Source organism: Lotus japonicus, chromosome 2 (assembly GCF_012489685.1).
Source record: "Lotus japonicus ecotype B-129 chromosome 2, LjGifu_v1.2".
In the NCBI taxonomy this organism is placed as follows: domain Eukaryota; kingdom Viridiplantae; phylum Streptophyta; class Magnoliopsida; order Fabales; family Fabaceae; genus Lotus; species Lotus japonicus.
In genome coordinates, this window is record NC_080042.1 from 76,877,187 (window position 1) to 77,018,448 (window position 141,262).

Genomic DNA, 141,262 nt, shown 5'->3' on the forward strand with positions numbered 1-141,262 from the left:
AAGTTGTGTAACTCTTAAAAAACACAATTTTTGCATGAGAGAAAATCAAATTTCCATTCTTTGTGTGACACTATCTTATTCATTTTTATTATCCCCTTAAACTTTTTATGTCCTTTATATAAATTAGTATAATAGTTCGCAGAAATGCACCATTCACTAATCATAGTGTGTGTTTGAATTGAATTTTCATCAGGAATGGTTAACATTACTTTTAAGAGAAATCTATATCTAACAAAAAGCACTCATTTCACAAAAATCAAAATACACCCAACTCATGAATATTTTCAAGCATAAAATCTGATGATATAAATACACAAATACAGTCTTCTTTCCAGAAAACATTGATATGATAAACCATGTTCACCTCAGACTCAGAGAACTCACAAGAAGACATATATACAAAGATAGGTCATACATTACAATAATCTGCAGCTGAAACACCAGAGACAATAATCACCAATTCAACATCATCTTCACCTTATTCAATTATCTACTAACACATTAATATTACTCATCACTCAACATTCTAATGAGCAGTTTATTGCTTGATCATTAGTCTCCAAACTTTGAACTGAAGAAGAATTTTCACTCTCTTCCACTTTCTTTTGTGGTTTCTCTTCAGGTGCTAATTCCTGTGGCATTGATAGCTTCAGCAAAGACTTGATCCACACAAACATGGAGCTACCCATGCTAACCCAAGATATAGCTTTCCCAACCTCATATGTGTATTCCTCTCCAGAAAAACACCAACTCAAGAGCAAAACATTCCCATTGAAGAACAGTGCAAAAAGAGACTCCAAGAGCTTCAAAAATATATCATTGGCAGAAACTGGCCTCAGCAGAGGGTGCTGAGAAAAAGTTACAGATTCCAACTTTGAAATCACAGGGGAAGGAAACAACAACCCTTTCCCTTTGATTTTGTGGTCCTTAACCCACTCAATTATCTTATGAATCAGCTTTGAGACCAGCAAATGAAGCAACCCAATCACAAGGTTGACCAAGCCAGATTTCAGAATCTCATTGTTGAATTTGAAGAGCTTGTCCCAGAACAGATCAATGGGGCTGCGAGTAGCACCCCAGTAAACCAAAGAGGGTAGTCCTATCCCAACACAGATTCCCAGATGAGCATGAAGCTCAAGTGCAAATTTTAAGTACAAACTGAAGGGAATGCTCACACAATATGACCATGGCTCGTTCATGAAGGCACTGGAGAGTGAGGAAGAGCCTTCATTGATGAAAGCTAGGATTAAGATTGAGAGGAAACGGAGGAGCTGGTCAATGTCAGGCCCTGATTGTAAACCCATGTTGATGGTAAGGGAAGAACAAGGGAGGTTAGGTGCAAGTAACAGAAGTGTTTGAAGAAATGCTTCATGAAAAGGGTTCATTTATAGAAGTTAAAGAAACTTCCTGGAAATTTCAATTTTCATCAACACTTGTAGAGTGTTGATAGTGTAGAAACAATGAAGTACCTGCAATTTCTTGTATGTGTGTCCATCTGAAATTAGCTTCTTCAAGTATTGCTGGTTTATACTGCTAAGTATGTCAGAAACTTCATAGAACTTTCTTGATGCTAATTTAGTGTGTACGTAATAGTTGTAGACTGTTTTATTTACTTGTCTGTTTTTGTAGCTGGTTATATCTCCTTTTAGTAGGAAATTCTTATACCTGATTATTTTATGTCTTTATTTTACATTTTTTTATTAAATTTGATTGAATATTTTATTCTTAATTTGGTCTATTTACTTCCTCTGTTTTTTTACTAATAAAGTTCTAATTCTAAGTAAATTTGATCATTCTCTTATCTTCATATATCCCTCTACTCTCTAGGTTTTTTTTTTTTATATAAGCCTCTACTCTCTAGGTAAAAAATAAAAATACCTCCAAAAGATGTGAAACTCCTTTTTTTCTATCTAAATTACATGTACATTCATAGAAGACAGCTAGGCCAAGTTTCTTTTAACTGTGTAAATGAGTTGTGTGGATATGAGTGAAAAGAAAGTGGTGTTAATTAATCAATTTTGCTACTATTGTCTTTCATCTCTTGAAAGTTGATAGCGTCCAAAGTAGTAGAAAGCAAAAAGCTAAGTGAAAAACTAAACCACTTTTACATTAGTTGGATTTCCTTAGGAGGAAAAATATTTGTGCATCGTATAACAAAAATAAGTTTAAAGTACAAAACATAAAAATGACATTGTTAAAAGAACGATCCAACTCTTAACCCTGGACTCAATACCTAACAATAAAAATCTCCCGGAAATTTTATTGTTGGCATGATCCTCAATTTTTACCTCAAAGAGAAAGATTATATACATGAATAATGTTTAGTTCCCCATCCATTTCCATCTCCATCTCTTTAAAATGTGAAGAGAAGTGAGAGAAATAAGCGATATGATATGTGATGTGACAGGAAATGCAAAGAGAGATAGAAAGAAAAATGAGAAAGTGAGGTGTGAACTGTGAATATATCTTTACTCTATACATACTTTAGGTACAAATAGAATTATTATCCTAAGGTTGTTTGGGTTCATTCTCATTTTCCAAAGGTTGGTTTGGTTCATTCTCATTTTCCAGTTTGCAAGAGTGTTAACGTGTTCTATATACTACAAACTGAGAGGATTATATCCTATTAACATAATTTTGGAAGAGGATTCGAAACCCCATGTTAAAAGTTTAAAATCTGTTTTTTGTACTAATATCAATGTTCAAAAATCAAATCACTAATCAAATTTGTAAAAATAGTTCAATCACTCGTTAAATTATAATTGAACATAATTTACTCAAATTAATTATGTTCAGTCACTCATCTGGGTATTATCCAAATTATAATTTTTAAAATCGAATCATTGATCAAATTTTGGTCAAATTAACACCAAGAAGCTATTAACATAAAGTTTTTACCAAAATTGATTCATATTTTAGAGTCAATTGTAAAAGAGTTTCCACACATCACGTAAGTATAATTCAGGTGCAAAAAGCAAAAGTTCACTTAAAAATAGAAATATTTGTTTCTGACAAACAGTTATGAAACAGATGTTTAGCAAGTCCAAAATATAAGACTCTTGATCACTTATCCCAGCAACCCATAAACTATAATACACCATATGTTTCCAATGACTTGAATTGCAACACACAACATTCTTCAAGCAAAAGCCTCGCAAACAAAGTATCATTTTCCTTCCCCAGGCCCACCAAAGAGGTAACCAAGAGAAGAGCCACCACCAGGAGCAGCATGGACCTTGGTTGAGGGTCGGTCCTGCAGAAAAAACAAATAGAAGAAAAATATCATTCAAACCACTTCATTTATTTCTTAAGAATGTTTTTTGGAAAGTTTCATCTTGGTTCCAACTAACAAGACATCAGTCTAGTACAACAACAACCAAACATTATCCCCTCATGTTAAAGTGCCAATTGTCTGTATGAAGGATTGAATTCACTTTACAAGACCAGAAGATGCTTTATCATTGATATAAAAGTGGCTAAACTAACTACACACTACCATTTAAATAAGCATACTTATGTCAAGAATCAATTATCAACTGATAGAAAGGTTCAAGCTTTATGGAGACTATACATAGTTTAGTACTGATGTACAAGGTTAAACGCATAACTAAGTACATTTATTCTTACTAATTAGATAGGCAGATCAATACTGTGAAACGTGTCAATGAAAGAAAGAATCTAACTTGTTATAATTTTTATTATTCAAGTGCTTGAAAATTTCCACACCTTTTCAGATATTAGAACTAACCAGATTGAAACAACCAGATCTAGTTTTGTTATGAATTTCAATAGATGAAGTTGCAAATAAAAACATTATCCACATAGAAACAAAAATGGCTACTGAATAATATATAAGAACCTAAACCTTACGTGGGATGGTCAAATATACCAAACTACCAAATCTATTGCAAGTGTGTAGTGCACCAGATTTAATCCCCCATAGTATGTAAAGATTCATGATTATGTAAAGCAGTTCAGCGCTTAAACTAGTATTCTAGCAATTGGAAAAGAGGAAATTAAACATAACAAGCACAAATAATACCGTGATGAAGGTGCCAGTGTTCAGGCCATCTGCAGAATTACTATTTATACCAGCGGGCTTGTTTGGGTCAATTATTGTTTTAGGAGCAGCTGGTTTTGAAGGAGGCTCATTATGTACAGGCTGCACTTCAGGTTGGGCATTATTTGTTGCTGGTGCTGGTGCTGGTTTCGGGGCCTCTCCACTGCCAAAAAGATAACCCAATGAACTTTGACCACCACCACTGCTAACACCACGACCCATGCTGTTCAACTGCCTTCTGAAAGATGAAAACTCTGCCTACACATGGATGTGGACAGGATCAAAGAAAACATAAGTACAAAGTTAACTGTGAGAAACTAAATATTCATTAAGACAATAATCAATGCCATATACAAACTGTAACTTGACCAAATGCATTTGCATTCAGACAAGTATAACATACTTTTCCATTTTCATAACTACTAGAAAGCTGGGAAAAATAACAATAAATCACAGAGCCAATGACCAAGTTGAACGAACAACTTGATTGTCAACCTTTGCAGACACCACTTCTAAGTTCTACGACAAATACCAGTTCACTTCAACTTGTGACCTTAGTGGATTATTCAATTCTTGAGTCAATTAGCAATACACCAGAAACCGCAAACATGATTAAAAAATGGAACAAACAGTCATATCACATATGTCCCTTTTCCGTTGTCTTTCTATACGACTAACAAAGACATCTCTATCTTCCTACTCCCCCGCCTCCATCGTTGAATATCTTTTTTGTTTCAAATATTTTCCATTACATATACATAATCCCTCCTCACTTGCCCTCCCCTTTCTTCCCATCTATTAGTTTGAAAGCACGGAAAAGGCAATCATTATTTCTAAATAGCAGATTCAGAGAAGTTCCAGCCCACTAACTAGCACCTTCTCGATAATCTTTATCAAAGCCTAGCCAAAAGTAGCATTTCCCTAAGCCGTTCCTATACAATCGTCCAAACGAACCACATCACATGCACTAAAACAAGACTCTTCAAGTAATAACCCAATCGTATCCACTCCCTTTGATGTCTTTTTTCCTCCCCTTTCTCATTTTAGAGCCATTCCTCATTACTTCTCCTCTTCGAGAAATCCTTAACCTTCCCAGTTCCCACACATGCAGGATAAGGGACTTTCACGGTACCAAGGTAACTCTCTACTCTCTAGCCGACTCAATGCACGAAAAGCGGCACAAGGGAAAAAACTCTACACTCCCTAATCTAACTACCCTTGTATCATCATTCACATTTCACAGTATAAGCATAAGCGAACACCACGAATCAAATCAAACCAGAGCAAATCATATCAAATCAAATCAAAGCAAATATTCATCCCCGGAAGCAAGAAAACTCATCATCTCAAAATCCCTAATTCAACACAGAGTTCGACCTAATACAACAAAAATTGGAAACTGGAAATAGATCTGAACAATGGAGAACGATCTCATATAAATCAAACAAAATGCGAATTGCACACAGGAGGTTCCAGATCCAGAAGAAAAAGTGCAGAATTGTGAATCGAAATCGAAGCGAATGGATGATCAAGAAACCCTAATTGGAAATGGAAGAGGAAGAGAGAGTTACCTGTGGCTTTGGAAGGAACAGATCTGAAAAACAACGCAAGGGCCAAGGCGGAGGAGAAAAGAGAGATGTATGCGTTATAAATAGGCCATCCCCTCACTTTTAAAATTCATACATGAATAAATTCATTTTTTAAAATTAATTCTAACTTTTTCAATATATAATTTATTATTAAAGTGCATAAACAAAGTTGTTTTTTTTCAAAGTAAAATTTTTATTAAAAAAAATAGCATGTTCAAAGGAAAAACCTCCCAAAAAAATGTTAGCTACCACAGTCAAATAAACGACCGAAAAACCAAACTCGCCACCAAATAACACTCCAGTCCAAAAACTTCAGCGGTACACATGAATAAATTTTTTATTTGTTGAGTAGCTTCTTTAAAAATATAAAGATATTTATTATTCCGAAAAAATAATTATGTTGGAACTTTTTTCTTTAATTCTCTATTTTGGCAAATATCATTTCGAATTTATTGTTTTTTTTAGTTTATTGTTTATTTATATAAAAATATTTAGAATTTTGAATGATTTATATTTAATTTTAATATTTATTAAATACTGGAAACACTAATTTTATTAAATATTCTAATGTTGTTCGGCGATTAAGACATCATTCGAGATAATTTTGTCATTAACAGCATGAAAGCGTTATTAAGTTTGACGAGCAATAATGATGCAAACATATTTTATTAAATATTTTTAATATTATTTGAGGGATGAGAGCATCATTCTAGATAGCTCGGAAGCATTAAAGCACTACAAAGTTCATAAAGCAATAATGCAAGAAAAAGTGGAACTCATTACTTATGGCCTTTCTCTCATGACTCAAATGCTGATTTTGTTAAATATTTCTAATGCTATTTGTGTGTGAAGTTGATTGCTATGAGGTGTGTGCTCTTTCTATCTACTTTGAGTTGTAGAAGGTTATATGTGAACCTGGAGTTTTGACATGAAGAATATTCTTAACTCATATTGCAGCTTTACTATAGCCTTGGTGTCTAACGATGTGAATTTCGAAGCTATAAGTTAGCTAATATCTGTAAATCTAACTCCACCTCGAGGACGAGGAGGTTCTGGCTCGAATTGGTGGAAGATAAATATATATGATCAAACCAACAACAAATTTAAGCTATGTCCCACACAACAACAATAATGTTTATTTCAATTTCAATTTAGAAGGTGTTGAAACAGTTGCAAGTGCAACACCAAAAGCAACTCCAGCACCACTTAGTGCCTGCCTCCCATACCAGTATACCATATATACTGCTGTTAACCAAAAAGGTTGGATAATTTCGACCTATGTGGTATAATTCGATTTGATGATAAAATCGAAAATTAGAAGATTCAGGAAAAATCTGTTAAGTGTCAAGTGACCTCGACATGTTGATTTCGACTAAAAAGTTTCCTTCAAGGTAAATGAAGTTCAGCACAGGAAGCCGGTTATTTTGGATACAGCTCATGAAAGACACGTATAATATGTGAGGACACGTGCAGGACGAAGGAGCGCATAGAAGACACTTGTAATTGTTTTATCATTTGACCGTTAGGAATCAGTTACATGTTGGGTCTATAAATAGTAGATTTTTGTATAGAATTAGGGGTTCGGAATCTTTACTCGAAATAACTCTCAAGCGCTTACAATCGATCACAATGATTACAAGCCAAGTTAGAGGAAAAAAGTAGGGATTCGTGAAACACTTTGTACTTTAAATTCAATTGTTATTCAGAAAGTTTACTTATTTCCTTATTTACTTTAGTCGAATTTATCTGTTTTGTTTACAACTTTCTATCAATCTTCTTTAGTTTTTCTTGATTGAATTAAGTTTATTTTCACCAAAGAACCCAAGAGGACTCGAATCCAGTCCCCAGATTGATTATTGGATTCTCTTATTTGTTTACCAAAATTTGGTGTAAACAACTGCCAATGGTCAAGAATCACTCCTTAAAAAAGCACGGTCCATATATTCTATATGCAATATTATTTGGACTAAGACATGTTTATTGAATTTATATATATATATATATATATATATATATATATATATATAAACAGTTTTAGGAAGTATTGTGCCTCATTCACATGTACAATCACTTTACCTCTTGTCGTCTTTCTTGCCTAGGAAAAATAATTAAAAACTCAGCGAGAATGATGACCAAAATTTGCATGGAAAATGTTTTGGTAGTCGTCGACCCGGTCGGACTCTCGATAGATCGTCTCACACCGCCTTCAGATCGCACTCATTCTCGATTATGACAATGCACCCTTCCACAACGAATGGAGTGCTCACCATTGCCCCCACACATCCCTATCTCACAACTGATGGCGTTTGTGACACTTCTCCACGTCTCATCAGAGATCTTTCACTCTAGCTCTAGGTATAGTCATGAAGCTCGAGGCGTACGACGTGTGCAGGCCCATATGAGCCCTTCAATCCCTCCTGTTGTTGAAGATCCAACAATCAGCATCGGCAGTCGTACCAAGCACTTATTACCTCTAGTATCTCCAACGGATGTACACACATACTTTTCCAACTCATAAGTGCATCACTTTCTTCTTTCCTCGCCTCTAACTTACACATTAGAGTATTGTTGCAGCCTTGCAGGAATATCCCTCACAGAGCGAATGACGGAGCTCTAGAATCCATTCTAAAAGCTCAATGTTGCTCCCTTCTCAACACTATAGTTGTGACTTGACTAGACTTAGTTCGATAAAAAATAATCACTATACATATAAGACCAAATACAATGGTTTGTTGAGAGGGGGTTGAATTTTGTTGAGGGTGTGTAGTGGTTGGTTGAGGTTTGTTGAAGATGAGGTGGAGGAGAGAAGTGTTGAGAGTTCTCAACATGTTGAGAGAGGGTAACCGATGCCACGTGGTGCGTTCTGGTTCGTTGTCCGGATTTTTATCATCTTAATCTTTTGAACTCAATTATTTCATTGCAAAAAAAAAAATTGGAATTTTTTTTTTAACCAAAATTCATGACTTTTTCTCTATAAATAGAGACTTAGTTGGTTTGATTTGGACACAGAAAAAAAACCTAAATTTTCACTATTTTTATTATCTTTCTATTAGCCTTTGTTTTGAAATGTATCCCAACAATAAATTAAAATAAGTTAAGGAAATAAAATAAATTATTGTCTATATTAAAAAATTATAATTAAATTGTTAAGTGTTTATTGTTTTAATTTAATTTAAATCGATAATTGTAATTTTATGTAAATCATAAAAACAAAAATATAAAATTAAATAAAAATATGAAATAAAAAAGTGGTGGGATAGGGTGTTGGTGTTGAATGAAAAACCATTGGAGTGGGTAAAAGTTGAATGAGTGTTGAATTGGAGAGAGAAGATGATGTAGAGTGTTGGGAAGAGAAAAAGTGATGTTGAGAGTAAGTAAATTAAACAAACCATTGTAAATGGTCTAAGTTAACCACCGTCCAATGAATTGTAACTTTCATGACCTATAAAGCCTATTACACCCTCCGGTCACTATTTTAAGCAAAAGTTAACTTTTTAGGTTCATTCAATAAATGATATTTGTAGTAATTAAAATGGTCACATACATCATTTATTGAATGAACCTACAAAACTAACTTTTGCTTATAATAGTGACCGGAGGGTGTATGTATATGGGTTTGTAAAATGCAGATATCTTTCGTTATGGACTTTGTTTCATAGGATACATTTATTTGAAAAGGTTTGCATGTAAATTAATGTAATTCTCATAAGTTCTTTTTTTTTTGTCAATCTCTTTTATAATGATAAGATGAACACTCTGGGTTTCTGGTGCCCACATTAGTGTTGAGCCCATTGTGAAGTTAATAGGCCCAAACTATTACTTGATCCGCATAATTTATGGGCCTGTGTTGTACGTGTCTTGGACCTTATACAAACAATAAAACATTTCTATTGACAAAAAAAAAAGTAATAAAATATTTCTTATTTCATTCATCATCTTTCCTTTAACCCCTCACCATTCATTTCATTTTTTAATACAACCAAACACTTCACATCATATATCTTGGAGAAGACTTCTTTTAAGGAAAAAAAAAATATGAGTAATGCAAAAAAAAATAAAAATTACTAAAAAGGGGTAAAAAAAAATGGTATTTACAGGAATGGTGTGCTTTTGGCCAGTTGGGAGCTTGTGTGGCAAGAGGGTGAGATTCGCTCCACCCAACGCGAATCCAAAGCATTGAATTCGCCCCACATAAAACGCATGCAAGGCATCATCAATCCGTCAGAGAAAATTCGCCTCAAAGAAAACGAATGATGTTTGTAAAGGATTCGCCTCATACCAAGCGCATCCCTGTCATGTACTGCAAAGCCAAGGAATCAGATCCCACCTTGGGAAACGAAGGAATCTCACTGAATCTGGCACATGAAATTCGTTTCATATAGGGCGAATCCATATGCATGCGTTTTATGTGGGGCGAATTCAGTGCTTTGGATTCGTGTTGGGTGGAGCGAATCCCACCCCCTTGCCACACAAGCTCCCAGTTGATAAAAAACACACCATTCCTGTAAATTCGATTTTTTTTACCCCTTTTTGGTAATTAATTTTTTTTTCCGCATTATTCATATTTTTTTTTCCAACTTATCATATACTATTATATATATATCACATGATATAAACGCTTGTGCTTAAGAAATACATATAATATATTTTAAATTTTATTTTCATAAACTGACAGAAAAGAAGTTTATGCTTATCATAATTATTTTAATAAGTTCCTCAAAATAATTACTAGTAATAAATAAGTTTGTATGCAAAAAAACGTTTAGTGCATTTTTGGTTTAACGTTAAAATCAACATCAATATAATTTTATATATCTCAAATTGTCACCACACAAATGAAAAAATTAAAATTTATTACCTTAAGTTTTACACAGAATAAATAAGATTTGAACACACTAACTATAATGTTGATCCAGGTATTTGGCAAATATACACTGATTCTTAGTTGTTTATTCGAACATTATAATTCATTAAAATGATTCATTTTCTTATTTTGGTATCCTATATTTATCCCAAAGCTGTAGAAAGTTGACACGTACATGTCCTTACCGGCTGTTGATCAATGTTCTGTTCACTACAGTACACACCTCACCAGTTTGACACCTGTCAACCTGCGTCTGAAAACCACGTGGCGTTCACACGGACACCAGTCCTTTTTCATGTCCTTTTGTAAAACCCTTTTTAGTGCAACTTGGTATGTGGGTCCCGCCTTCATGATGATGACCCATGCTATGTGCCTTTGTTTGGGACCATGTGACGTGTTGAACGCTCCTCCTCCTTCACTCTTTCACCCGGTCACCCAACACTTTCTTCCTTCTATTAGGTTTGCTTCGTTGACTTTAATATTTTGTTTCTTGCTTTTTCGTTTGACCATAGCAGGGTCAATAATCATAATTTTACATCTATTTTTTTTATAGGCAATAGAAATATATTAAATAGAAGTACGAGGGGTACTTCAACCCAATACAAAAGAAGAGATGATATAAGGAAAGTCTTTAATTGTCCACTTTGAGTGGAGGTACACATATTAAGGGTATGATTAATTTTGTTGATTTTTAGAAAAAGTGAGGATTATTTTTCTACTTTACCCTTTAAAGTATGTGCTATCTCTCCTCATTTATTGTACTGACAAGAGCATTTGCTGTAAAAACATCATTTAATGCTCTCTTGAAATGCTAAGTGGATATTTAAATAGAAACAAAAAAATTTCTTCAAAGTAGACAGTTAAATAGGAACGGAGGGAGTATGATCACTCCTAGGATGAATTACGTCAAAACAATGCATTTTTGTCACCTCAAGATATATTGAAAGTTGCGGGTCATTTGATTATAATCAAATTAAAGGAGTAATTTTCATGGTTCTTTTCAAAAAAAAAAATATTCATGATTACCATGCCCGCTATTAAAATTAGGTTCTTGTTTGGGATTAAATCGTCGTATCAATACATAATAATTAAAGTCAAATCGTGATCCTATTAATGAAGCAAACTCAATGAAGCAACAACTAGTACCATAGAGAAGCAACCATAAACTGAATAATCTTGACCAATTTGAAAAAAAACATTTATATTGTAGGTGAAATAACTGAATTTTGGGATGTTCAAACAAATACTAAGTTTCAAGAGATGATGCGTAGGTTGCGAAGTTGGTTGTAGCATCAGATGGTGAGCTCGTGCTGCTACTCCTTCTCCTTCTACTTACAATGAGGATGACTCAGAGTTAGAGGATAGACTTATAGAAGGAGCAGAAGTAGGAGAATATATGTAATTGTCATTAATTTAGATAGATATATATATGCAACAACAACATTATTGACAGCTTAGCTGTCAGTAATTTGATGATTATAGTCGTTAATACGTTAATGAAGATTTTAACCCGTAGAAAGTATATCGACAACCAAAATCTCTATAATTTTTCAACGACTTGAGTCGTCATTAAATTTCTAACGACTTCCTAAAAAAACTGTCGGTAAAAATTTCCAACGAACCCTATACCTATGAAAAAGGAAATGTCGAAAGACAAAGAGAAATATGAATTACTGATGGTTTTCAAAATTCGTCAGTAATTAACATTTTTTAATAGCATAATAAAATCCAAAACTAGTGTAATTTTGACACAACCAAAACGGCTTGATGAAAAATTAACAAACTCGATACAAGGTAGCTCATGGTAAAAAATTCCAATAAGCCCTATACCTATTAAGAATTTTGGCTAGTTAATTAGTAATTGAGTTTTTCTTTTATAAGCAATTAGTGATTGAGTGAATCCCCAATTTGGTTTTATGTACATGTGTGCTGCTCTTTTCATCAAACTGGTGCTAATAGTGATTCAGATATAATAATCTTTACATTTTGATGCTAGCAATATTATAAATTGATCGAACAACCAGTTGGACTACTAAGTTTGTGGTGCTAACAATATCAAATTTAATAATCTTTGAGTGAGGTTGTCTAAATGACCCTTGCAAAAAATTGGGTTAAATCACCTTTGATGAGGTGTTCCAATAATATTGTAACATGTGTCTTTATAAATTCCAATTCATTTAGTTATTCTTTTAATTTTATATTCTCTTAATATTCATTTTATTAAAAAATCTATTTGCACAATGAACCAATCAATTAGAATAATAACATAGAAACCCTTTTCAAAAAAGAAAAAAAAAACAAAGAATCCCTAATCTCCTAGTTTCTTTCACACAATAATCTTTATTGTCATTTAGACAATAATCTTTACAATATTATTCAATTTTTTTTAATAATCTTTATTTCTAATTTAAACATTGATGGAAAATTAAACTAATTTCCCATGACAATAATCACATAAGGCCATGTGATTTTTTCCTTTCGTTTTTATACAATTTTTTTTATAATTATAGAAAAAGAAGAAACATGAAACATGGAAAATAATGCAGCAAATGTGGCACCCAACCCAGTTATTACAATCATTAAAGAGAAGGAAAGAATGATTGCAGCCAACTTAACTGTACAGCGGCTTGGATGATTTAAGTCCATGTCACCATGTGGTTGGGCTTTTGCATTAAGACACTTTGAAAGTAACGATCATCTACATATATCAATTCCCCAGGAACGATGAAGACATTCCAGCCAGCACACCAACTCTTGTATGGGAGAGAGGGGTTTAGATAAGGATAATTACTTTACCATCACAATCATGGGTCAGCACACCACTGGTGCCATCTTACACACAAATGTTGAGCTTATAACCAAGCGCCTTCATGAATCATGGTGGAGAATGCATGTCAAGTAGATCTTCAAAGGTCGAGTTTAATTTTGATAGAGGTGAGCAAGATTATTCGACCCGATCCAAAGCCGACATAACCAAAAAGTGCAGTTAATCGCGGGTGCATGTGGTTGGGTTTGGATGGAGAAAATAAAACCCAACGACACCCGACCTAATTTGAGGTTTAGTTGCATATGTGATAAATTAAGGCCCATGCATGCCACTGTAGAAAGATGAAGAAGGAGACTAACCCTAATTTCACTTCCTCGATCATTCCTCATGCAACCCATCCTCTAGAGAACCTAACCCTAAGGGTCATTTTCCAGCGCAACCGCAACACACCCTCAACATCTTCATCGACATGTTTCCTCTTCCGATCCACTGGACCCTAACGAGTGGTGATCACCTTCATACTGCAACAATTTCCAATCTTCAGTTACCTTCTCCACTTACCAAAACCCTTCATGGCTCCTCTTCGCCTTCAATTTCGTTATTTGCGCAACTACGCCATCAGACCTCCCCCTTCATTCTCCTTCATTGCTTTAATCGCCACTTCAAATAACGAGACGAAGCATCATCACAACTTGTCCTCCTTGTTTCTCTAACACATCATCCACCATATCAGCATGCCGCATCACCTTGCCAGACATATGGTATGGTCATGGAGCTCATTTTAGAGGGAGGACTAAATGTGAGGTGAGCACATATATATTTTTGCAACTTTACTCTGATTAAAGATGAAAATCAAAACTTGCTTTTTATAGAAGGACCAATAACTTATTTGACCTTATGCAAGTGTCCGAAAAAGCTTATATTGATTGCTTATGCTCTTTTTTTTTTGCTTCATCAGAAAATTAGATTGCTTTTACTCTACATGTATACGTTGTTTTCAAACGCTAAATTAAGTTATTTTTTCAAACGCAAATAAGAATAGTATAATATTTATCCGTTACACCAATAAGTAGAGACATAATAATATACATCAATTTTTAGTGTGTTTTGACACACTTTCAACCCAAATTAGTACATATTTCAATACAAAAAATACACTTTTCAAATAGACAAGTCGGGTTGAATGAATGAACTTCACATCAAACCCAACCCAACTCTAATACAAACATACCCATAATTCACAAGGTTTTGGTCAGCGAACCACTAATATTACAAAACCCTTGATACACTCTTTTTCATTTATTTTGTCACATTATATTTCACATTAATTAATTTAATAATTACAACCAAAAACGAGAATTCCATTGTCCCAAAACTTCTTGCGTGAAGTCAAGAAACAAAAATAATTATTCCCAAGATTTATTTAATCCAATTTTTTGAAGTATCTACTACTTCTTATTCATGAGTTTAGATTTCACTATTCCTACAAAACAACCAATCACATTACGCCATCTGTCCTTCTTTTTCAAATTTTGTTTTTGATCTCCACCGTTCATCTGATCTTCTTCTTTTTACTGATTTCCTGGTTTTTCACCTACTTCCTGTCTTCTACGTCACATGAGTGCACTCTCACCCATGACCCATCCATCACAGCTCAGTGTTTCCTCTCCAATGTCGTCATCGTCCGCTGGCTCCTTCTATTGCTTGCTCATCCATGTCTGCAACTCAGTTTCTCATATGCTCCCATCAAATCACGTCTTTGCTTCATTCAATTGCATCATTGCCGACGCTTGCCTTCCCTACCGTGTTCAAGGAGGTTTCGCTCGCCGGAATGGTGGAACCAGCCATATTTCGACAACTACCTCCATTCACTGTTATTTGTTCATCCTTCTTTCTAAGTTCCAGATCTGAGTGCATTCCCAAGGAGCAAATCTCGGATGAGCAATCCTTTGGTCAGTTTCCAGTTTAAATCACTTTAAATGTTACTGATTTAATTTAATTTTTTCTTCCACAATGTGTACTTGATTTTTGGAGTAAACATTTTAGGTAGTAGATTTCTCTATAAATACTCTCTATGTGTAGTGAAGGGAGAGTCGTCTACCATTCTTGCCTTTATGTGCGACATGACTTCCTTCTCTGATACACTCAATTCCCCTTCTCCCTCTGTCCAAGTCCCGGTCTTGAACATCAACTGGTTTCAGAAACAGCCCAACGGCAATGACATTGAGTATATCAGCAGATTTGCAATTGCTTTTCACGTGAAACACAAAACAGGTTTTTGTATTTGTAGCTGCTGAATGTGAAACTCCAAAACATTCCTTGAATCAGATATCCTTGTGGGATGGTATCATTCCCTCTAAAGAGCATGCAAAGTTTTGGATCCACACATCAAATAAATACCGTTTCATTGATCAGTGAAGCAATTTGTGTGGTAAAGAATTTAACTTGACTGTGCACTGGCATGTTATGCCAAAGACTGGCAAAATGTTAGCAGATAAAATAGTCATACCTGAGGAATATAGATGATGATGCCTTCTTGTCATGTTAATATTTTTCTGAACTTTTTCCTTTTCTATAACAGAGATAAAATGTTACTTTAAAGAGCTAGGATCAAGGGAAAGGATTTCATGTTTTGGATGTTAGAAATCAATATGATTTTGTAACTTTGAGTTTGAACACTTGCACATCCGAAATTTGGTTGTTAGGATTTTCATTCATCCTGCTTTCCCCTATCCCATTTGCACCTTTGTTCAACCATTTGTGTATTTTTATTGATTTCTCTGATGTCTGAAATGGCTGCAGGCTGGAAAAAAGTTATCTAAACTGAATTGCTTTCAGGGTAAAAGTTATAGCCTCATAAGCAAAACCTTGCAATCTTTCAATGGGTTTCCACATATCTAATGCTTTTACTGACATGCTGAATTTATTTTTTAACCTTACCTCCACATCCTTCCGTTGAAACAATTTCCCTTTTAACATGAACTCGTGCTCCAGCAAATCACTTTTTAGATCATATTCAGCTCTGCATATCAGTAAAAGATGCAATCATATCACAGTAATTTAAAATTTAAAATGAAAATAATCCAAAGAAATTAGTGATAATAACACCATGATTGCAGAAAGATACTGAAGTATGTAGCCACTCTGTGACAGGCATACCACATACAACTGCATAATTAGCATAACCATGCCTCAAGCTATATATTGCAGCTGAACTTCATCACATATGATTAAAATTACAACTTAAAGGCATTACATGGCTTACTTTCTATAGACTAACCACTACATTATTTAACAAAATGCTTTATGTTTCCTTACTCCTTAGTTTTGAGTACCTTATAACATTCATTATGTCCTACAGCTTATAATTTTTTGTGTGCATATGTCCCTCATGGTCATAGTGTGTGTCTTACAATTAGCAATAATCTCTTAATTGGCTTATTGAGGTATTTTGAATTATTAATAGGTTCAATGGGATGAATCAACAACTGGCGAGCACCAACATAGTTTCAACTTGGCAAATTGAACCAGTAGTGACTCCTTTCTATGGTTATCTACCTCCATTTTTAAGGCCCAAGTTTCCAAGGCAACCGGGAATGCCAGGTAACATGAGTCATTACTTGATTATTTCAGCTTTCGTTGAAAGATTTCTTACCTGGATTTATTTTGTTCTTGTGAATAAATCACTCATATCTATTTCACTTTAGCAGATATATTAGATGTGGGGTATTCAATTCAATACAGGTTATGTCACTCTAGGATTCATGTTTGCTTCAACCCAAAGTTTTTCCACTATAAGTCATTTGATTAGGTGGACAGAACTTACTTTTGGTAGAAATCTACTGTTAGATTCTCAATGCATGACTAAATTGTAAACGTACTTTGTGCTCTGGTTTGACTGGGATAATGATTTTTTTTAGGGAGAATCATACAGAACCTCGAGAAAAAGGAAATCAATGACATGCAACTTTTGAGTTATGGGGGAAATGATGGATGAAATTTTTCATCCATTTTCTAAATTTTGTGAGCATTCTTTCATGCACCTTGTCATCCATAACACTTCTATTTTTATGGTTTCTCCTTCTTTGGTTCTCAGCCCTTATCCCCATCTACCCATCAAATTCAGGTCCAACAATATCACAATGTTTCAAGAAATTTTGTTGAGTAAAGCCTACTCTACATTTCAAGTTGTTGTAAACTGTCCAAGGAGACACCTGGTTGTTTCTGCCATTTAATGTAGAAAACTTGAACCCAAGGCAGTGGAATATATATGTTTTGATTGAATTTTGATAGAGGGAAGTGAGATAGACATCACCACAGTATAGGATAATAGACATAGGGAGTAAGGGATTTAATTAGCTTCTTTCAAGTTATTTTTCTACATCATTGGTTGGCTACTTTCATATATAGTTTTGTTCTACTATTTTTTTTTTAAATCTTATTGAGTTTATAAAATGCTACTGTTCCTCATAGATTCCAAAGGCCTTCAGGAGAAATTCCTTCTTCAATGCTGGATTTGGAGGCTTTTACAGGGAGTCTTGATGACTTTGGCTTTGAAGATTATTTAAGTTGTAATGATATGAATTTGACTTAATAATTGCAGTTGCTAATTTTTTCTTTAAATTCAATACTAAGTTGTTGTACCTTCCCTTTTCCGTGTTTCACTACCAAATGTGTGTGTGTGTGTGAGAGAGAGACAGACAGACAGAGACAGACAGACAGACAGACAAAGTTCAGTGACTGTTAAAGAATTAGTTTTGATCCCTTAAATTGGCATGTATATTAGGACTAAGTTTATGATGTGGATGAAGTTAAGCAGCAGCTTTTGTGTTCCCACATTTTATTCTCATCCCTATCCTTTCAGGTTGTGCATGATAAGTGTGACTGATGATTCTTGTGATTGATTTCACAGATGATGAGCATGATTTAGAAAATACTTTCAAGAGAGTTGTGCCATGGCTTTTGAAGATGGGTTTGGCATGAAGGATGCATCAAGTTCAGTCTTCCATGTTTTGCGTTTGTTGCAAGTTGGTTAACAGTGTTTCTCTTTTAACATGCGTACTTTGAATTCTTAAGCATGCATTTTTTTTATTGCAAGTTGGTTAATAACTTTCTTTTATTTCTGTTGAATCGTTTGGATTTTATATCATTAACTAAAGATAAGCTACTTATTTATGTACCAAAAAAAAGATATGCTACTTATTTTTGCTGCTTGCTGAGTTACTGTGGTGTTTTGGTTGAATGACTACAGATAATTATCCTAACCAATTTCTCCGTTCAAGCATACAAGTGGCAGAGTTTCACATAATATGGCTTCATTTGAATGAGTTGAAGTTACAGACCTTTGGACATTCTCTTCAATAATATTGATGACATTCATTGTTTGGTGTTGCTTCCTATTGCAATCTCTTACTATGCTTATATTTTTGTGTCGAAAGTAACACATCCTGATGATTGTTGTAGTTCTTTCTTAGCCGATTGTAAGACACATCTCTATATGTTTTAAATTTGAGTCTTCACTTCGGACAATAAAACTATATTTATATACCCTCATTCTCATTTATCTATGTAACTTATCTCTATAAAATACATATTCTCTCTATTTTCCTTGATGCTTGGCTCTCACTTAAAATTATTGTAAAAAAAACTCCAATTCAACTGTACGACAACAACAACGAAAGCTTTATCCAACACTCGATCCATTTGTTACTAATTATTTTTAACTTAATTTTTTTTCCCATTGAGATCATTGTGGTTCTTATTATGGGTTCAATTGAAAATCACATAAGGGGGTTTTTAATTTGCGAAAGAAAAGTTTCCAGATTAGTGTTTTACTTGCTGAGTTTATCAAGTTGCTACTAACTCTTTTCAAATCAATATGTTTGCTTGCTAATTATTTTTATTTAATTTTCCATTTCTTGAATTTCCTTTTATGAGTGATGAAAGATTAATTTTACCCTTCTACTTTTGAATCTTTCAAGATTTAATTGTAGTATAGTAAAGATTTTTGTCGTATCCACAAGAGATTGCTAATACAAATGTTATTCAGTTTCTCTTTGATCTCTTAAGTGGTAATCAAAAATATGTTGCGGCTTCCTCAAGTGGAACAATGTGCTCCTTTGGAGTTTTCTATTCCCATTTGGGGTTTTCTTTTCGTGTATGTTATGCTATAAGTTTGGGTTTTTGTTAGTGCTTTATATGCACACATACTTTGTTTGCTATGTTTCTTGAGTATTTTTTTGTGCTCAAAATTTATTTTCAATTATTAATAGGTTTGTTAGATAATTAAAATGGAGTCACTATTATGTTTTGATCTCCATTTTAAATGATTGGTTTTTATGAATTACAATTAGGCCTTGATCATTCACAAGCACATAAACTCTATTTTAGTCCTTACAAAAGGTGTCAATTGGTGCACTGCAAACAAAAAAACAAAAGTCTATGGAATAAGAAGATAGCACAAAAATTATTTTCCACTATAAATACCATAAGTTTTTTAAACCCATCATTGTCAAGAAGTTCACATACTAAAAAGGCCGCTATGATGTAAAATTTTCACTGTCAAGAATTATAAGTAGTTAGATAAAATTTTGATATGAACTTAGAATTTTTTTCAGATACAAATTTGTTTTTCTCAAGCTGCAAGTAAGAAAATGTCAAAATTTGAAAAATAATTTATTTTGTTGTACACTCATGGTTTACTTTTTTCCAACTAAGAGGTTTTATTAAATTTAATTCATTATAGATTTTTTTATTGAAAGTACAGATTTTTTTTTACTAAACCAATATTGTTTTTCTATAAAATTAGGTTGTCATATAGGTGAATATGATTATGATAGCGGGTAAGTAAAGTGGTGTAAATGAAAAATCTCTAAAGAAATTAAGCACATTAAAAATTGAGAAAGGATGATGCACCAACGGTGTAAAGTTTTTTTACACCGTCAACCATTCAGATTTCAAGGATGTGCCACATCAATTAATGAAATTAAATAAAAAGAGAAATTTTCTCACATTCTTGAAATCTGATTGGTTGGCGGTGTAAAAAAACTTTGCACCGTCGGTGCATAGAAATGAAACTCTTAAAAATTTACCAAAATAGATTTTTTTCTCTACCTATTAGATAAATCAATCACTATACACCATCATAATCTTATTATGTAGAAATATAATTGACATTTTATTAATTTATTAAATAAAAATATTCACGTTTTCAATGAATAAGTCCGAATTTTCCGATGCAACAAAAAAAATGAATAAGTCCGATGGATAGTCTAATAATATTTTTTTACCAATTGTGTTTTATTCTACTAATAAAATTATATATTTTACCATTATCTTGAATTTAAGTTGAATATATAGTTGAAAATTTATTAATATAGAAATTATAAAATATAAATAAATATTACATTGCACGTGTATTTAGTACTTCTTATTTGTGAGTTTGGATTTCACTATTCCTAAGAAACCACCAATTACGTTGCGCCATCTGATCTATTTTTTTTTTTGCTCTAAGGTTGGGTAATAATTCAATTAACCAACATTAGAGCAATATATATTATATACCTTATATTATATACCTTATCTTTGTATGAATTATTTGTATGAATTATTGCGCTGGAAATCACACTCACAAGCTCCATACTAATTGTTAAGGGCGAACGAAACTTAATATTGTAGAGTTATCCAATTAATGTCTATAAGTGTTTTAATAAATATATCATTGTATTATTCCATATATATCAAATACTTAATAATCATAATTAACAATTGATTTGATAAACAACTACCCGTGCATCGCACGGGCAAACGGGCTCTATCCTAGTGTATAATAATGATGGGATACAGCTAACACTACATAAAAAATAAAAAACATTGCTGGGCACATGGGTGCCAGTTCACTTGACCAATTGGCACTGAGAAAGCAGCACCAGTAACCCACAACCAACCAGATGCCACACGACGCGCGGCAGAACTAACCATCCAAAGCTGCAACACTGTCCGAGGAGGAGGAGGAAGACAACCCAAAACCAAAGAAGTGAAATGAAATGTTCCCAATAACAACAGTTTTCTTTCTAACACACTTTTTTATGGGTTAAAATTTATGTAAGTCTACTAACTTACATGATCACCATACACTTAATGCGGCGAGACCTGCATAAATTTTAACCGATAAAAAGATAGTGTTAATAAGAGAGAGTGTTAAATAGGGTGTTACTAGCCCTCATCAATCAAAGAAAACCCATCATCGACGTTTAAGGCCACGCGTCCACTCATCTTCCCGGTACCATCACCGACACGTGGCGTCCCAAATAGGTTCCTCCCCATTTCAGACACGTGTCTCCCTTCTCGACAAGTTGCACGACAACGACCTTGAATCAGAAAAGCAGAAACATGTTGCAGTGAGAAATCGTGTCACTCTCACCACGTGTCCCAAACACCTCCTTCCACGATCTTGTAGTCACATCCCAGGGACATTTTCGTCATCACATAAATATTATTCCCCTATTGTCTTCTTCTTCTCATATCATATTTTTTCTGTTCCAATTCACTTCTCCCATTTCTTCTTCCATCTTCTATCTTGTGTTTTTTTTTCCTCTGTTCCGGAAAATCATATCATAATTTGCAACTTTTTATTTATTTATTTATTTATTTACGGTGATAAATAGAATTCATTGCTTCCTGGATTACCGGAACAAGGATTTTATTTATTTTTCTTTCAAAATTCTATTGGTTTTCAATTCTTTTCCACACAATTTCAATTTCAATGGTGTTGTTTTTCACCAACCTGAACGATTTTGTGATCTGGGTTTTTGCTATTCTGGGTGTTATTGGATGAGAGAGCATGTTTTGTTTCATGGGTTTTGCTGATTTGAATCATCACTATCATCGTCATCATCATTTGTCACCGGTAGCTAGAGCTTGTGATGTTTTGATGGAGAATCAAAGTCGTCGTTATCATTAGATTCTGCGTGTGTGAATGAAGATGGAGAAGTACCCGAGAGATCTGCTTCAGAGATTCCTCGTGTCAAGTGGTGGCAGTGAGAAGATTGATAACAGAACGCAGACACAGACACAGCAACATCATCAGGGTGAAGAAGAAGAGGAGGAAGATGAAGGGATTGAGCTGCACCTGGGACTCTCGTTGGGTGGAAGATTTGGGGTGGACAAGCATGCCAAGAACCAGCACCTTGTGCGCTCTTCCTCCGTTGTGGGGACAATGCCTCTGCTCCGGGAGGATTCCGTGGCGGCGTCGCCGGCGTACTCGACCCTTGTGAGATCTTCATCGCTGCCATCGGAGACTGAGGAGGAGTGGAGGAAGCGGAAGAAGTTGCAGACGCTGCGGAGGATGGAGGCTAAGAGGAGGAGGTCGGAGAAGCAGAGAGGTTCCAAGTCGGAGAGAGATGTCGCCGGCGTGAGTTCCGGTGGTGGTGGTTTGGAGGAAGTGGAGGGTGCAGGTGCAAGTGCAATAACAATGGGGTTGAATAGACTTAGTTCTTCAACGGCGACGCCACCACCGTTTGGGTTGCCGAGTTGGGGTGTGGCGGGAAAGCAAGTTGTTCTTGGTGATGTTTTGGGGAAAGGGAAAGTTGGGGTTGGTTTTCAGGGGTTGTTTGCACAACCATCTTCTCAGGGTTCATCAGCGGAATCCCAAGGGGGAAGCTCCTCATCAGTTTCTGAAATGGACAGCAAGCCTGTTCTAGGTAACTCATTCAATTCTGCTCTTTTTGCTGTCCTCTTACCTTGTAAACTACTCTTTGGATTGTTAATTAGTTTCCTTGCATGTTCTTTTATTTACTACCATAATTATAAACAGGTTTTCTTTATGGCTTACTGAGTTACTTGTTTCAAAGTGCTTCTGGATTAAGCAAATTGGCTGGTAGCAAGATTGATGAAGTATAGAGATAATTTTTTTGATTATGTTGCCACTGGTTTCCACACTTTCTTTGTTGAATTTCAAAAACTGCTTAGGTGATTGAAATAGGCTTGTAGTTTAACACTAGTCGAGGGACTAAATATTTAGTGAGATGCTCATTCTGAGCATGTTTGGTTCCACGTTTGCAAGTGTTAGAATTGATTCTCTGTGGAATCAATCTTTGGGTGTTTGAATGTTCATTTTCATAATTGATTTTGGCTCCAAAATCAAATTCAGGGTTAAATAAAAGTTATTTTACTTGGCACACTATTTGTTTCCTTGTTTTGGTCTCTCTATATCCGAACTCGGAATGAGAATAACTTGGGTCACTTTTCCCATTTGGTTTCTCCTATGTATTAGTATCTCAAACATGGTAGTTAGCATGGTCATCAAAATTTGGGTTTATTGATTCATATTGCGCCGGTGAATCGAATCTGGTATTGAACTGTACACTGAAGCGCAGCCAAATAGGATGAATCGAGATTCAGGAAGCAACTCGTGCAATTATAAGTTTTGCTGGTTGAGCTGACAAACAAGTCAGGTCACAAACTCAGTTCTTAAAAATGATCCAGAGATTTTTTTTCTTTTGTTCAGTTTTTGTTTAATTAAATGGGAGGGAGAGCGCCGAAATACTTCGCTTCATTGATCCAAGTTAGATTATTGACCCTAGGGTTGGTGCCTACTTGCTTTAACTATGCCTTATTCTTTTCTGCCTCCAAATTATCATGTTTCCTTTTGTTTGCCTTTATTCTTTAGGATTCAAACCCCCTAAGGTCTCTTTCTTTCTCCCACATGAAGAACCTATTCTACATTTTTCCCTTACATTAGTGTTGTGTTATTTCTTTATTGGGGTTCTTTTTTATGTAATAGGATTTAAGTATAAAATGTAGGAAAGTAGTCTACATTTTATTGATTCTTTCTAGGGATTGAGCACTTGAACCTTGTATAGCCACTCAGCGTTTTTCTTCTCATTTTGATTTATGATTTGGATCTTGGATTATTTTGAAGTTTATGCATGATATATCAACTTATGTTTCAGTTTATAACTTGGTTTTTTCTGCATCATATATCTTACGATTCATCCAAAGATTGGATTCACAAGGTTTTCCGATTCACGATTCAAATCTCGATTTGATAACCATGATCTCAAACTATGTGATTCTTAGGTTTTCATTTTCACCACTCTTATGACAAAGGGGAAAAGAAGATGCTAGGTTTTGCTTATGAGAACTCTTGCATTCTTATTTGATTTGCATTAACATTGTAGATGAGAATTCAGTGTAAATACATATAGTTTAGTAGGTTGCTTTATAGTTATTCTGTACAGCTTCCTTTGGTAGCGCTGACTTGGGCCAATATCGTTTGTCGCTAAATAGAAATTGATAAGTAATTATATATGGTGTTGAAAGATTTATGTATGGTAGGTGTGTTGTACCTATCCGATGTTTACTTCTTAGCACGTTTATGTGCTCTCTGATAAACCTAAGTTATATATGATAGGCTATGTGTTTGATTGTGCCAGATAGTTTGTCTGTGTATACTGACTAATATTGCAAAATCACTATTATTGAATTGCCATTCTTGTTTGCAACATTTTCATTTTCCTTTTCCTTTTCCTTTTTTCTCTTTATTTTCTTTAAATTGCTATGATAAGATTGACTTGTTGGGTTGGACTTGAAACCATAAACATTGCACTCATTATGCGAGATTTTGTGTGGTCATTGCATTTCATTATTGTCCTCTGTTTTTTTCTGAATCTTATCAATTATCATCACTAGTCTCTTTATCCATGGCCCTCAGTTTTAATACAAGAGACTCCATGATACAGTGGCCATAAAAGTGTCTTGATCTACGCCGCATTTTGAAGAACCTACTTAAGCTTGTCTTGTAACATAAGCGTTTGTGTATGTGTTGTTAGGATCCGAAAAATCCTAAAAGTGAAGTAAACGGAAGTAAAAATTATCCTGTATTGTAGGGAGTAAAGATACTTTTACTTAGATCCTTTATTCATATGTCACTTTGTTTCAATGCTGTACTTTTCCTTAAAGACATCAGTTTATGCAAGTGGATCATGTTTCTTTCTGACGTTGCATCTTGTTTACCTTTGACTTTTTTATATATACTTTTGTTTTTGGGTGAACCTTTAATGTGTTTTCTTCAAAGATGGAAATTTGTGGTTGTATGTAATTCTATTCCTTAGCTGAAAAGATATAGAAGGAAAACAAATAAGTAAGGAAAAAGAAAAAGGTTTTTTCTATCAAAGGACAAAAAAAATCTTGTACGCAAATTTAAAGAGCTTTCTTGCAAATTGATTTAACACATAACAGCAACATATACAAAATGTTACCTTTTATAACATGTAAAATCATAGTGCATGCGTGGATCAGTTTTTAACATGTTCTACCACAGATTGACATCTTCCGCACTTTTGTCTTACACACCTTATATTTTTGGTTCCATATAGTACTGTGTAAGTATATTTTTTTCACAATACAGTTTTGGTCTCCATCACAGGATCAAGTAGTTGTGGTGAAGCAAGAAGTCCAGCTAGCACTCAATCCTTACAGGAAAGAAGCAACCAGGATGCTATGCGTTCTTCCGGGCCAAAGACAGAGGAGAACAAGATAAGATCTTCCAGAGCTGAGGTGGAGAATCTATGTAAGAAACCTAATCCTTCCCAAAACATGGGGAGGGATTTTGGGACAAACCCAATGGAAGACATGCCTTGTGTGTTTACAAAAGGGGATGGCCCAAATGGTAAGAGAATTGAGGGAATCTTATATAAATATGGGAAAGGGGAGGAAGTGAGGATAATGTGTGTGTGCCATGGGAACTTTCTGTCTCCTGCAGAGTTTGTTAAGCATGCTGGTGGTGGCGATGTTGCTCACCCACTTAGGCAGATTGTTGTAAACCCTTCTGGTGCTCCCTTTTTGTGATGGAGTCCCCCCTATTGTACTACAATCAGTAGCGCTGTAACATATAGGTTTTAATTGAAGAGAAGGAATGTTAGTTTGATATCTTATTTAATTTGTTTCCAATTTTTTCTAAGCTTTTGAATGAAACAGTATTATATTGCCTCCCTTCAGGAGGTGAATGCTTGATTCTTCACTTTGTACATGTTTGTTAGTTGATCATGTACTAGAGACAGAAAAAGAAAAGCTGAAAAAAAAATTCTTAGCTGCTGTTAAGATTCCCCCCCTTTAATTTAATAAATAATTGTTTTTTTAGTTATATATTTTCATTTAAAGTTATGATTTGATTTGATTTGATTTTTTAAATAAGTTATGATGTGAAGTTATTAAACTGTCATTGATGTTAGTTTATTATTTTTGAAAGATTTAGGGTAAAGAAGATGACAACACATTAAGCACCCTGAATAAAAACAAATGAAACGGACAAAAAGAAGTGCTAGTGTACGACGTGTGTGTTCAAATTGCATCATCAAAGGGTTGATATTTTAACTCAAATGAAACAATCGATTACTTGATTGTGATATGCATCATTATCTGCTCTTACAAGTCATCATCATGATTCATGGACATGATTACAGATTATTACTTGGAATATAATCTATACACACTTTAATTATATACACCTCTACTTCTTGAGATATAGAGTTAAAGAGAGGGAAAAATATCTATAGATGGTGTGGTAAAAAGAAAAAGTGACAAGAAAATAAGTGAAAACGACTCAAATGAGATAGAAGAAAATAAGTGTAAATGTATTAGAAAACTTATTATTTTGTTTTTATCGTTGAAGTTTATTACCTAGTAGGATCTTTCGTATGTCAAAGATTTTTTTTTTGTTACATCCGAAAATATATGTCAAAGATTTATACTTTAAAATAATAATTTAATTTTATACTTTTATCTTCTAAAATGTATATTAAATTTTTGAGTTTACTTGCAATTACTTGTAGACTATATTATTTGCTCATGCATGTTGGACTCAACAATAAACCTTGATCTTTCTCAAAACATCCTAAACCCTTTACCCTTTTACGAAAACGAAATCATTTTTTTCTTTACTTTTCTATCAATAAAAATCCGTTTTACATATGAAACCCAATACCCATAGTAACAATTATGTTTACATTTATAAAATAATTATATACTATTATCTAATTACAAATAATTCTTTTAAACTCATTTTAATAATATTTACCACTTTATATTAAAGTATATAAAATACATTTCTCTGAAATTACTTCTAAGTTAATTCTATCTAGAGGATTTTACTCAATTTTAAAAGACATACATATAAACATTTTTCACCTTATTGTTTGGGAAGATAATATGTTATTCAAATAAGAGATGGAATTAGGAGAAAGAAAAGAAAACATCTATCTTGCTTTGAATTTGAAATTTTAGGAATAAATAATTAAACAATATTGAAATACAAAGAAAACCGTAAAAATTCTTCATCTTAATTTAATTTTTTTAAATTTTAGGAGTACCACGAGATATGAAGTTAAAATGGTTTAGCCAAGACATGTACATGGGCATCTAATCAAACCTAAGTGCCTAAAGAAGGTAGCAACTAAAAACAAATGAGACATCTCAATTCTGTAAAACTCAGTCCCTTAACAGCAACATTCGCATCTTGGACAAGAAAGCTTCCATGTACAAGAAGGCTTACATGCACAAGAAGTCTTCCACGAACAAGAAGGACAAGAAGTCTTCCACGAACAAGAAGGACAAGAAGGACAAGAAAAGCAATGGAACCAGTTGCAACAATTGGCACATGATGATTTAGAAGTCACTTGTTTAGATTGGAAACAAGTGCAACAACTGGAACATGCATTGCTAGTCGTTTCTGAATCTTGTTTAAATGATTGATGTCGAGGAATATCTGTCTTCATAAAACTGCAACCATTACAAACAGATTAAAATCAGTATGTCATAGTTGATAGTAATTTGAAGCATGTGCGCAAAGCAAAGCAGAGGACAAGTATATACTCATGATCAAAAGGAGCAGGAACATATAAGGTAAATTGAATGTAATATGAACCATGTACTAATGTAACATAATCCAATGAGAACAGCTATAAGCTTTTCAATTTGGTGCCTAAAATATGCCAAAAGGTGAAGAAAAGGAAACATACACAGAGGAGCCACAGCAACTTGTACAGCGATAGTTCCAACAGCAGCAGAACGCCCAGCCACACGAAAAACACTTGCAGCCTGGACATTTATAGCAGCAGTGCGCACAGCTATGATTAGAACAGCAGCACGCTGACCGTGAGCGCTTTTTTCTGCAATGCACAAAACAAAGGGATATTCCTCAATCCTTGTAATTTACCACACTCAGAAGACTGAGAACATATCCATAAAGTAGTTGTAATGGATATGTACAAGACTTGAGGTGCGATTAGATAAACAGTTTAATTAAGCGTTTGTGAAAATTAGCATTTATCGCATAAGAGCTTATTCATAAGCTAATTTGAGATCCTTATGGAAATAAGCTCAAAATAAGTTCTAGGTAGGTCTAAGCATTTATTCATAAGCTAACTTGAGCATCTTATAGGTATGTCATAATAAGCTATATACATGAACTCTTAAACACTGTCTTAAGCACTTATGCTATATGATAAACTCAACTCAAATAAGTTCTTCCAAACGGGGCCTTAATCCTAAGTCGGCATAAGCATGTCCAAATGGAAATTTGTATATTTTCTTCCGAAGTTAGTTCATACCTTTTACATTGTATTGACATGTAGGTTAAAGCATGTATATGGATCGAAAAATAAAAGGGACTTGTCTTGAAAGGAAAAACAATGAAATGGACTTACAATGGAACAAAAGAGGGCACACTGGATCCACTCCCAATAGTAAATTCTGACAAATCGGACTTGGACGACTTGTAAATTGCAGCTTGATGTAAAGTTTTTATTTCGTTCCCGTCATTGCTGAGTTTTCGCTCTGACTTGGAATCTTCATCTGATGTTCCTGTTGATTGGAGGTTCTCTCTGTCATCTTCTATTCTGGCAGTGTCTATCTCTTCTACTATAACTGGTGGGGTTTGGTTAAACACATTCAGCTCACCAGATTTGGTCAATTCCTCAGGCATAACCAACTCATCAATCAAGAAGGGATTATCTCTTGGGAAACTATTGCGCCCTAAATGAATGCTAAATAATGATTCATTAGAAGCAACACTCCATTCCGATGCATTAGTAGTTATTTCAAAGACTGAAGATGGAATCCTAGAAGGATATCCGCCAGATCGATCCATCACTTGCATAGGGGGGCTTGCCGTTGGTGACATACCCTTTTGGTTGTAGGACAGATTGTAAAGTTGACCTGTCGACGGGGGAACTCGATGGCTGTTGTCAGTTTCAGATTTGGCAGAGCTCTCACTACTAGAAACAAAAGTTTTCCCAGATTTTGATATAAGTTCAGATGCATCAGAAGCGGTGAAAGTCAATGCATCCATTCCAAAGAAAGCATCCGGTTCCGACGATGAAACTGACAAAGAGGAAGAACTTGACCTTCTAGTTGAGGCCGATATGCTTTTAGAGCCACTGGCATTCTCACCACTTTCACCTCTATCGATTACATCTATTTGCCTCTCTGAATCACTACTGCTTCCACTTCCATAAAACACCTCAGGATTTGAATTTTTTCCTTGATTATCTTTTATGCTATCTTTTATGCTATGAGCAAATGTCACAGTATACATTTGAGCACTTTGTGCTTTCTTTCCCTTTCCCTCTTCAATGACCCTGCACCAGTTTTTGAACGGTTAGAACTTCATCTTTCTTATAGCCCAAACCCATTACTGAATTTGCTTGACTATTAGAAAGTCACACCATATCTCAACATTTCAATATCTAGGAAATTAAAATGTAACTTCAAACAAACTTTCCAAGTCAATTGCATATGTGAAGGGCTCCTAAACATTTTTTTTTGGAATAAAAAAGGAAGATAAAAGAAATTTACAGAAAGAGATGAAAAGAAAAAGGGTGTTTTGAGATTATATCCTACAGACTCTATCAATAATCAATGAAGGAAAAATAAAAATCAGCAAACTATAAATGAAAGAGTTTCCCATTTAAACCCACCTCCTGACTAAAAATCATTAAAAAAAACCTGAAAAATCTAAACTTTGATGCAGATTCCAAAGACCCAAAACCTTAATCTCAATCCAGCACCCATTTGCAACATACAGAAGAACAAAAATGAAATTGTATACCATCCCATTATGTAACCTTCGTTCCCAGTCACATTGCTCATGGCCAGCATGAAAAATGTTCCAATTCAGGTACCCCCATTTTAAAAAAAATTCTCCCCCTTTCACATGAAACAAAAAAAACTACAATTCATTACAAGATTTAAAACAAAACCCTATGATTTTAAAAGTAAAAATCTGAGAAAAAAGATTGATGAGTGGATGAGGAAGGTACCTGAAAGATCATACTGTGTTGATTTTTGGTTTGATCAGATGTTGACAACGTTTGCAGTCAACAAGAGCCATAATTGGGTGAAGATGATAAAGGAATTAGGGTTTTGTTTTTCTGTCGGAAAGATCAAATCAGGGGACGAGAAGTGTGGCGACATCATCGGAACTTCCAAATCCATTCTGTAATAAATGACTAAATCTGCTGTTTCGCGCCATCTCTCTGACCACATTTTTCCCAATCCAACGGCTAATGAGTGATCATATATTTTATGTCACGTATTCAGAAATAATTACATTATATTTCATGTTAATTAAACAAAATTTTATTTCCTAATGTGTCATTGTCAACTTTACTTAATTAGGCTTGTAATAAGGGATGCTCCGGGTCAAATCATGGCAGCTGCCTGCCTTCCTTATAACATCTAGTTCGTTGGATCCTTCCATGACCGAAGCACTTTGCTTTCGGTGGGCAATTAAGATCTGCTTCCAGAAATTTAATGTTGTGAGGAGTGAGGACAATATATACATATAAATTCGTAACAAAAAAAAATTAACATATACTATTAGAAGTAAGAGCATTTTTCACCAAATAGTACACAAGTGAAAGCATTTTTTTACTAAAGAGACCATAAAAACCACATACTTCGACTCAAGTGAGGGTTTTTAGAAATGTGAAACACAAGTGAGGGCATTTTTTTACCAAAGAGGCATCAATAACCACATACTTTTACCACTCAATTTTTTTTATAATGTTTTCTAAAATTAAGTGATGGCACTTGCCCTCACTTGCATGTGTATCCGTCATTGCATGCAAGGACACACCATACGAATAAATGACAAAAAAACTCATGTTGGAGAAAAGTTGATGTAGTAGGTTAGGGGGGTGGTGGGGGGAGAAGGGAGAAATGCTGTCTACAACAAAGGGAAAATGGGAGTGATGAGGAGGAGGAAACACAGGATATGGTGACTAGATGGGCTAGGATGTCAAAGGGAAGGAGAAAGATGATGGTATGTGGTGGAGAACTAGACGTTTTTTAAGATAACCATGAATTGTATATTTGTACGATTTTAGGAGTTAAATCTAAAATATAACAACTATGCACATGTTATCATACAAAATAGACATGAGATAATCACATGGCTAAAATGACCTAACTTTGATAAATTAGGTCTTAATAGTTACGTCATTACTCATATTTTTTTTTTGTACATCGAAAAGATAAATTGCACCTACTACGAATCGATCCCTGGACCTCCCCCTACCCAACCCATATATCCCCTAACTTCTACCACTTGAGCTATCCTACGAGGACGATCATTACTCATATTAAGATATCTTAAAAATATTCTAAAATCAATGAATTATTCCTTCACATAAAAGGGCGCATCTAATATGCATAAAAGAAACTTTGTGTAACCTTGCACAACTAAGGGCTGGTCCGGTAGGTGGTAATTTGTTTTTTTTAAATTGATTTATTTTAAATACAAAAAAATCTTTTCATTTTTTATGAAAAAAAAATCAGTAGTTCCACCACTCTCTTCCTCCACCTCCTCTCCACCATGTCCTCCGCCACAACCGCCACCAGATCTCCTCCCTCACCGATCACCATCTCTCCGTTTTCACTTTTCACCACCACCTCTGCAATATTCCAAAAATATGAAATCTCAAACCCAAACCCTGGAACACATGAACCAGTCAGAAGAATCCCATAAAAAAATGAAGCAACAACAAATCACACCAAGCCACCACCGCCAACGCCACCCACACTGAGCCAACCCACCCTAACCACCAAGAAACCCAGAAAATTTCAAAACCCGCAAACCCAGAAACGAGAATCGAAGATGGTGAGAGGAGGATCGATTTCCTCACCGGTGAAGCAGATAGGAGGTGATCTGAGTTGTCTATGCTCAGATCTGTGGCTATAACTTCAACAACTGCGACGCGAATTGATACTACGGCTATAGCTGCGACTACGACGGTGAGATCGGCGGCGACTTCTACTACGACCCCTGCTCCAACTTTTACTTCTGCTTCTGCTACGGCTGCAGCTTCTGCTGTAGTCCCATGTTCGAACTCTTTCAGGGCTACGCCCCAAACCACCAGATCTGAGGAGCTCCCAACGCGGTGGAGAGTGGTAAGGGAAGAGGAGAAATCGCGGTGGGGTCGATTTGAGAAGAGATGACTGAGATGGGGATTGGGAAGAGATGGGATGATTGTGGTGTAGATTTCGAAGAGATGCAGCGGCGGCTAGATTGGGTAGAGTTGTTAGGGTTTTTTTTTAAGAAGAAGGAGAGAGTCGGGAAGAGGATGAGAAAGTAAAAGGAAATAATTAAATTTGTTAATCAGAAAATGAGAAAAGTAAAAATAAAAACAATTAATTTTATTAACTAAAAAATGAAAAAAACCTGGAAACCTTCAATAGTGGGTCAGGAAGCCCTTGTGTAAAGTTACACAAAGCTTTTTTTTTGTGCATATTAGATTTTTCCCACATAATACATGTTGAATGAACTATAGTTTATCTGTTAAAAAAAAACTATAGTTTACAAATTTTGGTGAGAAACAAATGAAAAAAGTAAACAAGTTATTTATTCATCCACTAAATTATGGTTTGAAACATATATAGTAACTAAATCTATCTAATTTAACTAAAAGTTTGCTAAATATGTTAAATAATTGGGTTAATCCTCTAATTGGTGCATGTGGTTGTGTGGCCGTCTGAAATTAGTCCCTCTTGTAAAATCTAAGTCCTCGTGTTTGGAAAGTGTGTGGAAATTAGTCCCTCCGGCGAGGACCTGCTACACACACTTTTTCAAACACGAGGACTTAGATTTTACGGGAGGGACTAATTTCAGACAGCCACACAACCACAGGGACCAATTAGAGGATTAACCCTAAATAATTTGATGGAGAAACCATCATTAAATGCCCAAGTGTGATTGTTTAATACTTACTCTCTCATAACTTGACAAGTAGTAGTTCTTTTCCCACACACACAGGGGCTGAAAAAATTACTGAATTTGAAGGCAAGATATTTCTATTTCAAGGCAAGTTGAAGATCGTAGATCTTATTTTCGTAAAAATAAGATCAATTCTCAATTTTACAATAGATTTCAAAGGATCAATTGTCCTCCATAGTTTTCAGTTTCACTCACCGTATAGTACACACAAAAAGAAAGGTTTCAGAAACGGGTTCATGGTGATTCTTCATCATCGATAGATAGTCGACAATCTTCAACATTACTTTACTACTCTCCAAGAAAGTGAAATCGTCTCCGTGCATTCTTGTCATCTATCTGTTCATCCTGGGCTCAGGTAACTACACCTGCAACTTTATGCGGTTTCATTTCCTTTCCCATAATTTTGCATCTTTTTTTATAGCAACAATAAATGGGGTGGTTGTATATACCCGAAAGATGAAATCTTTATTGAAAGAGGAAGATGGGTATTTAAGATATTTAAGCCTGGATTTTGAGTATAAGATTTGCATCCAATCATGGAGAATTGAGTTAATTCTTGTTGCTTATGACTTTAGTTGTGGTCGTTAATCTGAGTTGTTACACAACACTAGCAGTTAGTACTAGTGTTGTAGAAGCTTAGTCCACTCGTGTGAGCTTTTTTTATTATCAGAAGTTCAAAGGAAAATGCATGAAATTAAGCTATTGGCATGTGGATGAGTTTATTGGCAGTTTCTATTTTTAATTTAAAGGGTTAGGTATCATGTAGTGGTAAAATTAACAGTTTTTTTTTAACTTTTAATTTGACCGTTTCGCCTTCTTTTATTGACTAATTAGCTAAGGTAAAATTATATTAGATTCCATTTACCTATTAGATGAATTATGTGACCTCACTTTTTTCTTCTTTCATATCAGCAATTTCCTGTTGGGATATGTCCTTGTTCAACTGTTGAACATCAACTAACCAGAATATCATTTTTGTGATTTTGTCCCATCTTCCAATTTTTAGGTTTTAATTTGAGAAATGCAGTGAGAATGGATCACATCAGGTTGTAGACATCGTTCTGATTCAAATTACCGCACCAGTATATCGAGGTTGTGTTGGAAATATATACTGAATAGTGAGTACTGATGAGTGATGAGGACTACCTCATCTGAAGAAATACTGTATCAACACTGTCAGTAAGGAAAGCATAATGCGATGGAAGGAACACAAGGCCAGTATTATTCGTCCAGTCCACCTGAGTCTTCCTTACCTCATGACAGTGCTGGGAGGTCTTACTTCAATGGGCAAGTTAGTCGTGGGCCTCATATATCAGGCTTGAAAAAGAGAGGTCACGGAAGTCGCTCATGGATAAAAATTGATCAGGATGGAAATTCTGAGACCATGACTCTTGAAAAGGCCACTATTATGAGACATTGTTCTTTGCCTTCTAGAGATCTCCGGCTATTGGATCCGATGTTCATATATCCTTCTACAATATTAGGACGGGAGAAGGCTATTGTGGTCAACCTTGAGGAAATCCGGTGTGTAATCACTGCTGATGAGGTCTTCCTAATGAACTCGTTGGATGGTAGTGTTGGTCAGTACAGGTCAGAATTATGCAATCGCCTTCAGAAAGAAAAATCTGGTAAGGATTGCACCTCTTTTTGCTGTAACATATACATTTAGGAGTAAGGAAATTGGTGGGAAATATAACTTTTAAGTATCCAAGGTTCACTATGACTATATTAGCATATCTAATGGTCTTAAACCCTCGTCTGTTGTAGCACTATTTGGAAATAGGACTGAATGAAGAATAATGAGGGAAAGATATTGAGTGTTGTGAAACTGGATGTCTTTTCTTGGTATCAATTTCAAAGCTTAAATTGAATATGATAGTTCTTCTTTAGGTTTCAGTAACATCTGCTCCCAAGATATTCTATTTTTCAAAACCTTTTTATGGAGGTAATTTATGCATAGAATCGCTTACTATGTCTTCCATTTTGAACAGAGGATCTACCTTTTGAATTTAGGGCACTGGAGTTGGCTGTGGAATTGACATGCACATCTTTAGATTCTCAGGTATGAATTGATCAGAAACTCTATTTCTTGGGGAATCGTCCATGTTTTTGGCTGTGAATCTGGGATAATATATTTTCTTCATTGTGTTTACGTTAAAAATTGGTAGCAATGAGTTTATATGTTGCCACTGTTTAGGTTAAATTACGTATTTGAAAATATTTATTAGCTCAATTTGATTATCCGTCCTATGTTTTGCTTGCAAATCCAGATAATTCACAAAACTTAATGGTGATTGCACTTTATTGACTGACCACAACCTTTTCCACCATTCACTTCAGTTCTAACAAGATTCAGGCTTGGAAAAGCCCTAGGATTATTTCTTTCGAACTCAGGAAATATAGGGAGAGAAAAGAATGTGCAATGAGATCCGAAACACAGACAAAAGAGGGCCGGTTTTAGATAGCAATATATGTTAGAAGATATAAGGATGGGCCTAGATCATTGTAAAAGAAAATTCAACGGTTCCAAACTAGGTATAATTTGGGGTTTGCAAATTTTTATTAAGTATTGGATTCAGGTAATTGCAAATTTATATAGCTTGCTAAATGCATATGGAATAGTCATTGGTTAAGCTACCAGCCATATGTAAGTAATAAAGTTGTCTTCTTGAATCCTTTATGGACTGGGCGGGACATAAAGAAGATTATGTCCCGCCCAAAATGAACAATAAACCATTGAAGATAGCCATGGCGGGGAAGGCGACATAACGAGCTTCATAGCCCTCCCTCAGGTGATGGACCCACAAGCCAGCTGGAAGATTCCTTTGGATTTGTCTTATATGTACGGGGATTTGGGCCCTGATTGTCAGGCCCAAATATAGGAAAGATCCATATCATGACCACCCCCTCTATAAAAGGGGAGGTCACCCACTTGTACAAAACCAACTTTTTCAGCATTAATGAGAATATTCCTTTTATGGTAGTTTTGCTATTTTAGTGCTCTGCTGGGGTTTACTTTTTGTCTTTCTCTTACGTAAGCTTGCCCTAGTACAGAACACTTTATAATAAGGGTCTTGTTTTGGTAGGTAAAAGATCTGGAAATGGAAATATATCCTGTATTAGATGAACTAGCCTCAACTATCAGTACTCTCAATCTAGAACGTGTTCGAAGATTTAAAGGTCACCTCCTTGCTTTGACTCAGAGAGTTCAGAAGGTTGATCAACGTAGAATTCTCATCCTTGGTTATTGCTACTATTCTTCCAGCTTTCTATCATCACCTACCATTAGTAACTTATATTTAATTCACAGGTTCGTGATGAAATAGAACATCTCATGGATGATGATGGTGACATGGCGGAGATGTGCCTGACCGAGAAAAGGAGATCAGATACTTACCTTTCAAATGATGGTTTCCAGACTCGTACACCAGGTACAGAGACTTCAAAATCCGCTCCTGCTTCACCTGAGCGATCACTTAGTGGGGTCCAGATATTGCAAAGGGCATTCAGCAGTATTGCAAATTCTAGTAAACATGGTAGTTCAATAGGTTCGTCTGATAATGGTGAAAGGATTCAGCCACTGGAAATGTTGCTGGAAGCATACTTCGTCGTCATTGATAATACTCTTAACAAATTATTGTCGGTATGAAAAGTTTGATTTAGAGTGTTTCTTTTAAGTTATAATATTTATATGTTGGATGCCGTAGATAGTATATGCTAATATAACTAAGGCACTCATATGTAACATTAGATTAGATCAGATCATGTATGCTTTCAGCTAACCAGCTGTTGTGTAGGAAAACTACTTGTGAACCCTGGTTATGATATTTACTAATGAGTTGTAACCATGATGACTTGTTGCATAAATTAGCTCTAGTAGCATAGACTTTTACTATTCAGGCATGTTGTTTTGTCCTGATGATAAGTATATTTTTCTTTTGCTGGTTACTGCAGCTCAAAGAGTATATTGACGACACAGAAGATTTTATCAACATAAAATTGGTAAGCTAAGATTAATAATCTGCAACATTCTGCTGTCCATTCCTTTATTTCTTTTATACTCTAAACTCTGCAAACTAGAGATAGTTACTTTTCACTCTATCTATTACAGGGAAATATTCAAAACCGCCTGATACAGTTTGAGTTACTTCTTACAGCAGCTACATTGGTAGCTGCAGTATTTGCTGCTGTGGCAGGAGTATTTGGAATGAACTTTGAAACAACAGTTTTTGACTATCCATCTGGATTCCATTGGGTTTTGGTAATTACTGGGATAGCTTGTGTGGCATTGTATTTCTCCTTCCTATTCTATTTTAGGTACAAGAAAGTGCTTCCAGCTTAAACTTCAACAGCGATAAATTGATTGTGCATTACATCAAAAGCCAGATTGGTCAAGGTGACCCTTGCAACTATATTGATATACACATATATCTGCTTGTGGTAGATAATCTACACACTTCTTTAACATTGAAGCTTTGACAATTTCATTAAAAATCAAGACGCCAGTGTTACACTCGAGCAACTGTCCATGGTGCAGGCCAAGATGTCTCTATAATCCCGTGATATTTTGAAGGAGTCATAAACCTTGCCATCTCTGCTCTTCTTGTACTCAAACACCAAATTTGAATGATCCAATGCTGTTAGTTTTACAAAACCATAATCATAGTCTTTAAAGATGCTCCATTTGGTTTTGAGGGATGTATATGTTGAAAGGAATGCCCCAGCACCACCAGCAACAATGTGTATGGTCCCATTTAAGGTTCCCTTATAATGGTGTTTCTCATCATTAGTGCAGATATTCTGTTGCAACATGTAAAAGAAAGTACTTGTTAGTATAGAGAATATGCATATTCTCACCTAGTTGCAGTTTTAAATGTTGTTATTAGATTCTTCTCATTTTTCTCAAGAACAGCATATAGTAAGGAACTTAGCATTTGAAATACCTAATGATTAACTGTGAGTGTTCTGCTGCTGAATATTAATGCACACGGTAGCTTATAAAAAAATGAAGTAGTGATGGAATACATAAGGTTGAAGACACCTGGTATATGGGACAGGTCCTCTCATAGTTATGCACGTGGCCATAGATGGCAATGTCCACCTTGTATTTCTGCCATAGCTTTTGAAGGCTCTCTCGCCCCATTGGTTCACCAAAGGATCCATCTTCTGCATAACTGATACAAGAAGAGTAACCAAGTACCCTATGTGCAAGGAAAATTAACCATGGCTGTTTTTGTCTATCAACTGATGCCAAACAATGCTCAATGAACTTGTATTGTTCTGTTCCTTCTCTCCAATCATGTTCAGTGTCAGCAACACAGAAGCGGAACATGCCATAGTCAATTGAATACCTGGTAAAAGAACATAGAAGAAATGTAATATGCTACAAATACGTGAAGTCTGTTGGGAATTCTCAGCTCAAAAGCTAATTTTCATCTTTCATGCACTAACTTGACTAGCACTATATCTAAAGGCTAATTTGACTATTTAACCTTCTGAATGATTCTGGTATATGAATATGCTTTTCATTGCAATTCTGTGCTCAAATCATAGCAAATCTGTAAACCCAATAGAAGAGAAACTGCTATCTATAAAGGAGAATCCCTACAATTTTCTAAACTAATTAATTGTCATCATCACATGCAAAGAGGTCAGTTGTATCATGCAAGACCAGTGAATTATAATTGGGATGGAATTCGAAACCACTAGATTGCCATACCAGAACTTTGCCCTGTTTGAAGCCGGGACGTAGAACATAGTCTCTGCCAAGACACCACATTCTCCTCCAGAATCCATGTTCTGATAAAAGGACCCTGTCCCAGGCCAGTCTCTCTCATGGTTCCCACTGTAAGGACAACAACATAGGTTTCCATGTCAACTAAGGAGAAGAAAGCACTGGATTAATTTTTTGGGATGAGATGTAATAAAACCTTGCAATCATGTAAGGCACAGCTGATGCAATTGGCTCCACTTGTTCTGTGAATTGATCCCATTGAGAAAGGTATCCATTTGCATATGATATATCTCCAATATGGAAAACCATGTCAATGTTTTCTAAGTCCTGGATAAGCTGCTGTGTAGTGTTAATTGAGCCATGCTGGAAATTGTTGTATTCATTAGAACCATCAACTTCCTCCTGCATGGTGAAATATGTACCAAATACTCAGGGAAATGCATAATAAAAAGATTATGGATGCATACTTTTTCATAGCATTTCAAACCTTCCCCATATCACCAAATATGACTACACGTTGTAAAGATTTCTGTCCAGGAAAAGGAGCTGCTCTAAACTGATAATTTTCACCCCAAATATATGTACCATTGTTTAACTTGTGTCCTATCTTGTACTCATACCTGCACAATTCACAGCAAGCACAATGAATTCTATATAATTGAACAAACTATCATGAGTCATGACATCTTTACAGCAAACACACTAGTAGTAAATAGAAAATATGACACAACAGAATATATTTTATTCTACTCAGGAGTTCGATAACAATAAAAATGGTTAAGGTCTCGATAAAATCTATAGCAGATAATGACAATCCAACAGAAATATCAGATAAACTTAATGGGTAGTGTACGATGAAGAAAATAAAACAAAATCTGGACATAAGATTGTATATTCATGACATAAACCTTTGGAAGGAAAAATAAAATTGAAAAGAGCATACAACTAGGCCATTATAGGCTAGGAATAACATACATTCTGTTGGGCCATAGTTGTTTCAGATAACTGGTGTGTATGAATCCAGGGTCACGCCATCCTACAGTTCTTGCTGGTGAACCTGTTCATTAATTGATAATGTAAGCGGGTGATGATGATGAGCCACATTGTTGGACAATTCTTCAGAAAACTAAAGCTGAATAATCACTTAATTGTGTTTTGCTGACATTATTGATTTTGAATCACAGAGTCAAATACTTAATGTAGAAGTTCCAGTAACAAGATATCTCTGAATTATACCAATTCAAAGGTAAGACTTGGCTTACCACATAAGCTATCACGAGTGAAAGTGAGTGTCCCAGCAGGTGAATGTATATGATTCCCTCCTTTTGGACCCCATTCAACAAAAGGCTCAGCATCACCGATGCCATATCCACTTGTCCATGTTACAGTCATCTGATTTTAAGTTCAAAATGATACTATTTGCTTATTGGTAAAATGAGAGAAGCATATAAAGTAAAATCATTAAATGGAGTACCTAAAAATATTAAAAGAAGTTACAGAAAGAGATAAATGCTTTCTTTCTTCGTATATCATTTGCTCAAGTGTGTAATTCTCTGCAGTCTAGGACAGAAGAAATTGAATTTACCTCGTTCCATGACTTCCCTAGTGCCAGGCGAGGGTAAACCGGTGCTTTTGGATTTGCAAAAGCTATTTTATTTGACACTGCCACTAGTGTTGGCTGTGATGAGGTAAATAGAAACAAATAAGAGATTGCATTTGGCTATATTATGATAGATGTGAAATTAGAAGTTTCAGAGAGACATAAATGCATTGGAGAATTTATAGAATTGGACAATCTGATCCAAATTACTGATTAGAGGATTATTAATTCATTATATAAGTATGCTAAAATCCTATAGAAATGTATATCAGCTTCAAAACCAGCTTTCAAAGGTGGTAAATCTGATTAATCAGCTAGTATGTGTAGTGTAAATGTCTAGTAAGCATGACCTGTCTATGTTAGAATCACTGAATACGATTAGTGCATACAAATTGTTCTATAATAGAATTATAGAATATTAACACACAATTGATCATGGAAGTTCAACTTCAAACTAGTGATGGCTTACATTTGACAAGCCACCAGAGAACAGTGCAAATGAGAAATCTGATCTTTGATTAATAAGCCGAAGCTTCAGAAGGCCTTTTCCAGTTACATTGTACTGGGGATTTGAGTAAGTTGCATACTGATACTGCACAATGGAGGAAAAACACATTAGATTTCCCTGCTATTCTTTCTTTTAGTACAGGTTATTGGTTACATCCACACATGTACCTTAATGGGCGCTGAACACAACAGTGGTTGAAAAACCCTACTATTTTCTTTTGGACAAGTGGAAGCACTGAAATGTTGCAGAAAACAGGAACAACTTGGTCAATGAAAAGTAAAAAACAATCAAGTTTGATTTTACTGGAAAAGAAGTTAATTAAGACAATTAAATGGAACTTTAAAAGGATTCCAAATTATGGAGCTAGTTGTCTGGTTAAACAAGGGATATGCTGAGAATTTGAATTTGACCTGAAGTTTGCAGGAGAGAACACTCCAATCCAATCATCATTTGATGGAATTGGAGAACTATACTCCACAGTGACCCACTCTGCAGTTTGTCCCTATAAAAGCATCAAGCATAAACAAATTGGTGATCACCAATAAAACAAATGAACTTACATCACACAACACTGTTAAAACTTACATGTAGTCCAAGAAGTGATGGAGATGCTTTGATATGAGCAAGGTCAAGAAGGGATACTGTTGCCTTATGAACAGAAACTTTTGAAAGAGGATGATCACCATGTGAACATGCCCTTTGGAGTTCTGAACAAACCAGTAGAAATGCCAAGAAGATGTACTTGGATTCTCCCATTTCAGTTTGCTGTTTTTTCATGATGTCTGATTAAATACACTAACCCACTACACCATACGTGTGTAGAATGTAGATATTATCTAAGTTATAAAGCAGTGAAGAGGTAGACCATATTCATATTACAAATTCTGACTCTAGTTCCCGAAAACATGCCCATATCCCATCAAAGTATGTTCAGTTCAATTTTTTTTTTCTCATAGTCAATTCTGACACTCAGGAATTACTCACGTAAACTTCTTCTACAATTGAGAAGTTTACGTGAGTAATTCGTGAGTGTCAGAATTGAATTGACGGATAAAAAATAAGTTGTTCCAAATTCCAAACCTACTTTACTATTGCTAATTATAGGATATGCTAAGTACCTGGAAGTTGATAACTAGTACATGATGGAGTGAGACTGTGAGAGTTCACCTGTTAATAATCTGAGTTTGTTTGTTGAAGCAAAAGAAAAGAAAAGTTTGTGGGGAGAGATAGTTTAGAAGAGGAATCTTGGGAACAAAAACAAAGATGCCACTCTCACTCTCTGTAACGTTTAATACCACCATTCATGATGGATGAGTTTGTGTCAGCTACCCTTCAAAATAAATACATTTTTCAGTTACCTAACTTGCACAATCGTTGTACCCAGAAACGACGTCGCCTAGTTGGTTGAACTAAATGCCCAATATTTTGTCTTGCCCACGTAGCCTAACAATGTGTGTGTGCATATATGTTTATTCTCTTCTCGAGTAAAACTTTGTTCCCTTTGGCCTTTGGTCAGTTTCTATCTACTTAGTTCTTCCTCTTCATCATAGTTAGACGTACACTCAAGCCTTTAAATAAAATTAATTAGAAATTATTTGATTACAAATTATTTGTAAAATTGTATACCATGATTATGGTAATTTTCATGGTTAAGTGGCAAATTTAGTGACGTCTTTTGTAGATTTAAGCATGTTTGAATAAGTGAAAAAGGATGATTGAGTGACTCTCTAAACAACTAGAATTATATGTAAGTTAGTTACTCAAAGTTGAAGGCCTCCCTTGCTAACTTGTTTTGCTAATTTATCTGCAACCATATTGCACACTCTTGGAATGTGGCAAAACTATCTCCCAGTGGAGTTACATTGCAGGAGATAAAAAATTTCAGAGAAGTAAGCCACATGAGCATGAACTTTGTTAAGCTTCCTTTGTTGGAGAAAAGATATAACCTGAATATTATCAGATTCACATTCCACCTTTCTAAATCCCAGCTTTCAACAAAGATTTGGACCCCTCAAGACTGCTACAGTTTCAGCTAGAAAAATATCTCCCATGCCTTCCTTAGTGGCAAACCCCTTTATCCAAGCTACAGAGAAGTCTCGAATAACTCCCCTCGTGAGCCATACTTGTCAATCCATAGAAAAAGCTTCCATCTAGTACCTACATTCAATTTCATCCACAGGGCTCCAAGAAGAGCGAATACCTGCTCTTAGAAAAATATTCTCATACAAATGTCTCGAATTGAGTTTGTAATACTAGGAAAGGAAGAAAAAACTCGTGTCCAAGTTGACAGATCTAATACAACATTATTCCTCAACCTCCAAATCCACCAAACAAAGTTGTGGAATGAGCAGATGAAAAAAAAAAACAAATCCAAACAGAAAGTGTTTGACGAACCAGTCTGCTGGACCTCAGCCACACCTCCATAGAGTGAAGGCGGTCTCTAAGACAAAGGATTATATCCTCGATAATACTTGAACAACGACTGCAACTTTGAGAGGAAGCCAAATTACATTTAAAACGAGGACAGTCTGTTGGGAGCCGATGTTGTACAAAAAGTCAAAAACCCTTGGAGACATTTGATATTAGAAGCACGACCAAAGAGAAGGACATCACCTGCAAAAAGAAGATGTGAAAGACCTGGACAACCCCTAGCAATATGTACAAGTTTTCAAATCCCCTGCTCCACTTTGTATAAGTTTTCAAACTATGACAGCTTCTCTCCATGTAAGGAGACATGGGGTCTCCTTGTCGTAATCCTTGGTTGGCTTGAAACCCTCCAAGCGGGAGCCATTCCAAAGAACAAAGAGGCTAGTAGATTTAACACACCACATAATTTGTTTTATTTATGCATACCCATAATTAAAGTAAACATGATAGTGAAGTTTAATTTTCATGTTATGAGTAATGTTTATTTTAATCTTTTGTTAGTATTCGTTGATTATTTACACTAATCTTTATTTACTGAATGACTTTATATTTATGAAGAAGCTTCTTCAACCATAAGACCCGTTAAACACAGGTCAGTTTACTAGTATTTCAAGACAGCCCAAAAAATGGAAATAACTCAGTACTTCACTTGGCAAAAAGTTTTTCCACCTGATGCTTCAGTTACTTACAGCATCTCTCACAGTCTAACCACTTCTGTTGACAGCAACTTCATTGCTGTAAGTGAAACTAACTGTTGTTTGACCTTGAGCAAAGTCACTAGAAAATCAACAGTGAATGCACATAGGCAATCTTTTACATCGTAGAGAAAACAAGGAAAGCAATTCAAACAAGAAAAATATGAAAATTCAAAACTAATACACTACGAACTTGGAAGAAAGTTATCTTTACTAAATTATGGGCGTGGAGAGAAGAGACATCAACATCAATATAAAAAGCAAATTAAAGCCATGTGATAGCAAAATGTTCCTTAAACAACTTACAACATGACATAGTCCTAAAAAGTGTGGAACACCAATAAAGTCTATAACATATTTACATCTCTTTTCAATTTCTAATTATTGTTTTAACACTGAAGGCCACTTACAATTATGTTTTATATTGTATCAGTGACAGCTCTCCGTGATTATAATCTCATATAAATTAGTAATGTTCAGAATTTCATGATGAAAGTAAAGTCATTGCCCATCACTATAAGTGATATAGTAATATGCAGCATATGAAGTCTCAACTCAGAACTGCTATCACTAAAGAAAAAATATGAGGCTAAGTCAATATACTAAACCTGAATTCCTGAAGATACAAGTCTTGGGAGAAGAACATTATCTTGTGGCAAACCAAGTTTAGAAGCAAAAAACATGGAAAGAGAAAATCAAAAGCAATGAAGTTTGCAGAGATGCAAGATTCGGGTGTATGATATTGACCTCTACTAAGTATGTATTTAATATGCCTTAATGTTACATGTTTTCATCCTTCATAAATGTTTAGCAAGAAAGCAGTCAATCTCTTGAAATAATTTTTTTTCTTCTGAGGGATTAACATAATGAAAGAAAAGATACATGTTTCTCATAATGCAAGATTTATCTGGATAAACTAATTAAAAGATTGACAATTAATTGCTTTGTATAACATCAGGAAGAAAAAAGAGAACAGAACATTGTTGCGTTGAGCAGAAACTACTAGTCCCAAACTGGCAGTTATTATCCATGTAAATAGAAAAATGTCAAAATTGAAGGGCTCTAAAGTTAGTGAAATCGAAGCTCACTTCCAAAGATCATGCGAGGTTGAATCCCTCCTCAACTGTCATTTTGAGCAGTTTCTTCCAGACATGATGGTTTAATCCTTGAGATAAGAAGTAGCCAGTGCTTCAAGTTCATGCATTTAAGCCAGCCCAATTCTTGAAAGCTATAACTGCTTCCATTTTTTTAGTATTTCTTTTTCTCAACTTTGCCACTTTGAGCTTTTTATGGGTCTCCATGAATGCTTGCTTGTATCTCCACTTATCAACAAATATTTTCATCTCATGAGATTTCTCCACAACTTGCATAGCAGCATCAAAGAAACCTCCCTTGACCATAGCATACAGGAAGGCATCAACTAGATTGTGGTCAAATTTGATCCCTTTGTGCCCATCTGACGATAGCTTTCGCTTAACATCATTCCACAACATCAGCACATTAAAATGTTTCTCTGCCGAGACATAACCATTAATCAGGGACAAGTATGTCTGATCATTTGGCTCAAATTGCAGGAAATTCATCCTTCTAAAAGTCCTTCTAGCATCTTCTAGTCTCCCGGCTTTACAGAAAGCATGAATGATAGAATTCCAATCATGAGTACCGACTTCAATACGAGGATCCCCAACCACCTCATCTAAGAAAGCTGCCATCAACTCAGGTCGATGATTCTCCATCAAACCCGTCATTATAGTCAAGTAACTCCCTTTCAAGTCAGGAACCCTTGCCTCCCTCATGTCCCTAAACAGGGAAAACGCTGACTGAAAATCTTGGCTGGACATGGATGTTTCTATGAGAGCATCATAGGTTTCCACATCCAACTGAAGACCTGAACTACTAATCTCCATCACCAATATAGTAGCCTCAGCAGTTCGATTTTCTTTGCAGTAAGCCTTCAAGATAGGTATATAGACCCCAAGACCTACTGAGCCTCCCAGAGCATTCATTTCATCAAGAATGCTGTGAGCTTTGTCTGATAATCCCATACTAACACAAGCATTAACAATACCATAACCTATAGAGTTATCAGCTTTAATGTTAGAAGGTTCTAACTTCTGAGCTTCGTTGATCAGATTAGCTAAACCCTTGATATTTCCCTTCCGAAGATATTCCTTAACTACTGCACAGAACGTTTCTCCTCCAAAATTCCAATCTTTCCTGTCTTCATCACTCAGACTCCTGAGAATCGTTGACTCCATAGAAGCTAAATTGCCAGACTTAACATACCCACTAATCAAATTAGAATAAAAAACCTTTTTGTTTGAGCAACCAAACTCACCCATCAAAACTTCTAACTCATTTATCTTTTCCTGTAACCCCTTAACTGCATATAAATAACCAAGAAATCCAAAAGTCAATTCATCCGGCCTAACACCAAGATTAGACATTGTTCCAACAACCCTCTCAGCATCAGTCACTGATTCAAGCTCACAACAGCAACCTTCCAGTGCTGCATTACAAGCAGCAACATCAGGTTTCATGAACTCCAACTTCTCATCCAAAGCAACCCTACAGCTCTCTTCAAAAACAGGCAAGAAAGCAGCAAGGTTACCACTTTTCCTAATAATCTCAACAAGCACATTACCCCACATGGCAAAAGGCACAAAATACCTGTTCTTGAACATACACCTGACAAGAGCAAAAGCAGGGGCAGCAGTGTTGGCACCCTTCATGGAATCAAGCATGGCATGTATTGTTTCAGACTCCAGCACCATTGGATTCCTCTCCATGAGAAAAACAGCAGAAGCAAAAGCCCTCTTGAGGTTGTGAATGTCACCAAGGGATGAAAGATGAGTAATGAGAGAATTGGTGAGGGGTTTAGGTGGGAAGGCTTGATGAGAGGTAAGAGACTTGAAGGACTTCCAAGCTTCATCAGTGTCACTGGTGATGAGGGACTTGTGAAGAGTGGTTTGGAGTGTGGAGACTTGGTCAGGGGTGAGGGAAAGGGACTTTGGGGGTGAAGTTGGAAGCTTTTGGGGCTCTTCACAAATGGGTTGTGTCCTGTTTCTGTTGAGAGCAAACACAGAAGGTTGAAGGAAGGAGTAAAGGCTTGGAATTTCAGGTATTGATGAGAATTGTCTATGGGGAAGAAAGGTGAGAACTCTTTTGGCCATTCTTCGTCAAGTGTCTAGCTTGATGCAATGGGGTTTCTCCGCGGCGGCATCGGTGGAACGAGGAGGTGACGATGATGGTGTCAAGGTTAACCACAAGGTTGAAGGTTCAGACTCAGTTTCTCTGTTTTCCACTTCAGTGAGTGTAAGGGTTTTGAATAAATATGAACGAATGTTAAACAAGAAGCTGGAATAGCTCAGCTGGTTAGAGCGTGTGGCTGTTAACCACAAGGTCGGAGGTTCGAACCCTCCTTCTAGCGATTTTTTGTAATGATTTTTTATGTTTTTTTTTTTTTGGTGTTTTTTTTTGGGTAACATGACAACCTGCGAAGCGAAGCGAAGACATTAAGGTTTGTGTTTGACTGAATCTGCAAACTCACTTCATCTAGGCATGGAAGCAGTGCCACCATCATCTACTTCATCTGTGTCCAATAAGAGTAAGACCATAACATTGGAAGAATGGAATGGTTCATCCCCCACAAAGCTCTCAAAGACTTTCACCATCAAAGCTTCTTCTTCCTCTGTCTCCATTCGAAGATCTGGTGCCCGCTTCACCCATGTTTGGAGACGATTACTTCAAGCATTTGTACCTGAGGTAAATTTCTACTATTAACTTAATATTAACTGTCATGAATTTTTTTTGTATGCCACTAATTATGTAGAAAGGTTTATTATATTCTTCTTGTTATTGATAACATACAGGGTTTCCCAAGCAGTGTGACTGCAGATTATGTTCCTTTTCAAATTTGGGATTTATTGCAGGTACAATTAAGTTATTATTATATGAAAACCATGTTATTGTTCTTGAGTTAATTATAGATTGATTGTGGCAGGGCCTTTCAACATATATAAGGACCATGCTTTCAACCCAGGTAAGGCATTGCTTCACTGTACTTTTTTAGTACTTGTTGTCATATAAAGCCTAGTGCGGAGCATGAATGGTAAACAAACTTCCTTTCAGGCTCTCCTGAGTGCTATTGGGGTTGGTGAGAAATCAGCTACAGTCATCGGTGCCACTTTTCAGGTATCAACTAGTTAGATTCTGTGTTTACTTGAGTGATGAGTAATGACTGAACTCTAGTTTGTTCGGTAGGGCTTGGGAGAAGAAGCCGCAAGCCTTTTGGTTTATTTTTTTGGTACATAGCCTTTTCTGTTTCTTAGACTGCCATGTTTTGACAATAGGATATTGAATGTTGAAACTATTTCCAGTGGTTTTTGAGGGACCTAACTGGCATGCTTGGAGGAATCTTATTCACATTCTACCAGGTCTGCACCTCTCTTGCAAACACGTTCCTTCATTCTTATTAATTTTGAACTGAAATATGCAGTATAACTTTATGTGGACTATCCTACACTCAGAGTAGGCATATACTGATTGACTCCTCTCAAATGATCCCTAAATCATGCTCACAGTTGTATTTCAATTTCTTCGATATACTGCAGGGATCAAATCTTGACAGCAATGCAAAAATGTGGCGCTTGGTTGCAGATCTTATGAATGATCTTGGTAGATTTTCTCTTACCATCATATTTTTCTTTTTATTAAAAATTCACGCCACAATTATCTTTATGCAATCTCTCTCTCTCTCTCTCTCTCTCTCTGAATTATTTACATAGGCCATATCAATTCTACATAGTTGAGTTCGGGTTTAATAGTAATATAGTATGTATTTAAGGATTGAGATTGGTAATAAATAAAGAGGTACGCAAAAAAGGACTGGTACTAGGAGTCCAGTGGATAAAATTGTCTGCAAATTCTTTGAAGGAGTATTATCTATCTCCCTTATATTATTTGGGTGCAAAAATTACTGGTAATTTTTAATTTGTTCCATCCATGTAGATCAAATCTTGAGGATAACATGTGCATCATTCTCCACTCACAACAGAATAACTTTGTTTTTTGCACCTGATACTTGATATGTTATGCCGTTAATCCACTCCACATTTGCTGCAGTACAATATTCGATGGGATTTAACTATTTATAAATTAACTATTACTTATCAATATATTACTACTGTAAAATTGGGCTTATAGAACTGTAGACTCTACATTGTCAATTATTTAAAAAGAGACTTGTAGATTTGCAGGATTTAGCACTAGTCAGAATGATATTCTATTTGGAATACTATACTTGGCCACTATTGTCAATCTCGTTTTAATTTGTTTCGTTATACTAAAATTAGCAGCATTTCTTCAGTGTTTCTTTCCTGATGCTACTCTATGTTAGATTGATCTTTCATATTGCATTCTACATGTCTCATATTGATTTGTTTAAGTTTTTGCATTGATTGCAGGGATGCTAATGGACCTCATTTCTCCATTGTATCCATCAGCTTTTGTGTTTGTTGTCTGCTTAGGAAGCATATCAAGATCTTTCAGTAAGTTCCACATTTCTGGAAGTTCAAAATAAATTAGTAACATGACCTAAAGTTAGTTACTAGCTGTATGTCTTTTCCGTCATTGTTTTCCGTGTATATAATTTTCTAAGAATTGTAAGCAAATGTGAAGTTAGATATCCTAACAAATAAAGCTGTTCAGCAGAAATATATGTTCTGAATATCCAAGCTTAGGGCACTTTTTTTTTCTTTCCTGATTGATTTATTATATTTGTATCCTAAGTCTTTTATTTTAACATTGTGTCTCCCCAAATATGATTTTTAACCAGCTGGTGTTGCAAGTGGTGCCACTAGAGCAGCTTTGACTCAGCATTTTGCTCTTCAGGATAATGCTGCAGATATATCTGCCAAGGTATAAGTTGCATTTATTGAATAACTGTTTAGATAATTAGATGAAACTAAGTCTGTTTTTTTAGTGAGCCTTGCTTTGCTTGTATATATAAAGGAGGAATCGCTTTACACCAATGTACTTTAAATCCACACTTACACCAATGCCATAATTTGTTACTAGATAATTTCTCCTAAAATATACCATTGGATTAGATGTCCCTATCATATAGATCATATTTATTAAATTTTTACTTTAAGTCAAAATTATTTGATACGTCATTTATATATGTCAAGATTAATGTTGTATATACTTTGATATATATGAAACGAAAATTCATTTGATTATATTCTTATCATTGTTCAATTTTTTCAATATTTCACACAAATAATAAAGGTAATGGATTGTTATAAGTCAACAGTTAGATCTACAACAGTATTTTTTTTTCCTAAAATTGTCAACAGTGTAACTTGCTAGAGTGTTAAACTCTCACACCATTGCAAACCAGTCTCTCTCATTATACAGATAGATAGGTAGATGTATTTTGACTTATTGACATGTATCTATAGGAAGGAAGCCAGGAAACTGTAGCCACAATGATTGGCATGGCTTTGGGAATGCTTGTTGCTCGCATTACCATTGGACACCCGCTAGCCATTTGGTTTACTTTTTTATCTCTGACCCTGTTTCATATATATGGTATGTTTTCTCATAGTAATGTGTTTGATTTGATGCATATCCTTTGCATTGTAGAATTGTGAAGAAAAACCTGATATTAGCCTATTAGGTATACGGTATACCCATTTCTTGCATAATGCTTTTTTTGTACATGCTAAAAGAAGTAGAAATTGAAAACGTTTGGGCAGACCTTAGCAAATAGTGAAAGAGGGTATAGATTGATGGTATTAGCATGCTGACTGTGATATGATTGGTCCATGCCCTTACTAGTGTTTGTTTTTGGACAAATAATCCATTTGTTCATGGATAGATTATAGACAATCTTGGCTTGTTTGTACCAACTAATGCTTTGATCTTGTGGAATATTTGTTGGTGGTTTGTGATTGAATGAAGAAAAGGTTGAATTTCTGTTGTCTTACAAGCTTAAACTCATTAATGGGATCGAACCATATCCCTTTCTCAACAATTGAAAACACTGTCTGCTTGCCTTATATTAATATGATTTTCTTTGCGAAGTTAGAGATCTCATCAATATGGAAGCCTTGTTTTGTGCTGAGTTTTTTCCCCAGAAAATAAAGCTAAATCTTAGCACCAGCATCATATATGAAAACCTGATAAACGATGTCTTGTTTTCATACAGCAAACTACCGAGCTGTTCGATGCCTGGCATTGACCTCGTTAAACCCGGAAAGAAGCTCTATTCTTTTGCACCATTTCATGGAGACTGGCCAAGGTATTGTCTATTGCTTTCTTTTTATCTTGTATCAACAACACATCTTTGATATTAGACAAGCTGTTCTGCTATTTTAATCCATCTTACCACATGATATTGGCTTCGTCATAGTTTTGTCACATCAAGATCATTATGATCTAATTTCCTATTGTTTTGGATTGGAGGTCTCTGACTGGTGTATTTTCGTCCCCTTTCCAGCCACCTCTAAAAAACAAGGTCGGTTTGGTAGGGTCAGCACCCTGTCCAAGAGAATGTGGTAGGTACTCATAGTTAGTTATTTAGTTAGTAGCTTAGTTAGTTAGATTGAAGAGTTGGTTAGAGAGAGATAGTATTATAAACAACAAAGTTAGAATTATAGAATTATCATCTTTTAGAGTGATTGTGGTAATTTTAGGGAGAGTGCTGGTTCTCTCGAACAACCAGTAGCCATTGTAGTTCATTCATATTCTTGAATAATGAATAATAACCCGTTTTTCTCTTGCTCATTGCTTATTCATCTTGGTTCTAAACTTTTTGCCAGTTCTCTCTCCTAAACAGGTCTCTTCACAGGAGCATGTTTTACCGATGCAGCTCACTTCATGGAGCTCAAAGAAAGCCTATTCCTTGGATAAGAAAGTACATTTAGGCACGAGGATTTCTTCATTTGATAACATGGAAATGTAAGTGGCTAAAATTTGGGCCGAGTTCCTATCCTTCTAGAAAATTAACTTGTTCTTTGTGCATCAATTATACTTTTCCAACTTTGTGGGGATTTTCACCTCAACTTCTAGATTCACTGCATTATTGGTCTTTTCCCGTACACAAAGGCCAAATGGTTTTCAAGTTAACAGTCCACCGTGTTGTCTTCTAACTTCTAATAGCCCAAATCATAATATTGTACCTTTCCAAATTTGTAAACATTATTTAGTTCTTGCCCTGCCTATATCATCGGCATTGGTGCAAAAGCTTAAAGCTGTCCCTGATTATGGCTTGATTATTGTGCATGAGTAGTTTTGATATGTCAATGATAAAACTTAGCAAATTCTTTTTCTATGTGACGATGACAGTAAGGAGCATCTGCTTTCTGCAGCATCGCACTACACAAAAGGTTGAGTTCTGGTTATATTATTTAAACTAATCACTTTCCATCTGAAGTCTTTAAGCCTTATTTCATTCTTTGTTGTGTCTGTATATAGCCAAGTACTTACTAGTGGAAAGTAAAGGAATGATCAATGTTATTGTGCATAAAGATTCAAATGCTGCTGATGTCCTGAGGTCATTTGTCCATGCTCTTGTCCTGGCAAATAATGTTCATAAAAGCAAATCTTTGCATTCAGAAGGCCAAATGTGGATGGAAAATCAGTATGAAGTGTTTATTCAGAAGGTAATACTTTAAGCTTCTAGTCAAGTCTATTTAGTAACTTCTTATTTACGTCCTTTAATTTCTCATCAGTGTGATCCATTAATCTTTTACTTGGTTAATTTATTAGGATATTTATGATATATGAATCAAATTAAATTGATAGAATGCCACCTGCTCTTGCTTGAATTGTTCACTATTTATGCTTGGTGCAGCTCAAGTCATTAGGTTGGAAAACAGAACGTCTTCTATCACCTATAATATGGAGAGCACACTGGATTTATGAACCGTTGGAAGAAAAAACTGATTAGAGTCATCTACAGTTTTGAACATTAATGTTCTAGAGAATGTGACTGGTGGAAGCTATGGAGGGATTGATGTTATTTGATGTGAAGTTGAATTATAAGGTATTTCCCAAAGATGGGGAGGTGAAATGACTGAAATGTTATTATATGGTATTTTACAAGTTATTTATGATTTCCCTGAAGTTCTGCAAGATAAAGAAAACTTGACCAGGTTACTGTTGCACTTGCACCTTGTTTCTTAGGAGTGCAGTTAATGATGGTGGCTTGTATGTAAATGTTCTGATTGGACAGCATTTCCCTTTAACAGTTACTGGTTTAAAGCCACATTCCTGACCTTCCTAGCATAACATTAATTTTTTCTTAATTTAAAAATTGTGTTATATTCTTTCGATTTTTCTCTTGGTTAATCATCTTAATCTTCTGGTGTGAGACATGGAGCCAATTTTGTTATGTATGAAAGTAACTTGTAGGGCATTTATTAATTGAGATCATGCAATGGTTACTTATTACTTAATCAAGAAGGAAATATCACACCTTACATGGTTGCCTATGTTTATTGTCTTGATCACGCAATAATCCTGCAACAATATCTCTTTCAACCTCCATAATTGTAGTTCAGAATTCACTTAAGACAGACACTGTTTTAATTTTTGAAATTATTCAATCACTACCTTTTCCACTGTCTCTCAAACTCTCCATCTTTCGTGGGTGGTTTTCAACTTTGAAGTTTGGACTCATTCACAGGGGGAAACTGTAGATTTCAACCTTGCATTATTTGATTTTTGCGTTTAAGGAATTAAGGTGGTGTAGAGGTTTGGACGTTTAGGGTTTGGCCAAAGTTGATGAAAAAAAAATTAACGGGGACAAGAACTGATGTAAAAAGTTTACTTGGATAACCTTCATCTGACTAGGATAACCATGTTGGAGGGTGACTAGGCAAAAGTTAAATACTATGAAAATAAAAATAAAAATATATTGGAGGGTCCAAAAACTATGAAAATACTTTTCAGCACTCCTACATTACAGGTATTAATTTTTTTGTTGGGTAAACATTAAAAATATAATTAACCCTTATTTTAATTTAACAAAGTTTATATTGTTCGCTGAAAATGAATGTTTTAAATTGAAAAGAAAAGAAAAAACGTTCATAAAATATTGAAAAGGAAACCACAAAAGTATATATTCCTAGGATTGATTTTTTTTTTTTCCATTGATGAATTATGTCATTTAATGTTCCATGTCATTGTTTTTATTGCTTCTCGTTAACATGAGCTAATAGTAATATTAACTTTTGATAAAGCTTAAGTACTTTTAAGCCAAGATCATCAGTAAAATACTAAAATCGATCTATCATGTACATGCATGGCATAAAAAAAATTAACACATGTTAGTGCCAACATAGTAAATGGTCACACACTTGGTCTGAGCCAACAAGGAACAAGGACTCTATAAACAGGTTCCTCTACAGAAAAATATTTAATGTCGCTATCACTCAAGTGCTTGATCCCCAATCGAACTTCTGTGCATGTACTCATAGGATACTCAAGTGAGAGAGCAAAATAGACACTATTTTCTCCAATTGAATCTTGAGTTATAAGAGAAGCTCTTGATATTACCATGCTGTTCCCAGTACCAACAAAAATCACATTATCATCTAAGCTTTCACACTTTATCCACTCAATAGGTTCCTTATTTATATCCAACTTGAACACATCAACTGCAGTAATCTCAAGCGGGTATCTATCTTCTGAGAACATGTTACGTTTATAAGATCTACTCCATTTGACGTAGATGAGGAATAATTGTTGCCGTGTTTCATGTTTGGCTAGATGACGCATGACACCAGAAACCGAAAAAAAAGGTGGGTTCTCAATTCTTCTTGTCATCTCAGTTGGTGGAAGAGCTAATACTTTCGGCATTCGAGAGCCATTATCGAAATCATTCAGATCATAAATCACCATGACCCTCAAGCCATTTTTAACTACCAGTAATATAACATACAACTTGGAATCCAAAATTTCGATATCCACAAAATCCCAATCATTCTTTATTTTAATCATGTTCCATGACTTGTCTAAGTGCCTATAGTATGCAATCTTCTTATGTAAGAGACCAGCTAAATAAAAAACTGAATTATAACAATCAGGTTTGGAAGAGGCCACCATTTTTCCCATACACGGTTCAGAAGCTTGGATTAGAGGGTCGGAGAGATGCAACTGTGATTTGACTGAGATTCTACAATTCGTCACTGGATTGAAGAAAAAGAAGGATAGACTACCATTTTCATTACGATTCATCATAATCATCCACCCTTCAATTGAACCATGACAACTGTCAAATTGTGATCTTTTAGGGACTTCATGTTCTGCTTTTAAGTTGAAAAAGCTTTGTTCCGTAATTCTTCCCTTCTTAGATATCATGAGAACTAGTGGCAGGAAGCAACGTCTTGCAAGGGCTTTAGTAACAATAGTTCTCCACGGGGAGCATACTTTACCCAATGCAAGGTAATCATCAACAGACAAAAACTCCATTATCAGTTCCAGGAGCTCATCTGGAAGATGTTTCCATGTGTTGTCTTCTTGCTCCTCTTCTTTTTCTCTCACCTTTCTACTTATCCATAACCTCTGAATGAGGGATAGAAAAGAAAAGCTTTTACTTCCTGGGGATGATGAGATCTCTAACAAGAAAAGAAATACAAGAAATCAAGGACTAAACAAAATTTAATTGTTACAATCAATCAAAATAATGTAGAACCAAATAATTTTTAATCCACTACTATTAATCAAGTTGCAGTGGGAAAAAAGGCAGTATATAAGAAAACAATTAAGAAAACAACCCGAGTGAGATTATACCTATGGATAAGAAGATAACAATCAAGTAAAAAATACCCCAGAACAAAAGGAAGGAGAACATCCTCAAAAGACGTGAGATTACAACAACTTGGCTGCTGTCCTGCTTTGTTTTGTTCGTTTGTTTCTGATTTGGGATACCAGGATTGGAGTATGCGATGCTGTGAATGGGAAGCCTAGGATGTGTGTTTGATGGTGCGTAAGATGATCCTTCAAATTTGGCTTAACCAGAAAAAAAGTAAAAAACCATGCGTTGAGTGAAATTAGGAGAGCAGAACTTTCAGTTATAAACATTAGGTGCAAATCCATTTACTTACCGAGTCTTCCTTAGATTATTGAATTTTGGTAAGACGTAAGAACAGATCAACAAATAGCAGCCAGGTGGCCCACCGTAGGCGGAACCTAATTGGAAGTTTTCATGCCATTACATGGTTGATGAGAGTATGAGCTATGTAATGTATCTTCCATGCCATGCTCCTTAATTAGCTAGTATCCATGAATCCATCTCATTTTTATTGGTTATTAAACTAATCATGTTTTATTAAATAGTGTATTATATAGCTAATTCACAAGTAAATAATGCAACACTGCTTTATTTTCTTAGTTCACATAGTATCTAATATACCCTTGTTCAAATTTGTATTAAGAGTTCACCATAGGCAATAGTCAAATTAAGTTCTGTAAGATTGTAACTACCGACCAATTAATGGCATTAGGTGTAGTTCCTTGGTGACCTGACAACAAACACCTCCAAGACTTCACACAAATCAATTGACAGTTTTTTATACCAAGCAGTATAGATAAGAGGAGCAGTGGTTTGTTAGCCAAACATATAACAAATGGGTAACCTGGTAATATAAAGCTTCCACCATGCCAGTTGCCAGGGTTAGGGAAACACTAAACTCATTGCTGGTTTGTTGTAGGTAAACTTACCTCACATTGCAAAGGAAAAATTCCATAACTCGAATTTGTGACCTCCTAATCTCATAGCAATATTTTCAACTGTTGCACCAAGAGTCCCCTTCCCAACATATACAACACAGTATTTCAATTAAATCACATTGCTAACTTTTATAACATAAAATTTATGCACATAAATAATTTAAATTTTAAACTAGCCACATCTACCTCAAAATGAGTGGGGCATGCGTTGTTGATAGAAGATGCAATGTGTGATGATGACCCGTATAATTAAAATTGAAATCAAGATGCTCTTGATGCCATTCATGTTGTGAATCAAAAGTGGGTAAAAATTTAACTCACAATTCTGGCAGCTTACAGGGCATTGCATCCTTAACTTAGTACACTCTAATATCAGAACTATGTTTTCTTTACATGTCTTTTCTTGTACTTCCAGAACTCATCTTTTTTTCTCTTTTCTTGCATAACGCCCATCTTACTTTTAACTATACCAAGCAAGGCTCTCCTATCCTTCCTTATTTTTGCTGCAGCTTTGACATCCAGAATTGCCCGAAGTTTCTGATAAGAATCAACATCCATCACCTGCCCACTCTTGATCATCTGCTTGTGATAAAAAAATGCCCGCCTGAAGTCTCGAACACGGACAAACGCGTATATCATAGTTGAGTAAGTTACAGAATCTGGTTTTAAGTTAAGAGCTGCCATCTCTTTCAACAACTGCGGCAGCTTCGAGTGTTGCCCTCCTCGTGCATACGCATTCATCAGCATATTGTAAGTCATCACTGTTGGGTGCAATCCAATCTTCCCAAATTCAGATATTACATCTCTTGCTTCCATGTATTGACCTTGTTTAGCAAAACCATCAACAAGAATGTTGAATGTCACCTTTGTTCCTTCAACTTTCTCGCTCATCATCAACTTCCATATTTTCATCATTGTTTGAGTGTCACCAGCACGCCGAAACCCATCTAGTAAGGTAGTATAGGTTTCTATGGAAGGTTTAATACCTTCCCTTTGCATGTTTTCAAATGCCACATAAGCTTTCTCGTGCCAGCCACTAACTGAATATGCATGGATCAGAGCTGTATATGAATGTGAAGTGGGTTTTATACCAACTTTCTTCATCTTCAAGAATGCATCTGCTGCCATGTCACTCATCTTTTTCTGCCTCCCGTATGCACTGATTAGACAAGTATATGAATTTGCAGTTGGTTTCAAACCAATATCCTGCATTTCTGCCAGTAGATTCTCCACAATCTTAGGTTGCATTCTTCTGCTGTATGCATGCATTAGAATGTTGAATGTGGCTGCGGTGGGTTTAACATTTTTAGCTTTCATTTCAACAAAAAGGCCTTCAGCTTCTTCTACATGGTTGGATTTACAAAATGCATCCATCAGGGTGTTGTACACAATAGCATTTGAAAAAACCCCTTTCTTCTCCATTTCAGATTGGATGATTAGAGCTCTGCTCACCAGACCCTCTGCACAAAACGACTTTACTATTGCACCTAGGACTTCTTCACTCCATTTGACTCCTTTTCTGTTCATTTTCTCAAAAAAATACCATGCGTCTTTTGCACTACGGCCAAGTTTTCTCATAACAGTCACCATAATAGAGCATGTTACATGATCTGGACGAATATTATCTTTTTCCATTGACTCATAGACCTTCCAAGCATCTTCATACCTAAGACAACCAGGAAGACTTTAACAATGAAAACTCTTACAATACGTGGTATTTTGGAAAAGGGAAAAAAAAAGATGCCCTAAACCATATTGAACATTTGCCAGAACAGGGAGACAAGAAAGAAATTTTTCTTAGATCGATTTCAAAGTACAGAAATAAATATCTTAATTATAATTATTACTTTCCTAAAGTTGCACAATTTTAAGTTTGGAAGAAGCACCCAGTACCTAAATGGGTGAGGTTACTTGAAAATTTTAAATTCTCTGACAAGTAGCTAATGAAGTTACATAAACTGCATTCCTGTTCATAGGCTTCTTATAACAAACTAACCAAGAAATAAGACAAAACAAGCTCAGCAGGTGAAACGAAGGAGTTCCATCTGCTATAACAGAAAAACTAAACTGGTATGAAGAGGCAATGTATGATTTACTTCAATCCCTGGAATAACCAACATTTCACCAAATCATCAACATGGTTAAAATTAGCCTCCAATTTAAAAAAAATTGGGACCTATATTCTATAAAACCAAATTTTATATATATACTTCCACGATTGGGCACCTATAATAAAAAACTGAAATACTTAAAAAGATGAAGACATTTAAGGACCAGTATACCCCCAGTTCTACTTCTGAAGAATAATATGCAGCAACAATGATTTTCTAACACAATACTAAAAGTATGGGGCTATGAAACAAAAGTAGAGCTCATTAAAAGAACTTGAAAGGAACATGGTCAACTGCCTGACAAATCATGTCAAACTGATGTACAATGAATATTCATGTGATAACATTGTCTATTTTGATTTTTGCTTGACTTTCCAAATGTCATCACTAATCAGAATTCCAGGTAAAATTTGTTGTGATATGTCATTAACAGTGCTAAAACATGAACAGGCATCATGCTTTGTGCTACTGCTAAGATAACAAGCAAGCAGAACATTGTCTCATTTCTTTAATTTTCAGGACAGAGGAGAATGATTATTAGAAGAACTGTAATTGCAAACCAACTAATATACAAGTTAAACGAGAAAACTTCTATCTAAGCAAAGTTACAAAGCCTATTTGACTTGCATCCTCAGTTACTCATGTCAATCTTCCTAGGACTAAAAAAATCAGCAAGCGAGAAACAAGCAAACCACATGATTATGCAAGAATAAGTACCTGCCACAACATAGAAGCCCTGAAATTGCAGCATTATAAATATGAACATCTCTGAACTTCTTGCTGGATGGCAAGTTTCTGAACAAAACCATGAGCTTATCACCCATCCCTGCTCTTCCCAACAACGGAAACAACACGGTACATGCCCGAGGAGTAACAAGTGATGGTTCCTGCGCCCTCATCCACTGAAAGAAATACAAACAACACACCAGAAGACGCTCCATCCCAAGTACTTCCAGAACCTCCCAGCACTCTTTCTCACTGACCCTTTCTCCATACTGAGCCAGAGCCTCCTCCAAGGTCAGATTCTCCGGCAAGTTCCTTGCAAGCTGAACAATTTCCCCCACAACACCCTCAGGCAATGGCAATTCCTTCTTCTGGCAACTACCCATTTCTTCCTTCTCCTCTTCCAACAAAAGGGTATCTTCCAAACCCACTTCAGCTTCTTCTTCAACGGTGGCCGGAGCAAGGTGCCACGATGTTCGACGATTCTTCTGAAGCGACAATCTTCCTTCGGTTTGAGGGTCTTGAGAGGAAACAAGAGTGCGGGTTTTGAAGAATTTGTATATTGGATCATCTGGGTCATGGGTTTGTACTCGCTCTTCTTCCTCTGTTGCTTCTATGTCTTCTTCTTCTTCTTCTTCTTCTTCATCTTGCTCTTGTTGTTGTTCTTCTTCTTCTTGTTGCTGGAGATATGGGAGAAAAATGGGGGTGGTGGAAGAGTATGTGGCATCAGATGGTGATGCACGAAGACAGAGGGATATGGAGAGTGGTGAAGATGGGGTTTTGGAGTGTAAGAGGAAGAAGGGTTTTGAAGGAGTTTTGGTGTGGTGTGAAATGGAAGAGTGGTGAAGGTAGAAGAAGCAAGGTGAAGAAGAAGAAGAAGAAGAAGAAGAAGATGGAAGAGGGAGTTTGAGGTGTATGAGACTCAGAGTCATGCTTTGTCTCTACAAATGGAAAAGGTTATCTTCTTAGTTCAGTTGCTGATTGAACTTCTGCATGTTGTTAACTCAGCACAGAGGTTCACATGTTCTTGTGTTACTTGATTACTTCACATAAATTTTTTGTGAAATTTGGGTGAAAGTGGTAATGGTTTTGTCTTGTTTTAGAGGAGGGAAGTGAGTACTACTAGGTCAGATTATTTGGAAACTTTTATATTTATTAGAAAGTTAGCTATAGATTAACAAAAAAAAACAATTATTTGGAGCGGCACCAAAGATTTTCCTAGCAATCGCATGATTAGGGAGACGTTTGACATTTACACGTGCAGATCGGAATTGCGATAACAATTTAAAATAAAATCAATTTGAATATATTCAATTTTTTTATTTATTTTAATCACTCAATACAACTTTACATTGTTAGTTTGTTTTGTATTTATTATAAACAAGGATGATAAAATGAAATTGATAGAATAAAATCAAATTTATCCACTTTAAAATGGTTGCAAATATGAAAAATTGATTTGAAGCTCAGGACATATCATGGTTGTTATTTCTTAACTTTTGATTTTAGCTCATAAAATTAGACTTATGAATTATGATCTTAAAAATGAATAATCAATTCCATATTTTACTAAAATTAAACACCATGTTGGACCAATGACTGGTTGGTTCAAGTACCATATATGTGTCGTACTAATAATAATGGTGTGAAACTTGTTGGATATAAGGTGAAAGTTGTTGCTGCAGTTGAGACAATTTGACAATTTGTAAAAGTGAATGTTGCTGCATTTTTGTTTCTTTTTCAGTGTACAATCTTCTGCGATTGAAACTTACATGTTTGCGCATATTTTACATCTCTAACAATGATCATATGCGTTTTTCCTTTCACCTTCAGTACCTTTTAATCTTTGTGAACATTTTCTCTCCACCTAAGTGATCATTTTCGATGCCCTGATGATGCTATGAGTACAGCAACAGCTGCAATAAACATAAGCAACATGCTACCAAGCAGTATGTATGTCTTCCTTGATGATTTGCGGTACTCTCCAAACAAAACAACACCCCAAAATGTCGTCACAAGTGGTAGTGCCTGTACAAACAACACTCCTTCAGTTACTGAGATCTGAGAATTGATGATTTAAGCAACAAACACACTTCAAATACTATTAGCATTTTGGATCAGCTTATGTTTCCTCATAATCAATTTTGGTACCTAGAAACTACTAGCGTAAGTTTTCTCTTATAGTAATTGATTTTGACTTTAGAATTAATTATAATAATGCGTGTTTGGAATAGTTTTAAATTGGTATATCAAAGAATTTCTAGGTAAAGTTCTTTCTAGGCATGAAAAAAAAGTGAAGTAAAAACTCACTTGAACAGCATCTGCTGCTGCATATCCTGCAGCTTGACCTCCCATAAATTGAAGGCCATTTCCAAACCCACAAAGGAGACCAGCCAAAAGAGCCCAACCTCTGCCATTCCAGTCTCTCAAATAAGCCTTCAGTGATGACTTAGGTAAGTTAAAGAGAGGTTGGTAGAGGAAGGTGATGTTTAGAATGATGGCAACAACAAAACAAGAGACCGAAAAGTAAAAGAAGGCAGTGTAAACACTCAAATGGGGAACCCCTTTCTTTAAAGTGTGCCACTGGTCATTTGTTGCCAAATTGAATGCTGGTGAGAATAAGGAGAAGCAAATTCCAGAAAAGAAAGTTATAGCCAATCCCACCAAAGTACCCTTCCCAAATACCTGCAAAAGATTTAATACAAGAGTACTATCATATTTATCATTCTTAATTATTTAAAGAGGAAATTACACATTTGCACTGACCTTCATAAGGTTTTTATTATTGCACTAACCTTGCATCTATTTTGCAAAATGCATAAACTTCCCCTCCTTAATAACAATTTCGAATAATAGAGGGATATTCAGTGCTATATTGATAAACCTTAGAGGATATATGAATGAAATAATGATAAATCTTAGAAGAAGAGTGTAAAGGTGGTTAGTGTCTCGTTAAATCTCAGGGGAAATCGGCCCAATTTATCCTTATATAAATGCTACACAATAAGGAGAAAATGTTTGTGAATACTGGAGTCATAGTTCCATAAAGCATAACCACCTACCTTAATGGATCTTCTTTTCTCAAGCTCTATAAGAAAAACTGCAGTTCCTGCTTTGGCCTTGTATGCAGAATCATTTCCTTTCTCTGGATCTTTTGAATCAACTATGCCACAGAGGAGAGTAAAAAGATCAGCATTTAGCAAGTGAAATAATCCCACAAAAACAGGTAATCGAATATTGTTACCTTCACTTGTTCCTTTCAATGTGGATAAACAATTTCCCCTGGCAAAAGACAGCATTGGTTGTAAATTATGCTTTAGATTATCAAAGAAAACACACTAAAGTCATAGTCCAAAACAAAAACAGCACTTATCTAGAAACTATGATAACCATCCCTCCCAATGTTCAAAACCATCTCAAATTAATGCTTCTTCCCCTAAAATAAGGGAAAACATTTTTCTTCTCAGTAGTACTGTAGTAGTGCAGAAACAAGTATAGCAATAGAAAGTCATCTCCACACAGTGAACATATTTGTAGTTTTACATCAATTGTCAGTCTGGTTCTGGATATGCTTACTAAGATATACAGAAAGAGCATTCCAAACTGCATGTTGTTTAATTTGTGGATGATATAGTTCCAATTGAAGAATCAAGGGAACTGAGTAAATATTTTTTGAAAGTGAACTGAGTAAATATAAACTTAAGATTTCGAGTAAGACTTTAGAATCTAAGGGTTTTAGACTAAGCAGAAGTAAGACAAAGTATATGTCGGAAAATAAAATATGGAAAAATAAAAATGAGATAATTCTATTATTTTTTACACACATGCTACATGAGTTGATCCTCTATTTATAATGAGTAATCCATAACAACTGTATAACTACTCAATTAAAATACTAAATAGACATAAAGCTAATGATAAATTCCTAGTGGTTTCATAACAAAATATAATAGTCCTTAAACAATATATACTAATGCACCATAATGCATCATGCATAGTAACTCATGACATTTCATTTTGTAACCATGAAATCTTTATTTCTAACAGTATATACAACACTTACTGAGCTGCCTCGTTTGAAAAAATTTCAAGCTTGGCCTTATTATCAGCAGTGTTAGATGAATGAACAGCAGATCCAAGACAAACAGCAATCAAAAAGCACCCAACTCCAGGGAAAAGAATCTCAGCTTTATTAATTTTGTCATCCAAAAAGTAATTCAAGGTTGTTCCTGTTAATTACACAATCAGAACACAAGGAGCACTGCTATAACATTAAGCACCAGAGTACATATATAGCAAGCTATATAAATAATTACAACTACTATTTAAGTACAAAATAAACCCAAAATCTAAGAGGGGTGTGATTGTGAGAGTAAGTTACCTATAACAACAGTTATGCTTGCAGCAACCACTGTTACTACTGATAATCCAACAAAAGGCCAAGCATATTGTGTAGACAGATTTCCGATGCTGAGGACCACCCCACCCGCCATGGCAAACAGAACAGAGGGGAAGTTATCCTGAATCAAATACCATTGGCACATTCATACAAAAGTCTGAACAGTAATAGTCAATATAGTATAAAGTTAAAAGGGTGACAAAAATATGCATGTACTTCAGCTTGGCATTCAAGACACATTTCTTGTTTTCATTTTTCTTGACATTCATATTTTTATATTAAGTGCATGTTTGATTTTAAATTAGCACTACTACTTGGATTCATCTTTCCAAAAGTAACTATTTGTTGCTTCTATTGGATGTGGATCACACCTAGATACGGATTCAATTGGGTTTCCCAAACACACACTAGCAATGATCAAACAATTTGTATATCAATTCTACTCCCTCAAAAACTACTAGGTGTAACTTCTCACAAAATCAATTCTATTTTTGAGATGAAAGTCTATCGTGTATCTCAACATGCACTAATATTACAAAACATCTCATTCGAACAATTTATTTTAAACAGATTTTAAAAAGTGTTTCCCAAAACTGTTTTTAAATACAAGAAAACTAAAACAGTGATCAAACAAGTCACTTAAGCCACTTATTGCCATGAGTGTAAGGATGAAGCCAAAGCAAACATGATGAAATTGTGACAAATATCACCATCTTATTCAATGGCTTCTTGAAAACTCTTTTCTATTAATTTATTTCTCTCAATTCAAAATTTGAAATAAATGATTCATTTATTTTATTCTGAATTTTTAAAAATTTAAAATAAATCAATTCATTTATTTTATTTTTAAAATTTGAAATAAAACCATTCATTTATTTTATTTGTTTTTGAATATTTTAAACTAATAGTTGTCGGTTTCAAAATGGTCCCATACGTTATACTGCTGAGTGCTGACTTACGTATAAATTATAAAATTATTTCTTTGCTGTCACATTGTTGTGCTTTTCGAGGATATTTATTTTCAAGTCGTATAAAACAACTATTAATATGTTTGTATTGGTCTTTGCATTTAACTATAACAAAATTTAACGTCAAAAAAAAAAACTATAACAAAACTCGGTTTCAAAAATAAAAACAAACTATAGAAAAACTCAATACAATAAAAGGATAAACTAAAAAAGAATTCAACACAATGAATTCATTTATGCTCTGTTTGGTTGGGTGTAATATGAGAGGAAGGAAGTTGGTAGGAAGGATTATGAGTGGAAAATAGCTTTTTTATGTGTTTGGATGGGACTGGAAAATGAATGGGTGGGAAAATGAGTGGTGTACAGTACCAAAATAGTTTTCCGTCCGGATTAGCCAAGAAAACAAGCCAAGGCAAATTGCTTTGGTACTCGTGAAAAGTACCTCACATGAGTACAATTCATATAAAGGTATTAATATATAATTATATATTATATAAACAAATGGGTACAACAGTAATTATATAAATACTATCACCACTTTTCCTTTCATTTTCTCTTCTTTTTCAATCAATCCAAACAACTTAAGAATCACTTCATTTTCCCTTTATATTTCTCTCTTTTATATTCCTTCCTCTTATATTCCTTCCACTCATTTTCACCCATCTATCCAAACAGAGCATTAGATATGTTTTAAGTGGAATTCAAAAGAAAATGTTTAAGTGATAGACTCTATTAAGTTTTGGTGTGTGTTTTGTCATACCAAGACGAACAATGACTTTTCATTACTGATTTTTCTTCATTGTGTTTGTTTTAAAGGTAGAAGAAGCATTAACAATTGCAGTGACGTCTCAACACACAAAACTAAATGTACGGATAAAAGGTTTTCTTATTTAATTTGTGTTCGTTTTAAAAGTGGAAGAAAAAATTAGTAGTTTCTAAAATCGCTCATGCAACTAAAAATGTCATGAAAAATGAGGGATCTTGGCTCTAGATATTCAAGAATGAGTCTCACTTAATTAAGTTCATGATGGTGCCTTAGTTTTAGATAGAAAACACAGGATATGATATATCTACCTGAGAAATCTGAGATAAGAAGTTAGGCTCATCAGTGCCAATCTGACCAAAGGTGAAAGCAATGAGAACAGCAGCTAAGAGATTGGTAATTGAGTAATCAAGATAAGTATGCTGAGGAAGACGACCTCGCCTTTCTAACAGAGTCAAAACTGCAGGCCATGTCCCCAAGAACAAAAGAGCCAAGAGCATGCATCCAATTGCGCCTCCCTTGCTCTCCACCATATACATTTTCAACTATCTCACTACTACAAGACATGTAGTGTAAGGATATTCAACCAAAGATTAATTTATAACATACCACACTAGTCCAAAAGTGAGGTCATATGCTCTCACAAATTGACTATTGCATTTAATTGACGGGATTCCTGAAGTTAATTATGGTTTCGCTCATATCATTAATCACATACTCTTATTTTATTAGAAAAATTATACTAAACTCTTTTAAAATTTATCAATATTGTACTAACCTCTTATAAAATTTGTTATTAGAACACTTATCAGTTATCACTCATCTATTATTCAAAATGATAAAGATAAATGAAGGAGGGGAGCTGAGTGCATTTCATAAAATAGAAAGAGGAGATGAGTGCTATAATAATAAATCTCATGAGTGCAATTTTTCTTTAATTAATTTAATTTTATTCAACAATTAATTAATGATTTAATTAATTAGAGTTGTTTAATTTAGGGTTGTAATGTTATGCAATCATTAAGAAAGAGAATCATGTTTTTTTTATAAGCAAGAAAGAGAATCATGTATAACCGGTGGAAGAAAAATCCTAGCAATAATATATCTCTCCTTTTGGCTATGCCAATTAGAATTTATGACTGTATTGTTCCATTTTGTGTGGTTGCTTTCATGTTTGATGCTTATAGCTCCTGCATCTAAGGAGAAGTTCAGTTTGTTTTTGGGCTTCTAAGTTCTAACCTTGGTTATAATAAAAAAAATCTCACTTTAACCATTTATTTTAAATACTTTTTCATTCGTTATTTGAAATTCACTAAAAAAATATATATCTCATTTCTAATTTATTAATTAGAATCCACATAAATTTCAATTAATATACTAAAAATAGTGTTCGTTAATCTTCAATCAATCATTGAGCATTGAACTTCATTTGTGGAATATTGAAATGAAAAGTATTGGGTTGCACAGTTGACATTGCAAGCAGAACCAAAAGAGTTGGAATCCGATGTCAAGATTCCAGTTGTTGCCTCGAATTTAATTCTATTCTATCAACAACACTATATTGCAAGTTTCTACTTTTACTGTGCTGCACTGTTTCTAAAAAAATTACTACGTTTCAGCACAAATGCTTAAGTGGGCTGTCACAAGTCATTGCAGCCATTCTTTCCACATAGAGCCCTACAGTCTACTAGATCTTCATAATCAATTGTCTCATGATTAGCAATATTTTATGGGATCTAGCCTTCATTTCATAGCTGTTGGCGCCTGTTGCTATCAGATTTTGCATCATTTCACCCCAAATATGAGGGATATTAAATACTATATAAAGAATAATTAATTAATAACAGTTTTATTAACAATACAAACAAATTACTATATAAAGAATAAAGATACTTGAAATGAAATGGAATAAGACGGCTAATGTGCTGTTCTTGCCGCCATCAATCATGCTATTGATGGTGATGATCGGTGGTACAATGTGCGTACACAGCTTGGAAATAGAGGTTTTGATATTTTGGTGAACAACTAATTATTAGGTAAGAATCTCATAAATGATTTTATATTTATTTCTAGTATGTTATCTTAAATACACTTATTGATTTTTTTTTCTTAGATCCCTAATTTGTGAGAATTTATTTGAGTTTGTCTTATATTTTTAATATATATATTTTTTTACACAGGCAATGCATACTTTAATGATTTCACAATTTTTGTTATTTGGTACATTGAAAAGACAAATTGCACTTGTCAGGAATCGATCATTAACCTCCCTACCCAACTCATATGTCTTCAGCTCCTATCATTTGAACTATCATATGGGGACATGAGAATTCACAATTTGCGCATGATAAGCTCTATTCCTTCATATGATAAAAAAAGTTTTATTCCCTTAGAAACTTGTTTCTATTTCTTTAATCAATTTCCAATCATTCATATTTTTTATTTTCTTGCAGAATGATGTGGCGTGTTACTGATTATATTATATTTGATGACAAAGTCCCTTTTTGATCCAATTGGCTCTTCAATCCGTGTCTCATTTCAAATAATAGAAGGAATGTATATCTCAAGGTATAGAATATTAGCCTCTTTGATCATAGTGCTTAGCAGATTCTTTAAAGAGATTGGTCTGCAAACATGATCAATGCTTTAGACTGTTCCTAACTCAATGCAATGGGTTATATTTAGCAAAGATAGTTTCAAATCTCACTTAATTATGCCTTTGACTCACCCCAAATGCTTATTTTTGGTACATCCCCAAATGCAAATCAAGCCAAATGTTATAACAAGCCTAACTTTCCTAATCATTTTGTTTCAAATTTTGTTGTTTTTCTTAACTGTTCATGATTACTGCAGAACATACCAGTACCTATTGCCAAGCATTTGCTTCCGTTCTTCAATGGAATTGTTGTTTTCAGAGGTCCCCTTTTGGCATAGATGTGACTTGCAAAATTCTTATCTTACTTGATAGTTCCCTAATGGGGATCATCAACTCACTATTTTAACCATCAATCCCTTCAGTGATTAACAAAACAAGTTGCATGGTGTTAGATTGACTAATGAAACCAACCTCATTCCTAGATTCATTAGATGATACAAAACTTCCAAATTAATGTACAAATAATTATGTCACAAATATCTGACCTCCAAACATACATAACGATCTATAAGTTTTAAACTGTATTCCTACTTCACTTTCTTGGCTTACGCCTCTAAATAGTTTGTTTGAAAATACTTATATATCCCTTTTCAGTGTACAATCATTTGAAGTTGAAACTAACATCTGTGTGCATATTTTGCATCTCTAACAATGACCATATGCGTTTATCCATTGAGCTCTGAAACCAAACATTTCAACACTTTTCAATCTTTATGAACATTTTCCGTTCATTGATGTGATCATTTTCGATGCCCCGACGATGCCATGAGTATAGCAACCGCTGCAATAAACATAAGCAACATGCTCCCTAGCAGCATGTATGTCCTCTTTGATGATTTGCGGTACTCTCCAAATAAAACGACACCCCAAAATGTGCTTACAAGTGGTAGTGCCTGTACAAACAACACTCCTGATCAGTTACCGTGAATTCATGATTTAAGGAACAAACATACTTCAAATACTATTAGAATGTTTGGATCAACTTTTGTTTTCTCTGAATCAATTCTATCACCTAAAAGATTCTCAAAGAAGCTTATTCTCATTTATTGTTTTTGGTTTTAAAACCAGTTGTAGAAGAATTTACAAACATGCACTATGAGTCTATTGGATACAGACCAAAGAACACTTATTAGAGCTTATTCAGTGTTCTTTCTACCAGATAAGCTCCAATAAGTGCTCTTAAATTTCTTGGTAATGTTCTTTATAGGCATGAAAAGAAAGTGAAATAAAAACTCACTTGAACAGCATCTGCTGCAGCATATCCTGCAGCTTGACCTCCCATAAATTGAAGGCCATTCCCGAACCCACAAAGGAGACCAGCCAAAAGAGCCCAACCTCTTCCATTCCAGTCTCTCAAATAAGCCTTCAGTGATGACTTGGGCAAGTTCAAGACAGGGTGGTAGAGGAAGGTGATGTTTAGAATGATGGCAACAACAAAACAAGAGACTGAAAAGTAAAAGAAGGCAGTGTAAACACTCAAATGGGGAACCCCTTTCTTTAAAGTGTGCCACTGGTCATTTGTTGCTAAATTGAATGCTGGTGAGAATAGGGAAAAGCAAAATCCAGCAAAGAAAGTTATAGCTAATCCCATCAAAGTGCTCTTCCCAAACACCTGCAAAAGATTTAATCCAAGAGTACTTCCATATACATCAAACATTCTTCATTGTCTAAGAGCCCTTTTGGATGCGGAGCAAAGATCACTTTTTGTATCTTATTTAGTGCATGTTTTAGTAGAGAAGCTCCAATAAGTGTTCTATGATCCGTATCCAAACGGGCTCTAAATGCTACACGATAAAGTGAAAAGGTTTGTGAAAACTGTAGTCATAATTCCATAAGGCATAACCACCTGCCTTAATGGATCTTCTTTTCTCAAGCTCTATAAGAAAAACTGCAGTTCCTTTTTTGGCCTTGTATGCAGAATCATTTCCCTTCTCTGGATCCTTTGAATCAGCTATTAACAAAGGAGAGGGAAAAGGCCAGCATTTAGCAAGGAAAACAATCCCACAAAATAGGTAATTAGATATTGTTACCTTCACTTGTTTCTTTCAATGTGGATAAATTAATTCCCCTGGCAAAAGAACAAAATATGGTGGTAAATAATGCTTTAGATTATCCAAGAGAACACACTAAAATCATAGTTCTTAACAAATAGCAGTGATAAAAAACTATGATAACCATCCCATCCAGAGTTCAAAACCAACTCAAATTATTGCTTCTTCCCCTAAAATAAGGTAATCAATTTTTCTTCTCTGTAGTAGTGCAGAAAAAAGTATAGCAATTGAAAGTCGTCTCTACACAGTGAACAGCTTTAGTTATCTTTACAAATTATGTTTTAGACATTGGAGAAAAAATGCTCCTAACACTGGTTGAGTTAATTGTGACTGTGTTACTTCTTACAATCTATTATGATAATATGAGTCTATTTGGAGACAAAAGAGCATTCATTGAAACTAATCAGTGATTTTTCTACTAGATAAGCTCCAATAAGCTTTCTTTAGTTCGTATCCGAATGGGGTCTATATATTATAATTTAAGCATGATAGTCATGACTAAGTTCCCAGGACAGCTTAACTTCATCCTATAGAAAGCATGACCTTTTTTTTTTGTTTAAATTTTTGGAGGCAGAGAAGCAGAAATTAGCTGAGAATATCAACAGTAGTCAATGATCATATCCTGAAATAACTCAAAACAAAACAACACTTACTGAGCTGCATCTTTGTAGTCGTTTGAAAAATTTTCGAGCTTGGCCTTATTATCAGCAGTATTAGATGAATGAACAGCAGATCCAAGACAAACAGCAATCAAAAAGCATCCAACTCCAGGGAAAAGAATCTCAGCTTTATTAATTTTGTCATCCAAAAAGTAATTCAAGGTTGTTCCTGTTAAACAATCAGAACAGAAAAGTGCTATAATGTTCAACACCAGAGGAACATAGCAACTAGCAAGCTATAATGGCAACTTCTATTTATTAAGTATAAAACCAAAAATCTAAGAAACTCATGAGAGTAGGATACCTATAACAACAGTTATGCTTGATGTGATCACTTCTACTACTGATAATCCAACAAAAGCCCAAGCATATTGCGTGGACAGATTTCCAACGCTGAGGACCACCCCACCCGCCATGGCAAAAAGAACAGAAGGAAAGTTATCCTGAATCAAATACCATAGCACATTCATACACAAGCCTGAACAATAATAGTCACTATAGTATAAAGTTTCAGGCTGACAAAAAAAGATGCATGTAATTCAGGTTGACATTCAAGACACATTTCTTGATTTCATTTTTCTTGGGACTCAAAATTTTCATATTATACTTACATCTCCCTTTTATAGCAAAAAGGGAAGAGGAAATTCCAAATTTGAGTTTCTCTCCACCTTTTCTACTATAAAAGAGAGAGAGCTGCAGAGATAGTATAATAAGTTAATTTGATTATAAATCAAATATTTTCCCAGTAATTTTAGTCCCTGTAAAGAAAAGAAAGACAACACTGTTGTTATCATATAAACATTTAAATGATCGGTTATAAGATTCATTTATTACATTAAATTATATTAAAAAAGTTGTCTTTTTTACTCGAACAAAATTAAGTCATCTTTACAAACAGGAAACATCCAAATCTATCAGATCAGAATTGTCTGCAAATGAAAAATAAAACCGCCAATAGCATGTTCGCATCAATATCTTTTATCTCAGAATCAATTAAAAAACACGAGCTACTCACATAAGCTTTTCCCAAAATTGATTCCGGTTCAGAGTAAATTGTAAAAGAATTTACAAACATGCTTGCATGTATGTTAGTTCCTAAAAAATCTCATGTAACTAAAAATATCATGTAAAATGAGGGATCTTGGTTCTATATTCAAGGATGAATCTCACTTAAGTTCATGATGGTACTGCCCTTAATTTTAGATAGAAAACACAGGTCAAGATAGGATAAGATAAGGTACCTACCTGAGAAAACTGAGATAAGAAGTTAGGCTGATCAGAACCAATCTGACCAAAGGTGAAAGCAATGATGACAGCAGCCAAGAGATTGGTGAGTGTGTAGTCAAGATAAGTGTGCTGAGGAAGACGACCTCGCCTTTCCAAAAGAGTCATAACAGCAGGCCATGTCCCCAAGAACAAAAGGGACAACAGCATGCAAACTATGGCACCTCCCTTGCTCTCCACCATATACATTTTCAACTATGATCTCACTACAACAACATGCCAAGATTTCAACCAAGGTTAATCTTATATAGAACAAAAAAAGTCATATAGTGACGTCATGTGCTTTGACAATTCCACCATCTTTTCAGTAAACAATATGATTTTTATATTTAATAAGTTAATGAAGAGAATCATTACTGGAATCTTTCTCATAACTGGAATCTTAAAATGATTAAGTAATAAATGGGTTGCTAAATTGAAATTCCTACCAAATCAGAAGAGTTGGAATCAGCTGTCAAGACTCAAGTTGTTGCCTCCAATAATGGATCAGAATCACACTCTCAGATCAAAAGGATCCTTCTTTTTTCCAGAATCTCTAAGCTGGGTGAGTACCATAAATATGGCCAAATAAGTCATTATATAAGGACAGAGACTTTTGCTATTTGTGTTTTTGTCTTTTTCTATTGCTTCTGGTTTATGAATTCAAGGTAGCTGTGGTTCAGTTCTCTCTTCACTGTCAGTCAAAAGAGTATCCAATCCATGTTTGAGTTTTTAAAGATCATGGACCCTTTACTTTTATACCCCTCATCCTACTTCATGATTAAAAACTGAATTTTTACTCAATTATATACTTGCCTTGCCTTTAGCTGGCCACCCCTTTCAATTTAAGTGTAGATTACAAGATTATTGGCTGAATTGTGTATTTTCAGTTCTTCTGTATCTGCTTGTGTGTATGTGCAGATTTGTCTTGGGTGGAAATTATGCTCACTCTCTTTTCATTTTTCATCCCTATTCAGTTGAAATTTTTCATTATTAGAAATGTAGCTTGTTTGGATCAACTTCAATTTTCTCACAATCAATTTTTAAACCTACAATCTACTCATAGTATGTTTGGATCAGCTTGTTTTTCATCAGAATCTATTCTGAAACTCAAAAAGCTACTTACAAAAGCTTCTCCCTATAATTGATTCTGGTTTCAGAATCAGTTGTAGAAGTATTTCCAAAAATGCATTCTTATGGTTTCAAAATCAATTGTAGAAGTATTTCCAAACATGCCCTCCTTATGCATACTTTTGGCTTTGACTTGAATTATGGTTTCTAACGGTTTCAGGTGAATCGCCCTCTCTAATAAGTTCCATTTCAGGTTATCATGTTGCATGAATTTCTGTGGATATGACCTCTTATATTTGGGTGAACTTTTTGTTGAGAATGGTTGTGAATTGTGACATTCTAATAATAGCTTATCATTTTACTTTTTGCTCTCAGGAGTACGACTAATTCATGTTTCTTTCAGGATTTCCCTGATATTTCCAATTTGATCACTTCAATTTCTGAGAGGCTTTTATTTACTCCATTGAAAGTGTATTTGGTGGAGAGCAAGGGAGGTGCCATAGGTTGCATGCTCTTGGCCCTTTTCTTCTTGGGGACATGGCCTGCTGTTTTGACTCTGTTAGAAAGGAGAGGCCGTCTTCCTCAGCATACCTATCTTGACTACTCAATCACCAATCTCTTGGCCGCTCTCATCATTGCTGTTACATTCGGCGAGATAGGAAAAAGCACGCCTAATGAGCCGAATTTCTTTGCTCAGCTTGCTCAGGTAACACGTTTTCATTGTATTCTGCAGTTGTTATCCTTTGCAGGGATCGGTCCCTGCACCTGCAGCTGCATATCGCTAAGCTCTTACCCCCTGAACTATCCTTCGGGGACAAACTTTATCTGTCATTGCATATTTTTAACAATCTGCATAAGTTATCATGTGTAGGATAATTGGCCTTCTGTTCTGTTTGCCATGGCGGGTGGCGCGGTCCTCAGCATTGGAAATCTGTGCACACAATATGCTTGGGCTTTGGTTGGATTATCAGCAGTAACAGTGATTGCAGCAAGCATAAATGTTGTTATAGGTATTCACTGACATATCCACTCCAAAATATCAAATAAGTACTAACTAAGCGAACAAAAATTAGGACATGAAATGAATACTGAAGAAAATACTATAAACTTCAGCTTGCTCCGGTACTAAATTCAATTCTATTGCGTTCCGATTGTAACAGGATCAACATTGAATTACTTTTTGGACTACAAAATCAATAAAGCTGAGATCCTTTTCCCAGGAATTGGTTGCTTTTTGATTGCAGTTTGTCTAGGCTCCGCTGTTCATGCATCTAATACTGATGATAATGAAGTCAAGCTCAACAATTTGTCAAATGATTATAAAGATGGAACCTTGTATGTATTGTTTGCTTACAATTATATTAAGATATGACTATTGAGTGGTGTTAAATTCATGGTTTATGCCCCTTATGATTCCTTAGCACTATTTTCAACTTGCTTTCAGCCCTGTATACTTCCTTTGATCCCTATGCATTCTCTGCCTTCTTATGGAGGGAAAATGTCCCTTGTTTAGGTTCTATCAGGAAACAGAATCAGGAACTTGTAGTTCTTTGACAATGTAAAACAGCTTATTTTATAAAGGCAATACTCACAGTAGAATAAACTAGATGTTTGCATTCAGCACAATTAATGTTATGAGAAGTAACACAATATTTTTGTGTCCTATTTTTTAAAGAATTTCTTTCATGTGTTTTCCCCAACTTTTGAAGCAGAAGCACTTCAGCTGGTTCTGAATTTTGGCTGCTGTAGTTATATAAGTTTCTTGAATTTGATAAGAACTGATTTCATGTTTATAGTTCCTCTTCGTAGGAGTATTAGCATACAGCTGTTAAGTTCTTCCTTTTCATTCACAATGTCAGTCATGCTATTTGATTTTGGTGCTGTTTGCTTTTGCTATCTAAATTTGTGTTGTCTAGAGCTAATTATGTCTGCAACTTGTGTGTTTATGCCAGGATCTCTCTGATAGAAGGAAATAGAGGTACGAAAACTCCGAAAAGGAAAAACTTGTGGGATTGTGTTTATTTGATAACACGCTAATTTGTTCTACCTTTTCAATATACATTGTTTCAGACAAATCAAAGGAACTCGAGAGCGGAAATAGTTCAGAAGACAAATTTGAAGCTGGGACTGCAGTTTTTCTTATAGAGCTCGAGAAAACGAGAGCGATTAAAGCAAGTTACTATAATCTATTGTACTTAATATGTTATGGGAAACAATTAAACAAACATTCTATTAATCAACCAAATCCTTGGCCTTAATCATATATCTCAAGCTTAGATTAAATTCTGCTGCAGGTTTTTGGTAAGGGCATGTTGGTGGGATTGGCTATAACTTTCTTTTCTGGAATTTGCTTCTCCTTATTCTCACCAGCATTCAATTTGGCAACAAATGACCAGTGGCACACTCTAAAGAAAGGGGTTCCCCATTTGAGTGTTTACACTGCCTTCTTTTACTTTTCAGTCTCTTGTTTTGTTCTTGGTATCATTCTAAACATCACCTTCCTCTACCACCCTGTCTTGAACTTACCCAAGTCATCATTGAAGGCTTATTTTAGAGACTGGGATGGCAGAGGCTGGGCCTTGTTGGCTGGTCTCCTTTGTGGGTTTGGAAATGGTCTCCAATTTATGGGAGGTCAAGCAGCAGGATATGCAGCAGCAGATGCCGTTCAGGTCAGTTTTATTACATCTTTTTGATAAGATAGTGCATTGTGAACAGTCTTTCATTTCAATCCATAACAAGAGTTTAGTTTACCTTTTATCTCGAAGTGAGTGCTAACGTCAATTTGCAGCGGTACCACTGCCAGCAGGTGTCCAAACATAGTATATGTTATAAGAGGATATTTTTGTAATTCTAAAGAACATATCAAATGAAAATGAAATCCATTCCAAACCAACACAAATGGCCACTAACTTTTTCAATTTCTGACTTTTGTTGTTCAATGAACTACTTTGACAAAAAAAAGGATTGCTGATTAGTTTCATGATATGAATCTGTGTTGAATTGTTGATCAAACAGGCATTTCCAATTGTGACCACTTTTTGGGGCATTGTTCTGTTTGGGGAGTATCGGAAATCGTCACGAAGGACATACATACTGCTAGGGAGTATGTTGTTTATGTTCATTATGGCTGTTGTTGTGCTGATGGCTTCATCAGGACAAAGGAAAAACAGTGATCATTGAATGGTTAAGGTGTTTATCTGTTATAGAAGAACTAAGCATATGCCAAACAGGGCTAACTTCTAAGGGAGAAGTATTCTCATTCTTCATTGGTATTAAGAAAAGGGTGTAGAAAAATAAACGAAGCGCATGCAGAATTGAAATATTTGTTATGATTTTTTTCTATTGTTATTGAATTTTGTGTATATTTGAACATTCAAATTGAAAATTTGCACAATGAAATATGTATATATCCAATTGTTTGTATTCTCCTGTGCATTCAAAATACTAGTCTTGACAATATCAGACAAAAGAAAAACATAAAAAGCATTTGGGAAATAGTGGCTTCCTTCCTAATTAACTATGAAGTAACAAAGTGGTGCTAGTCCTCTATATCTTGACTTGTGAAAGAACTTGAAGGCAACCATTCATCTGAACACTTACTGCATAAGTGAAAAAATACATGTGAGGTCAAAACTGCACAGAAGAACCTAGGCAAACTAACATTCAAATAATAGGGCCTTTTAAGGTGGTTCTCAAAGTTTAATTAAGACCATCAGTCTTTCTAATGAATTTGCTTGATTTTAGAATCAGAGCATCACTAATTTTTAGAAATTGCGGCTTCTGGTTCCATATATGATCCTTGCTAGTTATTTCTCTATGAAACATTCTATTTTAATTTTAGAAAATCACAATACAGTTCTGATAACAAATCAAAATTCGTAATGCTTGTACAATATCAATTTTCAAATCTAAATACTTCTTCTGTAGGCCTCTATTATTCCTTGATCTCATATGAGACCTGAAGTGTTAATTTTTTAAATTAGTGATATTCTAATTGTAAAATGAAGCAAATTCATTAGTTGAGAGCCACCATAAAAGACATCAAATAATAGCTAGGTGTGTGAGAGTGAGTAGATGATCAGTAACATGCACCTTCTCCCTAATTCTCTTCAACTTTTGTACGACCTTGGGCTACTGGATGATTGCCCGTGTGATAAGAGAAAAAGTATACAGCTGAAACAAGAATAGTCAAGTACAACCCTGCCTATAATAAGAACATGAATTTTAATGAGATAAATGCAACGAATCGAAACGATAAGAGCTGAATTTTCATACACAAGAAAGAACATGTATGTATATATATACTATACCAGATGAATGATGGCCCAGAGTATCATGAAGGGGACGAAAAGCAAGTGTAAAGGAGCATCAGAAGGATTGCATTTATCAAGTATTCGACGTAGAATAGACACATGAGGCGGCGGTTGCGGTTGCGGAGGAGAGTTGGCTGGTTTTCGGTCAGCCCACACAGGAAGAGACTCCGATTCTGATGATGATAATATTTTTCCCCGCCGCAGCGGAGGAGGATATTGATATTGATTGTAATGCGCTGCTGCTGCCAGTAGTACTCTTTCATCTTCCTGAAATGGTAGTGTGTGTCGCCACCACAAAGGGTGAGATTCTGATTCCACGGGCGGCGGAGGAACTCGCGAATTCATGGCGGAAAGTTTTCAGTAACACCAATAACAGCATGCATTATAGTCGGTACTTCATTTATTAAAATAATGTGACAAGTGTTCGTTAATTTTTTCTATCATTTATCTTTTTTTCCAAATATAAAATAAAACAAAGTTATCTCTTTGGACTACTTACTTTTTTATATGGAAGTGAGTAAAAAATGTAAAATAGATGCATTACATAAAATTTTGAATCTATATAGAAATCATTAACTATTTTTTCCTATTTTCCAGATAACAAATATACTTATAACCTTATGTTCATAAAAAAAAACATAGCAAATATACTTGAAATATATTTTATATATAGTTCCTACGAGAATTTGTGAGAAGATACCCAAATTAAAAATACAATAGGAGTCTTATAAAAACGGAAGTCACCGCACAAAAAAGTACTACTTAGTGTTGGTCAAAAAATGACATCAACACTCACGATAAAAGTCATGAAGTTAACTATTTGTGTTGGCCCGGGCCAACACTACATATTAATTGGCGTTGATTTAGCCGACTTTAAGTTAACGCAAAAGACTCACAATAATGGCCGACACCAAATTGTAATTATTAGCGTTGGTTGTATATGAATGCTCTAATATTCTCATTTTGGGACAAGACTCAATTAAAAAAAATTGTTTTCCACTTTTTTCTCACACGTGTACAAATAGCATATACATGTATTGTTACGGAATATAATGATAGGAACGTGTACTTTGTTCTAATATAGACAACGTCAAACACGTATGAGAATAAGAGTTCTTAAATCAATGTGATATGTACTATTACCGGATAGTATCTATTATATCTTAATGTACCCATATCATATATTGACATGATTCCTTCCATTTTTGCTAGGTAAACAATATTTTCTAACTCTAATCCTTATTTCTTCCTCATATTTGCTGACTTGATCGCCGTTCCTTATGTTCGATCATGTAATCTACTACCAAAACATTGACACTCGTTTGTAGCGAATCGATAAATTGTATTCTCACATGTCTTTACTATGGTAAACACAAAAAGGCAACAATGAAACCACAGTCCTCCCAGGAAGGAGTATTTGTCGCGTTCAATGACAAAGAAGTCCACAAAAACGATGATCACTCAGAAGAGGTAAATCAATCGCAACCTTGATTACACCTAGAGGGAAGCATCATACATACGCTTTAGGTTTTAACCTCTGTGATGAACTCATCGCCTCCTTAGGAGCACAACACTAGCGCGAGACATAGCGTAATCGGGCTCTACTGATGCATCAAACAGTCAACAATGTCTATGTGCAATCCTTGTTTACGCATAAGCCTCGTCTATTCAGTTGGAACACAGAACCATTCATGGGCATATACATGAGGTAGCACAAATGGTTGTATCGAATCAGGGAATCAGTACCAAGAGGTCCCCTCCACCAGCCACAACATCACTCAGGCTCCTACAATCGCTCACTTAAGAGACAGGATAAACATAGAGTGTCTCGACGGTCTTTGCAAATGTACGACTCCCAAACAGTTTTTCCGAAGCAACCTTCAATCGAACCTTACACTAGGACAATGACCCTTGAGAACACCTCAACACTTTCAAAAGCAAGATGAGCAACTTTTGAGCACCGTGTACAATTATGTGTGGGACGTTCCCGCAAACCCTGTGAGAGGCCGTCCTCACATGGTTTCTTAATATAGGACTATTGCATGTCTCTACATCATGGAATTATTATGGTTGCAAGAAACTTCTCTAAGACCTCCATTGTCCTTTACTCCACACAAGCCACTCATTCATTAGGACAAATTTAGAGCTACTTATTTCTGACCTCCATTGTGCTATAGATTATTATTTTGTTTGAGATCTTGTTACCAATAAAGAACTTCAAGTGCTACAACTTTCTTAGTTGACCTTCTCATCAAACCTCCTAAGTCCTAATCAAAATTGGTAAAAAAATGCTAAGATAACGATAAACATAATAAAGTATTATTATTATATATGAACAATATAGCGATGATAACTTTCTTCTACTTTGTCAAAACTCAAAAGGGACCACCTATTGTCTACTCAATAGAGCACTAGTTAAGTAAAAAAAATAGTAACTAACAATAAAACTTGTGAAAGAAAATAATTCAAACATTTTTTGTTTCAACTTCAAAGCAACCTGCACTGCACCTTATGTAGTGATGAAAAATCTGTATTACTATTATCCACATCAATGATGAAATAATAGTGTCAGCGTCTTGTAGATTTCGCATAAAGCCAAATAAGAAATACACACCTGAAACAGGAATCAAGGCGTATGATGATGACATATTTAGTAAGTGAATGATTGTTTTGGTCCTAATTATTATTATTATTACTAGTACTTTTTACCCGTGCATCGATATTCATTTTTGGGCTTTGTATTTTTTTTTGTTAAATCTGTTCTTTTTATTAAATGTTTGTATTTGTTTTTTTTTTGTTTTTTTTTTATCTTTTGACTTGTTGTTTTAAATGGTAGATTAATATTATTTTTGTGTCTGTTGATTAGTTTATTTCAGCTAGTTGAAGTAACATTTATGCGCTAGGTTTTTTTTTTTGCAATCGGCATTATTTCATTGAGAATAAAACTGAGAGCGTATTATTTCACACTTTTTCAGCTAGTATTGTGACCCGTGGGATGCACGGAGGATATTCATTTTTATTTTTAGCGTAAAATTTTTAAATGTGTTATTTTTGTTACTTTTATAAAAAAAAAAGTATATGAATTAACTAATAAAACTTATTTTAGTTACAAAAAAACATAAACTGGAATGTTTTTTTACGATAAATGTATTTTAGTTTGTATGCTGGAAGCGTAATAATTATATTTATTTGTTTTTGTATTAATTGTATGTTTGTTTATATTTAATTTATATTTTCATATTCAAATTTAATAGTCTCATGCTACTATTATTTTTAAAATTATTAATTTAAATTGTTCTTAATAAAGATTCTTATAATTCAAAATTATTGAACACTTTTATATATCTTATTTATTCTATCCTTAATCGGACCACCAACGAATCTCAAACAGGTTAAAAACTTGTCAAACACCAAAAAAAACATTAACTTTTCATAATTTATTACATTTATTAATCATAAATTGAAACTTGAAGATTCACATTCAATATTTTATTGAAGCCCATTTATTTTTTAACTTATGTCCCTTTATGCAATTTGGTAAAAGAAATATTGATTTACTATTATTGTATTTCTCTTTTGTACCGACGAACAATAGCATTGGGTACAGATTGTACCGTACAATCTTAATGCGCATATGGAGCTCACTTTTACAAAATCTGGTGCAATATTGGGTATTCACAAAACTGTGGTATATGGTAGAGGAAAACAATTGCAAAAAGAGATGGCTTCAGATTTATGTTATAAGCATAATAATGAAATCTGGTCTAAGATTAGAAAGCATATGAATTTCGACGTAGCCTTGTAATTAAGAATGTTGGTCTCTTAAATTTGCACCCAGGAATAATTACATAGACAGTTCATGTTATAGGTCTTTAATGGTCCTGTACTCCTGTTGGCCTAGCTTACTTGTCTAAATGACTTCTTTGGAAAGCAAAATGTCTTTCCTACCTGTGATAAGGGCTTCAACAGATTTGTAGTACAAACTTCAGTACCTTTGTTTTTAAATTTACCTCTTCCTAAACCTTTATTTTTCCCTATTTTAACTATCTCTTTTTTTCTGAAAAAAAAACATGGATCCGTTGTTCAAAAGAAAATTATACATAAAGAAAGTAGTACTCAGGGAACTAATTCTTTGGAATTTAAATGGACGCAAGACTTGCTTAATTAAGCTGAGGAAAGAAAGTTGAACAACCACAATAACCGTTAAAAACTGGCCACTAATGCCAGTCATTCCATTTAAAAAATAAAAAAGAGACAACCTTAGAGAGCTGAATCCAAAGTTAAAGTTACATTTAAAACGCAGGAGCTTGATTTAGTGATGCACAATGATTATCACACCGACAAAGCAATGCTACTAAAATAAGGGTATAGCTCCCAACTTGCACAACTTTTCTTCAATTTGAAGCGAAGGAAGTGGAAGAACTATAGAATTCTCCTATAAGTTGCTCCCAGGAGCAGATACCTCAGTACTGCAAACAGGAAAGATGATTGCAGGAAAGATCTGTCAAGGACTCACCACTGTCATGATTCATTGCTTCCATGTTGATCTTTCCCAGTTTTGTACTTGACTGAAGGCAAACAGGTATTAGTATCAGTTAGATGACCTCTGCTTTCAGTTTCAACTACTTCCCTCCAATGCTAGTATGAAAGTTCATCTGGACCTACATCCTCCCAAGCATCCTGTGAATTACCACCATGTTCGTCCATGTACTCAGCCTCCACTGTAATTGAAAATGATATTGTCTTTATAGAACTCAGAAGCTGCAACATCAATTCAGAGGAGAACCTAAAAACGAAAGACAAATTATATGTCAATTAAAAAGAACACATTTGAAAAGCCAAAGCAATGTAAACATAATTTTGATAAGAGGCTAACTTTGCCGGTTAACTGTGGCAATGGCAATTTTCAGAAATTTCAAACCAAATGATGTAACTAAAAGCATATCAAGTTGAGCAAAACCATGTCCATTTAGTTTCAAAAACAATAGAGCAACCCCATAAAGATTTATGCATTAAAAATTAAGGGAGGAAATAAAAACAGAAAACCTAGTCCTAAATTGAGCAAAACTATATACATTGCCAGCATGAAGTTCTATAGACACAACATCCCCAAATAGCACAAATGATTGCCCGGCATGAAGTTTTATAGACACAACATCCCCAAATAGCAAAAATGATTGCTTAAGCTCCTCCTCCTTGACATTAAGATCTAAATTACAAACATAAACCTGAAATGCAAAGGAACACATGAGTCCAACAAAAAAACAGAAATCACTAAAACAACAGCTATGTGAGACTGACAGTTGTATTATTCAGGTTTGTGAAAAGAGGAAGAGCAAGAAGTTATTAATGGTCTTGGAAAGAAAAAGATTGCGGCTGGTGGAGAGACGATAAAGATGAAGTGTTTGGGAAGGTGGAAGGGGATTAAGAATTTAGGAAGTGTCAGGGTTATATTGAACTGAAAGGAAAGACAATAGAAACACACAGCTAAGATTGAAAGGTACACAATTAAGATTTGATCCCTCACTGATTACTCCCTCCGTCCTAATTATAAGACACCATTCAGAAAATTTTCTTTTATAAATATTTAAGATAAGATTAAGATGTTGTCCTCAATGTAATGCCATAAAGAGGGTTTATAAGCTTTCTATGGCAGGTTCATATAAAAGAGGTACTTTGAGGGTGATGTTAAATTTTAGTACTAACCAATCAGACCTACGAATGAGATAAATGATCTTAGACAACATATACATGGAAGGTAGATAGAAAGATTGACAAAGAGAGATTAATCTTTACCTTTCTTTATGACTCAAGTACTTCTTTCAAAATCCAAGGGGTAATTGGAATCGAATTTAATCAGAGGTAGTAGAAAATCAAAAGATAAGCAAGACACAATTCTGTGTGGCTGGACTAAAATAGAAGAAATGCGACAACAAAGAGAACATATTGCTTTAAACACAAAATATTAAAAAAAGGTGTATATTTATTCAATACACTTTGTTTTGGTCAATTTTTTTTTATCATTATTACCCACTTTAAAGTCGTATTTAAATTCCATATTAAACGGTTCAAATTCTATAACTGCTATATAACTTTTGAAGACAATAAAACTTTGTAACTCATGTTTTTGTAGTATCCACATGACATCTTTAAATTTATTTAAGACACTTTATTGTGTTGAATTTTGTATCATTATTGAAGACAATTTAATTTGGTAACTGATGTTTTTTTATCATCCATTTCAATGTCTCACAGAAATTCCACATGTTGATCATTAATAGCATTTGAGCAGCTTCCCTATACATGTGAAGTATTAGCAGAGGACCCATATAAATCATTGATATCCCTAAATGAGAGTTGAAAAAACACCAGAACTCCACATAAAAGAATCAAATGGCCACAAAAAGCAATGAATACCCAAGAAAACAATGAATACCAAAAAATAGCATGGAAAAGGATGTGGGGAGCATAGGAAGAAAGAAGAGAAGGACAACTAACACGTTTATGAACAAACCATTTCTATTAAATCAGCAAGTGCAAACATGCATAAAGTAAATAGACATTACTGTTCGAACGCTTTCACTTGTTTACCCCTTTTCAAACAATTAAATTTAAAGACACCAAATAGCAATCAGAATAAGATAAAGCTCTCAAGCATTTTAATATATAAGAAAAGAAAACCTTCTAAACTATCCCCTAACTAAAAACTCCCCAAACAATTTTTCCTACCTTCATTTCTCTCAATAGGGTAATAACAATATATAAATATAAATATATATATATATAGATAAAAAATGAATAGCATCATTATATTTAGTAGATAACTTTCATGTGTAATGGCATAGCTGTAAAAAAAATAAAAAACCTAACCTTGCCATCTATGTCTCCAATAGAAATTGCATTGTTTAATCTGTTCATTGTAGATAAAACTGAATCCATTTCCTGGCATTATGATTTGAGCAAGTCCCATGCAGCTCTCTCTACTTATATTGCAACTCTAACTTCTTGATTATACTCCTTGCAAATGGCCTGATCAAATTATCATTCAAAATGACTATCTAACATAAGATATTGACCTTAAAATTAAAGAAAAGTATACTGATTTTGCCATTGAAATAACTTCAAAGTATACTGCACTAATTTGCTAAAGAAAACCCAACGGTTACCGTCATGACATGCTTTTCTCTTCATGCCAACACATCTATGCAAGCTCGGATGGTTTATGTGAAAGACTTTTCGTCTGTAACAGTGTTCAGAAGAAAGGAAGATCGAAAACCACAATCTAAAGGGATTTCCGTAATAGGAATGAAATTGCCTCTGTATATACAAATCAAATGGGTTTTAATTCAGAGCAGAACCGTCAGGGAAATATCTCACCTCCATGGTCAGTGTTAAGATGAAAGGAAGAAGAAAAACGATTCTGTAGCATCAAGAGCAACAACGGAGTGGCTGGAACGAATCGAAATAGGAAGGCCAAGACAGATGATGGAAGCCAAAGCGATACATGGAGTGGAGAGGATGAATGGATCCAGATTTTGCATCGTTTATTTGTACTTGCTAAGAATAGTAGTTGCAAGTGCAGTGTTAGTTAGCAATAGCAAAGCTCTCACCATTTCTCAAAAGTTAGAAATAGTTAAATGAAAAATAGCATGACATAATAGTTATATGATTTCAGTTTAGAAGAAAAGAAAAAAAAGAGGTTAAAGCGAAGCTGTAGAATAAGGTTAAAGGGTTCAATTTAGATATATGGAAGTAGAATAAGAGCACCAACATTTGCATGCAATTAAGTCAAAGAAAAAGGGTACAAAAAGAGGAGAAACACTTGCAGAATTGTAATTTGTACAGCAGCAAAGGGCTGCAATTTCAGACACAATAGTAGTGAAGGACAATACACACAGGGAAGAACAACAAATACGGTGAGGGAAGAAGGACAAAATATGTACTGCAAATAAAAAAGTTGTACTCACTTGATTTTTAGTTGGAGATTTCTGAAAATTCCCAGAGAAGCACAAACAGAAGAATGAAGCACCGGATATGTGAAGAACAAAAGAAAGTGATCCAATACATAAATACTACTACAAATGCAAACAAAGGAAAATCAAGAGAAGAAAATCATATAAATAACAAAAAATACATGGAATAACAGACCTTGTACTTAAAACTCAGTACTTCATGCTAGCCAAGAATGATGCTTTATTGATGAAAGCTTCAACATTCACTGCGTCATCATCCTCAAGGTTAATCGATCTATTTCACTTTCATCATTCAGCTTTAAAAGGTATGATATCAATCAAAACCAAAGAAAGAAGTAGATAACTTTGTAGGTTACCTTCAAGTTCTTCCTCTATGGCCACAGGCAAATCCATGAGCGGTAAAATTCTGTAGACACCGATTTCATAAATCCCCTAAGCAGAGAGAGAGAGGTGTAATCACAAATGAAGAAGACTTTGATTTGTTTGGGTCTGCGGAGGTTGGGGAGGACGGGGCCGTGTTGCAGCCGCTGCTTCAACTCTGTCGCAGTGTCGCCAGGTGCGCCATCGATATCGCATTCAGGCATGGTATCGATCCCGCCGTCGAACTCGCTCCTAGACCACCGAGTTCTCTTCCTTTCGCTCGGGTCTCATCCTCTGAATCTCGCGTCTTCCCTCTCGAATTTGGGCCACAGAAGATAAAGCATTTTTAGGTTTTCTCTGAAAAGCATTTTGGATTGTGGTCTCCCTCTGAACTTGCTTGCATCTTCCCTCTCTCATATAGTTCTCTAATTCTCTTCCTCCTCGCATTCGCTTACCTTCAGAAGAGGAAGTTTTGAGGTTTAACCGTTACGCTTTGCTGAGAGAGACCCTTTCGCTTTCCCTTTCCCTAAAAAATATCCAACGGTTACAATTAGAAGTAGTAATCAATGGTTATAATTGAGTTACCCTCTAATTTTTTTTGACAACGATTTACCCTCTAAATTACATATATGCCCATGGAGAAATTTTCATTTATGTGCATTAATTTGTTAAATGTCTGTTTTACCCTCAAGGCTGTAAAAACTCTCTCTTTATATAGTTTATAGATTAGGTGATTAGTAATCAAACAAACGAAGTAAAGAGAACTCAGAGAAGGTTACAGTACCAGAAGGACAATGACACTTGGCGCTCCAAGTGTGAGGAGGAAGAACTGTGCAACTTTAAGAAGGCGACGGCCGATGCGTACTAGCAGCGGCGGTAGAAGATTCATGTATTCTGGATCCATGACGGCGGCGACTTCAGCCAATAACACCAAATCAAGGGTGCAATATTAGCAAGTTCTTCCTCTAGTAAAATAATGATGATCGTTAATAATTCCTATCTTTTAGCTCAAAAGTAAAATCAAAAAGTTTATCTATTAGAACTACTTTTACCGAAAAAAATTCTTTTAATCATGGACGTGAGTATGATTCGATAAATTTTGAATTAGGAGATATAAGTTGATTTAAAAGAAAGTTACTTTAATTTTTTACAAAATGTCGAATTTCTTATTAAAACTACCTTAGGGAAATGAGAGAGTTAAGGGAGAGATGATGAATTTAACCTTGTTTGATTTGACATGAGTGAGGGGAGAGATGAAACGTTGGTCTCACTACCTTTATTGCCTCTTCTTAAATTGGAGAGAATTTCAACGGCAACCATCTCATTCACAAATTAGACTTTTTTGCATTTATTTTAACATTTCTAGCAGTCACAAGGTCCTAGAAACGTCATCAGACTACTAGAAAAAAAAAAGTCCAATTGAATAAAATTATTATTTAATATAAAAAGTATATTTTTTTTTCTTTTTTTGTCATACCAAATAACCTATAAATTTACTTTATTCCTCACTTTTTTCTTTCTACTCATCTTCTTCTTCTCTATTCTCTACTCTCTTTTCTTTATCTCTTCTCTCTACCAAACAAAACGTTAGAATACATCCCTCCTCATTTGTTTTGGTTACTCAAGGTATATCTAGAATCGACAGTAGTGTAGACTTGGATCACAAGATCAGTATATCTCATTCAATAAATCATCCTCCATATATACGCCATTTGGGAATCATATAATGGATTAATAAATGCATAAAGAACTTAGTTATCTATCAATCATGTTGGATTTTGAGAAGAGAAATGCATATTAAATTTGGAATTGGTTTTAAAAGTATATATTAAAATTAATTTACTAAAATTAAAATTGCAATACTATTTTTAAGATTTGTAATACTATACTATAAAAATATTACTATGAATTTACTAACTGCCGGAAAGAATAACATAAAAAGGAACTTCAACAAAAAAAAAAAAATATAAGGGCATAATAGGCATTTTGAAAAAATACAATATGGCGCTGGTTCGGTTATTTAAGCGGGACCCACCCGCAACTATTTTCTTTCATTCAGTTGGCGTCGCTCACGTCACATTCAGTCTTGCAACCGCTGAAACGAGATCAAGAAGCTATGCAAGAAGCTCCCGATCCCGACGAGGATGCGGCGGCGCCACCACCACCACCACCAACCACCACTCCAACAGCTGAAGGAGGACTCACACCACCGCCCACTGAAGGACCCTCACCACGTCCACACTCAACTCCTCCAACCACCACTCATGTGGTGGTGCCCCCACCAATCCAGCGAGGGCAACGTTTTTTTCCGACGTCACTAGGACCTTCACGTCGGCCATGGATACCACGTAATTATCCTCGGTGTCCTCCTCCTCCCTCCCTCACGGCGGTGCAACAGAACCAACTCGCACTTGCTCCTCCTCGGCCAGTAGGCCGTCCTTTATATACTACTCCTTCTCATCAGCAATGGCGCCAATCATAAGACCCGAAGATGCCACGTCCCAATTCTGTGTAGAGCTTGCCAAGTTCCTGTCCTTTCTGCTACTAATTGGTTGTTTTCTTTACCATTTCATTCTTCATTGTATATATGATCATCATCAGTAATAATGGCAGAAACTGTATAGCTAGCTAGGATTAAATAATCTTGTTCTTTAGATTCTTGTCAGCACTTTTTCATTAGGATTGCTAGCTAGCTCTCTGAAATATTGGGTTGAATTACAAGGCACAACATACATTTTACTCATACGTACAGGGGAGAGACACATCATATCATTGTGCTTAATTGATTGTGATCTTTATAGATTTTTGGATATATATGACATAGCTAGCGCAATCGTTGTAATCGTACTCCAGCTTTGGTTAATTTCCCTCTTTGTATATTGTTAATGGAATATAATTTCTGGAATTGTACTTTTCAATGTCAATTTAAACATGCACTTGAGCTGCTAGCTATTTCTCAATATCGTCTGTTTTACAGAAATATATGCATATCATGTAAATGATGTAATGGATGCATTTTTCTTCCTAGCGCGCCGTTCATGATTTATTTTTCTACTTAATTTCCTTTTGTCCTTTTACAAGCTTTATTTTTTTTTTAAAGCCAAATGTCCAAATTGCATTCATCTAAGCGCGCATAAGGGGTGTTAAAATCCCTGTAGATAAGGAAATAATTCAAAAACTACAAAAAAAAAAATATAAGATAGAATTTTTCTAGGTACAAGTAAAAAATATAAAATAAAATGTTTTCTCAAACTAGTATATATTTTTGTTAAGGCCTAAACATTAAAATGAACTGGTGGTGAGTAGTAGCAATCCTCACTTTAACATTGACATTCCTCACAATCGATATTCTTGATGCCATATTACGAAACTCAATCCAGGAAATGAAGAAGGGAAAAGAGAAGAAATAGGCACCCTCAAAGGTGATAAATCAGCACGCAACTATTAATTCCGACTATTTCCCTATGTTTGAGTCGTATTTTGAAAGTTACGCCAACAACGGACAATTAAATATTAAAACTCTTTCGAAATTAAAGAATGAAAAACTTATTCAACATAATATAATATTGCACATGAAAAAGAGAAATTGAGGCAAGTGCTAGCGTGCTCTATCCAAAGTAAATATTGCACATAGTGGAATGAGCATTTTCATCTATTCAAGGTCGGTGAAAAAAAACTGCGAAACACACACTTGCATCAAGTTATGTCTAAAAACATTATTATGGAAATCAACTTTATAAACTGAATTCGTCAGCCACAGAACACAAACGCGAACTATTTAGTAAATTTTTTGTAATGGGGAGTACAAGGATTTTGAGCTGGATCAGTGATAACCACTTGACCAGATCCTTCTACCTAGCTCTTTAATTTGTCATTGTTGACATTCTTCACCATCTTGATAGCGGAGTCGCAATGCCAAAACCTTATGTACGTCGATACCAGCTCTTGATACCTTATTACGAAACTCAATTCAGGAAATGAAGAAGGGAAAAGAGAAGGAATGTTTATTAAATTCAGCAACTAACTATTACAAAGTGCTCTCATCGATCACTTATATACTAGTTAACTACTCAAGTAAAATTGTCCGTGGTATCCAGCTAAAAAATAGAAAACATAAAAGAATATAATTACTACTAATTAAACTAACTAGTTCTAGTCTTAGGAGAGTCCTCTGATCAGTTGTATCTTCTAAGAGTAGTGGTGGTAGTGGCGGATTACTAGATGAATAGTTAACTACGATTGAGCCTCTGCATAGCTTTTAGTTCTGGAGTTTTATATCAACTTACTAAAAATTATGGGTTTTTTTATCAATGTCAAAAACAAAAACAAAATATTGAGATGGACTATCTAAAAATGTGCCCAATGGCCGCAAGCAAAAAAGATAGCCCAAATATATTGAGATGGACTATCTAAGAATGTTGACCGCAAATGATGAAAAAGAAAAAAAATATGAACCACTATATAAAAGAAATCTTTGCTTAAGAATAAATAAAATTCTTCATTAGCACTGTGCATTAAAACTTAATGTAAACATTTTGATGTGTTATGTAATTATAATTTGACGCCTAAGTTTATTATTGGTGCTGTTTATTGCTCTGTCAGATTGTACAAGTTATTTCCACATATAACCAGAAAGAAAAAAACTAGATTATACAATGAGTTGCCATAATCAAAATACTTTGGCTTTCCTCTGGTTTTTGTCAAGGAGAAAAAAAATGACTATTTCAAATATATGCACATCAAGTTCAGGGCTGAAAAGCAGGGTGGATATGGATACAATACAATGAAGCAGAACCATGTCATGGGCTGCTAGAGCTACATTACAAGGGCTCATTCAACAACCAAGTTCATACAAGGGATCTAATGCTGAATTAATTTCCCTAACCTTTGAAAGAACAGCATTAAATATCAAATTGGTAAAAAGAATGAGCATAGTAGCTCCCAAACTTAACCATTTAGTAGAAGTTATAAGTGTAAAAAATTGTACCCAAAACCAGATAAGAGCAACATTAATCAAATTAGTGATCATGAAGCTAGGATTACATCACTAAAAAGTTGGAGTGGTAAATTTTTCATTCCATTATGTCATGAAGCAAGTTTAAAAGTTTAACCAATGATATCACATATACTTGGGCTAAAAAGCAGAATGAATATGGATACAATACAATGAACCAGAACCATGTCCACTACACAGCCTTTCACATACAAAGCAAAACAGAAAGATGTATCTGGAAAACAGAACAGTAACTAAAATTCATGAATTGAATGAATGTATCTACAAAAGAAAGAAAGAAAGAATTCATCAAACAAACTTGTGCTTTATTTCAACTTCACAGCAGTAGTAGCACACTTCTTCAACTTCAATGTCATATCTAGAGTAAACCAGCTGCACAGGATGATCACATATGTGGATTTTTCTGCAATGCATAAAACAAAAAGAAATTGATGATTAGTAATTCTTATACGAACATCGATCGATCTTGATTGATATACATAGATACATACATTTCAAAGTTTATATATGCAGATTGCAGGCAATTATATGAATAAATTTCAAACAGAAATTAATCAAAGAAAATCATGTGGATTAAGGAAATTAAGAAAATGAACACAAAGAAACAGATCGATGATGGCAGAAAGACCTAATCATTATATAATCGACCCTCCAGAAAGAGAAATAAGAGGGTTACTAAGCCGAGTGCCAAAAGGAACGCAATTCCTCCAACCACCAAGCAGCACAAAATCGTATCGAAGAAGAACGAGAAAATCCCAGCAGGAGGTGGTGGATCTTGTTGTGGTAAAGGGTGGCCCGGCCACTCCTGTTCTGGTTGTGGCTGACGACGCGCCAGCGACCACGGCGGTGGTTCTTGTTGTGGCTGACGAGAGGCGGGCGCTGTTCGTCCCCAGCGAGGAAACCCCGACGACGGTCCCGGTTTTGATTCTTGCAGCTGATGAGTGGCGGACGGGCCCGATGTTGAACTTGAACCTTGCAGCAGATGAGAGGTGGACGCTCGTCGTCTCAGTCGTCGTTGTTGCTCCGGCGAACGAGACTCTGTTTCCTGATGCTCCAACTGAGAAGACTGCAGCGGAGGTTGTTGCGATGAACCAGAAGTCTCAGGCTGCGGCGAAAGAGGATCTTGCGATGATTGTTGCGACGCCTCTGGAGACTCTTGCAGTGATTGTTCCGACTGAAGAGAATCTTGCGGTGGTGGTTGCTGCGGCGGATCATCAGAAGTTTCAGACAGTGGTTGCTCCAGCGAAAGAGGATCTTGCGGTGGTTGTTGCGGCGGATGAGGAGACGCCGGCGCTGATTCTTCCGACGAAGGAGAAGAGGGAGGATCCATGGCGGTTACGCGCGCAATCACGTGTTTGGAACTTGGAGAGGGTGTTTGACGAAAACACCCCCTTCACACTCTTCTAATCTCCTCCTTACCCTTAACACGCCCTTAGCATGAATGTTATATAGTAACAGAAATTAGTTAGAGGCTTAACCGCCCTTGAAAACTAACTAACTAACACTAACGGCCTTCTAGTTAGTTTTGTTCAGTTAAACTAACTACACTTCACCAAATTAACACAGTAAACTAACCATGACTAACTTCAATGGTTAGGTAAAATAACGACTAATTAACCATAGGTACTAGAGTACTAGACATAAACTGCAAATGTGTCCCGCAAAAGTGAAGAAACAGTACGGTAGATGCTATAACTTGCAACTTGAAACTAACTTTTTCAGTTTTGTACTAACAATTTTCAGCTTATAAAAAAAAGTCAAAAGTACTTAGCACAAAAAAAATGTTGATTCTTTTGGGGTTTTTTCATAGGAAATTTATTTCAATTTTCGCAAAGAACCCCTCCTTCAACCCCTTCTAATCTCAAAGCAAGAAAGATAAATATTATAATTGCTCTTGTGTTCTTAGATGAAGGCCTGGTTTCATCGATTATGTTGCATAATTAAGGAAAGTTTCACATGTTGGGTACTCATCCAAGTCTGACCGTGTCTCATGGATTACGCCTGAAACTCCAATCATCGTCGTAAATTGTGATCGTAGTTGTAGGGGAATCCCACATAGTGCTGGTTTTGGAGGACGTCTTAGATATAGTGGTGGTGATTGAATTCTGGACTTTCTTAATTCGAGAAATGATTCACATATTCTTCATATGGACTTGTTAGCTATTTAGCGTGGTCATCTTGGTATTAGGGATACAAATTGATGATTTGTTATTCTAATTCTTTGTGTGGAGTAAGTTCAATTTTGACCCCTCTTGGTTCATCATATCTTACTTTTTCGATCATATCTTTATTTGATGTAATTTTTTTTTCCCATTTTCATGCTAGTTGGTACTAAATAGTTTTTTTTTGTCATGTGATACTCATTACCAAAACATATTTGCGATTATGTGGTACTTATTACCAATATTTTGCGATTTTTTTATTTTTAATAACCTGACCAACCTGCCCGATTCAACTCAAAGGTGAAAATTCATGACATCAAATTCAAACCAATCTGAACAATTTTGATTAGTTTGGATTCTATATAGGCAAATAATTCATCAAACCCAATATGTGTGCACTCCTTACCCGTATTCCCTGCTACATGTGTTGGATGAATTGATTAGTATCATGAAATTAATATGGGCATTGCTCCGGTACCTATTGAAAATAAGAGGGCACAATACCCTTTAGTTCATTTTTTACTATACAAAAGTCGTATTTGTAAATTTTAAAATGTCTATTATGAAGAAAACATGACTAAAAGGTATGGAACCCTCTATTTTTGAAAGGGTTCCAAAGAAATTGCCTAAATTTACAATCTCATAATCTTTTTGTTTGATTTCATAACGAAGGAGACTAAACAAGATAGTAACTACTCTATAGCGTCATAATACAAATACAACGATACAATCAAACTAGATGAAGGTTGCGTTTAAATCCGGTGTTCCAAACCTTCCTGAGCCGCTTAAGGAGCCAACTTATATGCAGCCTGGCTCATGATCCGTTAATGTTTTTTTTTTTTGTTACAGAGGAAAATCATGATCCGTTAATGTGTTGATATGTAATTGCATTTCTTTCATATATTAAATTGTTTTCATTTTCCCAAACAAAAAACGCTGCAGGTTAATTTGAGAGAACAATCAACAGGACAACGGAATTAAATTTGCATCAGCTAGCTTGCTAGATTAATTGTCAGTATTCGCCATCTTCTTACTTTTACTCCTACAAGTTAATTAACATGTCACCACCAAAAGGAAATATAATTCAGATTAGACAGGTGATGATAAATTTTGATTTAAGAAATGGAAAATGTAGGTGAATGAAATACTAGTTATAATGATCAAATACTTGGATGACAATTGAGCTTACACTTGAGGCCAATCCAAAAGTTTTAAATTAATCATGAAATTCAATTTATATGCAATACCATATGTACTGCACGAATCAAAACCTAATAAAAAAATTCACAAACAAACAAACCAATAAACTGCAACTTGATTCAAAACGGATTTTTTTTTTTTTTTCATTTCCTTGCATCCTTTCCCTCTTACACAGTTACTTGATTAACATAAAAAACATTGATGTATTTTTCGGATTGTAAGTGGAAGGGAACCATGTTTCCTGTAGCAAACTTCCACTGTATGACCTGATTTAACACACAAGGTTTGGTGCATACTTTTCCAAAAAACTTGTTAATAGAATTTCCAGATACTCTCTCTCTTCCAAAGAATTTCTTTCTCTCTGCAGTATTTATTAGAGTTTTAGAATCATCAAAAACAATATTCTCCATTTGTCTTTCATACTGTAATACCAAGGAGGAGAATGCACGATTCATGGTAGTTAGTGGCTCCAGAGTGAGAATATGTGAATTAATTACAATGAATTTCTCATTCAACCCTAGCAAAAAATGAATGATATAATATTGACTTCTAAACATTTTGACATTTCAAATCGCATCACATCTATAAGGAACAAGACAACTACTACATTGTGGAATTGAGAGATAAAATTCCAACTCCTCTCATAACACTTTCAAATTCGTAAAATAATTGGTAACATTCACATATCCTTGTTGGATGGAAGCAATTAATTTCGTGTTGCAAGTTGTTCTAGGAAACCCCGAGTACGGGCGACCGGCGTAAACCCAGGGACGGAGACCTATTGGGACGGCCACCACCGATGGGGGACGATCACCCAACTAGACGGTCACCACCGCCCCCTCGGCCCGCTTGGGACTAACGGACGAGGCTTCCCCTTTAGTATAGGACAACCGCCGGTCCCACCACGTAGGGGTGGACCTAACCCAACCACCCTACGGTACTAGTGGTTGGGACACGGATCCCGAATTCTGGGAGCCTCCAAAACTGACCGTCCCCCGAGGACGATCGGCCCAATCTCGTAGCTTAAGCTCCACAACGGCACCGCCCTAAAACGGGATCGTACCTAAAGGAAGCCGTCTTCTAACTCTACCATCCCTATTTCTATGACCTGGTCTAGACCAGAAGGAATGGGAGGGGAGGAGTGCGCAAACCGTTGGTCGGAGTCGAAACCACCAACCGTCCACCCATAGGCCCACATCACAAGGTGTAGGGAGATCGGGTGGGAAGATCACCCTTAATCTCATGTCCCACTGAATCATTGGGCCAGAGTTGGGGGACTACTGTTCTGGGAACCTAGAAAACAGCTAGGCTTGGCCCCACAGTCCTACAAAAGGACAACAGTGGGACCCAGGACCTAGGAGTTGACTTCCCTCAACCACCCTAGAAAGCTAGGGGATGCACCTACTTCATGGAAGGCCCTGGACCGTGGGATCTCTCTGGCACTGCAGGAATAACAGGAGATCTAACGGCTGAGAGGAGCCCGCGCGCAGGACACGCATGACGTCGCATGACTCAACCCTAGCACCAAGGCAGGTATATAAGAGGGGTTCCCCTCCCTTATAAGGTAACTGTTCAGGGCACTCCAGTAACCCACCCGGGACGCTACCCTTAAGCTCATATCCTTCGTCATCACCCTTAAGCTCATGCTCCACTGAGACAATGGACCAGAGCTGGGGGACTACTGTTCTAGGAAATCCCGAGTACGGGCGACCGGCGTAAACCCAGGGACGGAGACCTATTGGGACGGCCACCACCAATGGGGGACGATCACCCAACTAGACGGTCACCACCTCCCCCTCGGCCCGCTTGGGACTTACGGACGAGGCTTCCCCTTTAGTACAGGACAACCGTCAGTCCCACCACGTAGGGGTTGACCTAGCCCAACCACCCTACGGTACTAGTGGTTGGGACACGGATCCCGAAGAACCCTGGACCGTTGGATCACTGCTTTGCAGCAGGGAGCAGCAGGGAATCCAACGGTCGTGGATGAACCAAGTACGAGCCATGCATGACGTTGCATAGCTCCAACCCTAATCCTTCTACTAGTATATAAGGGGGGTTTCCGCCCCCCCCCTTGTCAAGGTAACTCATCTCTTCATCTCTTCACTCACTCACTCTCATTCTTCTACCTACTTTGGCATTGGAGTCCCTTGCAGGAGCCCTTCCCGGGACCTTCTTCAACTGCCCGGCTTCACCGTTCCCCTCTCCTTCTTCCTACCCCCGGCTTCTTGGGTAGTTTGGTCGCTCCCCGATCACAAGTCAAAAACACGAACTAAATCATCTTGTGAGAATCCCTCTTTGAGATCCTTCCAAGCATCGTGAATATTCTCCACATATACCGTCCTATGTGCAATTGAAGGACTAACTGAATTCAAAATCCAAGAGTGAATCTCTACCTGGATCACTAGATGAGTAATTTACTAATTAACTAAGATTGAGCCTCTGCATAGCTTTTAGATTTTGAGTTTTATATCAACTTAATAAAAAATTATGGGGTTTTTTACCAATGTCAAAAAACAAAATCGATGGTCTTAATGTTGTGTGGACTATCTAAAAATGTGCCCAATGGCCGCAAGGAAAATATAGCCCAAACCACACATAGCAGAGGATATTCTTGCCTAAGAATTTTGACCCCAAATGATAAAAAAGAAAAGAAAAAAACAATGAACCCCTTTAAAAACAGAAATCTTGCTTAAGAAAAAATAAAAAATTTCACCAGCATTGTGCATTAAAATTTAATGTAAATATTTTGATATGTTTTGTTATTATAATTTGACGCTTAAGTTTATTATTGGTGTTGTTTAATGCTCTGCCAAACTATATTATACAAGTTATTCCACATGTAACCAAATAAAATAAAAACTAGATTATACAATGAGTAGCCAAAATCAAAATACTTTGGGCTTTCCTTTGATTTTTTCAAGGAGAAAAAATGACTCTTTCTGATATATGTACATTAAGTTCAGGGCTGAAAAGTGGGATGGATATGAATACAATACAGTGAACCAGAACCATGTCATGGGCTACCTGTTAGAGCTACACTACAATACTTTGATTAGGCATGTAACTTGCTCATGCAACAACCAAGTTCATGCAAGGGCACTAATGCTGATTTAATTTCCCAAACCTTAGAAAGAAGAGCAATAATAATCAAATTGGTAGAAAGAATGAGCATAACTGCTCCCAAACTTAACCATTTAGTAGAAGTCTTAAGTGTAAAAAATTGTACCCAAAACCAGATAAGAGCAACATTAAACAAATTGGTAAATTTTGGACCTATATTGTTTAATAGCTTTGTGTAGAATTCAAAATCAATCAAACCATCAATTGTTTGATTGAAAGTATTACAAAATAGATCAATTTTAGAAAGTTCTTCACAGATAAGAAAATATTTGATATTTTATTACATCACTTTACTTCAATGTATAACATATGCTTTTTAAAATATACATAAATGTTTACATTAGGTAACACATCTATAAATGCCTGAACTATGTAAATTTGGTACACAAGAATACATGATCATGAAGCTAATATTACATCACTCAAAAGTTGGACTGGTTAATTTTTTATTTCATGAAGCAAGTTTAAAAGTTTACCTAATAATATCACACATCTACTTGGGCTATCCTCTGTTTTTGTACATGAAGAAAATCAATGAAACTGGATGATTATTTCAGCTATATGTACATCAAGTTCAGGGCTGAAAAGCAAGATGAATATGGACCAGAACCATGTCCTAGGCTGCTAAAGCTTACACTACACATTACACAGCCTTCTCATACAAAGCAAGAAAAACTAAAAGATGTATCTGGAAAACAGAGCAGTAACTAAAATTCAATTCATGAATGTATCTACAAAAGAAAGAAAGAATTCATCAAACAAACTTGTGTTTTATTTCAACTTCACATCAGTAGTAGCACACTTCTTCAACTTCAATGCCATATCTAGAGTAAACCAGGTGCACAGAATGATCACATATGTGGATTTTTCTGCAAGGCATAAAACAAAACAAAATTGATGATTAGTAATTCTTGATTGATATACATAGATACATTTCCAAGTTTATATATGCAGATTGCAGACAATATGATTCAATTTCAATCGGAAATTAATAAAGAAAAAGAACACAAAGGAATTGAACGCAATGAAAGAGATCGATCGATGAACACAAAGGAACTACCAATTTGAGTGCGAGGTAGAGTAGTCCGCCGATAACCCCAACGGCCAGAACTCGCTTGCTCCGGACAATAACCACCAGCTGGAGGTGGTGGATCTCGTGGTGGTACACGGCGGACTGGCCACTGCTGTTGTTCTTGTTGTGGCTGACGAGGGCCCTGCCCCGGCGGTGGTTTTTGTTGTGGCTTACCAGAGCTGGACGCTGCTCGTCCCCGGCGAGGAGACTCTGACGACGGACCCGATGTTGAACTTGAACCTTGCAGCGGGCGGAAGGCGGACGCTCGTCGTCCCGGGGGAAGAGACACTGTCAACGGGCCCGGTGTTGAACTTGAACCTTGCAGCAGATGAGAGGTGGACGCTCGTAGTCTCAGGGGAGGAGACTGTCGTCGTTGTTGCTCCGGCGAATGAGACTCTGTTTCCTGATGCTCCGGCCGACGGGACTCTGGTGGTGAGCGTTCCAACTGAGAAGATTCTGCCGGTGGTTGTTGCGATGAACCAGCATTCTCATTCAGTGCTTGCGATGTTGGTTGTTGCGACGGCCCTGGAGACTCTGACAGTGATTGTTCCGACTGAAGAGGATCTAGCGGTGGTGGTTGCTGCGGCGGATCATCAGAAGTCTCAGACAGTGGTTGCTCCAGCGAAAGAGGATCTTGCGGTGGTTGTTGCGACGGATCAGGAGACGCCGTCGCTGATTCTTCCGACGTAGGAGAAGAGAGTGTTTGACGAAAACACCCCCTTAACACTCTTCTAATCTCCTCCTTACCCTTAATATACGTTGAGCATGCTTATTATAGTAACAGAAATCGAGTGAATCACCATTTTGGTCCCTAAGAAAGTAGGCGCCGGTCATAGTAGTCCCTAAAAATCATTAATGGTGAAAAAAATCCCTGAAAGTGTTGACGTCGGTCATAGTAGTCCCTATCTATGTTTGGTCGTTAGTCCCTAGGACGGAAAAGTGACCCGGTCACTTAAATTGACACATGGCTGATCCACGTGGCAGCCATGTAATATATAATAATAATAAATATTAAAAAAAAAAACTCTAACCCTAAATTACTCTTCATCATCTCATCAACACCACACCAGAACCAACATGAATCAGCACCACCATCTCCCTTCGCCGTCAAGCTCGATCATTCCACCATCGCTTCCCCTCCATCCAGATCGCACCACCACCGTATCTCCCCTCCTCCTGGATCACGCCGCGCAGCCACTACCTCTCCCTGGCCTAACAACGAGTCATCCTCCTCCCTCCACCACGTCTACCTCGCCAAGTTACTCCACCTCTACAACTTTTCCTCCGGCGACAATGCAGTGGCGGAGACCCATCGGCGCTGAACCCACGGATCTGCCTGCTGAACCGGGTCGGGAAGTGGGGTTGGGCGAAGGTGTTGTTGGGTTTGGTGAATTTGCATGGAGGAGGAGGAGGATGGTGAAGTGGGGTTGGGTTCCAGATCTGGGAGTGGGGGTCGATTTGAGGTTGTGGGTTGCGGTGGGGAGAGGGTGAGGTTCGGTGGGGGGTGGCTCATTTGTGTATTGCATCAATCATCCCTTTTTACTCACAACCTTTTCTAACAAAAATAATTTCTGGGCAGAACGATGTCTCCTCCGTGCTGGGTTTCATGGGCAGAGGTGAACGGCGTCGGTGAATGCTCCTCTCCCTTTCATCTTCCCGGTTGACTGTGATGGTCCTTCCGTTTGTCTTTCCCATTGAAAAGTCTGCAAGATCTGCAAGATGGGCGTGGGTGAGTGGTGGTGGTGTTGTGGTGGAGGGGTTGTGGCTTGGGCGGTGGGGTGGTGGCAGTGGTGGTTGGGTGGGGGGCAGTGCTGAGATTGTGAAAGGTTGAAGATGTTGAAGGTCTGCTCCTCCTTTCTTTGGATCTGGTTGAAGGTTCATGTTGCTGGGAAGAAAGAAAGAAAGAGGATAGATTCAGGATAATAATTACTTGATATTTTTTTTATAGTTTTTTTTAGGTTTTTTTTAAATATTTTTAATTGATTTTTTTCAACCTTAGGGACTAAATTGATAATGTCGGGGACCAAATTGAAACCCACATGGCACATAACTTGACACATGAGTATTTTCCGTCCCAGGGACTAACGGTCAAACATAGATAGGGACTACTATGACCGACGTCAACACTTTCAGGGATTTTTTTCACCATTAATGATTTCTAGGGACTACTATGACCGGCGCCTACTTTCTTAGGGACCAAAATGGTGATTCACTCAACAGAAATCTGTTAGAGACTTAACCGCGCTTGAAAACTAACTAAACTAACACTAACGGCTACTAGTTAGTTTTGTTTAGTTATACTACAATCAGAGGCGGATTGAGCGCCTGGCCACCTAGGGCAAATGTCCAAGCTCTAGCCAAAATTTTTTTTTTCTTTGGACCACATCATCTTTTGGGCCCCAAAAAAAAAATAAAAAAGGGCAAAATTTAAAGGTTGGGGTAAAATTGAGGACTATTTTATAACAACAAATTTCCTACTCAAATTTTGCTCAGGTTTCACAAAATTTCTGGGTCCGCCTCTGACTACAATGATTAGGTAAAATAACGACTAATTAACCATAGGTAATTTATCAGGTAATAGACATCAACTGTGCAAAAGTGAAGCAATATGGTAGATGCTATAACTTGAAACTAACAATTTTGAGTTTTGTACTAACAATTTTCAACTAATTATAAAAGTTAAAAATAAGCAATACTATAAAATGTTGATTCTTTTGCAGATTTTTTTTATAGGAAATTTATTTCAATTATCACAAATGTCAGCATAGGATCCATCCTTCAACCTTATAAATATTATAATTGTTCTTGTGCTCCTAGAAGAGGGCTTGATTTCATCCATTATGATACATAGGGAGAGCTTTCGGGCGGTGCTCAACTTAGTCACTCTTGTCAGATTTACCATGTCCCATGGATCACGCATGAAGCTTCAACCATTGTCGTGAACTGTGATCGTAGTTCCGTTGACTTTTAAGGACTTTCGTCCTATAAGTTTGTGCAACGTATTGTATAGACTTATTACAAAGGTTATGGTGAGAAGGTTGTAGCCTCTTATGCAGGATCTTGTTGGCCCTCTCCATAGTAGTTTCATTCCTGGACGAGGAACAATGGATAATGCTATTATTTTGCAGGAGATTGTCCATCACATGAACCAGCGTAGAAACAGATGTAAGAATGTGATCTTTAAGCTGGACTTGGAGAAAGGATATGACCAGGTAAGCTGGCCTTTCCTGAAGGAAACTCTCTTGTTCTTCGGGCTCCCACCACTTACTGTGGACCTTATTATGTTTTGTGTGACGTCTTCGTCTTTGTCGCTGCTTTGGAACCTCGTTTTATAATAATTCAAAACGGCTTAAATAGAAATCCTAATTGAAACAAAAATAACAGAAAATCCTAAAAGATCTTAAACTCAATTAGAAAGTAAATAAAAATAACAAATCCTAACAAATGGGGTTGTCTAAATGACCCATGGTGAAATTTGGGTTAAATAACCCATGGTCTAGGTGGACCAATCACATTGAAGATAAATTGGTTGAATTTCTTATATTTTATTTATTAATTTATTTAGGGTTAAATTGTTTTTAGTCCCTAACTTATACACACAAATATAAAATAGTACCTAAAAAAACACAAAAGTTTTAGTCCTTGAATTTTTTTATTTAATCTAAAATGGTCCTTATAATGTCATAAAGCGTACGTGACAATTTCGGTCCCTCCAAAATTTCTTCCATCAAATTTAGTCATTCTTCCTTCATAATCATTTCAAAACCCACAAATATATATCGAAATCCATAAATTCATCCAATAAAGAGGAAGAATATGAAACACATCAAATTCGATTTTATTTCCTTCGTAAGTAACTGTTGAACTGTTGAAGTATATATCTCATGCTCAAAACATGAGAAGATTTGATTTTATAGAGATCTACAGGAAGCAAAGCAAACATGAATTCACGAAACATAAAAATCAATTACCAAATTCATTATTCTATATTACAATTTTAAGAACACAACAACATGAAAACCAAGTGAGCTAAGAATCCCATGGCTGCTGCGTTCTGAGTTTTGGGTGAGATATAAATTTTTAGGTTTTGAAATAACTATGAGAAGAGAAGGACTAAACTATGGTTGGATGTACTCATTGACAGGTTCACATGCATCTCTTAATGTGAATAATTTTTTCTCTGATGTTCTTCAAGTTTCTTGCCTAGGACTTTAGTAGAAGCTTCATAAATTCAATTGGGATTAAATGCTTATCTTTATCTTGCTCGGAGAAGGGGTCGAATCATTTTGAATTCTTATTCTAATAATAAAAACAATAAAGTTGGATGATTCATATTCTTTGCTATCTTTTCTTATAAGTTTTGATTTTGCTTAACCTTTTCCAATATTTAAACTTATTTTTCTGTTTTCCTTAACAGAGCCAATGGTATAATAAAGAACCAATGGTTGCGGCAACATGATGCACTCTAAGATTTTTCTTCTTTATTTCTGTAACTTCTTTTTTCCATCCATCAAATTAAAATGTTGAGCCTTTTTAGAAACCTTAGAAAAGATGAAGAGGCATGTTGGAGCACCTTCTACTTTGTCTGCTCATAGAATTAAAATGGAGGTGCATAAGTTTCTTAAGACACTACAGAGATCCTTTTCAAATACATATAGCATTTTCGGCCTAATGATTCCCTTCATCAAATGTCAGTGTTGATAGTTTTGCATATTGCATTCATTGCAGGATACAAGCTTAAGCAAGGGTGTAAAAGAAAAACAAAAACTTTCAAAAGAAAAATCAAGCTCATCATTCTCTTCATGATGACATTACTTACTTAATTGTTCTCTTTCTAACTATGCTCATCTTTTTATGATTATGAGATGGTTATCTGAAAAGTTCATTCACTTATCTAGAACTGTATTGTGGTTTTGATGACTTAATTTAGTTGAAGTGGAATATTCAATGCACAGTCATTTGTGTTAAAGATCTTCATGTTAAACCAATCCAATTTTACGGTTTGATAAGTGAGTATAAAAGCAGTGACCCCTTTTGAAATCCTTTGGATAAATGACTCATAAACAACATGCATAGCAAGGAGAATCAATAAAGTGAACACTTTAACTCATCAGACTAGATTTATAGTTTTTTTTATAAGCAAGCCAGATTTATAGTTGTGTTTATAATTTCTTTAAATAACTTCAGATTGATTCCCTATCATTAAACATAGTGCAGATTTTGAAGTTCTTTTCTAATTGTCCATAGCAATGTTTGTTGAACTTGGATACCTGCAAATGCAAAAAGAAAGGAAAGTATATGAAGTCGTTGTTGAAGCACGGTTTTTAGGAAAAGCAAGGTCCTCACTGTTGAGTGATCTAAGTGGAATTTTATATATCAACTCATCTAAAACAAGCATATGAACGGCTTTTGTAGTTGTGATAATCAGTTCTATTATTAGGTCATCAATGTTACTTCAACTCGATCTCTGCATTTGACTATTAAATTGTTATATAAAAAATAAATTCAATAATACAACATTTAGTTAAAAAATGATAAAAACCCAAAATAAATAAAACAATTGCGCTTATGCAAAATAAAAAACAAAGGATCGGGACGCTATTTCAGCAGTGGAATGACCCCCCCCCCCCCCGTCCTTTGTTTATGCATCTCTGTATTTAGACGCAATTAGCTAGTTTCTCTTTTCTGTTACTTTTCCTCTTGTAACAAAAAAAAAAATTCATCACGAAAAAATGTACAAATTTGAATTTTTTGTATCTAAAATTAGTTTTTTTTCTTAATGCATAAATTAAACTTCAATAAATATAACAAAATAACACAAATTTTAAAGGTTTCATACAAACAACAAAAATGTATGTCTCGTGCATCACATAGTTCACACTCATGTTGAACAATGAATCTTCTTCTCATTTTGTAACCTAAGATTATTTAAGTGATGATATTTTGCATAGATAAAGACTTCTAATGCAACATAGTGATTTATTTTTTGATATGCAGATGTTAGTTGTTCGTTGTTAATAAATTGGTTCTTTCATCAGGGTTTGAACTTTGAACCCTTACCCTTCACCCTTCAATACCCTTCATTTTACTTAGCTCACCAAGTGAGCTATGAGTACATTTTTAATCAAAACTCATAAAAAAAAAAGGACAAAAACCACAAATAAATAAAATAATTGTGCTTCTAGGAAATAAAAGTAAGTACATTTATCGCAGAAAAAACTTACACATTTATATTCACTAATATCTAAAATTTATTCTTTTTCTTTCAATTCATAAGTTTTCTTTCTATAAACATAAAAAAAAAGAACACACATAAAAAAAATGAATATCCCCGTGCATCGCACGGGTCAAAGAACTAGTATATATATAAAAGGTTACAATTACATATATTTAAATAACACAATAAGTTTTGTTTAAGAAAAACATTACATGATAAAAAGCTCTTACTAAGAGGAATACTTTACATGATTCGTGTTAAACCTTAAATATAACTCCATTAGTTTTTTTATATTTTTTTCAAATATATTTATATATCTATAAATATTACTCCGTGCATGGCACGGATATAAAACTTGTTATAGTATGAAAGAAAAAATTTATGAAGAAAGACATAGAATGAGGGGGTGACACTTGTCAGAGTTGCCACTTTTTGGTTTCGAAAATAATATATAGTATAAGATTAGTTAAGAATTTACAAGATATTAAGTAACGAGTAATTTTTTTTTCACATTAGAAATATAAATTACATCTTCCAAAGATTGATTATGGGATCTTCCCCTCCCAAACACATATGTCTCAATACTCTTACCACTTGAGCTATCCCTTAAAGACACTAACCCTTATTAAAACTACCCAATTTAATATTTTTTTAATGTAAAATGAATTTTGAAAATTCACAATTTAACTAAGTTTTTATTAAAGTGTGAATTAAGTGTGTAAAATTTCAAAAAAAAATTACAATTATTGTATACATCATCAAACAATTTAAATTTAATGGTTTTGGCGCGTGGTGACTCCTTCTGGTGTAGATTGTGGCGTGGTGGCTCTTTCAACCAACGACACCACCCCTAACTTCCCCTCCCGGAGTTGCCCTCTCACTCCTCTGCCCCCCCCCCCCACCTTGAAAGGTTGCTCTCTGTTTCCTGTGGCTTTGATCTCATGGTTGTGAGCAAGGGTTTTTGTGTTGGCGTTCGATCGAAATTCCTGCGCAGGTTTGGAGATCTTTTTGTGGGTTGCAGCATACAGAGGTGACTTGGAGGCTTTGTTGCTGATTGCTATGTTTGGTTCTTTTTGTTAGGATTATGGTTGTTTGGTCTGCACGGCTGGGGTAAGTCTTTGTTTTGGTAGGTTTTGGGTGGCTTGATAGGATCTCGCTTCAGTTGATCCTTGTTGTTTTTTCATTTTCAAATGAAGGTTTTTTTCCAGTGGTGTTAGGTGCTCATTTTTAGGGGTTTTGGTGTTGATTGATGAAAGGATATTTAATGAAGAGGTTTTCCTCCACTAACTACTATCAAATCCCTTTCAAGACTCAATCTTAGTATAGTATCGAGTTTTGTCGCCTCCACAGGAATTGTGTCGCTACGTATTAATCTCACTAGCTAGATATTAGATGAGCGATTTAAGAAGTGAAATATGGTTTTGTTTAAATAAAAGAGAAAATATATTTAAAGCGATAAAAGAAGTTCACAGAGGCAAACAAAGAAGAAAACATATTTGAAAAATGAGTTCACTTGATTTACAACTTATTCTCAACAAATATACTTTTATAATATGAAGTTAACATTTAAGATGCCGATAAGATCTATTCACCCACTAATTTCTTAGCTAAGCGAATCTACTCATTAAGAACCTAGTCTTAATCTCTTAAGCCCTAGTGATAATAAAAGAAGCATTATAGCACATACCTACTCAATAAGACATTACTAAGCTCTGTTCCTGACCTAAGAAGTTCATGTCCTAGTGGATAGAATCTCTGCCTGTCACTCAAAAAATCCTAATAGTTCCTACTAGATATTCCTATCCTAGAGAGGTAAGTATCCCGACTTGTCACTCGGTATAGATCTCTTTCCCAACTCATGATATTCATACCTAAGAGAAAATGTCTCCTATTGTCACCTATAAAACCTCAACCCTACCTAAGACATGTCTTTTTTAAGATGACTGATGCACGGGTGGTTTCTCTCATTAACTAAATTCACACCAACTTCTCAATTGTCAAGCAAATCCTAAAAATCATCACATTGGCAAAAAATACATGAACGTGCAAAGAGAATTATTAAACCTAAGACATAGGTGTTTTTTCTTTTTTTATGAACTAAGTCTACATTAACTCATATCAATTTCTCAATATATTTATGAATTAATATAGGCTCTTTAAATCACCAATTAACCAATTGAAGCATTAAGCATAGAGAGAAACGCCAAATAATGGAAACACATACTTATAATTGCATAAAGATATATTGAATAAGAGTAAAATCAAACTACATCATCCCAAATACCAAAATAGAGTCAAAACATAAAAATAGGTAAAGAGAAAAACAACACCTAAGATAGAAGGAGTCATGGACGTCCGGAGAAGCTGTCACCTTCCTCCATGGTCTTGACATCGGCCCTCAAGGGCCTAGCCTTCCTCCCCACCAAGAAAGTGCCTCCAAGAGTCTCCCAAGAGTTTATTAGGTTTAGGAGAAAAGAAAAGATGAAAAAAATCCCAAAAAATAGGTCAAAAACTCAATTTATAGTGATTTTCGTGTTCTCGACGTTTTTTATCCTATCTGATGCAGAAAATTATCATGCGCGGTCAGGTGCACCTCAAGCTGGTGCACTCTCACAAATATGGAGCGTTGGATGCTAATCTGGTAAATCTGGTGTTGCAGATGGGTGACGGTCCACCTTAATATCATGTGCGAAAAGCAGGGAGCAAAAACCCACGTGTTTGTCTTTTTTGCCGCAAGAATGATTTGGCGCGGTCCCGTGCACTGTAAGCCATAGTCGCGCGAAATCTAACGCGTTAAAGTCCAGTGAGTTGACAAGATGATAAGTGTCAATTTTACCTAATTCGATGAGCAACTTAGGAACTTATCCTTTTGAATTCATGAGAAATATTGATCAAATCCTACTTCTTTTGATTATAACTTATTGATAGGTGAACATTAGGCTAGAATGAGCCAAAGTTTGATTTTAATCTCAACTTTTACTGTAGGATTGAAGATTCAAGGAAAAGAGCAAGTTTTTGGCAAGAAAAAGGAGTTTGAAGGTGTACTGGGCACCCATCGGCCTGCAGAGGCCGCCCAGCGCTCAAGGCGGTGCCAGAAACCTTCCCCTGAAGTAATCTGGCCGCTCAGCGCCCATAACAGGCCGCCCAGCGCCCTGTACTGCGTTTTTTCAATATAAAAAGCTTCTTTTAAGAATCTGGAAAGGAACTTGATTAGAACTTGGACCCAACTCAAAGAAACACTTGAGAGACAAGGAGAGAGGCTTAGGAGGCTAGAGAAGAAGCTCCGGAGGTCGGATTCGGCGGTGAGACATCGCGACGGTTTCGGTTCTTCTCATTCTTCTTCTCTATTTGTAAAGCTATCCATGAAAATGAATAGTTAATCTCTCTTTTGTTGGGATTTGATGTAGTTGTATGATACTTATGCTCTCTATGTGATTCTTTTCAATATAAAGCATGTTTTTAGTTGTTGATTTAGTGATTTTCTCTTGATCTTCGTGCTATATCTTAGATTGATCACCTAGGGTATTTTGTTTGATTCGACTTGTGAGCGAAAGCTACAACGTTTCGAGTCCGAACTAGTGTTAATCACCTAATAATCCTAATTGCTAGACATAGAGTTAGGTTTGTTAGTCACTTAAACACCTAAACTTCATGATAACTATCTTTCCTAATCATGTGAGACATCAATGTTTAGGATTAGATAGTTATTGTTATCCTCTCATGCGAGACATCGATGAAGTAGGTTGAACTGGTGTAGATGAATCATATGCTTGAACATGTTATGTATTTGAATCACTAGAATGCAAAAAGGTCAAACAATGAAGTCTAATCCCAACAATTCCTTATACCTGTTGTTTCTCAATTAGTATATTTTCTTTTCATTTATTTGCATGTTCTTAAACAAACAATCAAACTATTGTGCAACCATCATTTAAGCTTGACAACTATTGGACGGCATAAGTATTACACCTCTCTGTGGATTCGACAAAACCCTTTACTATACTACAATTGAGTCTTGAGAGATTCAAATGTAGGGTGGTAAAAAAATCTTTCAACACAAGAGCAGGTACAAGGTAAACTCACGCGATCGCGCCGTACACGATCACAGACTCAGAATTTATAATTAAATTCCATACTTTCTTCGGGAGATCCCTTTATAATTTTCAGTCCCAAGAAAATCAAAAATTAATAATTCATAGAAACTGAAAAAAAAAATATTACACTCTATTAAAATATGATTCAATAGTTGTCTGTTTTCCTTTAAAGTTCAAGTATTTGGAGTTCATCTCTAACTTTTCTTATTGCATCCAATAGCTCAGGTGTTGTATTTTTTGTATTGTCTCATAAAGTTGCCTTTTTGTTTGGTATGTATAGTATAATTACTTAAAAACTCTTTAAATTGATAATTATTAATTTATCGACAAATTAATAACTCTCTAAATTAATAAATTTCTCCGGTACTGACGTTATTAATTTAAAGAGTTTCTACTGTACTTGGTTGGGGTTTTTCTAGCTCGTTTTCATTGGTTTGATTATTGTATTTTTTTATAGGCAAATGTTAGTGGTTAGTTGTTAGTAAGTTACAAAATCTCTTTAAATTTTCCTTTCAGGATTCGAACCTGGACCTTCCCCTCCCCAACCATTTATGTCCCTAACTCTTACCACTTAAGCTAACCCTCGGGACATTTGATTATTGTACTTAATACCTATATTGAGAGAGATTATTTCTCCAATTTTTGATATATTTTTTCTTTAAAATAATTCAAATTTAGTGGATATAATATACACTTTGGATACATACCTACAAATTTCTAATCTAACCCAAATTTTATATGCACAATAAGCATGATAACGTCATATAGTTTAATGGTTAGATTTTTTTGGAAACATAAAAAACTAAATATCTCATAGATAAAATTTAAATATCTTCAACAAAACAGAGTAATAATGTTATCAGAGAAACGCATTCTGTCTGGATAGAACAAACCATGAAAATGACTATAACATGGAGATAGGTTCGAAACAAAACATATAGAGCCTGAATAAGAAATCTAATGTGAAAATCCTAATAGCTCCATCAGTAACCAGCAGTTTACTCTTCTTCAATAACGGATTCGGCACCCTTCTTGTTGTGCTTCCTCGCGTACCTCTGGTTCGTCAGAAACTTAGGATCCATCCCTTTGGTGGAAGTGTGGCGGTGCCTCTTGGGCTTCTTGATGTCGTTCTTGTGTGCCTTGTAGGACTGGTTGTGAGCGGTGTGATTCTTCGACTTGGCCATCTCTTCAAGATCTGGTTGAGGAGCTAGGGTTTTGGGCGCAACCTTAATGGTTAGATTTATCAAATTCATATTATATAAAAATTTATTAAGCGAGTAACTATCATCGTACTACTTTAAGAGTAAGTAGATCTCTCATCATTTTTTTGGTTACTCAAGATTTGCCCCTAACCCGGAGCAGTTTGTAGGTTAGGATCACAATAGGTGAATATATTTCTCTCAATAAATCTTTCTCATATATACTGCTTAGCGATTAAACCATGGACTAAAAATGCTTAAACAACTCAGTTATTTACTAACCGTGTTGGGTTTTTGGGTTTTGTTCGTTCTCTTCACATATAAATATTTATGAATAATTTGTGTATCACATTTTAAATGCATTTAAAATTTTGAAGTGTTTTAATTAAAATTAATTTACAAAAATTAAAATTGAATGTTTTTTGAGAGTTGTAAGATTAACTATAAAATTGAACGTTGAAGTGTGTTGTCTTGATTTGTTTAGCGTGTCACGATGCCCTGCCCACAAATCACCTTTGTTCTTGTCGTGGCATGGACGCGACTGGGATCGGTGTTGCGTGCTCTGCAGAGGTGGAAACGGTGATGCATTGCCTCCGGAACTGCCCTCGAGCCAGACACATCTAGTCTCTTTTCAGGTTTGACGTGATTTTTCGAATCCAGGATCTACGTGAGTGGCTTCATTCAGTTCTTGCCTCATCCTCGCCCATCACCTGGACAATGCTGTGGTGGATATGGAGGTCCAGGAACCTTGTTAACTTCGAGAACCAGCTCCTCTCGGATCAAGCACTTGTTGTGCAGGTTACAACTTTGGCATCAGATATTGGGCGCGCATTCCCAACCTCTGGTTCCGCGATGGGTGTGCAACGATGGGTGAAGTGAGCTCCCTCTCTTCTTGATTCTATGGTGGTGAATGTTGATGGAAGTGTTCAAGGAATGCCTCGCCGGGGTGGATTTGGGGGCAGCATCAGAACTTTCACAAGCGAGTGGATCGCGGGAGTGTATGGAGCCCTCCCTGATCCTGATATTTTGCAATTGGAGTTGCTGGGAATTTTCCATGGTTTGACTCTTGCGTGGGACCGCGATTATCGAATTGTGGAGTGTCAGTCGGATTCGCAGCATGCTATGGAGTTAGTACTCTCTGATCCTCGCTGTCGTCATGTTTATGCGTCACTGATTTGAGACATAAAGGACTTGCTGCAGCGCGCTTGGAGGATAGAGCTGAACCATACTTTGCGGGAAGGAAATGTCTGTGCAGATTTCCTAACCAAGATGGGTGCGAATCAGGATGATAAACTAGTGTTACTCGAGTCCCCTCCATCAGGGTTGGGTAGTTTACTTATCGCTAATGCTCTTGGAGTTTCGTATGTAAGGCCTTAGTGCCTGTTTTCTGTTTTTTTGTTGTTTCTTTGGCTTTGTAATATCTACCGTACACAAAAAAAAACTAAAAAAATTATTATCATGATTATCTACTAACTACTAGAAAGAAAAAGAAAAAAGAAAAACAAATTAAATAAAATTCAAAGTTTGAATATGTGAGTTCAAAACAAAAAGTTTGAATATGTGTGAAGGTAATATATATCATGGGCATAATAGGCATTATAACATTTTTTTACAACCTATTGTTGCTTTCAGTTATATAAGTGGGGACTCACAACTCTTTTCTCTCCGCTAGCGTCGCTCACGTCACATCACTAGTCTTGTCAAACACTAACTAACAAGATCCACAAACTATGCAAGAACCAGCATGTGTTATTAAGTGTGAATCATAACAACTTTCAACAAACTTGACTCCATTGTTTAAGGGATTTAGTTAGAGAAGGGCGTTCTATTTCCAATTTTCTCTGATGACGATAAAAATCATTTGCTATATTATCATTGAATCTTTTAGGGATTTGAAAGTAAATTGATAAAAGATCTTTCAGCAGTAGTATCACCAGTATTACCTCTGTCGCCGCCACCACGAACAGTGATGTCCACTACCACCATTGAAGATTTCCCTCGTCTACCCGCTCGTCTCCTCACCGTCCAAGAGGAATCCGAGCGTCGACTTTCAGTTCCACCGTCCGACGTTGACGGTCGTCGCAGTGGAGCTTCTTGGGCTTCTTTGGTATCTATCATTTCATCCATACTGATCATCGTTATTTGTGTGATAAATATTGTACTCCATTTGACAGGTGTGATTTAGTGGTGCGATTTAGTGTTGCATCCATGCTTTGGGCACATGGAACGTAGGTGGAATAACTTGAGGCTATCAGTTTCAAAACAAATAGCCCGGAAACCAAATCAATTGCAAGCAACATAGACCACCGCAACGCCAAAGCCTCAGCTAGAACTGATGAAGAAACCATCACAGGAAAGGTCGTTGTTGTAGCAAGCACCATTCCATCCTCATCCCGAACAACCATCCCTAAACCCGCATCAGCATCTGGTTTGAAAAAAGCGTCGAAATTCAATTTTACAATCCCCGTCACAGGCCACTTCCACGTCAAACCAGCAATGATAGTCGTTGTAGGAGCTGGAACCGTAGGCGGCATCACCCAGCCAAGGCTCAAGGAGTGCTGCTTCGCATGGTTGTGGGCTTCCCACAGGCATAACAACCTGTTTTCCACTGAGCAATTCCTTCCAAAACATTTACCGAAGAGAACAGCTCCAGCCAAAGAGAAACAGAGAGGCCAAACCAAAAGCATCTGCTTGCTGGATAGTGAAGCATCATATGGTCCCAGAGGCGGACTTAGATGGTGATGATGGGGTTCATTGGAACCCCTTGGAAGAAAAAAAAGTACACTTACCCCCTATATAAATTTTACCCCTCTATATAATTTTTTTTTAACCCCTGAAAATTTTAAATTGTACTAGTAGTTTAAATTTTGCACATATTTGCACCAAACTTAAACTCACTTACCCCACTCTCTTAGACACGCGTGTGTATCAGTGTCTTTATTGCAAGAAGTGTGTTTGTTAGTACTGGGTAGTCACGACGTCAAACCCATAACATTACAACAAAGCATCATTATCGTGTTGAGTTATTTTATACCGTGATAGAGAAGAGTTTAATTGAAGGTTGGTTTACTCAACTGTCATGGTTCTCTTCCAAAGTGTGTTTTTCAATTGGTATTAGTTATTGCTTAAAAGATAAGGGTGGGAGAGGTGGGTAATATAAGCTTTGGGTTCAAAAATTAATCAGTCATTTGATCCTTAAATAAATATTGATTGTCCACTAATTTAGTGACTAACCTATGTGTTTCCTCTGGAAGTTTATTTAGCATCATTTTCATTTATTTCCAATGTATAATTCTATTGATTCTTTAACAATTTCTGATAAAAAGCTTCAAATTAGAGAGAGAGAGGAGGGAAAATTATAATCCAGTTGACTTATCAACATTCACTTCCAAAGCTTTGTACTCCCGGTTTTATGCCACACACATGAATGCTCCATGAGTGTAGCATATCTCATATGTTATATAAACACAGGTTAGTGAGATTGTTTGACGAGGAAAAGAAGTAGGAACAAACTTCTACCAGAGCTAGAATCAGTTGCTTTCTTGATCTAGGTTTGTCCTTCCTCGACCTTTCACATTTTTTCTGTGAATTTAATTTGCATTATAAATTCATTATTGATTTGGGTTCGTGGAAAGTTCATGAGTTCTAAGTGAAAGCAACATAATCTCCTAGGATGAGAACTAACTAAAGAAAGAAGAAAAAATAAAAGGCAAATTTTAAGCTATTCTAGGAATGATCAAATTTGAGAGCCAGTAAAAACAACTAAGCGTCATTGTGACAAGCAAGAGACATAAGGTGCAGTAGAAAAAGCTAAAACTAAGATATGGCCATCAAAATCAGAACTGATATAACAGTTTGCCTTCTTAAGAGACTCAATATCGTGTTTGGTGTTGGCAGTATATTTTCATGTTGTAAAGTTCCTACATTTATGTCTTGGACCCCCCACCCTAATTGACCCTTCTTGGTAGGTTCTCATTTTAACTTCTTGGGTTGCATAATGTATTGAACTTTTGAATTTATACTTTTCTATAATTGGGGATTTCTATATCTCCTTATGCACAATGTTATATCAAATATTGAGAAGAAAATTGATCAAAAAGTGACTGAGCTACAAAATAGGCAAGTAACTGCACTTCAGTTAGAGGATAAAGTGAGATCTTAAAATGATTTGATGTCTGCCATAGACCAATGTGTGTAGTGTGTGATTCTGTGTCTTTAGAGAAGTAAATATGTATTATATTTTTATAAATGAGAAGTGGCAATGTTTCTGAAACTTAATGGTGTATTGCAGAAATTGAAGCTCTAATGCATGAACTTGATGAGGAAGAGATGCAAATGGATGAATTATCAAAGAGGACTATAGAAGTTGAAAGAATCCACTCCTTGAGATGTTGATGCTGCTAAACCTGTTGAAAATGGCTCATGACAAACTGCAGTTGTTAAACGTGATGAAAATATTATACAGATATATAATAGTTGGTTGGTTGTCTCATACAACTATTGGTAGATAGGGATAATGAGTAATAGCTTTAGTGTGATGGTGTTAGATGATTATACGTGAGGGGATTTGATAAAGGGATATTTGAAGGTAGGTGATCATGAAAAGGCTACATCTTCTCATTTGATACTGTACTGAAAAACAAAAGACTTTGACTTTATATTCATGCTGTGAATAATATTGTTATAAGTTTTCTGGCTGCAAGTACTTTTAAAGTTGGTCTCTTTATTCTCAAGATCGTTATTGATAATATAATTTGGTTTTAGAGTAGTGTAATCTAATTTGTTTGTCATCAGCTACCTTGATGTTTCATTTAAATTTTTACCATGTGATATTCATTTGGTTATTCCATTCACTTAAATGGTTTTCACAAGGTTCAGTCCCTATTGTTAGTCTTGTATTAGTTTTGGCAGGACATTGGAAACACTTGGTCTGATTATTGAGTTGTGGTTTGCTTAATATACCAAATTGTGTTTTGATTTTTTCTACCTGGATGATCAATTTAATTTCTAATTGTGTATTGAAAATGTGTTATTAAAATCAAACATTTTACCTGAACTGTATTTTTTTATATGTATTTTTTTTCATAATCCCATAAAAAAGTATAAAAAAATGGTAAATGTATTTGTAATAGAAAATAAAAATGTTTTTTTTATTATTTAAGCTATAATATATTTATAGTTCTTTCAAATACATTTGCAAAATAATTTTTCATCTATTTATTTTATTAGAGCTAAAGATGAGAAAATATCTTATATAGGAGATATTTCTGTACATGTTGAGAGGGGTTGATTCTCAACACTATATCTATCTATATATATATATATATATATATATATATACACCCATGCAGACGTGCCCTCAACCTAATGGTTTTGGGCGCAACTTGCGTTCAAAGACTCGATGGTTCACGGGATTCTGCAATTCACACCAAGTATCGCATTTCGCTACGTTCAGATCTGCACCGACGACCGCTCCGCCCGGGCTCACGCCCTGGGTTTTGCAGCGACCGCCGCACCCTCCTACTCATCGAGGCTTGGCCCTTGCCCCGACGACCGGGTCTAGTTGATTCGGCAGGTGAGTTGATGTCGTTTAGGGTTTAGGATTTAGGGTTTAAGGTTTAGGATTAGGGTTTAGGGTTGAGATTTTTATAAATTCACTAAACAAATAGGAATATATCTTATTATTTTTCTAAAATAATTTAGAAAAATCTCAAATATGTGGATAATAAATTGTTCCCTAAATTTATGATTCAAAATTGTGAACAAGTTCCTTGAAGACAAAGACCATGTGGTCAAACTGCGAATTGTTGGTTAATCAATTTGTGTATAAATATTTTCTTTTAGTTTCAAATATCTCCATCACAGTCTAATATGTTATTACATTTCAGTCAACTTTTCATCTTTTACGGTAAAAATTGCGCCAAAGTGCAAGTCGATAGGGGGCAATATTATGTCTTAGTAAATACATCATCGTATCTATCTATATCTATCTATCTATCTATCTATCTATCTATCTATACATCATTATGTCTTAGCTAATGAATGAAAAATTAAAATAAGTACATGATAGTGATAGTAGCTTCTTGGTTTTAATTGAATATGTTTTGTTTATTTTTATTTTTGCAATTCCAAGGATCAAGTCTCAAATCTAAATGCTAACCTGACAGTTGTAAGGTTTTGGATTCTCTGATTCTGCATGCTTGGTAGAATGAGTAGGAAATTAAGGTGGTGAATCTTTTCTTGGAGTCTTAAATTGATGTCACAACCAGCCATATTTTTCAACAGTGTGATTCAAGTGGATCATCTTATCCAAACTAAAGACATGTTCTCAGGAACGAACAAAGTAGGAGAAACGAAGAAGATAAATGGGAGTGGATCATGCTTCTTTTTACTTTTTTTTCACCTTTTCTATTTATTTCCTCTTTCACTCCCATTCCATGTTATGTTTTTTTTTTTTGCCTTCTTTAGAGTTTTTTGTTTTTCAGCCCCTATGCATTCCCAAGACTATTCACAAGTACAATGATTATAAGGATGTTGGTTTTCCTATTTACTGATTATATGAATAAGAATTATGTGACCAGAGAGAGAATACTGGAACAAATAAATGCTAAAATGAGTGAGAATTATGCTAATAAGAATTATGTTGGTTTTCACATTAGTCAAGTAAGCTTTATCTCTTTTTCTTCTTATGTATTTGTCTTTGTTCTACTACTACATGCAAAATTATTAACTTTGCAGATTTTGAGTAAATCCTAATATTTTGATTATGATTACTTCCTAACTGCACATAGTTTGGGTTTGTGACTGAAGACACTGATTTAAATAGATATATGTGCTGTCATGCTCCCACTACATGCAAGTACAAGGCTGGAAAAAACTGATGAGTACTTACTTCATTTGGTGAGTTTTATTTCCACTTGGTGGCTCTTTCACATATTTTGTGGATTTACAGAAGTTTCTATTTAATTCAATTAGCCAACCGATGGTCACAACATCCTTACTATTTGGCTGAACTTTTTTTTTTTTGCAGTGTTTGTGCTGCTATACTCCCTACTTCGACCAGCTGTTGACATAGCATAAATATTTCTTTGGCTCATAATGACCCTTTTTCACTTAATCTTTTTATTTTATTCTGAGGTTACCATTTACAACAATTTTCTCTTTCGTAACTCCTTTTGTTTCTGTTTTTCTACAACCTGGAAGAGGGTTTAGTAAATAGTATTTGTGAAGAGGAAAGGTGACAATATTTAGAAGTGGTCATTTATGTATTTATGGCATAATCTAGACCCATTTGATTGCATACTAGACCCATTTGAAGACAAGTTACAAGTAATTCTGATCTCATGTTAGACAGCTCCAAATCCACATTGACTAATTTTATTATCCAAACTGAAGTTGCTTTGCTTATTTCATTGATGATGTATTGTTCATGACTATGAGCAGCCTCACTTAAGGAGCTTACAATGATAGATAATCTCATTTAGCTCAACTTCTTAATTATTTTCCTGTTGCATAAAATATCAGAGCAAATCAACAACTTTCTCCTTTCTGTTTTTCTTTTAATCTTTCCTCTGCATACACTCTTCAAATTTCACTGCCATATGATGGTTAAATGGTCAAGTTCTCAGTTAATGTTTTGGAAGTTAATAGTGTAACCTCTAAAATCTTTGAACTGAGTCTCATTGTTGATTGAACTTCATGGTTGTTTCTCTTATTTGGAGTTTTTGGCTTGATGATTTGATTTGTGTCAATTTGGCTTTTTTTTTTAAATTCTGGGTGAGGTTGGATTAACTCCTCCCGAGTAAGTATTTGACAATTATACTACTTGCAGGTGCATTTGTTGGATGTTCATTTTAAGGCAATACTGTCATGAAAACTGACTTAGGGAAGGATGACAACTGACTCTGGCGGTACTGTTCATTCTTTGGGTTATTATTCTATTAAATGTGTGGTTACTCTTGATATTTGTTTTTCTTATTCATAAGCTACAAGAATGGATTTGTGAGGCATGATCTCTGCGAAGATGATAAATCTTTACCAGCCCATGGAAATAAGAATGTCCTCAAAGGCTCTGAGCTCTTTGGCAAATCCAACTCAGTTAAAAAAATATCATTTATAAGTTGTTGTGGCCAGCTTCTTTTAGGAGTCGTGACCAAGCTGAGTGATTCAATTTATACAATGGGTAGCCAAAATCAAAATACTTGGGCTTTCCTTTGTTTTTTGTCAAGGAGAAAACAAATGACTATTTCAGATATATGTACATGAAGTTCAGGGCTGAGAAGCAGGGTGGATATGGATATGGATACAATTCAATGAAGCAGAACCATGTCATGGGCTGTTAGAGCTACACACTACAAGGGGTCATGCGAGAACCAAGGGCTCTAACCTTAGAAATAACAGCATTAAATATCAAATTGGTAGAAAGAATGAGCATAGTAGCTCTCAAACTTAACCATTTAGTAGAAGTTATAAGTGTAATAAATTGTACCCAAAACCAGATAAGAGCAACATTAATCAAATTGGTAACTTTTAGACCTATGTTGTTTAATAGCTTTATGTAGAGTTTAAATTTCAAAATCAACCAAACCATCTATTGTATCTGGAAAACAGAACAGTAACTAAAATTCATGAAATGAATGTATCTACAAAAGAAAGAAAGAATTCATTAAACAAACTTGTGCTTTATTTCAACTTCACAGCAATAGTAGCACACTTCTAGAAGCAAGTTTCCAAGTAGTTTTTATTCAAACCCATATCTAGAACGAATCTTCACAGTAGAATGATCACAAATCTGGATCAGTGTTAATCACTTGACCAGATCCTCTTGCATCTTGGTCATTGTTGGCATACTCTTGATGCCATATTACGAAACTTAATCCAGGAAATGAAGAAGGGAAAAGAGAAGAAATAGGCACCCTCAGATGTGATCAATCAGCACGCAACTATTTTCCAACTACGCCAACAACAGACAAATATTAAAACTCTTTCCAAATTAAAGAACGAAAATCTTATTCAACATAGCATAATATAAATATTGCACGTGAAAAAGAGAAATTGAGGCAAGTGCTAGCGTGCTCTATCCAAAGTAAATATTGCACATAGTGGAATGGGCATTTTCATCTATTCAAGGTTGGAGAAAAGAAACTGCGACACACACACTTGCATCAAGTTATGTCTAAAAACATTATTATGAAAATCAACTTTATAAACCGAATTCGTCAGCAACCGAACACAAACGCGAACTATTTAGTAATTTTTTTGTAATGGGGCCGAGTACAATGATTTTGAGCTGGATCAGTGATAACCACTTGACCAGATCCTTCTACCTCTTTGTCATTGTTGACATTCTTCACCATCTTGATAGCGGAGTCGCGATGCCAAAACCTTATGTCGATACTCTTGATACCATATTATGAAACTCAATTCAGGAAATGAAGGAGGGAAAAGAGAAGGAATGTTTATTAAATTCAACAACTAACTATTACAATGTGCTCTCGTCACTATATACTAGTTAACTACTAAGGTAAAATTATCTGTGGTATCCAGCTAAAAAATATAAAACATAACAGAATATAATTACTACTAATTAAACTAACTAGTTCTAGTCTTAGCCTCTTAGGAGAGTCCTCTGATCAACTGTATCTCCTACGAGTAGTGGTGATATTGGCGGATCACAAGATGGATATTACTATTTACTACTAATTAACTACGATTGAGCCTCTGCATAGCTTTTAGTTTTGGAGTTTTATAGCAACTTACTAAAACTTATGGGTTTTTTTTATCAATTTCAAAAACAAACAAAGAAGTTGTTGGTGTTATTGTTGAATGGACTATCTAAAATTGTGCCCAATGGCCGCAAGCAAAACATAGCCCAAAGTTCACAAGCAGAGGATCGGAGGCACTTCATTCTTGCCTAAGAATTTTGACCCAAAAATGATAAAAAAGAAAAGAAGAAAAGCAGAACCATGTCATGGGCTGCTAGTGCTAGAGCTACACACTACAAGGGCTCATGCAAGAACCAAGTTCATACAAGGGCTCTAATGCTGAATTAATTTCCCTTACCTTAGAAAGAGCTGCATTAAATATCAAATTGGTAGAAAGAATGAGCATATAGTAGAAGTTATAAGTGTAAAAAATTGTAGCCAAAACCAGATAAGAGCAACATTAATCAAATTAGTGATCATGAAGCTAGTATTACATCACTAAAAAGTTGGAGTGGTAAATTTTTGATTCCATTATGTCATGAAGCAAGTTTAAAAGTTCTACTTGGGCTAAAAAGCAAGATGAATATGGATACAATACAATGAACCAGAACCATGTCCTTGGCTGTTACACATTACATTACACAGCCTTTCACATACAAAGCAAGAAAAACAAAAAGATGTATCTGGAAAACAGAGCAGTAACTAAAATTCATGAATTGAATGAATGTATCTACAAAAGAAAGAAAGAAAGAATTCATCAAACAAACTTGTGCTTTATTTCAACTTCACAGCAGTAGTAGCACACTTCTTCAACTTCAATGTCATATCTAGAGTAAACCAGCTGCACAGGATGATCACATATGTGGATTTTTCTGCAATGCATAAAACAAAAAGAAATTGATGATTAGTAATTCTTATACGAACATCGATCGATCTTGATTGATATACATAGATACATACATTTCAAAGTTTATATATGCAGATTGCAGACAATTATATGAATCAATTTCAAACAGAAATTAATCAAAGAAAATCATGTGGATTAAGGAAATTAAGAAAATGAACACAAAGAAACAGATCGATGATGGCACCTAATCGTTATATTATACCCCTCCAATTGAGAAGGTAGAGGACTGCTAAGCCGAGTGCCACAAGGAGGAAGCACCAGCAAAACCCATTTGCTTGGTGCTGCTCCGGACGAGGTGGATCTTGTGGTGGTAGACTGCGGACCCAAGCAGAAGGTGGGTAGTTTACTCTAACGGATTCCGCGAAGGCATCCCTGATCGAGGTGTTTAATGCTCTGATCGGTGGTTCGCGTCCTTCAGCCGTATCCGTCGGTTGACGGCGGACCGGCAACTGCTGTTGTACTTGTTGTGGCTGACGAGAGGCGGGCGCTGTTCGTCCCCAGCGAGGAAACTCCGACGACGGGACCAGTCTTGATTCTTGCAGCGTATGAGTGGCGGACGGGCCCGATGTTGAACTTGAACCTTGCAGCAGATGAGAGGTGGACGCTCGTCGTCTCAGTCGTCGTTGTTGCTTAAGTTTATTATAGGTGCTGTTTAAAGCTCTGTCAAACTAGATCATACAAGTTATTTCCACATGCAACCAAATTATAAGAAAAAACTAGATTATACAATGAGTAGCCAAAATCAAAATACTTTGGCTTTCCTTTGATTTTTTCAAGGAGAAAAAAATGACTCTTTCTGATATGTGTATATTAAGTTCAGGGCTGAAAAGTGGGAAGGATATGGATACAATACAGTGAACCAGAACCATGTCATGGGCTAGCGGTTAGAGCTACACTACAATACTCTTGTTCATGCAAGAACCAAGTTCATGCAAGGGCTCTAATGCTGATTTAATTTCCCAAACCTTAGATAGAACAGCATTAAATATCAAATTGGTAGAAAGAATGAGCATAATTGCTCCCAAACTTAACCATTTAGTAGAAGTTATAAGTGTAAAAAATTGTACCCAAAACCAGATAAGAGCAACATTCATCAAATTGGTAACTTTTAGACCTATATTGTTTAATAGCTTTGTGTAGAATTCAAAATCAATCAAACCATCAATTGTTTGATTGAAAGTACTACAAAATAGATCAATTTTTAAAAATTCATCACAGATAAAAAAATATTTGATATTCTATTAAATCACTTTACTTCAATGTATAGCATGCTTTTTAAACTATACGTAAATGTTTACATTAGATAACACATCTTCAAATGCCTGAATTATGTAAATTTGGTACACATGATCATGAAGCTAATATTACATCACTCAAAAGTTGAACTGGTAATTTTTTTTGTTCCATTATGTCATGAAGCCAGTTTAAAAGTTCAACTAATGATCTCACATCTACTTGGGCTTTCCTCTGTTTTTGTACATGAAGAAAAACAATGAAACAAGATGATTATTTCAGCTATATGTACATGAAGTAGTTCAAGGCTAAAAAGCAAGATGAATATGGATACAATACAATGAACCAGAACCTTGTCATGGGCTGTTAGAGCTTACACTACACAGTACACAGCCTTCTCATACAAAGCAAGAAAAGCAAAAAAATGTATCTGGAAATTATGCTCATTCTTGACAGAGCAGTAACTAAAATTCATGAATTGAATGAATGTATCTACAAAAGAAAGAATTCAAACAAACAAACTTGTGCTTTATTTCAACTTCACAGCAGTAGTAGCACACTTCTCCAACCAGTTTTTTTATTCAAACCAATATCTAGAGTAAACCAGTTGCACAGAATGATCATGAATTTTTCTGCAAGGCATAAAACAAAAAGAAATTGATGATTAGTAATAAACTAATAACTATACGAACATCGATCGATCTTGATTGATAGACATACATTTCAAAGTTTATACATGCAGATTACAGACAATGTGAATCAATATCAGAAATTAATAAAGAAAAAGAACACCAAGGAATTGAACGCAATGAAAAAGAACGATGATGGCAGAAAGAAATGGTTAATTACCAATTTGAGTGCGAGGTAGAGTAGTCCACCGATAACCCCAACGGCCAGAACTCGCTTGGCCACGAACGTGAAAATCCCACATGGTTCCTGCTGCTCCGGACAATAACCTGGAGGAGGATGTGGTTCTAATTCTGCACGGCGTTCCCGCCCTAGCTGTTGTTCTTGTTGTGGCTGACGACGGCCCTGCTCCGGCTGACGACGGCCCTGCTCCAGCTGTCGTTCTTGTTGTGGCTGACGACGGCCCTGCTCCGGCTGTCGTTCATGTTGTGGCTGACGACGGCCCTGCTCCAGCGATTGTTCTTGTTGTGGCTGACGAGAGGCCGACGCTGCTCGTCCCCCGCGAGTAGACTCTAGCGACGGGACCGGTTGTGATTCTTGCAGTCTGGCGAACGCTCGTCCCCCGCGAGTAGACTCTAACGACGGGACCGATGTTGAACTTGAACCTCGCAGCAGACGAAATTCGGACGCTGGTCGTCCCGGGGTAAGAGACGGTGGTTGTTGTTGTTCCAGCGAACGAGACTCTGTTGCCTGATGCTCCGGCTGAGAGGACTCTGGTCGTTGTTGCGCCGGCAAACGAGACTCTGTTGCCTGATGCTCCGGCCGACGGGACTGTGGTGGTGAGCGTTCCGACTGAGAAGACTCTTGCGGTGGTTGTTGCGATGAACCAGCAGTCTCATTCAGTGCTTGTTCCAGCAGAAGAGGATCTTGCAATGTTGATTGTTGCGACGGATCAGGAGACTCTGACAGTGATTGTTCTGGCTGAAGAGGATCTTGCGGTGGTGGTTGCTGCGGCGGATCATCAGAAGTCTCAGGCTGTGATTGTGCCGGCGAAGGAGGATCTTGCGGTGGTGGTTGTTGCGACGGATCAGGAGACGCCGGTGCAGATTCTTCCGACGAAGGAGAAGCGGGATGATCTTGATCTAACGGATCCATGGCGGTTACGCGCGCAATCACGTTTTTGGAACTTGGGGAGGGTGTTTGACGAAAACACCCCCTTCACACTCTTCTAATCTCCTCCTTACCCTTAACACACGTTGAGCATGCTTATTATAGTAACAGAAATCTGTTAGAGACTTGAGCGCGCTTGAAAACTAACTAACTAACACTAACGGCTTCTATAGTTAGTTTTGTTTAGTTAAACTGACTACACTTCACTGAATTAACACAGTAAACTAACCATTGGCAAACTACAATGGTTATGTGAAATAACGACTAATTAACCATAGTTAATTTATTAGGTAATACACATAAACTGCAAAGGGAGTGTACTGCTTCCACTGCACAGTAAAAATGAAGGAGTATGGTTGATGCTAGAACTAGAAGAACTAAACGTACAATTAAATAAAATTAATAAATTAAAATTTCAGAAATACTGTATTAGCATACGACCCCTCATTCAAACCCTTCTAATCCCAAAGCAAGTAAGATAAATAATATAATTGCTCTTGTGTTCATTAATTAATTCAAAATTAGTTAATCAAAAAAATTATTAGTATTCTACTTATACAATTAAATATGTGTGAGACTCATTTCTTGGATTTGGTCGTGATGTGGAGAATTAGGTTTGCGAGAAATGTCTTATGTACGAAGCAGCGCTTGATCCTATATATGGTTGACGGCTTGATTTCATCAATCATGTTGCATAAGGAGAGCTTTCAAGTATTGGGTGCTCAGCCAAGTCATTCTTCTCAAAGATCACCATGTCTCTTGGACCACGTCTGAATCCCAACCATCGTCGTGATTTGTGATGGTTGTTGTGGGGGAACCCCACCTAGTTCTAGATTTGTAGGATGCTTTTCGGAATAGTGAGGGTGATGATTGGATTTTGAACTTTCTTGGTTCGCGTTGATTTATCTATCATTTACACGGAGTTGTTAGCTAGTTGGCATGGTCTTCAGTTGGCTTGGGATTAAGGATACAAATAGATGATTTGTTATTCTGATTCTTTACATAGAGTAAGTTTGATTCTAAGACTCCCCTCGGTACATCATGTCTTGCTTCGTTGATCTAGAGCTCGATAATCTCTAAATTTCCTTTTTATTCAGGATTCTTCTTTTGACCTGGAATCTCTGATCTCTCCTCTTTGCAGATGCTATATGGACTGGCTTTTTCTAAGCCTAAGTTGATATGTAAGTGTTATTTTTTCTTTTAATTTGTCTTGTTTTTTTCTTCTTTTAATTGTAAATTTGTAGCCAAAAAAACGATGGTTAAATTTCAACTTCATAAACCATTTTTTTAAAAAATTATCATTAAAATTATATGCAATTAACAATTTTCTTGAATGAGATAAAATATCATTGTGTCTCCATGCGAAAGCAATCCTCAAAGTCATCCATAAGTTTGATGCCAATATTGAGAAAAAACATGTCTGGTGTAGAGAAATAAAATAAGACAGTCAACAAGATAAGAATAAAAATGAAAAACACTAAAATCGGAGAAAAATCGCGATTGTTGTCAAGTCTGATAAATAGAGAATAAATGCCTTGTGAAAACCGTGACAACAGATAAACTTCACTCTCAACTGCCTCATAGTCCTAATACACTCATACTTTCCAAAGCAAATATTTAAAGTGCACCGCACCACATTCTAAAAATATAATGTAGTGTAAAAGAAAGAACAAACAAATGGTTAAAATGTGTTTCAATTCACACCATTCTATGCCTGCAATTTGAGACTTCCCCAAAATGATTTTATTGATCTCGATCTTTCTTCCTTCAATAACATTAGTAATGTGAGACTTATGTTACAATCAACCCCCAATAAAGAAGCATGTGAGAACTGTGCGGCCCAACAAGAACCGCATCACCTATCATTCACTACAACTGATCTACACCACATCATCACCTTCAAACTTGTCTTCCTTTATGTTTGCTCTTCTTTTAAGGGGTTGAATTGTGTTTTCGTTTTTCTTCCCTTTTATGATGATGTCCTACTGTTTCACATTATTGTTGTTAAAGAATAAACATTGCATATTTATTCTTGCCTCCAAACTGATTTCAGAGAAATAAAACTATTTATACAGGAGGTGGTGTAGGTAGACCTAGCTATCATCTTTATGTTTCTGAAATGTCCATTGCTGAATTTCTTTCAGAGCACTTATTGTGTGTCTATGTTGTTGTATGAACCTCAATTTACATATCCTCTTGGCATCTTGGTGTGTGTATTTTTAGATATTGGAAAGGATACTCACATGATACATATTGAATAAAGCTGCTACTTTGTTTCCCTTGATATGTCTGATGCAGAGATGCCAACTCTATGATTTCTTGCGTGCAGTATTGAATCAAGTTAGTTTTCAAAGTCGATAGTTGCTCGACATGAACTTTTATAGTAGGCCATAGCTTCTCTCGTTAGTTCTGGTTTGGGTTAGTTATCAAACATGTTCTGTCACTAATTTCATTTTAAGTAATATATAACAAATATAAATAGTCATAATTCCTTGGAATTTACATGGGAAATTTTTGATGTAATATAATGATAACTTTAAGGGGTTTATAAGTGAGAGGACTCATATACCTAATGTCTTAAGATTTTTGGTGAAAAATGTGGTGTCTAACTCACTTGGGGTTTGCTTTTTAGCCCTCACTTGGGGTTTGCTTTTTAGCCCAATGTGGATGATCTCTTGTAGTTTAATTAAATTATCTCATTTGTTTAATTTGGCCCAATAGTGGTATCAGAGTCGATGATTATTTAGTCATGGTGACTGACTCCTTGTGTCGAAAGTCTTCCTAACAATGTTGTGACCAGACGGCGAGTCGTTGATCAACCAACGACATTGTGTGGATTTGAAGGCTTCCGCTTTCGTTTAAGATGAACTAGTGTGAGTAAGTCTCACATTGAAAGATAATGATAACTTTACCCGTTTTATAAGTGAGAGGACCTTACACCCAATGATGTGACGTTCAACTCACTTGTGGTTTGCTCATTAACTTAATGTCCCTTGTAATTTAAATCATCTCTTTGTGCCCAACAATTTTATGGGGGTTGCTTGACCTCTACAATTTCCATGAGTTTTTTTTTTTTTTTAAATCCTGCATGGGATATCCCGCTAATTTAAAGTTTCAATGAGATTTTTCTGTGAAATTTTGGGGATTCACTTAAGAATTTCTCTGTTACTAATTGTAAGTGGAATTGTAAGGCTTTGTGGGGTGTACTGTACAAGTTACCATTCATAACTTATAAATATAGAATTGTAATCACATTAAAAAATGTTTATAACTTAAAAAAATGACAACAAAATATTTGTTTGAAAGTAGCTACCAAATAGCTGCTATTGCAGGCTTGCAGCTAATTCGCAGTAATTTGGCAGCATTGTGATCAACAGTTGAACAATATATAAGGCTTCGTTCAATGTCAAAAGTAATTCTATATTTAATTATTTATATATTAAAGAAAAGTTAAAACAATTTTATATACTGATTAAATTTAAATTAATATTATATAAAAGACAAAAAATAATATTTAAACTAATTACATCAATACATAACAAAAAAAACTAGTTACATCAATACCAACTTTATCTTTACAATACAATAGTACTACATCCGATCATATTCATAAGAATCAAGTAATGTGTGTTTATTTGGTCATTTTTATTATAAGAGCATCTCCAATGGTAGTATCTAATGTTAAATACATACTCATACGAGTACCTATTATCATTGGAGTACATATTCAATTCCAACATTGTAAAAATGAGTGTGTGAGAATAAATACTCTACGCTAGACTTGAAAAGTGAGCTTGTATTTAGTACAAGAAATTACAATTAATTAAAATGAAGATAAATAATAAAATATACAAATGTGATGTTAATGGCGGGATCCACTATAGAAACTTTTAAGAGTTGTTGGGTTGGAGTAAAAAGTTAGTAAAGTGGTGTAGATGATGTGGTATTATGAAAAATTGTAAAAAATGATGTGTAGATATTTTAGTGAGTATGATGAATGTAGATGCTCTAAGAACTAAATTGAAACTTGTGTCACATTAATTATTTTTTGACACTATTTCATGTAATAATTATGAACTAGTAAAATGTGTACTTATTGATTATATTCTCTCATCCCACTCGTCAACACTAATTACACATTCTTATACTACTTACTCATAATGACAAGGATAATTTTGAAAGTTAAACATTAATTTAGAACAAATTCATCATTTTTAACTTCTTTTTAAAAACTGTGTGAAATATGTTTTATCTCTTATAAATAAAATCGGAAGTAGTATTTAATAGCTAAGAGGTACATTTTTTACCACTAGCAATCTTTAAATGATGTTTTGTTTGGTTTTTCTTTTTAAGTAGACATATCTTTGAATGATATGACTAGGGTAGCTCACTTGGTGAGTTAAGAGAATGAAGGGATTTGCAGGGTGAAGGGTCAGGGTTCGAATCCTGGCGAATGAACTAATTTATTATTTACTAATAATTAACAACTAATATCGGTCTATTAAAAAAATGACTAGAGCATAGTCGTCCTTTGACTCCTTTCTGATATAAAGTAACGCTTGTTGCAATAAGAAAATTATTTAATTTCTCCCTCCTTCCTATTAACCGTCAACTTTGAATCTATTTAACTGTCTACTTAACATTTCAAGAGAGAATTAAATGATGTTTTTACAACAAATGCTCTTGTCAGTACAATAAATGAGGAGAGATAATACATACTTTAAAGGGTAAAATTAGGGATGTTAAAATTACCCACACCCATGAATACTCGCGGATAAAAACCCGCTATAGGTCAAATTAACCGTGCCCACGGGTATCCACGAATTTATTTAATGGATATTTTCACTATTCATTTATTAATGGGGCGGGTACGGATATAGATGTATCCATACCCATGGATACCACCCGATATATAAAATACTAAAATCTCTTTATTTATACACAAATGTATATTAAGTCTAATATCTAGTGAATTTGTGTTTGAGTTATAGTTCTCCTTCAAGTAAACTTATACAATGGTAATGGTAAAAAAAACCTTAGACCCAAAAAATGGTAGAAAAGAAGTATTTTACTTTACACATTGATTGAATGTAAAGTCCAATCTTAAATTTTACTTTTAATATAATTTTCTTTTGAAGAAATACATGAGAATTCATTTATGTTCATGGGTGTCGGATGCCTATGGATATCCACGGATATTTTAAAATTCGGTTAAAACTCACTTAATAGATATTCATGTGGGTATGAAGCGGGTACGGGTATAAATTTTTACATTGGAGCGGGTGGTGGGTATATACTATTCATGTCCATCCGTACCCATTGACATCCCTAGATAAAATAGAAAAATAATTTTCACTTTTTCTAAAAACAACAAAATTAATTACACCATTAATATGTGCTTACACTCAAAGTGGACAGTTAAACCAGAAAAAAATATTAAGTTTTTTTTAACTCATTAAATTAAGTTAAACTTAGCAAGAAAAGGTATTGCAACTGCAAGATGCGATTTCAACCACTTTCGTATCCTTGCGTGTTGTGTTTAAAAAAATAATCAAAAAAAAGCTGCACTAGTTTGGTTAATATTTTGCAAAACTAAATAACAAATTTTCATTTTTTTTTTATAATGAAAACTAATAAGTAATAACAAATTTTCATGCTTGAGTATCCGCGCCATGAATAGTTTTCACAAGTGGATATGCACAATGACTTCTTTTTGTCTATGATTTGGGGATTGGATGTCCTGTCCTTGCTAATAAAACTGCAGTTGTCGCTCTAAAGTCCAAATAAAATATTTTTTCTGGAATTTAAATTTGTTTTAATTTTTATCCTTACGATAAATCCAACTTTTATTTTTTTGACAGTACGTAACTTTAAATCCAACTTACTTACCACTTGAGTAACGTATCTTTGGTGCAATAAATAAGTGATCGAGTTTGAAAGAAAACTCAGAGACAAATGAAAATTACAGGTAGTGTCATTTATTTCAACAAGTAGGCGATAAACCAGTACTTGCATTCTTTACCTGAAATAGAACAACGTGGTTGAGTGTAATTAAATAGTTACTCCTTCATAGTTAGTAGTAGGGGTGTACAAGACCCGGCCCTACCCGCCAACCCGTCCCGGCCCAAGCCTTTAGGGCCGGGTTGAACCCGGCCCGATCATTAAAAGAGACCGGGTTCGGGTTGATCTTTGAGTTACCCGACTTCGGGTAGGGTCGGGTCCGGGTTGACACTCGGGTCACCCGACCCGTCCCACATATATATTTTAGGCTTAATTGCACTTTTGGTCCCCCAACTATACCCTTCCTGCGAAAATCGTCCTTAAACTTCAAAATTAGCAAAAAACGACCCTGAAGTTTACACCCGGTTGCAAAACTGGTCTGCCGTCCAAAACCATCCAAAACTTAACGGATTCTGGGTTAAAAAATGAATTAAAAATTAAAAAAGTGAAACCCAACAACCTTCATTCATTATTCATCTTCTTCAAACATCTTCTTCTTCATTTTCATCCCTGTCATTTTCTTCCCACATCATCCTCAATTCTTCTATTTTGATTCAAAATTCTATTGGAGAAAAAAACTAAAAGGAGCAGCAGCAACTTCCATTTGGTGTTTCAAAAGAGCGTAGGTGGCAGAAGCGACAACAGAAGCGATGAAAGGTGGCAGAGATGGAGAAAAAGGTGAACGAAGATACCCATAGCTTTGCAGACGAAGTTGAGGTTGCTGATTCGGTCAATGGTTCGGCGACGGTGGCGGGTGATGGTGAAGGAGGCAGATTCAAGCCACCACCTTTCTTCTTCAGATCTGGTCTCTGTTGATTCTGTGTCTCTCTCATTTCATATATTCCTCCGTCCACGACTCCTTCCTCTTTAAAACTCATAAAAGTCCCCCTTTGTTCACCCCCAGAACCCAGAAAACCCACCGATTTTGGAACACCAACACACTTGCATTTTCAAGTTCTGGGTTTTATGGTTGTTTATGGTTTGAGTACTAGATTTGAAGGGGGTCAATTGATCTTCTGCTTCAATTGCTTGGATGTGATGGTGAATTTTGGTTTCGATTGAAGAAGCTGAGAGAAAATGCAGGTTGAGGTGGAAAGGGATAACAAACAAGAAACGATAAAACTCACCTCTTCAGTTTTTCAGGATTTGTTTTTCCTGGATTTGGTTTCCTTTTAATCTGAACAATTTTTTTTTGGATTAAAATTTCAGGTTGTGATCATTTGAATCTCAAATGCTCTCATGAATTGATGTAATATTCTGGGTATTTCTGGATTTCAATTAAAATACTATTATTTTCTCAATTTTATTTTTTATTTATTTTTTAATACATTTTTAACAGAATATTTTGTTAGTTTTTAGACGGAATCTAACGGAAAACCAATTTTGCAACCGGGTGTAAACTTTAGGGTCGTTTTTTGCTAATTTTAAAGTTTGAGGACGATTTTCGCAGGAAGGGTATAGTTGGGGGACCAAAAGTGCAATTAAGCCTATATTTTATAAAATTTTAATTTGTTATAATGATTAAAATGTGATACATGGTGCTCAAATTTATCTTACCATGTAGATGAGATTAAAATGTCTTACATCTACCTTATGAATTAAATAAACGTTTGTCAAACTATGCACACTTTCATGTTCTAACAAGAGAAAATCATGTGTGTGTATTATGCATATGTGAGACAGGTGAATAAATGATCAAACAAAATGTAAACCTCAAGTGCAATAGATTATGAAAGAATTGGATCCTTTCAAGTTATTTCTTCCAAAAAATAGTTCCAACTTATAACTCTTTTAGTATGTTATTATCTTTAAATTTTACAATTAGTATCAAATAGTCTTAAACTTATTGTTCCTCGGGCCAACCCGGTCCCGTCCTACATAGACCCGTCCTAAATTGGACCCGCATAATGTCGGGTTGCTTTGGGTCTAGGGACGGGTTAGGGTCTATGAAATAGCCCGATCAATATTTAGGGTCGGGTTAAGGTTAACCAAAACTCATCCCAACCCGTCCCTTGTACACCCCTAGTTAGTAGAACATTTTTAAACGTTACACAACTACAAACACACATCAATATTCACACTATCTTTGGCACGCGCTTGATGCGAGTACGCGAGTTCCTCGATTATTATCGCAGCCAACACGTTCAAAAGTCCAACTATCACAGTAAACGCGTTCAGTTCAGTTCACTTGCCCATTATCAAAATTCACTTCACTTGCCACACATGGATGAAATTTTTGAGAGGAGTATTTCTACCACACGCTCTACACCTTTTAACCATACACTCCAAATGAGTGAAATATTTAGAAAACTCCTCTAAAATTTATGTTTGGAAAATGTTTTCATCACATCTCATTTTAAGATGGGAGGAGGTGGAAGTGGAGAGAGATAGGAATAAAAAAAAAAAGTAAGAGAGATAAAATATGAGATGTGATAGATGATAAGATGAGAGAAATAGAAACAAAAATAGGTAGAAATGAAGTGTTTAAAAGATGAAGTGTGTATATATCATTACTCTCTATGTTTAGCTCGATCCACATTTTCATAAGCAAGAAATAATGACTTTTGAATTTCTGAATTCACATTTGACTTCTTCATATTTAAAACCAAACACACACGTAATCAGTTTATTTTTTAAAAAAGTTAACATATGTCTCTCATCTCTTTAAAAATGTGTTAATTTTTTAAAAATAAATTAAATATATAATAAGTGTGTTGGAAGTGTATCCTTAAAAAATGTGTTGCTACCATTTCTCAAATTATCAAATGTTGAACTAAATTCTCATCAGAAAAAGACAGCAATACACTCTAGGCGTTTCTTACCGACCAATTTTTTTTAGGATTTTGATGCGGATCAATCGATGCATTTTTAATATTTTTTAACTCTTATCACTAAAGTTATCCTACCTTTAAAGAGACAAAGTGTGTTGGGTGCATGTTTAAATGAGAGTGTTGCTACCATTAAATACTCAATTCGTTCTCATTTATAAGTCATTATTATCTAATTCTCTTAATTAAGAAAAATTGTTGCTTGTAATAAATTGATAAAAAAATTTCAACTTTCCTAATTGCCCATGAATTTCTCTCTTCAATTTAATTTTCTTGAAATAAGAAGAAAAAAAACCTCAAATGACTTATAAATGAGAACTAGTACTAATGTTTATGAGGTAGAAATATTGCTAGCACCGATATTTATTACTCTTTTGTCATTGTCTAATGTCTATCATTCACTATTTAAAAGGTCAATAAATGTTATGAAGTGAAGGTGAGGTGAGGAGAGTTGAGGTGTGCATGAAGGTAACTGACACACAACTTTCCGTCCTCACTCCTCTCTGCACTCTGCAATGCTAACTACTGCAGACTCACCAAAGCCTAAGCCCCACCGTATCAATCACTATCACCACCGTGGACCCCGCCGCTGTTAATTCCGACGTCGAAACATGTTCGTTTCTCCCCCCCTGCTCTCCGCCGCGTGCCCCGTCGTCAGATGCAGCACCACCAACCGTAACAACCTTACAACGAGGCCTTTCAGGATTGTCGCTGATGCTGGGTTCCCTTCCTTTCTTCCCAGAGAGGTTGAGAGAATCGAAGACCCTTTTGCTCGAAAACTCGCCATGCGCATTCAGAGACTCCCTGTTCCTGTAATTTCATTCTTCTCTTCTATGTCACATTTGAATTGTAGTAGTCTCTAATTTTGATTTACTATAACAAACCCTTGAGAGTTTCACACTGATTTGAAGAAGCTAAGCAGAGTACAATCCAGCTGAGAAGAGTGTTTTGCTCTCATTGCTTGCATGTAGAACTAGTTTACTTGTGGGTTCCATTGTCTTGGATTTTCATGAACAATTGAAGTTCAAGCTTTTTATGATTGACCACTAAAGGAGACTTTTAGGTTTCCCCTAATAGTAGTACCTTTTACACAGTGAAGGGTATCACTGGGATTGAATTGTGTTAACTCAGACTAAGTGGTACCATTTTTGGGATATGGGGGTATTTGCCAATTGCCAAAGTTTCCAACAATCTTTGTAAATATCTGGGAACACAACATTCTTTGGGTTTTTGGTGGATGGGTGGCTACTGGCTAGTGTAATGGTCCTTACGTCTTAGTCCTTACATTCTTTGGCTTTGGTGGATGGTTGGGTACTTTAAAGTTCTTTCCACTTAATATTTATAGTGGGTCCTTGGACACAGTTCTCCTGAGTTGTCAAACAAATTTAACAAGATTTTTGTGGCTGTAAAATGTGTCTTTTCTTGATCAATTTCTTGTATCTGTCATTGGTTTAACTGTGATACCATGGTTGGTGGTATAGTATAACTATTCACAATTAACCAAAATGTTTTCCATTTGGAGAAAATGTCTTAAATTCACTTGTTGGGATCTCTCAACTGCATCTGTGTGCATCACCATTTGACAATTTGAGTTAAACTCTGCATCTAGTCCTAATTTTCTATGCTTTTGGATGTAGATTTTGCTCTTACTGCCTAATATTTGTGAACTCCCTTTCATATTGGCTTGGTAGCAATATGTCTGCCAAGCTTCTTGAGTGAATTTTGATTGTAGGACATGCCCTGCTCACAAAAGCATGTTTTCCTGCTTATAAATGTTTGATTTATTTCATATGATGTGATCAATCAGGTTAGTTTCGCCGAAAATCCCATCATGAGTAGTTGTGTGAAGCCATTGGTGCAGAGCAAGGAACCTCCAATTGTCCTTCTACATGGTTTTGACAGGTGCTCAAAATATGCAAGAGACAAAGTTAGTTAATACATTTTTCACTCAAGTTGCCCCTGAATTTCACCCTGCCTTATTATTCAGTTCATGTTTAGAATGGAGATACGGACATCCTCTGCTTGAAGAATCTGGATTTGAGACCTGGGCCATTGACATTCTTGGTTGGGGCTTCTGTGATTTAGGTTTGCTTTATTACTTTGTCTATTGTATTTGTATCTTATTCCTTCCCCTTTCTTTATGAGATTTTATTCATGCTTTCATCTCTTTTCTTATATCCATCAGAAAAACTTCCATCTTGTGATGTGGTATCAAAGCGTGATCACTTCTATCAGGTACTTATTTATTTTCCAATCTATCTCATGTATCTCCAACTTTTGATCAAACCTAACAGCTTAGTTATAGTCTGGCCAATAAATATACTTCACTTAGTAAAATGTATGCTTTATTTATTGAACTTTGTGAATTGGGGTAACATATCAGTTAAATCATCGGCTTTGACCTGTTCATGAACTATCTTTGAAGAAACGACTGTCTTCGTCTATTGTCAATTAATTTGTGTCACTTCAACTTCTCTTATGTTTTCCTTCCAACTTTTGCACATGCTGTGTTGACGGTGAGATGTTTTTATGTGTAACAGTTTTGGAAGTCCTATATCAGAAGGCCAATGATATTGGTTGGACCAAGCCTTGGCTCTGCTGTTGCGATTGACTTTTCAGTCAATTATCCAGAAGCTGTATGTGCCATCCAATAATTTAACTTCTGAGTATCCACAATGACATGGCTTGCTGATAAGTTCTTCATAAAAAAAAGTTCTCCATCAAATGATTTTGGTGTGCTCCGGTCATTTATTTACAGTTAATCTTTTCAGGTGGAAAAGCTTGTTCTGATGGATGCTAGTGTATATGCAAAGGGAACTGGGAGCCTAGCAACCTTACCAAGATCGGTTGCCTATGCCGGGGTAAATACCTCTGCAACTTACTAAAACCTTAAGTACATCATATCATTGTATGTTATCTAGAAAATCAAACCATATCCCATATTTGTCCAATTTTCTCTTGCAGGGTAAATTCAATAATCTAGAAAATTATTTCAAAATACCCATCACTCCCCTAAAATGTAGTCAGTGTAATTTTTCTTCACTTTAATTTTGGGTCTTTATGCTACCTTTAAGTAAGTACAATTATTCTTAATATGATACTGAGCTTTTGGAAATGGCATCTCTTTTATGTGTCTACATCTGTTGGTGTTGTTATTCCTTCCATCTTACAAGCCAGTAATTATACATCATCGCTTGAATTTTCTACTACTGTTATGGGAGATATATGAAGGACTTAAATTATGCAAGTTACAACTCACTACCGGCACTATTTTGAACCAGGTATCTTTATTGAAGAGCATTCCATTACGCTTTTATGCCAACTATCTGACTTTCACCAACACGTCCTTCCGCACCAGCCTTGATTCGGTTAATGTGAGTTGCTTGGTCCTGAAGTCACTGTTTTAGTCATATAATATGCGAAATATTTTTCCCACACATTTTTTACTTCATAATGGGCCATTGGGCACATGTTCTCTTGGGTAACTTAGTATCACATGATCAAGCACCTTAGGGTAGCTGAGAATCCCAACAACCCAATATTTCGTTTATGTTATGTGATTACTGCTACTGCATGAACCCAAGAAAAATGTTTGTAAAAGTACCCTTCCACAGGAATACATGTCCTGCATCTGAAATAGTAATTTATGTATTGGATGTATCCATTTACTGAAATCCCCTCATACAATGGGCCTTGTATACTATGTCATTTTGAATGTTGCAAGAATGAAGAGTGCTTACACAGTCTTCATTTCAATGTTATAGGTGGGTCGCTTGCATTGTTTATTACCTTGGTGGGATGATGCTACTGTGGATTTTATGACTAGTGGTGGTTACAATGTTGGTTCCCTGATAAGAAAGGTATATGCAGCATTACAGGTTGTTGACAAGTGCGCATTTTGTTATATGGTGTTTTTATGGAGTTAGGACTAGAGGAACCCTGTAAAACAGATGTGATGTGGTATCATGACGGTAGTCTGATGCGACGGTCATACAACTAGTTGTCAGTTTTGCTGTAGAACTACAATTGTATGTAATCACAAAATCATAGCTATTAATTGTCTTCTGTTATGAAAATCAAAATGCTTGTTTTCCAAGAATGAGACTTTAGGTGTACTTGGTTATAAGACTTTACAGTTTTTTTTTAATTGAAAAGAAAATGCTACAATGAATTTACAATCAGAGTTATTAGATATAAAGACAGTAAAACACACTGATCCATGGTCAATACTCAATAATATTTGAGGCTTTGTTGGATTTAAGTGCTACATGGGTTTTGAAAGGTTATCATTATTTTCATCACCACTAATGACGTGTTTTGAAATTTGCTTGCATGGTAACTTGTACACCTGTATTTTACTCTTTGATTCAAGTTACATGACACCAAAGACTTAAAACTCAGCCTTCTTTTTTATGGAAAAGCAATCAAATTTATTGTTATCTATTTCAAATGAAAAAGTGGTTGGGCAGAGGTATCAGTTTGCATAGAAAGCTAAACAATACTACTAGTTATTGATGTCAGAAACATTTGTTGGGAGGGACAACAGATGTCAAAGACCAAAAAAAGAAAGCTAAATAATACTACTAGTTAGTTGATGTCAGAAACAACATGCTTGTATGCTTGAAAATCCATTGGATGGGTGGATCCATATATGCACAACTGTCAAATTCCACTAGTCTTGAGTGAACAAGTTTGATTTTCTTTTTCACCATGTATGGTCCCTAGCCCAAATTGTGAGTAAGATTTGTATGGATAAGATTCCATTTTATTTTCGGAAGCTTGATTTCCTTCTCAATAAGATGTTTTGAATTTGTTTGACAGGTAAAGCAGAAAACACTGATAATATGGGGTGAAAATGACCGCATCATCAGCAATAAGCTTGCAGTGGTTAGTTACCATCTCACACTATTTTTATAGCATGTGACTGACGAGAAATCTTTAAGACTGGAAGTTGAAATCTGAACTTTTACTCTTGCAGCAACTACACTGTGAATTACCTGATGCAATTTTACGCCAAATACCCGATTGTGGGCATCTTCCTCATTTGGAAAAACCAGATTCTACCATCAAATTAATTGTTGAATTTATGAAGAAAGAGACCAAGAAGTTAAGTGAATGTGTTTCACAAGTATGAATGGGGAACACCTGTTTTGCCCTTCTCTAACAAAGAAGGCACCTGAGCAGTTCAACATTTGGCAAACAATGCAGGTGGTAGAGCAAAATAAGTTTTTAGAATGCTCTTTCCCTTACTAGATTTATAGATATACTAATAGCATGTTTGGATCAACTTATTTTTCTTCAAAATCAATTCTGACATGTAGAAGCTACTCATAGAAGCTTCTCCCCAGAGTAGATTTTGGCTACAAAATTAATTGCAGAAGGATTTCCAAGCATGCTATAAGAGTAAGATAGATATATTTTAGCTGTAGTACTTTGGCACTATAAACTGTTTGTTTGTTCTGGATGTTAATGTGTTTAAGTTTTTGGCTAAAAAAGAAAACTTGCACACACACCCATATCTGATATTGAATTCCGTTTTCAGTGAATAATTGACTTTCTTCAGTGTCATCTTTCAAAGTAGCCAAGCACAGTAGAATCATTTTATCCAAGTAGCTAACTTTGCCCTATGAGATAACATTTAAGATGTGGTTGTTATTGGTCATCATTCCAAGTGATTTGATCATATGATTTATTGAGAGAAAAATTGGACGTCTTTGTCAATTAATCCTTCATAGATATTACTCTTGGTTGGTAGTCATAGAACAATATAACAATTTCTATCTAAGGCTTGTTTCCCTTTTATTTAATTCTTTGTCTTGGATAAAATATATAGAAGTGTTTGGTGTAAGTTCTTACTTGACATAATTAAGGTCTTTATGTTTGGTATCCGAGAGTAGGAAATTGTTATTTTCTACTCTACTTAGTGCTAATAATTTTCTTCCTTTGTAATCTTTTAACAATCTTGATCTTACCAAATATGACCAATCGTCAAAATAGTTGGATGGGAGGGCGACCCAATGATATTATCATGGGCATCTTTTTTTTTAGTATTCACTATAGAATATAGAATAGGCTAAAAGTCTAAAAACCTAGGAACTAGTTCTTTAAGTACAGAACTACAGATTGTTACAATAATCAAACACGAATGAGACTTAGCTAAAAGATGGAATTACTATCATAAATTCTCATAGTCATAATAAGCACATATAACCCATTCTTGGCAAAAGTTTCCACAACAAAATTAGCTTCTCTGTAGATGCGTTTCAAATGAACTTTAGAGAACTAGTTTATCAAGCTTTTAAACTTCTAATCAAGGGTGAACTAGGATTGAATTCTAGGCAGTCTTTATCTAGAAATCTGATTGCCATGTAAAATTCTCCAAAGCTTAGCATGGAGAATTGAGTAGGTCCTCATATTCATAGAATAACCAACTAGGAAGTTGCATTCATGATTCCTTAGGGACACCACCACAAGCAGCATGGTTATTTGTAGGGGAGATAGATCCATCAGTGTTAAATCTTAATCCAATTATCCATTGGAGGATTCCATTTCAACATATTTCTTTCACTGAACCGATGGACTGAGCAGGGGTCAGTGAAACCCTTAGCAGCAAGGTTAAATGAACAAACATAAAACTAGCCAACTAGGTAAAAAAGAAAAGGTACTTATATGAAACTGTTAGCCAAAGCATGCGCCTTATATTATTAATTCATTTCGTACATTTTGTCGGTTAAGCATGTTAGACTCAATATTTCTCGTTTTGGTCGATCTTGACATTATGTCTAAGAGAAATTGGCCCACACTATGAATTGTCACAACTACACCTTCCAAGTGAAAGATAACATGCTAAAATCACAAATTATCTTATTTTGCTGTTCCAAGCAAGTGAATACAGAGACCTTTGAACCACCTTCACTTTTTTGGCTCTGTTGAATCCACCTGTAGCATTAACACTTTGTTTGGTAGAGGGAGGTTTGGATAGAGAGAGATGGAGAAGAGAGAGTAAGGGGGAAGTGTGTGTGTTTGGTAGGTAAGAAGAGGGAGATAGAGGGAAGAAAAAGTGGTGGGTTCCACCACTTTTTCGGTCTCTCCAGATTGAAGAGAGATGAGTGAAGGCTTGATTTACACTATGTTTGGGGTCTCTCTCTTCTCTATCTCTCTTCTCTTTAAATCTACTCTATTTCTCACCTATTTCTCTCTACTCAACTTCTCTCTTCTCTACTCTCTCTTCTCCATCTCTCTCTTCTCTACCAAACAGAGTGTAAAATCAACAAGTGGCAACATTCGCACATGTCTGGAGTAAAAATGGGAGAATGAAAGAGACCTAACATTCTATTGTTCAGCAAAAGAATAGTGTTAACTAGTTTGGTTTTACAAATCACTCATGAGGATTATTTTTTATGAACCAAAATTTTTATAAAATATGAAGAATTTTTTATGAAATTTTTTACTCACTTATCTTAACTTCTATTGGTTCACCTAAGATAGGGTAAAATCATTCTTATAAGTGATTTAGACTACCCTTACTAGTTAAATATTACAAAGTACAAGTAAAATCCAAAATTATTAATGAAAAATTATCTTAATTTCAAGCCTTTAACAAGAATCTTTTAAAAATTTGGACAAATCAAGTGAAGCAGATACTCAATTTTTAAAAATATGTCCATGTGAACGTCATTCTTTGAGATAGGAGCTTATGGAATAACTACAAACATTTTTAATTCAGGGAAAGTGTGTGTAAATATAAAGTTATGCAAGTATGGACCTATTGATGCCTTGAGCACACTTGTTTATCTCTATTCATATATTGCCACAAAAAGCAACTGATAATTAGGTTTGAACGCAAGAGACTTAAAACTCCGAGAAATCTCCACATTACGTAAATCCACCTTATATCACTTTTTGTGTGCGAGATCGCTTAAAAAATCCCAAAAATCTCTACATTAAACTAAGTACAAATAACACAAATGAAGTATACATCACATCTTTCACTATATATATTTATATTTTCTACTTGATGCCAACATAATCAGGCCAAGTGAGTCTTAAGGGATAACGATAAATTAAGGACTAAAATTTGAAACACATGAAGATCAAGTTACGTAATGTTGGGTTACTGAAAATGATGTTACAATGCAAATCATT

At 35.5% G+C, this 141,262-nt stretch overlaps 14 protein-coding genes, 1 long non-coding RNA gene, 1 other non-coding gene and 1 pseudogene across 25 annotated transcripts; 6 read left to right on the forward strand and 11 right to left on the reverse strand.

Moving 5' to 3' along the window:
- Positions 1 to 2,960: 2,960 nt before the first annotated feature.
- On the reverse strand, positions 2,961 to 5,781 carry LOC130739730 (protein SPIRAL1-like 1). The gene is made up of 3 exons (XM_057592114.1): positions 5,632 to 5,781; positions 4,043 to 4,318; positions 2,961 to 3,253 (listed from the first exon to the last, which is right to left on the reverse strand). Exons 2-3 carry the CDS (start codon positions 4,280 to 4,282, stop codon positions 3,167 to 3,169), a joined length of 327 nt encoding a protein of 108 aa, XP_057448097.1. The 5' UTR covers positions 4,283 to 4,318; positions 5,632 to 5,781; the 3' UTR covers positions 2,961 to 3,166.
- Positions 5,782 to 21,811: 16,030 nt separating this feature from the next.
- On the forward strand, positions 21,812 to 26,215 carry LOC130739731 (ninja-family protein AFP3). Its single transcript, XM_057592115.1, has 2 exons — positions 21,812 to 22,981; positions 25,708 to 26,215. Exons 1-2 carry the CDS (start codon positions 22,258 to 22,260, stop codon positions 26,127 to 26,129), a joined length of 1,146 nt encoding a protein of 381 aa, XP_057448098.1. The 5' UTR covers positions 21,812 to 22,257; the 3' UTR covers positions 26,130 to 26,215.
- Positions 26,216 to 27,557: 1,342 nt separating this feature from the next.
- On the reverse strand, positions 27,558 to 30,815 carry LOC130739732 (uncharacterized). 2 transcript variants are annotated; one of them, XM_057592116.1, is made up of 5 exons: positions 30,599 to 30,815; positions 30,388 to 30,485; positions 28,985 to 29,917; positions 28,298 to 28,447; positions 27,558 to 28,058 (listed from the first exon to the last, which is right to left on the reverse strand). In XM_057592116.1, the coding sequence occupies exons 2-5, from the start codon at positions 30,435 to 30,437 to the stop codon at positions 27,776 to 27,778; spliced, it is 1,416 nt and encodes a 471-aa protein (XP_057448099.1). In that variant the 5' UTR covers positions 30,438 to 30,485; positions 30,599 to 30,815; the 3' UTR covers positions 27,558 to 27,775. The 2 variants fall into 2 exon arrangements, with proteins under 2 accessions (XP_057448099.1, XP_057448100.1); XM_057592117.1 differs by lacking the exon at positions 30,388 to 30,485 and having other exon boundaries at positions 30,599 to 30,813.
- A 2,735-nt stretch (positions 30,816 to 33,550) lies between these two features.
- LOC130739734 (magnesium transporter MRS2-5) lies at positions 33,551 to 38,512 on the forward strand. Of its 2 annotated transcripts, XM_057592121.1 has the most exons (7): positions 33,551 to 33,907; positions 34,559 to 35,180; positions 35,544 to 35,614; positions 36,639 to 36,767; positions 36,863 to 37,195; positions 37,507 to 37,554; positions 37,664 to 38,512. In XM_057592121.1, the coding sequence occupies exons 2-7, from the start codon at positions 34,751 to 34,753 to the stop codon at positions 37,892 to 37,894; spliced, it is 1,242 nt and encodes a 413-aa protein (XP_057448104.1). In that variant the 5' UTR covers positions 33,551 to 33,907; positions 34,559 to 34,750; the 3' UTR covers positions 37,895 to 38,512. The 2 variants fall into 2 exon arrangements, with proteins under 2 accessions (XP_057448104.1, XP_057448105.1); XM_057592122.1 differs by lacking the exon at positions 36,639 to 36,767.
- LOC130739733 (probable inactive purple acid phosphatase 1) lies at positions 37,566 to 42,706 on the reverse strand. 3 transcript variants are annotated; one of them, XM_057592119.1, is made up of 13 exons: positions 42,513 to 42,704; positions 41,980 to 42,159; positions 41,805 to 41,896; positions 41,562 to 41,628; positions 41,356 to 41,478; positions 40,872 to 40,964; positions 40,549 to 40,678; positions 40,262 to 40,343; positions 39,774 to 39,906; positions 39,483 to 39,688; positions 39,272 to 39,397; positions 38,594 to 38,903; positions 37,566 to 38,352 (listed from the first exon to the last, which is right to left on the reverse strand). In XM_057592119.1, the coding sequence occupies exons 2-13, from the start codon at positions 42,148 to 42,150 to the stop codon at positions 38,047 to 38,049; spliced, it is 1,839 nt and encodes a 612-aa protein (XP_057448102.1). In that variant the 5' UTR covers positions 42,151 to 42,159; positions 42,513 to 42,704; the 3' UTR covers positions 37,566 to 38,046. The 3 variants fall into 3 exon arrangements, with proteins under 3 accessions (XP_057448102.1, XP_057448101.1, XP_057448103.1); XM_057592120.1 differs by having other exon boundaries at positions 38,215 to 38,352; positions 38,496 to 38,903; positions 41,980 to 42,197; positions 42,513 to 42,706; XM_057592118.1 differs by lacking the exon at positions 42,513 to 42,704 and having other exon boundaries at positions 41,980 to 42,176.
- Positions 42,707 to 45,428: 2,722 nt separating this feature from the next.
- LOC130739736 (pentatricopeptide repeat-containing protein At1g69290) lies at positions 45,429 to 47,907 on the reverse strand. Its single transcript, XM_057592123.1, has one exon. The coding sequence runs from the start codon at positions 47,687 to 47,689 to the stop codon at positions 45,713 to 45,715; it is 1,977 nt and encodes a 658-aa protein (XP_057448106.1). The 5' UTR covers positions 47,690 to 47,907; the 3' UTR covers positions 45,429 to 45,712.
- TRNAN-GUU (transfer RNA asparagine (anticodon GUU)) lies at positions 47,873 to 47,946 on the forward strand. Its single transcript has one exon. It is a non-coding gene; the product is annotated as a tRNA-Asn (tRNA).
- Positions 47,947 to 47,995: 49 nt separating this feature from the next.
- Positions 47,996 to 53,855, forward strand: LOC130739737 (protein root UVB sensitive 3-like). Of its 3 annotated transcripts, XM_057592124.1 has the most exons (14): positions 48,006 to 48,281; positions 48,389 to 48,448; positions 48,520 to 48,558; positions 48,648 to 48,710; positions 48,896 to 48,952; positions 49,130 to 49,193; positions 49,982 to 50,065; positions 50,353 to 50,435; positions 50,981 to 51,110; positions 51,730 to 51,822; positions 52,343 to 52,481; positions 52,869 to 52,909; positions 52,998 to 53,185; positions 53,377 to 53,855. In XM_057592124.1, exons 1-14 carry the CDS (start codon positions 48,078 to 48,080, stop codon positions 53,470 to 53,472), a joined length of 1,341 nt encoding a protein of 446 aa, XP_057448107.1. In that variant the 5' UTR covers positions 48,006 to 48,077; the 3' UTR covers positions 53,473 to 53,855. The 3 variants fall into 3 exon arrangements, 2 of the variants coding, with proteins under 2 accessions (XP_057448109.1, XP_057448107.1); XR_009019946.1 differs by lacking the exon at positions 53,377 to 53,855 and having other exon boundaries at positions 47,999 to 48,281; positions 52,360 to 52,481; positions 52,998 to 53,096; XM_057592126.1 differs by lacking the exons at positions 52,343 to 52,481; positions 52,869 to 52,909; positions 52,998 to 53,185; positions 53,377 to 53,855 and adding an exon at positions 52,021 to 52,322 and having other exon boundaries at positions 47,996 to 48,281.
- Positions 53,856 to 54,802: 947 nt separating this feature from the next.
- LOC130739739 (uncharacterized) lies at positions 54,803 to 57,224 on the reverse strand. Its single transcript, XM_057592128.1, has 2 exons — positions 56,319 to 57,224; positions 54,803 to 56,143 (listed from the first exon to the last, which is right to left on the reverse strand). Exons 1-2 carry the CDS (start codon positions 56,377 to 56,379, stop codon positions 54,876 to 54,878), a joined length of 1,329 nt encoding a protein of 442 aa, XP_057448111.1. The 5' UTR covers positions 56,380 to 57,224; the 3' UTR covers positions 54,803 to 54,875.
- Positions 57,225 to 57,360: 136 nt separating this feature from the next.
- On the reverse strand, positions 57,361 to 61,160 carry LOC130739738 (pentatricopeptide repeat-containing protein At5g50280, chloroplastic). The gene is made up of 2 exons (XM_057592127.1): positions 60,086 to 61,160; positions 57,361 to 58,923 (listed from the first exon to the last, which is right to left on the reverse strand). The coding sequence occupies exons 1-2, from the start codon at positions 61,021 to 61,023 to the stop codon at positions 57,636 to 57,638; spliced, it is 2,226 nt and encodes a 741-aa protein (XP_057448110.1). The 5' UTR covers positions 61,024 to 61,160; the 3' UTR covers positions 57,361 to 57,635.
- A 572-nt stretch (positions 61,161 to 61,732) lies between these two features.
- On the reverse strand, positions 61,733 to 66,793 carry LOC130739740 (ureide permease 1-like). The gene is made up of 7 exons (XM_057592129.1): positions 66,533 to 66,793; positions 64,473 to 64,611; positions 64,155 to 64,320; positions 63,336 to 63,373; positions 63,154 to 63,254; positions 62,402 to 62,776; positions 61,733 to 62,119 (listed from the first exon to the last, which is right to left on the reverse strand). Exons 1-7 carry the CDS (start codon positions 66,758 to 66,760, stop codon positions 61,967 to 61,969), a joined length of 1,200 nt encoding a protein of 399 aa, XP_057448112.1. The 5' UTR covers positions 66,761 to 66,793; the 3' UTR covers positions 61,733 to 61,966.
- A 2,485-nt stretch (positions 66,794 to 69,278) lies between these two features.
- Positions 69,279 to 73,317, reverse strand: LOC130739742 (ureide permease 1-like). Its single transcript, XM_057592134.1, has 8 exons — positions 73,300 to 73,317; positions 72,833 to 73,077; positions 71,892 to 72,030; positions 71,582 to 71,756; positions 70,908 to 70,945; positions 70,728 to 70,828; positions 70,115 to 70,489; positions 69,279 to 69,770 (listed from the first exon to the last, which is right to left on the reverse strand). The coding sequence occupies exons 2-8, from the start codon at positions 73,058 to 73,060 to the stop codon at positions 69,618 to 69,620; spliced, it is 1,209 nt and encodes a 402-aa protein (XP_057448117.1). The 5' UTR covers positions 73,061 to 73,077; positions 73,300 to 73,317; the 3' UTR covers positions 69,279 to 69,617.
- LOC130739741 (ureide permease 2-like) lies at positions 73,259 to 77,344 on the forward strand. 4 transcript variants are annotated; one of them, XM_057592132.1, is made up of 9 exons: positions 73,281 to 73,415; positions 74,175 to 74,242; positions 74,325 to 74,627; positions 74,793 to 74,931; positions 75,082 to 75,256; positions 75,874 to 75,899; positions 75,992 to 76,092; positions 76,216 to 76,590; positions 76,937 to 77,344. In XM_057592132.1, the coding sequence occupies exons 2-9, from the start codon at positions 74,204 to 74,206 to the stop codon at positions 77,099 to 77,101; spliced, it is 1,323 nt and encodes a 440-aa protein (XP_057448115.1). In that variant the 5' UTR covers positions 73,281 to 73,415; positions 74,175 to 74,203; the 3' UTR covers positions 77,102 to 77,344. The 4 variants fall into 4 exon arrangements, with proteins under 4 accessions (XP_057448113.1, XP_057448115.1, XP_057448114.1 ...); XM_057592131.1 differs by lacking the exon at positions 73,281 to 73,415 and adding an exon at positions 73,434 to 73,518; XM_057592133.1 differs by lacking the exon at positions 73,281 to 73,415 and adding an exon at positions 73,556 to 73,761.
- A 42-nt stretch (positions 77,345 to 77,386) lies between these two features.
- LOC130739743 (uncharacterized) lies at positions 77,387 to 78,569 on the reverse strand. Its single transcript, XR_009019947.1, has 3 exons — positions 78,232 to 78,569; positions 78,014 to 78,125; positions 77,387 to 77,520 (listed from the first exon to the last, which is right to left on the reverse strand). It is a non-coding gene; the product is annotated as an uncharacterized LOC130739743 (long non-coding RNA).
- Positions 78,570 to 98,597: 20,028 nt separating this feature from the next.
- LOC130737056 (uncharacterized) lies at positions 98,598 to 113,335 on the reverse strand. Its single transcript, XM_057588826.1, has 3 exons — positions 112,891 to 113,335; positions 99,127 to 99,906; positions 98,598 to 98,935 (listed from the first exon to the last, which is right to left on the reverse strand). The coding sequence occupies exons 1-3, from the start codon at positions 113,333 to 113,335 to the stop codon at positions 98,838 to 98,840; spliced, it is 1,323 nt and encodes a 440-aa protein (XP_057444809.1). The 3' UTR covers positions 98,598 to 98,837.
- Positions 113,336 to 115,987: 2,652 nt separating this feature from the next.
- On the reverse strand, positions 115,988 to 116,102 carry LOC130741480 (5.8S ribosomal RNA; annotated as a pseudogene).
- A 17,425-nt stretch (positions 116,103 to 133,527) lies between these two features.
- On the forward strand, positions 133,528 to 138,772 carry LOC130739744 (alpha/beta hydrolase domain-containing protein VTE7). Its single transcript, XM_057592135.1, has 10 exons — positions 133,528 to 133,929; positions 134,925 to 135,019; positions 135,105 to 135,202; positions 135,303 to 135,352; positions 135,658 to 135,753; positions 135,889 to 135,978; positions 136,399 to 136,491; positions 136,882 to 136,977; positions 137,939 to 138,004; positions 138,096 to 138,772. The coding sequence occupies exons 1-10, from the start codon at positions 133,729 to 133,731 to the stop codon at positions 138,249 to 138,251; spliced, it is 1,041 nt and encodes a 346-aa protein (XP_057448118.1). The 5' UTR covers positions 133,528 to 133,728; the 3' UTR covers positions 138,252 to 138,772.
- Positions 138,773 to 141,262: the final 2,490 nt, after the last annotated feature.

Bases quoted from the DNA above. Each gene is read 5' to 3' on its own strand.
- LOC130739730 (XM_057592114.1), bottom strand. From the start codon at position 4,282: ATGGGTCGTGGTGTTAGCAGTGGTGGTGGTCAAAGTTCATTGGGTTAT. The intron at 3,254-4,042 runs GTATTATTTGTG...TTTTTTCTGCAG, and splicing joins ACACTGGCACCTTCATCACG to GACCGACCCTCAACCAAGGT.
- LOC130739731 (XM_057592115.1), top strand. From the start codon at position 22,258: ATGAAGATGGAGAAGTACCCGAGAGATCTGCTTCAGAGATTCCTCGTG. The intron at 22,982-25,707 runs GTAACTCATTCA...TCTCCATCACAG, and splicing joins GGACAGCAAGCCTGTTCTAG to GATCAAGTAGTTGTGGTGAA.
- LOC130739732 (XM_057592116.1), bottom strand. From the start codon at position 30,437: ATGCTGGCCATGAGCAATGTGACTGGGAACGAAGGTTACATAATGGGA. The intron at 29,918-30,387 runs GTATACAATTTC...AAACTGGTGCAG, and splicing joins GAAGGTTACATAATGGGATG to GGTCATTGAAGAGGGAAAGG. The intron at 28,059-28,297 runs GTATGTTTCCTT...TAATGGTTGCAG, and splicing joins AGTTGCTGTGGCTCCTCTGT to TTTTATGAAGACAGATATTC.
- LOC130739734 (XM_057592121.1), top strand. From the start codon at position 34,751: ATGGAAGGAACACAAGGCCAGTATTATTCGTCCAGTCCACCTGAGTCT. The intron at 35,181-35,543 runs GTAAGGATTGCA...CATTTTGAACAG, and splicing joins CCTTCAGAAAGAAAAATCTG to AGGATCTACCTTTTGAATTT. The intron at 36,768-36,862 runs GTTGATCAACGT...TTTAATTCACAG, and splicing joins TGACTCAGAGAGTTCAGAAG to GTTCGTGATGAAATAGAACA.
- LOC130739733 (XM_057592118.1), bottom strand. From the start codon at position 42,171: ATGAAAAAACAGCAAACTGAAATGGGAGAATCCAAGTACATCTTCTTG. The intron at 40,344-40,548 runs GTAAGCCAAGTC...ATTAATGAACAG, and splicing joins CACTCGTGATAGCTTATGTG to GTTCACCAGCAAGAACTGTA. The intron at 38,904-39,271 runs GTATGGCAATCT...TTCTTTTACCAG, and splicing joins TCAAACAGGGCAAAGTTCTG to GTATTCAATTGACTATGGCA.
- LOC130739736 (XM_057592123.1), bottom strand. From the start codon at position 47,689: ATGGCCAAAAGAGTTCTCACCTTTCTTCCCCATAGACAATTCTCATCA.
- LOC130739737 (XM_057592124.1), top strand. From the start codon at position 48,078: ATGGAAGCAGTGCCACCATCATCTACTTCATCTGTGTCCAATAAGAGT. The intron at 48,559-48,647 runs GTAAGGCATTGC...ACTTCCTTTCAG, and splicing joins GGACCATGCTTTCAACCCAG to GCTCTCCTGAGTGCTATTGG. The intron at 49,194-49,981 runs GTAGATTTTCTC...CATTGATTGCAG, and splicing joins AGATCTTATGAATGATCTTG to GGATGCTAATGGACCTCATT.
- LOC130739739 (XM_057592128.1), bottom strand. From the start codon at position 56,379: ATGTTCTCCTTCCTTTTGTTCTGGGGTATTTTTTACTTGATTGTTATC. The intron at 56,144-56,318 runs GTATAATCTCAC...TTTTCTTGTTAG, and splicing joins TGTTATCTTCTTATCCATAG to AGATCTCATCATCCCCAGGA.
- LOC130739738 (XM_057592127.1), bottom strand. From the start codon at position 61,023: ATGACTCTGAGTCTCATACACCTCAAACTCCCTCTTCCATCTTCTTCT. The intron at 58,924-60,085 runs GTACTTATTCTT...TGGTTGTCTTAG, and splicing joins GGGCTTCTATGTTGTGGCAG to GTATGAAGATGCTTGGAAGG.
- LOC130739740 (XM_057592129.1), bottom strand. From the start codon at position 66,760: ATGTATATGGTGGAGAGCAAGGGAGGCGCAATTGGATGCATGCTCTTG. The intron at 63,374-64,154 runs GTAAGTGTTGTA...GTCTTTTGCCAG, and splicing joins TTTTCAAACGAGGCAGCTCA to GGGAAATTGTTTATCCACAT. The intron at 62,777-63,153 runs GTAGGTGGTTAT...AATCTTTTGCAG, and splicing joins AGAAAAGAAGATCCATTAAG to GTATTTGGGAAGGGTACTTT.
- LOC130739742 (XM_057592134.1), bottom strand. From the start codon at position 73,060: ATGTATATGGTGGAGAGCAAGGGAGGTGCCATAGTTTGCATGCTGTTG. The intron at 71,757-71,891 runs GTATCCTACTCT...ATTGTTTAACAG, and splicing joins AAGCATAACTGTTGTTATAG to GAACAACCTTGAATTACTTT. The intron at 70,490-70,727 runs GCAGGTGGTTAT...AATCTTTTGCAG, and splicing joins AGAAAAGAAGATCCATTAAG to GTGTTTGGGAAGAGCACTTT.
- LOC130739741 (XM_057592130.1), top strand. From the start codon at position 73,353: ATGGATCAGAATCACACTCTCAGATCAAAAGGATCCTTCTTTTTTCCA. The intron at 73,416-74,324 runs GTGAGTACCATA...TGTTTCTTTCAG, and splicing joins TTCCAGAATCTCTAAGCTGG to GATTTCCCTGATATTTCCAA. The intron at 75,257-75,873 runs GTATGTATTGTT...TGTTTATGCCAG, and splicing joins GATTATAAAGATGGAACCTT to GATCTCTCTGATAGAAGGAA.
- LOC130737056 (XM_057588826.1), bottom strand. From the start codon at position 113,335: ATGCTTTTGGTTTGGCCTCTCTGTTTCTCTTTGGCTGGAGCTGTTCTC. The intron at 99,907-112,890 runs GTTATTCCACCT...TACTATAATAAG, and splicing joins TTTGAAACTGATAGCCTCAA to CATGCTCAACGTATATTAAG. The intron at 98,936-99,126 runs GTAGTTCCTTTG...TATGCCTTGCAG, and splicing joins TCTACCTCGCACTCAAATTG to AAAAATCCACATATGTGATC.
- LOC130739744 (XM_057592135.1), top strand. From the start codon at position 133,729: ATGTTCGTTTCTCCCCCCCTGCTCTCCGCCGCGTGCCCCGTCGTCAGA. The intron at 136,492-136,881 runs GTGAGTTGCTTG...TCAATGTTATAG, and splicing joins CCAGCCTTGATTCGGTTAAT to GTGGGTCGCTTGCATTGTTT. The intron at 136,978-137,938 runs GTATATGCAGCA...TTTGTTTGACAG, and splicing joins TTGGTTCCCTGATAAGAAAG to GTAAAGCAGAAAACACTGAT.